At 44.4% G+C, this 144,179-nt stretch overlaps 1 protein-coding gene across 6 annotated transcripts; it reads right to left on the reverse strand.

The window, feature by feature from the left end:
• Positions 1–9,047: 9,047 nt before the first annotated feature.
• Positions 9,048–76,100, reverse strand: LOC310866655 (R3H domain-containing protein 1-like). Of its 6 annotated transcripts, none has more exons than XM_083776347.1 (26): positions 75,963–76,100; positions 72,673–73,323; positions 66,622–66,657; positions 65,884–65,976; positions 57,785–57,926; positions 56,825–56,903; positions 55,689–55,748; positions 52,708–52,848; positions 50,883–50,991; positions 49,938–50,033; positions 49,710–49,738; positions 49,443–49,496; positions 48,533–48,750; positions 42,820–43,212; positions 35,208–35,359; positions 33,509–33,610; positions 30,932–31,234; positions 30,306–30,432; positions 24,911–25,077; positions 22,989–23,140; positions 20,160–20,263; positions 16,295–16,470; positions 14,617–14,761; positions 13,892–13,989; positions 12,877–12,964; positions 9,048–11,027 (listed from the first exon to the last, which is right to left on the reverse strand). In XM_083776347.1, exons 2-26 carry the CDS (start codon positions 73,279–73,281, stop codon positions 10,492–10,494), a joined length of 4,209 nt encoding a protein of 1,402 aa, XP_083632473.1. In that variant the 5' UTR covers positions 73,282–73,323; positions 75,963–76,100; the 3' UTR covers positions 9,048–10,491. The 6 variants fall into 6 exon arrangements, with proteins under 6 accessions (XP_083632473.1, XP_083632476.1, XP_083632474.1 ...); XM_083776351.1 differs by having other exon boundaries at positions 10,889–11,027; positions 12,890–12,964; XM_083776350.1 differs by lacking the exon at positions 42,820–43,212.
• Positions 76,101–144,179: the final 68,079 nt, after the last annotated feature.

Consider the following 144,179-nt stretch of genomic DNA (forward strand, 5'->3'; position numbering starts at 1 on the left):
TTTAAGATACGTTTTTAATGGATCTTTTCCAATATGGGAAAAAAAAGTAATTGACAAAATATGGCCACTGTGAGGGCAATATGAGTCACCAGAACCAATTAGGATGGGTGCTTTCGATAAATCTGACCTGAGATCAGATTCTAAAAATGTCTTCTACATCCTGACAGTTTTCTGAAAAAGCTATGTTTCTATGTCAGTCATTCTTCGATTTTTCAAAAATAGCAGACCTACAAGCTCGTAGCGCGCCACTCGGTGGCGCGCTACGAGCTTGTAGGTCTGCTATTTTTCAATAGCTAAAGCATAACATAATGCTAACACCAAAACGGGTTCCCGCCCAAAATGGGTTAATGTTGTTTGAAGTTACAATGGGTTTGTATGGGCGTGTCTGATAAAATAAATACCTAAATACTGAATCAAGTAGAACAGTTTGGGATGTTCACAGAAGCCTGAGTGGGAGGACCACCTACAGTAGGTCAGACAGATGGTAGGCTCCGTACCACCACCGCCACTGGGCAGCCGTACGTCACCTTGATCCCAAACCTGGATCCCCAGCACCGGTCCTGCAAAGGGAGACAGAACATCAGTTAGGAACTCCGTGAAATTCATTAAAAAAGGACATCATTTATTGAGGGCTAGAAAGGGTCGTATGCTATGCTAGGGGCCTGGTAGGGGTGCATAGGCCTACTTAGTTTAGACTAGTCATTGGTTAGACATGGGTTAAGGTTGACTAGTCTAAACCAAAATCTGTTTAAACTAAGTACTGCACCCGCCTGGTATGGTAAAGTCAATGGAGAGGAAAAAAAGGGTCTGGCTATAAAGCCGGCATTAATAGTGGACCGAGGCTACAAAGGGCGGATCGCATTACACCATAGATAGTTTCTGGCAGATAGAAAGGTTCCATTCCGTCTCATGGTAGACCGACCGGGCTGTGGATGGGAAGGCGTAGACAGAACATGTCCTTTTCATGGGTGGCACAGCATAAACCGCAGCTACAGCAAAACCACAGTGTTGTCATTCACTGGCCCGGCAACAATAACAACAAACGGCCGTGTTAGCCTATACTTATTCAATATTATAATACAATAAATCCAAAGAGACAGAACATTGAAATGTAACGTTAACAATACGTACGTCTGCGAGGCAGAGTGTAACACATTCACAATGCCGTGGTGATGGACCACGGCAACAGAAGATCACTGAAACGACAAAGCCCAAAGTTAGATTCCGGTGGTGAGAATGACACACCAAACGAACGTGCAGAGACAGGAGAACGGCAAGCATACCTGTACTAGTAATGTAGTACCACCTGGTATGTACTGTAGTATTGTAGTACCACCTGGTATGGATGTTTGTCTGCAGCCCTAAAGTCACAACTGCTGCAACAACTGAACATTTGTTCAAAGATTGTTGGACAACAACTTCAGAAACTTTATACATCCACGTATGATAACAGCATCCTAAGGTTAGCAAGGAATATCACCTCTAATGCTAAGCATGTGTTGTATGGAGAATATAGGTTGCTACCTTCAGGAAGGAGATATGGTGTACCAGCATACAATAAGGTCAGACTAAAGAGGTCCTTTGTCCACCAGTCGACCTTGAGGCTTAATTAGGAGTTGTAGTAGCCACAGGGTAATCTAAGCGGTGGATATTGCTCTTGTCTTTATGTATGTAAATTGTCTTGTTCTTTGTGTTATGTCAAATGTGTGTATATGTGTTCTGCTGCTGTGTCGCAAGACAAATTTCAGTGTGAACTGACAAGTACTATCTATATCATATCATACCTTGTGCGTATCGAGCGGCACCTCACTGGGACAAACCACTCCAGGAGGAAGTAACGTTGAGGCTACATGTGCTGTAGCACCAACCACCACCAACACGCCAGGAGCAGCCGGACCGCCGGTGAATAATGGAACCACAAAGTTAGCCCGACAGGCCAACGTTGATCGAGGACATTTGGAGCACACGCCGTTCACAAACGTGGCTTGCTACTGTATACTATAGAGCCAGACAGCTGCTGATGCTTGTAAGAGCCGTGCGACCTGGAAAGGAGAGACACCCGAACCACCGCCACTTGCTTGGTTCAGAGCATTTATTTAAGAAGCAACGTTTCGGTCTCTCCTTTCCACATTGTATGTGCCTCGTCATCATCACACCTGCTCCAAATTACCTACCGGGCGTGCGGAAGTCAACTCTCTATGAGCCGTGCAACCAAAACACTATTATTTTCCAATCAACCACCTGATGAGTGGGTGGAGGATGTTCTGCACAGCGGGGAAGTCAAGGCCCATCCTGCTGCATCTGCACAAAGAAATACATTTTATCTGATTATGTCTTCACCCCCGTCTTCTAAACTCGATCAGAAATCGCTACATTACACATGATCTCTGGAGTCATGTGATAAATAAACATGGCTGTATCCGACCCTGTGGCGCCACAAATTAAAACAGTATTTACCTCCACAGCTTCCTCAGGTCCCGACAGCTGCAACCCGCCACTTACACAGCCCTCCGGGTAGGCCCACACACATGGCCTGGCAGAGATAAGCACTCCATGGAGCGCACCTTTTAACGTTGCATGGCACATGTGGATTGATTGTGCATCTGTGTTCCGAGCAGGCGCACTAGGACTTCAGAAGCTTCAGGACGATAGAAGCATGTGCAGTAGCGTTTTAAATGATGACGATATGTCGTGGGAAAACTGTCCCGATATGGAGCAAAGCAAAGTTCTTTGTTTACCCAGGGAAGTGGACTAAGCTCGAGATGCTTGTTTACAGCCACACCCTGCTCATAGAACATTTCATGGGTGCTCAAGGGCACTTCAGCGGTGGTAATTCTAACGTGCCGGTCCGGGGATTCGAACTGGCGACCTTCCGGTATCAAGACCGCTCCGCAAACCGTTCGCCACCGCTGCCCGCTGGAGTGTCGGTCATTGCGTTGCGACGTAGTCTAAACCAATCAAATAACCAATAAATAGTTGTATGTAGATCTCAACCAATAAAAGTATTTGGGGCCACGAAACCTCGCTCAAATAGAGACTCCGCGAGCGAATATAGGAGGGGTGGACGACGTCGCATTCTCATTGAAAAACATTTATTCTAATGAGATTTCAGCGCTCACCTTCCTTTTGTGTAAGTGCCGCTAACTTGGGAGCTTATTTATGATTTCACACCTGCAAATAGAAACAAACCTGAAAGCAAGACAAAGTCTACGATAATATTACCTAGGCCTATTTGTGCCTGTTGTAATTTGAACACAAGCCATTTGCCTTTGGTCTGCTGAGAAATAAAGCTAAACCAAAACTCTACAAAGTTTAAAAACAGGTCTGCTCCATCTCAACATGATTGTACACACTAAAAATAACCAACAATATGCCTCAATAAATTATGAATTGATAAAATAAAAGCAATATATTGTACTATTGAATTAAATGTCGTTTTCCCCCCTCTTTGCAGACTAGTAAATCGCTCTTAATCCAGAGCGATTTACATTAAGCAATAACAAAAGCATGGCATACATAACATATATAAAAAGTAGTTATCATGAATCATGTATAAACTAACGTAACAGTGGAGTATCTATGTCAACTATAGGCTACATACTATACTATATTATATATTATACAATATACATGCTATGACTATGACTACATAAAATGCAATTATAGTGCTGTCTACGTAACAAGTCTGTTTAAAATACTATCTAAGTCTACATAAAGTGCTATCTAAGGGGCTAGGCTAGGGCAAGTGCTACGGGCCATGGTTGAGTCTGAAGTGGTGGGTTTTCAGACTACGGCGGCATATTGGGAGTGATGCTGCAGTTCTGACTGCGATGGGAAGTGCATTCCATAGTTTTGGAGCCAGAAGGGAGAAGAGTTTGCTTCTGAGAACCCCCGCACTAATTCAACTCAGCTTGCCTGGAGTAGATGAAAAGGCACAGTGGGAGGTACAGTAGATTGGTACGGATACATAAGTGAATTATAACCCGAAAATGTTTCACAACCCATCGACTTATGAGTCTGTCCAACTTTGGTGTAATAACCATGCAAGCCAACCCCCCCCCCCCCAGTCTCATAATGCTCCCTCCAACCCGTGTTGAACAGCATGAATACAGTCTAATTGGCCATTAGAAACGTCCCAAAAGTTCGCCTATCAGTGGGCCGTTTCTATCCAGTCATTCGAGGACAGATTGCGGTGGCCCAGTACACCTAGACTATACACGTTTATGGTTGAATTAATTCTAATTTAGATCCAAGGTGAGATTAATTTAGGCTAACCTGCAGTGTCTGTGTTTAACCCATTTTGACATGCGATCAGATTAAAATCGCATAAAAGATCTTTTTCTGAAAAAGCTATGTTTCTATGTCAGTCGTTCTTCGATTTTTCAAAAACAGCAGACCTACAAGCTCGTAGCTCGCCACTCGGTGGCGCACTATGAGCTTGTAGATCTGTTTTTCAATAGCTAAAGCATAACATAAAGCATGAACTCAATAGCTAAAGCATAACACCAAAAGGGGTTCCCACCCAGAATGGGTTAATGGCTGTAAAGAATGTCAGTTATTTAAGCCTAAATCTAATAAAATGACAGTGAGGGATACATTAAAATACCCCAAAAAACCCCACAAAAGGTAATAATAGTCTGAACTGAAATGTCTCAGCCCAATACTGGAGCGACCGATTCAATAGAGGAGGCGACTTCACAGCCTGTTATCGCAAGTACACACGACGCGCACACACAATGTGGGAACAAAGGGGTTGTACAAGGACCGCTGACAGGACACACCATGCAATTTATCTCTGTCAAGACGCGGTGGCACCTTAAAGTTATTGTGTGTCAGTATTTCAGACCTCCATTTCCTCTAAAAGGTCAGGAGGTAAAAGGTACAGATATACATGGTCTAGTTCTATACTTACTTGGCATCAATCTATTCCACGGGGGCGTGATCTGCTATAATGAATCACTTAAAACCCATTTAGACCCGAGGACGGGTCAAACATTTTCATGTCAACGACCCCCAAAAATATATGTATTTGGCTGCCGACCCCCATCTGAAAATATGTAGTTCCAAGATTTTAGTTAAAAATGTTCGCTCTGAAAGAATATGTTCAAACATTTGGGCCACATTTTCACGATTTTTCAAAAATAGCAGACCTAGCGCAGCACTCGGTTTTCATATGACAGAGGGCAGGTTGGTAGGTTTTCATATGACAGAGGGGCAGGTTGGTAGGTTTTCATATGACAGAGGGCAGGTTGGTAGGTTTTCATATGACAGAGGGGCAGGTTGGTAGGTTTTCATATGACAGAGGGCAGGTTGGTAGGTTTTCATATGACAGAGGGCAGGTTTTCATACGACAGAGGGCAGGTTTTCATACGACAGAGGGCAGGTTGGTAGGTTTTCATATGACAGAGGGGCAGGTTGGTAGGTTTTCATATGACAGAGGGCAGGTTTTCATACGACAGAGGGCAGGTTTTCATACGACAGAGGGCAGGTTTTCATACGACAGAGGGCAGGTTTTCATACGACAGAGGGCAGGTTTTCATACGACAGAGGGCAGGTTGGTAGGTTTTCATATGACAGAGGGGCAGGTTGGTAGGTTTTCATATGACAGAGGGCAGGTTTTCATACGACAGAGGGCAGGTTTTCATACGACAGAGGGCAGGTTGGTAGGTTTTCATATGACAGAGGGGCAGGTTGGTAGGTTTTCATATGACAGAGGGGCAGGTTGGTAGGTTTTCATATGACAGAGGGGCAGGTTGGTAGGTTTTCATATGACAGAGGGCAGGTTGGTAGGTTTTCATATGACAGAGGGCAGGTTGGTAGGTTTTCATATGACAGAGGGCAGGTTGGTAGGTTTTCATATGACAGAGGGCAGGTTGGTAGGTTTTCATATGACAGAGGGCAGGTTGGTAGGTTTTCATATGACAGAGGGCAGGTTGGCAGGTTTTCATATGACAGAGGGGCAGGTTGGTAGGTTTTCATATGACAGAGGGCAGGTTGGTAGGTTTTCATATGACAGAGGGGCAGGTTGGCAGGTTTTCATATGACAGAGGGGCAGGTTGGTAGGTTTTCATATGACAGAGGGCAGGTTGGTAGGTTTTCATATGACAGAGGACAGGTTGGTAGGTTTTCATATGACAGAGGGGCAGGTTGGTAGGTTTTCATATGACAGAGGACAGGTTGGTAGGTTTTCATATGACAGAGGGGCAGGTTGGTAGGTTTTCATATGACAGAGGGCAGGTTGGCAGGTTTTCATATGACAGAGGACAGGTTGGCAGGTTTTCATATGACAGAGGGCAGGTTTTCATATGACAGAGGACAGGTTGGTAGGTTTTCATATGACAGAGGGCAGGTTGGTAGGTTTTCATATGACAGAGGGGCAGGTTGGTAGGTTTTCATATGACAGAGGGGCAGGTTGGTAGGTTTTCATATGACGGAGGGCAGGTTGGCAGGTTTTCATATGACAGAGGGCAGGTTTTCATATGACAGAGGGCAGGTTGGTAGGTTTTCATATGACAGAGGACAGGTTGGTAGGTTTTCATATGACAGAGGACAGGTTGGTAGGTTTTCATATGACAGAGGGCAGGTTGGTAGGTTTTCATATGACAGAGGGCAGGTTTTCATACGGCAGAGGGCAGGTTTTCATACGACAGAGGGGCAGGTTGGTAGGTTTTCATATGACAGAGGGCAGGTTGGTAGGTTTTCATATGACAGAGGGGCAGGTTTTCATATGACAGAGGGGCAGGTTGGTAGGTTTTCATATGACAGAGGGCAGGTTGGTAGGTTTTCATATGACAGAGGGCAGGTTGGTAGGTTTTCATATGACAGAGGGCAGGTTGGTAGGTTTTCATATGACAGAGGGCAGGTTGGTAGGTTTTCATATGACAGAGGGCAGGTTGGTAGGTTTTCATATGACAGAGGGCAGGTTGGTAGGTTTTCATATGACAGAGGGCAGGTTGGTAGGTTTTCATATGACAGAGGGCAGGTTGGCAGGTTTTCATATGACAGAGGGGCAGGTTGGTAGGTTTTCATATGACAGAGGGGCAGGTTTTCATATGACAGAGGGCAGGTTGGTAGGTTTTCATATGACAGAGGGCAGGTTGGTAGGTTTTCATATGACAGAGGACAGGTTGGTAGGTTTTCATATGACAGAGGGCAGGTTTTCATACGGCAGAGGGCAGGTTGGTAGGTTTTCATATGACAGAGGGGCAGGTTGGTAGGTTTTCATATGACAGAGGGGCAGGTTGGTAGGTTTTCATATGACAGAGGGCAGGTTGGTAGGTTTTCATGACAGAGGGGCAGGTTGGTAGGTTTTCATATGACAGAGGGGCAGGTTGGTAGGTTTTCATATGACAGAGGGGCAGGTTGGTAGGTTTTCATATGACAGAGGGGCAGGTTGGTAGGTTTTCATATGACAGAGGGGCAGGTTGGTAGGTTTTCATATGACAGAGGGCAGGTTGGTAGGTTTTCATATGACAGAGGGGCAGGTTGGTAGGTTTTCATATGACAGAGGGCAGGTTGGTAGGTTTTCATATGACAGAGGGCAGGTTGGTAGGTTTTCATATGACAGAGGGGCAGGTTGGTAGGTTTTCATATGACAGAGGGGCAGGTTGGTAGGTTTTCATATGACAGAGGGCAGGTTGGTAGGTTTTCATATGACAGAGGGCAGGTTGGTAGGTTTTCATATGACAGAGGGCAGGTTGGTAGGTTTTCATATGACAGAGGGCAGGTTGGTAGGTTTTCATATGACAGAGGGGCAGATTGTGGTCTGAACATTTAAAGAGATGAGGTTGGAGGGAGGTTAATGTAGCACACAAATGGCCTCATACAATGTGAATTGAGATGAATTTCACCAATGACTAAATTAAATGACTTAATAGAGCCCCCATCTTCAGAGCACCTCGGTCCAACGAGCTGTGGCAACTTCATTTAAACTCATTTTACATTTTAATTGGTCAAATATTAAAGCTCAAAGTCAGCTGCGAATTACGTCAAGTCTGAACTTCCCGGAGAGAGAGAGAGAGAGAGAGAGAGAGAGAGAGAGAGAGAGAGATCTCAACTTTGAAAGTACTTCGTCCTCTGAGCAAAACATCCATTTTGGTGTAAACATTTATTGGTTTTTCCAAACTGAAATAAAAATGACTTTCACCAGCATTGAACAGCCTTTCAAGAATCCACAATTTTTTTTTCTTTGAGAGAAATAAAAGGAAAAAATATAGATATAATATATATTCAGTTGTATAAATGTGCAAACTTTTTTTTTTTTTTTTTTCTTCCAGTGACCCAGTTCAGTCAGTCGGTTTTAAATTTAAGAAAAAACGCAACCTCCTGATGATGAGTACATAGACACTGTTGGTCTTTTGCCCCGGGGCAGACAGGAGGACCTTTTGCCCCGGGGCAGACAGGAGGACCCTTTGCCCCCGGGGCAGACAGTAGGACCTTTTGCCCCGGGGCAGACAGTAGGACCTTTTGCCCCGGGGCAGACAGTAGGACCCTTTGCCCCGGGCCAGAAAGGAGGACCTTTTGCCCCGGGGCAGACAGGAGGACCTTTTGCCCCGGGCCAGAAAGGAGGACCTTTTGCCCCGGGGCAGACAGGAGGACCTTTTGCCCCGGGGCAGACAGGAGGACCTTTTGCCCCGGGGCAGACAGGAGGACCTTTTGCCCCGGGGCAGACAGGAGGACCTTTTGCCCCGGGGCAGACAGTAGGACCTTTTGCCCCGGGGCAGACAGGAGGACCCTTTGCCCCGGGGCAGACAGGAGGACCTTTTGCCCACGGGGCAGACAGGAGGACCTTTTGCCCCGGGGCAGACAGGAGGACCCTTTGCCCCGGGGCAGACAGGAGGACCCTTTGCCCACGGGGCAGACAGGAGGACCTTTTGCCCCGGGGCAGAAAGGAGGACCTTTTGCCCCGGGGCAGACAGGAGGACCCTTTGCCCCGGGGCAGACAGGAGGACCCTTTGCCCCGGGGCAGACAGGAGGACCCTTTGCCCCGGGGCAGACAGGAGGACCTTTTGCCCCGGGGCAGACAGGAGGACCTTTTGCCCCGGAACAGACAGGAGGACCTTTTGCCCCGGGGCAGACAGGAGGACCTTTTGCCCCGGGGCAGACAGTAGGACCTTTTGCCCCGGGGCAGACAGTAGGACCTTTTGCCCCGGGGCAGACAGGAGGACCCTTTGCCCCGGGGCAGACAGTAGGACCTTTTGCCCCGGGGCAGACAGGAGGACCTTTTGCCCCGGGGCAGACAGAGGACGGCGGAGGAAGGAACAAAAAAGAAAAAAAAAATCAAAAAGCTGAGGATTGCTAAAAATACATTGTCGGTGGAGGAGTTTTCAATTTGTTTTATTTTATTATTCTCTCAACTTTTTTTTTTAATTTAAATTAAGTTAAAAACCAGGGATGTCAAACAAAAACAAAACAAAAAAACAAAAAGAAAAAGATGCCTTTTGTCATTCTCACCTGTGCCTGTGTGACCAACGCGTATACCTGTTCACTGTGGAAAGAGAACTGATTGAATTCTTTATCTACTATATAAATTATTTACAAGAAGCGGGTCTTTTTTCTTTCTTCCATTACAATGGTTTAAGACACTGCTGTGTCTTCATGTGTGTGTGTGTTATTTTCTTGGGAGAACAAAAGCAGTAGACTCTGGAGAGAAGGCACAACAAGAGACCCATTTAGTGTAGCAGAGAGAGAGGAGGGAGAGAGGAGGGGGTTCTGGTTCCGATGTTCTGTTCTGGCCACAATATGGGGCAAAGGTGGGCTGGTGGAAACTTGGGGGGGGGGGGGGGGGGGGGTTGTTGGGCGGTACTAAGTTTTATCCATGGGTCATGGGGGGGGGGTGGGGGCTTTGGTGAAGTTCTGCTGAGACAAAAGCAGAACCTCCGATAGAGGGGGCGGTAAGACCACTGAGCTTGGTTTCAAACTAAAACAAAACAAAAAAACATTCACAACTAGGAAATAAAATAAAAAAATTAAGAGGTTAAGGGGGGGTGAAGGGGGAGGAGAAACAAGACTGCTCTTTTTGAAGTGTTTTTCCCGTCGCCTTCTTCAAAAGGGAGATGGAGGGACCGGTGGTGACCGTATAAGAACTTCAATATATATCGTTTTTCTGTCTTTCTCGTACTGTGTTACTTTTTCGGATGTTAAAATCTCGAGGGGGGACTTTTGTTTGTTTGTTTCGCTCCCGCCATTTTATATCCCTCGAAATGGGTCGATTTGACAAAGAGAAAAAAACAATTTTTTCCCCAAAAGAAGTCTCTACAAATCAAGTGTAAAAACAAACCCTAATACATCAAACCAGCATCAGGTAGAGTGCGAGGGGCGGGTAAGGGGAGGGCGGGGAGGGGGGGAGTGGGGGAGGGAGGGTGCTGCTGGTGAGGGTGGGAGCGGGTCAGAATAAAGCCAGAGGTCCTTTTTTGTTGTTGTTGTCGTCGTCGTCGTTAACAGCCTAATAATGCCCCACCCCCACCACCCCCTCCCTCTCCCTCCCCCCAATTAGGAGCTGGCCCTCTCCAGGTTGGGGGGGGGCTGGCCAGGACCCTTGCTCGTCGCGAGTCTCAAGGAGGTGGTGGAGCGGGGGCCGTTGGCGGGTGGGGGGCGGGGGGAGGCACCCTGGTTGTTGTTGTTGGTGGTGGTAAAGTTCCTGGAGACGATGGCGGGGGACGGCGCCGCGGCGTGGGCCAGGATGGTGTAGGCGGAGGCAAAGTCAGCCGGGCCCGGGAAGGTATGTTTGGCATGGTGGTGGACCTGGTGGTGGTGTTGGTGGTGCTGAGCCTGGTGGTGGTGGGGGTGGTGGTGCGGGTCACCGTTGGCCCCGGGCTGACATTCCTGGTGGTGGGGAGGGTGGTGTTGGTGTTGGTGGGGGGGGTGGTGGTGGTGTTGTTGGTGGTGTCCCGGAAGCCTCTGGATGTTGCCCGCCACGCTGGGGAGCGCCACGCCCAGCACGGTGCCGCCGCCGCCATGACCACGCCCACCCCCACCCCACGCCGTCCTGTCAGGCAGCTCCGTCACCTCCAGGAACCGCCCACTCACTGAGGAGGAGGAGGAGGAGAGAGAGGAGGAAGAGCACGTCATCGTCGGGTTCTTGACCACAATGTTAACGCGTTTAGATCCGAGGACGAGTTTCTGAAAAACCTAAAAACCTTATGTTTCCGTCAGTGGTTCTCAACCATTTTCATGTCAAGGACTCCCAAAGATTTGATGTAATTGGCCGCCGACCCCCATCTGACAATATGTTGTTCCAGGAAACCCCCCCCCCCCCCCCCCCCCAGAAGCAAAGGTTTGAGTTAAAAACGTTTTCAACGTATTCAAAGATTTGCGCCACATTTTCACGATAAAAAAAAAATAGCAGCTCTACAAGCTCGTATGAGCTGCTGTTTTTCAATAGCTAAAGTAAATGGTAAAGAAGTAAACGACCCTAAGGTTTACCTGCGTCACCTACACTGAGATGTGAACGACCTTAAGGTTTACCTGTGTCACCTACAGTACACTGAGACGTGAACGACCTTAAGGTTTACCTGTGTCACCTACAGTACACTGAGACCTGAACGACCTTAAGGTTTACCTGTGTCACCTACAGTACACTGAGACCTGAACGACCTTAAGGTTTACCTGTGTCACCTACAGTACACTGAGACCTGAACGACCTTAAGGTTTACCTGTGTCACCTACAGTACACTGAGACGTGAACGACCTTAAGGTTTACCTGTGTCACCTACAGTACACTGAAAACTGAACGACCTTAAGGTTTACCTGTGTCACCTACAGTACACTGAGACGTGAACGAGCCTAAGGTTTACCTGTGTCACCTACAGTACAGTGAGACGTGAACGACCTTAAGGTTTACCTGTGTCACCTACAGTACACTGAGACCTGAACGACCTTAAGGTTTACCTGTGTCACCTACAGTACACTGAGACGTGAACGAGCCTAAGGTTTACCTGTGTCACCTACAGTACACTGAGACGTGAACGACCCTAAAGTTTACCTGTGTCACCTACAGTACACTGAGACGTGAATGACCCTAAAGTTTACCTGTGTCACCTACAGTACACTGAGACCTGAACGACCTTAAGGTTTACCTGTGTCACCTACAGTACACTGAGACCTGAACGACCTTAAGGTTGACCTGTGTCACCTACAGTACACTGAGACGTGAACGAGCCTAAGGTTTACCTGTGTCACCTACAGTACACTGAGACGTGAACGACCTTAAGGTTTACCTGTGTCACCTACAGTACACTGAGACGTGAACGACCTTAAGGTTTACCTGTGTCACCTACAGTACACTGAGACGTGAACGACCCTAAAGTTTACCTGTGTCACCTACAGTACACTGAGACGTGAACGACCTTAAGGTTTACCTGTGTCACCTACAGTACACTGAGACCTGAACGACCTTAAGGTTTACCTGTGTCACCTACAGTACACTGAGACCTGAACGACCTTAAGGTTTACCTGTGTCACCTACAGTACACTGAGACCTGAACGACCTTAAGGTTTACCTGTGTCACCTACAGTACACTGAGACCTGAACGACCTTAAGGTTTACCTGTGTCACCTACAGTACACTGAGACCTGAACGACCTTAAGGTTTACCTGTGTCACCTACAGTACACTGAGACGTGAACGAGCCTAAGGTTTACCTGTGTCACCTACAGTACACTGAGACGTGAACGACCTTAAGGTTTACCTGTGTCACCTACAGTACACTGAGACGTGAACGACCTTAAGGTTTACCTGTGTCACCTACAGTACACTGAGACGTGAACGACCTTAAGGTTTACCTGTGTCACCTACAGTACACTGAGACGTGAACGACCTTAAGGTTTACCTGCGTCACCTACAGTACACTGAGACGTGAACGACTCTAAAGTTTACCTGTGTCACCTACACTGAGATCTGCGGACAAGGCTTTCCTGGGCTGTTTCCTCCCTCTGCCGCCGCCATGTCTCATTCCCATCGGTACCTGGAGGACAAAGAGGAGGCAGTGGAAATTTATATTACACAGGTTAGGGCATTCACTTCTAGTCCTTTTTACTAGTTGACTAGTTTACTAGTCGAATAGTTGACTAGTTGTATTTTTTTGGAAATAAATATTTGTACATTAATCTACCTGATCCTACAAAATCGGGGAAAGAAAATTACTTTAATTTTTTTTATCAACTAGTCAACTAGTACCAGCAAGGTCGACTAGTGGATTTACTAGTCGACTAGTTGCTTAATGCCCTAAACCAGGTTTAATGGCATTGTCTTAATTTATTTTTCCCTTTTCCTTTTTATATATATTTTTTATTGTATTGTCTGTATTGTATTATCTTTTCAGTAAAGGTTTCGTAGTGTAATGTATTTATTATTTTCTTGTCTAGTTTTGTTTCATTTGTTGTCTTAATTGTTTGTATGATTATTGTATGTACATTCTCAGTTATTCCCTATGTGACTAAACTGAAAAAGCAATAACATTTTGAATCATAAAAAAAAGAGGCAGTGGTGGAAAAATTACTCACTTTTTTTAGTATCAACACTGTAATTGTTACAAGTAAAAAAGTAAAAGTCTGGAATTCAAAATGTACTTGAGTAACATTTGATTCAAAAGTACAGTATTGGCATCAAAATGTACTTTGGAAAGTAAAAGCACTCATTATGGGCAGAATGTCTCCATTTCAAGTTTTAAATATTTTTTTAAATATTTTGAAATATTTTGAACGTAAAAAAACAGAAGATTCCGTTCTCCGGACGGCAGATCTACAAGCATATACGAGCTTGTAGGTCTGCTATTTTTGAAAAATCGAAGAACGACTGACATAGAAACATAGCTTTTTCAGAAAACTGTCAGGATGTAGAAGACATTTTTAGAATCTGATCTCAGGTCAGAATGGGTTAGAGGGAGACTCACCTGGTGACTGGGAACCATGGGGGGTGCGTGGAGGAGAGGGGGACGGATCTGTGGGTTGTACTGCAGCGGCTGGCCGAGTAGGGGGTACCGTACGTCCCCTAGGAGACACACACACACACACACACCTTTTGCATTAGGTTTAAGAAATTGAGACTATAAGCTTATAGAACAGTGGTTCCCAAACTTTTTCACATCAAGGACCACCAAATTGACACTAATTAATTTAACACCTACGCAGGGAATCATAGCTTCAAATTGACATATTGGTTGTTCAGTTTGACCCACCAGTTTTGGCGATATGGCTTATAGACTAATGTCTTGCAGAGAAACAGCGAGTTGAGAAAACAGGCTTGAAAGGTTCACTTCTGTGGTCTCTAACATTACACCTAGCTACATGTTTAAGCATTTATTTCATATTTACATGTCTTCTGTGGTCTCTAACATTACACCTAGCTACATGTTTAAGCATTTATTTCATATTTATATGTCGATTTCACCTCTGACACTTATTTCAGACATGCTGTAGTATGTGAAGAGTCTGCCTGTGATATTAACTCATTTTGAAAAAAATATAAATAAAAGGTTTTTCTCCTCTGGTGAAAAGCTGGAATTTGTGCGATGGCAGTCTCTCAGTCAAATCTGGTCTCATTTTGTCTGCGTAGATTATATTGACGACGCCCTGGTCACACTGGCACCCTGGTCACACTCCCTGCCTGGTGTCTTACCTTGCCCTGGCATGAAGGACCGGGAGAACTGTGGCATGATGGGAGCCGAGGACAGGCCTGGACGGATGTTCTTCACATTGGTCAGGTGAGTGGGCGTGGGTGACTGGGCGGGGCTAGGGGAGGGGCTGCCGAGCTGGGGGCTGCTCTGTAACACACAATAAAACACAATTAAAAACTTTGTTGTTTACAATTAAAAACTTTGTTTTTTATTGTCCATTCTACAACTATTAATAAGATCGATCAAAATCATGAATTTATATGGTTGGAGGACTTCTAGAAACAGAAAGGCCTATTTTCAAAAGGACACCTTTTTATTTGCCTCATTCCTTGAAAAGGCCTGATCAATGAGGAGGAGGGCCATTTACATGTAAAATGGCCTTGTTTATTTGTTTTCATTTTGTTTTCATTTTTAATGAACGGCAATGGCCCAAGCCCAATCTATAATTCATAGTACATGATGCTGTTGCTTGGAGAAGAGAACAGATTGTAAAGGCAACAACACAGCATATGACACATCATGCGATGGAGTAAATTATAAGCTTCGCTCTGTAAAAATCCAGAGCAGCGATAGTTCAGGACGGTACGGAGAGCAGGAGCTAGACATTACGTTAGCTCTCTCTCCCTGGATGTTGTTCTGTGGGTTGTGATCTCAGATTGTGTGGCGTGCTTTGCACAGGTAATCTGTAGTATCACAGGTAATCTGTAGTATCACAGAAGCACAGTCACACCATTAACCCATTTAGGCCTGACGTGGAAACTTTAAAAATGTCTTCAAAATCCTGACAGTTTTCTGAAAAAACTTATGTTTCTGTATCAGTGGTGTTCCAGGGACAACATATTGAGTTAAAATATTCACTAGTTTGTAATACTATTATATTCAAAGATTTGAGGCACATTCACCACGATTTTTCTACAAGATCTACAAGCTCATAGCGCGGCACTCGAGCTTGTAGATCTGCCATTTTTCAATAGCTAAAGTGTAACATTATGCTTTAAAACACCAAAAGGGGTTCCCGCCCAAAATGGGTTAAAATACTGAATGCAATATCATTGCAATACATGTTAAATGTTAATCCTGAGCTGAATTGTCTACTTGAAATTATTCAAGTGAGGAAGGAGGTTGTCATGGCTTTGAAATATCCACCCACATGGGAGTCAAAGAGCGGAAATTCAAGACTTCAAATGTCAGAACGCTAGAATACATTAGTCTCCGTGAGTAGAAACATGATATTTTATTTTTGAGTGGAGGACTATAATACAATTGTCTAGAATCGATTAGAGACGTGCTAAGGCAAAACCTTATTGATTTCAGTCCACTAGACTCCTCACAGGTACAACCCACGAGGCTAGACCATGGATTCCATTCTCCATCCTTACCCTCTAAAGCCTGATTTATATTATTTGCGTGCAGGTGTTGTATACTCGTGGATTAAACCCCATTTTAGTACTAAGACACTAGGTGTCTACTAGTGGGGCTGTACCTGTGAGGCGTGTACTAGTGGGTCAGTACCTGTGAGGTGTGTACTAGTGGGCCGTACCTGTGAGGTGTGTACCAGTGGGCTGTACCTGTGAGGTGTGTACCAGTGGGCCGTACCTGTGAGGTGTCTACCAGTGGTCAGTACCTGTGAGGTGTGTACCAGTGGGCTGTACCTGTGAGGTGTGTACCAGTGGGCCGTACCTGTGAGGTGTCCAGCGCCGACAGCTCCGTAGCCTTGGGGGGTCCTCGGTGGTGGTCCAGGCTGTAGTACTTGTTGTGTTTCCACTGTGGAGGCGAGTGTGGCCGCGGCTGCTGGCCCGGGGGCAACGTCAGCTGCATCATCACCATACCGCCACCTGGTGGAGGAGGGGGGACACCTGCAACGCGCGCACACACACAAAGGAACAAAAGGGTTGAAAAGTTGGTTGCTTTTTTATTTTCATTATTTTAATTCGTACAGTACACACACACGAGCCACTAACCCTATGCATTTGTTCATGCATCTGTATTAGGTACTGTATATAGAATTGATGCATACAATAACAGTTTTAACGTTACATGATCTGGCAACACACTAATTTAGAACAAACACTAGCGGAAAGTATACCCGATCTGCTATTTGAAAATAAAATAAACAATTTGGGACATTTTCAACTATAATGACATCATGCCCAGTTTGCCCACAATCGGGTTGCCAGCCAGGGATGGAAGTGGTTATTTAAGGAAATAACAGTTACACGACATTATGAAATCCAAGTCATGTTTCCCCCTCGAGAACATATTCAAGTTCATCATTATCACCGGATAACAGTGGATGGAACACGTTCTAAGTGTCATCGTCACCACAGCCTCTCCATTATGAGTGTTTTCCTGCTCATTCTAAATGTGATGCCACAGTTATTACATTCAATCCCCTCGCCGTGCAAGGCGCTGCTGGTCATTAAATCCCTCTGTATAAACAAGGTGTTTGCAGAAGCACACACACGTTATTCGAGTCTGTTTGGCACTCCAGGCCAGCCTTTTCTTCAAGGACAGCCATGGCATTAATACTTAATAATTGCGGCAGGGAAAAACTGCGACGCCAAGCATCCAATTAAATTTGTTTGCCCAACAGTAAAGGTCGGGGGATTTTTATGGATCTAGCGCTGGGGCTTATTACAGAAGAGCTTATAGCTTTAAATGTAATTATTATTTTTTTCGATCAAAGTAAACCGTGGTTGCCACAGAGGAAGGAAGCCCTCATTCTTGTTCCTTTCTCTGCTCGGGAGAAGCAGAGGCTTTGCTTTTGAACTGAACGCGTACTGATCTTTATTCAGACTAACAAGGAGGCCTTGAGAAAAAAACTGCCATTAATAAGCAGTTACATAAAAAGAAGCAAGTCACTCAAACTAGACACTGGAATAGAATCACGACACAGACACACATCCTAAACTAAAGGGGATTTCATATTCACATTTACCAAAGATTTGTGGTGGTAGACAAAATGTGCACCGTTTCCAAAGTGTTTTAGGGCATTCTGATGGAGAATGCAAAATAGTAATGCATACATAATATATCATACATATGGCCTGCTGAAGATGAATGATCATGGCTACGATAAAATAGGGAGTTAATTTACGAGAAAAAAAACACAAGAAGTCAGTATTGTTTTTGGCAGCAAGTTTTGATTATAGTTTTAGTCATTAGTCTCTTGAATAGTTTTCATTTAGTTTTACTCACATTTTAGTCACCTGAAATGTTTTAGTGTTAGTCTAGTTTTAGTCGACTATTTTCAGCATGCAAACCAAGTGTAAAATGACTTATACTTGATCTCTTGTCCACTAGTCCCTTCCTAACATTTTAGTCTAGTTTTTATTTGTTGACGAAATTGTCAGTATATTTAGTCTTAGTTTTAGTCATCGTAGCGTAGCTAGTTTTCATTTAGTTTTTGTCAGTGAAAAAAGGTAGTCGACGAACATTTTTAGTCTTAGTTTTAGTCGACGAACACAACACTGCAAGAAGTTAGAATATGGAGTTATGTTTCTAGACTTTCTACCCGACAGCAACAACATATACGGTTGTACAGAATGAACACAAATCCTTTCACCAATGTCTCATTCACCTTCCTAGCCAAGCTCACGTGAGCTTGTAGATCTGCTATTTTCCAATAGCTAACGTATAACATACTGCTTAAAACACCAAAAGGGGTTCCCGCCCCAGAATTGGTTAAAGAGTAGAGAACAGCCCCACAGACACCAGAACCCTTCGTTCCAACGAACCCAAAATAGAAATGTGGCCAATTCTTTTCACTTGGTAATCCCTGCATGAAATTGAAAACATTCCGACCACCTGCTTTTAGAAAAGAGCAATCTAATTTCGACATTTTCCTTTTCCCGCTATAATTAGTTATTTGAGGAGCAAAGACGCGACGAAGCAAAGATCATCAGGGAGCCATCAGGGGGGTCTCGCCACCAGAGGAAATTCACATTAACGACGGCGACATAAAACGGGCAAATTAGAATCCAGAGAACCCCGTGAAGTCTCTTTTCCCTCCAAAGAGATGGCCATAACGGGGAACAAAGTGGCAGAGGAATTACTTTTTAATTACCACCCCCATATCTATTCGATAATTAGGTCGTTAAGGTGGGGAGAGTGTATTTTCAATTAGAACTAGGCTGAACAAGCAGCGCCTAATGCTGGAAGGGTTTGGCTGACAAGCAAGACGCCGTCGCCATGACTACCTTTTTTCCCCTGTCGTCTGAACCCCCGTGTTATAGTCTTGGCCTCGGAGACGAGAGCGTTGCCTCCCCGTCCCTCGTCGTCCCCCGTCCCTCGTCGTCCCCCCCCACCCCCCCCCCCCCCACCCCCACATCCACACATGAATCGATTCAATCCATTTTGATTTGCCCGAGAATTTCAGCGCAAAGTAATTTCTCCTGCCGACACCCGTCCCTTTGTCTAGCCCACCTTGGGCGGGAAACCCCTTTTAAGTGTTTTAACTATACTAAGCATTATGTTATACTTTAGCTATTGACAAATAGCAGATCTACAAGCTCTAGGTCTGCTATTTTGGAAAAATCGAAGAACGACTGACATAGAAACATAGTTCTTTCAGAAAACTGTCAGGATGTAGAAGACATTTTTAGAATCTGATCTCAAGGCCTAAATGGGCTAGTGCAATCTAATTCCAGGGTTAGGTAGAGACGATCTTCCTCCCTTTCTTTGAGGTGAGCGCAGAGGTGGGGCCTAACCACAGTCTGTATGTGTGGGTGGAATTACGTGCGGACAGTGTTGGGAGGAGGTGGGGCCTAACACGGTCTGTATGTGTGGGTGGAATTACGTGCGGACAGCGTTGGGAGCTGAAACGGAGGAATGAAGAGGCGAGTCGCGTAGAGCTCGATTGATTTTCTTCTTAGCCATCAATTACCTTTTCCGATGAAACGATTAGCAACCGTTTTGTTTTTAAGACAAGTGGCACTGTGACCCTGTCAATCTGTGGGAAATATCCTGGGAGTATACTTGCTGGTGGTTTTGGATTTATTAAACGCAGAGTGAAGCGACCCATCTTGACCTTGTAGATCTGCTGCCAGTGTTTTGTTTTATTTGAATGCCGAGAAGTAACAGTTCTGGAGGACATATGAGTTTTCCACCCGACAGAGATGATATGCAAGTTAACCCATTTTGGCCCGACGTCGAAATTTAAAAAAATGTCTTCTGACAGTTTTCTGAAAAACCTCATGTTTCTGTATCAGTGGTGCTCAATGTCATGTCAAGGAACCCAAAACTTGTATGTAAGTAAGAGGCCGCTGAACCCCATCTTAGATTTTTCAAAAATAGCAGACCTACAAGCTTCAGTTATTGCGATTATTAGCACGGAGCTCACCTCCAACCAACCAAGCAAGCAACAAAAAAAAAAGATGCCAAGGGCTTTGCTTTGCTCGACTCCCTCATCGGGAGCTATTGATCTAGCCTTTCGTGGGTGAAGCCTCCACACAGTAATGGATTGGGGGAGGTGTGTGTGTGTGTGTGTGTGTGTGTGTGTGTGTGTGTGTGTGTGTGTGTGTGGGGGGGGGGGGGGTCACGGTACCTGAGCACTGCTGTGCAGGGATCTGCTGGGAGTTACAGGGCGAGGACGGCCGCGGGAACTGCATCTGCTCCGACCCGGGAGGGGGAAGGAAGCCCACTGAGGAGCTGCAAACAGAAGAACAACAAGAGAACAACTTCAAGACAAAGAAAGACTGTTTAATTTAGGAAGAAACGCCATGCCCCGATTGGAGCCACTAGAGGGCAGGCATGGTACACAAACGCTACAAATGGGTCTCCTAGGTGGGGAGCTGGCCGGCATCAATCGGGGCAAAATCTCGCGAACGTGCTAGGTTTACTGAAGCTATATTTTTTAAGGGGTGCAAGCCCCGCCAATGTCTGGCTTTCGGGAAATTACATCATGTGGCAGCCAAGTCTATGGGCTTTTAAAAAATATATGTTTTTAGAGTACTACATGCGACGTAAGTATGATGTAGTGAGAGTGAGAACGTCGATGCAAGCTAGCCTTGTGAAGCCCAGCACAGCTCCACAGCTCCACCTGGTGGTGGTCACTCTGGGAGGCTGCACTCTGGATTTCATGCTTACTAATCCTTCTCTGAGAGGCGTTTTAAGTGTCGGTAACGCAAACGTAACAAGTTACTTTTCTCAGAAGATAATGCTGCACCGTAACGAACTACCCCTTTAACGGCAGTAATCCTTCTAAAAAGTAACGTTACCCAACACTGAGAGACCTACACCAGCAGCCCTGCTTCCCTCCCTGTGTATTCAGAGACCTACACCAGCAGCCCTGCTTCCCTCCCTCTGTGTTCAGAGACCTACACCAGCAGCCCTGCTTCCCTCCCTGTGTTCAGAGACCTACACCAGCAGCCCTGCTTCCCTCCATGTGTGTTCAGAGACCTACACCAGCAGCCCCTGCTTCCCTCCCTGTGTTTCAGAGACCTACACCAGCAGCCCTGCTTCCCTCCCTGTGTTCAGAGACCTACACCAGCAGCCCTGCTTCCCTCCCTGTGTTCAGAGACCTACACCAGCAGCCCTGCTTCCTCCTCTGTGTTCAGAGACCTACACCAGCAGCCCTGCTTCCCTCCCTGTGTTCAGAGACCTACACCAGCAGCCCTGCATCCCAGAGACCTACACCAGCAGCCCTGCTTCCCTCCTCTGTGTTCAGAGACCTACACCAGCAGCCCTGCTTTCCTCCCTGTGTTCAGAGACCTACACCAGCAGCCCTGCTTCCCTCCTCTGTGTTCAGAGACCTACACCAGCAGCCCTGCTTTCCTCCCTGTGTTCAGAGACCTACACCAGCAGCCCTGCATCCAGAGACCTACACCAGCAGCCCTGCATCCCAGAGACCTACACCAGCAGCCCTGCTTCCTTCCCTCCCTCCCTCTGTGTGTTCAGCATTCAAGCTCATTGGTCTAAAAGTGGGCTAAATTAGCCAAGTGGAACACTGTGTACACGAGGGATCGATAGCCTGTATTACATTAGAAGGGCAATAAATATCCTCATCACATGGTAGTGTGTGTGTGTGTGTGTGTGTGTGTGTGTGTGTGTGTGGGGGGGGGGGGGTATGTTGCCTGCTGGGTCTGGGAGCAGGGGGGGGGGGGTGGAAGAGGGGGGGTGGGGGGGGGGGGGGGGGGGGGGTAGTCACGACGGACCTCATTTTCAGCCAAATCAAAACAAATCAAGGGCAATGAGCATTTATCATTGCGGGGCCCCTTCGGTAACCAAATTGCCAGCGTGCCACTTTCGCTTTTTCTCTCTCCCCCTCCACCCTCCCCCTCCTTGCTTTCGAGGGGCTGCGGCTGCTCCTCTATCCTGATTTAACCCATTGTGGACGTCGACATATTTAAAAAATAAGTCTTCTAAATCCTGACAGTTTTCTGAAAAACCCTATGTTTCTGTATCAGTTGGTGCTCAATATTTCATGTCAAGGACCTCCAAAAATGATATCTAATATGCTTCCATCTGAAAATATGTTGTTCCAGGGACAGCCCCCCCGGAAGCAATGATTTGAGTTCAATTTCCATTCTGTAACAATATATATATCAAAGATTTGACATTTTCGCGATAAAAAAAAAAAAAAAAAAAAAAACAATAGCTAAAGTATAACATAATGTTTAACACCAAAAGGGGTTCCCGTCCAGAATGGGTTAATAAGGATATAAGCAGAGCGATGGGGGGGGGTGATGCGTCAGCCCCCAAAGCACCGAGGAGGCAGCTGCAGACAGGTAGCGGCGGGCGCGCGGCAGAGAGAGAGAGGCGAGAGAGAGACCCTGAGGAATAGCAGCACGGCAGAGAGAGAGAGAGAGAGAGAGAGAGAGAGAGAGAGAGAGAGAGAGAGAGAGAGAGAGAGGCGAGAGAGAGACCCTGAGGAATAGCAGCGCGGCAGTCAGCGGTCCAACATGAAGGATGGTTGTAGAGAGAGAGAGACGCTCACACACGGGACCCGCCGCTGTTATATTAAGACTCACTGGATATCTGGCCTATAAATCATCTTGAAGTTGGCCTACTAAAAAAGAGGCCCCTGGAGGGGGGGGGGGGGGGTATTTCAAAGTGACCCCTTCCTTCCCAAGCGCAGGTTCCCACAGAGGTGACGACGGCAGCAGCGACAGCAGCAGACTGATGATCGGGTTGGGTTGGGGGGGGGGGGGTCTGAACTTGACAAACTTTGAAAATGTTTGAGAACCACCGACATAGAAACGTGAGGTTTTCCAGAAAACCCCTTTTGGTGTTTTAACTAAGCATCATGTTATACTTTAGCTATTGAAAAATAGCAGATCTACAAGCTCATGTAGGTCTGCTATTATTTTTTTTATTGTAAAAATGCAGCAGAAATCTTTTTGTTAAGTTATGCGTTTATTTTTGCTTACTGTACCTCATGGAGTTCTGTTGGTTGGGCGTGAGAACACTGTAGTAAACCTGGACCCCAGAGCCCGGCATGGGGCCCTGGTTGGACTGGTTGGGGATGAGGATTGGCTGCTGATATGTCTGCTGTGGTACACCCTGGGACGCTTGAGGCATGGATACCTGGAGCACACAACCACAGACACACATTAGGGCTGAACTTAGTCATTTTTACTAGTTGACTAGTTGCCTAGTTTACTAGTCGTTTAACTATTAAGTAAATAAAAATAATTAAAAACTGTGTTCATAGGTGACTTTGTAGGTCTCAAGATCAGGTAGATTATAATCTACCTGATCTTGAGACCTACAAAATCGGGGAAAAAAATAAAAATAAAATAAACACTTTTTTTCTTCTTTTTCTTATCAACTAGTCAACTAATAATAATAATAGCTCAGATTTATATAGCGCTTTTCTAAATACCCAAAGCGCTTTACATGGGAACACCAGGAACAGACTTTATTAAGAAAAAAAATATCAAAGCAAAAACAGATACAGGGTTAAAAAGATAAACGAGACCTCAACTGGGGAAGGCTATTCTGAAGAGGTGGGTTTTAAGTGAGGTTTTGAAAGAGAGGAGAGAGGGAGCAGCTCTGAGATGGTTGGGGAGTTCATTCCAGAGTTTGGGGGCCGAAACATAAAAGGCCCTGTCCCCCCAGGTACGGTACTTGGCCTTGTACCAACAAGGTCGACTAGTGGATTTACCAGTCGACTAGTAAACTAGTCGACTAGTTGCTTAATGACCTAACACACATACTTGCTTTGTGACGACAGCCTGAGATGGAACCCATACCGGTTATCTTCTTAAATAACTTAAATATACAGAAATACATACATTTCGATAATTGCATACTTGGAAAACATTTAAACACTAATTGTGGAAATAGCTGATCTATAATTCGTAACACGTTGTAAGCTTGTAAATCTGCCATTTCAGCTTCTTTTGTTTTTTTGGAAAATGTAAGGACATTTTTTCCACATGGAAACGATTACGACGATTATGACAAAAATAATACATTTTGATTATCTGAAATAATTGCGAACCCATTTTGGACGGGAACCCCTTTTGGTGTAAGCATTATGTTATACTTTAGCCATACTTTAGCCATTGATGAGCTATTTTTGAAAAATCGAAGAACGAATGACATAGAAACATAGCTTTTTCAGAAAACGGTCAGGATGTAGAAGACATTTTATAGAATCGTTCCCAGGTCAGAATGGGTTAAGTGATTACCGGTTCGTAATAATTGTGACGTAGAAGGCTATTCATTTACATTTCTAAGAGAAAATACACACCTGATAGGATGGCATGGAGGAGTATTGATTATGTAATAAGTGTGACGTAGGAGGCTATTAATTTACATTAATTAAGAGGAGAACACACACCTGATAGGATGGTATAGAGGCAAGCTTAAACTATATACTTGGCCTCTCGGCTGGGCACATGCAGAAACTGTTTTTGACGCGTATGTAATATTGTCCAGGCATTGACTGCTGTAGGGTGAGGTTCCCATTTATTATACACATTTTGTAATACAGCAGTTTTAGTTATGCAAATACAATGATACGGTAAAAACCGTGTGATCATAGCCTGTTGTGCCCATACCTAACCAAACCATTTAACCTGGCTTGTTGCACCTGTGTTCTCATAAGTCACTCCTGTGTGACACACACACCCCATGGTGAACCCGCCCATCAAACGGGTTAAAGGCACACACAGGCAGAAATGGCTCCTTCAGATGGCATGGAGGAGTATTGATTATGTAATGATTGTGACGTTATATTTCTAAGAGGAGAACACACACCTGATAGGATGGCATGGAGGAGTATTGATTATGTAATAATTGTGACGTAGAAGGCTATTAATTTACATTAATTAAGAGGAGAACACACACCTGATAGGATGGCATGGAGGAGTATTGGACCATCATGCCTTGCATCTGAGTCCCCATATTGCTGTGCTGGCCCGTGACCAGGTTCTGGTGGTTCTGGTTCTGAGGCTGTTGGAGGCCTATCACGCTCTGATAGCTCTGCGCTTGATTTGGCATCACAGTTTGGTAACCTGGAGCAAATAAAATAAATAAAAATAAGTATTCTTCAAAGCAAGTGAGCAGACATGAGTAATGATTTCAGATGGTGAAGAGAAGAGAGTTCGCACACAGGTTTGCTCCAAGGTGTTTGCTTTTTATTCAAAACACCATAAATAAGAACGGCCTTGATCAGGTGATAATCGCCAGTATGTGACAACTCAACTAATGATTTCAGATGATCACAAGAGACTCTGGTGTTAGGGTGAAAAGTAGATTTAATGCAATCAGAAATGACTTTTCTGTGTGGATGTATGGGGTTGTCAAGGCCAGAAAGTAGTTTTTTGCCACTCAGTGGGCGTTCCCGCATAACTTCCGGGTTTGATGATGAAGTGCCCTTGAGGCATTGAACCTCTACCATGAAATGTTCTATGAGCAGGGCCTGTCTGTAAACAAGTTCTTGAGCTTAGTCCAGTTACCCTGGGTAAACATAGTACCTTTCCTTTCCTTTCCTTTCATGTCACACGCATAACCTCTATTCATTTGGAGTAATCAATGACTCAAGTCGACATCGAAAGACCAGGCGGCTGAATAAAACAGCCTCAAGTTGGTTCGCCTTGGAAATTGTTTATATCCCAAAGTATTGGTAGGAAATAAAACATTTAATGGAAATGATTGTTAGTGGTTGAAGGACCCTTTGAATATAACATGTGGTTTTCTTTCATTGCATAAAATGCACCTCAAGGGTCAAGGATACCCAGCCTGTGCTTGTGGGGAGAAAGGACAAAAAAAAAGCTCCAATGTGAGTGGCTGGAGACGTGAGCTTGTCCGTTTCAAACCTGCCGCGAGGCCCGCAACGCACTGTAAGCTCGTATATATATTGGCTATTTTCAGCACGCGACTCCCTCCCGTGCACAACCAAGTATTAATGAGGGAGACGGGCGTCGGGGGGGAGACGTGGTGGGGTTGGTGGGAGGGTGGAAGGGGGGATAATTCTTCAATTTCTCCCGGCTTTTGGGCTGAGCAACAGTAATCAATTTGGCCCCAAGATGAGACGAGGAAGTGGGACAAAAAGGAATGGATGGTGGCCTCCGGGAGGTCGGCGACTAGGCAGGGTTATTTATCGACGTCATTCTCTCACCTCCACTTAACCCATTTATGTTATAATTTAGCTATTGAAAAATAGCAGATCTACAAGCTCATAGCTTGTAGGTCAGCTATTTTTCGTTATGTGGCAGAAATCATTGAATAAATATTTCAGAGCGAACATTTTTAACTAAAATATTGGCTTCTGGGGGGGTTCCTGGAACTACATATTTTGTAGTTGGCCCAATATAAGCCTTTTTTTTAATCGACCTCAGTCCAAATGGGTCAACGAACCCGAGCATGCAGGGATGAAGCCAATATCAAATTAAACATTGTCTCTTTGCCCACTGAGCACGCGCATCATTTTACAAGAGAAACAACCGACCCGGGTCCATGAAAATAAAGCCCAAAAGAAGCGACCCGTTTTTACCACTTCAGCCCCATTTCAAATTAGCCGATCTACAAGCTCACAACACGACGTCGCGAGCTTGTAGATCGGCTATTTTCTAAAATAATCTTGAAAGAAATGCAAAAATGTTTAGATGGGAGTCCTCAGTCAAATACTGTATACATATTAATTTGGGGGCTTTGAGAACATCTGGTTTAAACGACATTAGGAAGCAAGCACAAATAATAAGCAACTACACTTCAGAACCCCCCCCCCCCCCCACCCCAACCAGCAACTACCGATATCTACTTTACATAAAAACAAGCCTATAGTCGCTTATAATGAGCAGACAATGTTTAAAAGAAGAGGTTGAAGTTGGGTGTTTGCAGTGTGCGCTGCCTGTCAGAGATAAGATGAAACAGGCCTGTTGCACTGATCCTTGTTATTAAAGGACAACTTCAGTTTTTTCAACCAAGGTTCATGTTTTAGGTTGTTATTAGAGAAAGTAAAAGATGAGTGTTTATTTTTCATTTGCTGCTTTCTTTCGTTTTAGGGATTTTAGCTGTTTTAGCTGAATGCAGGGGCATTCGAACATGTAATTTATTGGGGTCTGGTATAGGACTATAGTAAAAAAACAAAAAAAAAACATATTTAGCCCCATGTTCGAATGCCCCCACCCCGCTCTCAAAAACAGCTCAAATCGAAAGAAAGCAGAAAATGAAAAATGAAATGAAAATGTACACTCATCCTTTTACTTTCTCTAATAACCTTAAACATGAACCTTAGTTGAAAAAACTAAAGTTGTCCTCATGGTAGGTACTGTACATACATATTCAAGCACTTTAAAAAATCACACCCGTGTGAACTGAGTGGTGCAACTCCCCTCTCCCCCCCCCCCCCTCCTCTCCTATCTCTCTCTCATTAGCAGGCAACAGTGCAGCACTAATACTATCCCTCTCTCTGTTTCTGGCACAACAGCGCCCCTACTGGTACTCATAGTCATATACTGGTGCTCATGGCCACATAGGTACATAGGTGAACACGGACATTGCTGTTCCTTGGAGTGTACATTTAAAATAAGGCATTCTAGGCTAGGCCATTATTTTGCACATTCAAAAACACAAAGTACTGTAATAAAGAGGTACAAGTATTGATCAAGGGAACATTTTATTGTGGCTATAAGCAGATCACAACACAGAGTAAAGCACCAAAACTCTGACAATCAATATAATGCGTTAACACGATTCTGGACGGGGGAACCCCTTTTGGTGTTTTCTTTAGCTATTGAAAAATAGCAGATCTACAAGCTCATAGTGTGGCACCGAGTACCGCGCTACGAGCTTGTAGGTCTGCTATATTTTTTTTATCGTGAAAATGTGGCGCAAATCATTGAATATCTTTCACAGTGAACGTTTTTAACTCAAATCTTTGCTTCTGGGGGGTGGGGGTCCCTGGAACAATATATTTTCAGATCGGGGGTCAGCGGGCCTATTACATATAATCTTGGGGGTCCTAGTTTTGAGAAGAAACATGAGGTTTTTCAGAACAAAGCGGTCAGGATTTAGAAGGCATTTGTAGAATCGTCCGCAGGTCAAAAATGGGTTTTAATAACGTGAGGGGGAGGAGTAGTAGTGAGGGGCAAGAAAAGAGACCGGTTCACTGTGAGAATTATAGGCCTCTCAGACAGCGTTCCGGCCCCGTCTCTGGGCTCTCTGCTTCCACGCCGCGGCCCGGTGGGAGGCCAGCCGGAGGCCTCGTCTCTGGGCTCTCTGCTTCCACGCCGCGGCCCGGTGGGAGGGCGGCCGGAGGCCTCGTCTCTGGGCTCTCTGCTTCCACGCCGCGGCCCAGTGGGAGGGCGGCCGGAGGCCTCGTCTCTGGGCTCTCTGCTTCCACGCCGCGGCCCAGTGGGAGGGCGGCCGGAGGCCTCGTCTCTGGGCTCTGCTTCCACGCTGCGGCCCGGCCGGAGGCCACTCGTCGGAAGGAAGACGTAGAGATGTATCCGATGCCACGTTTCCCTTCCCCCGATAACGATTCCGATAACTCCCATGAATTCCCCACGACTTGCGGCATCGTCGGTCGATCATACAGAGCACTCAAAGTAGGGTCCGGGGGGCCCCATCAGGGTTCTTTGAAGGGGTGCCAAATGGACCCTTACAGGTCTGTAAACTGGGTCATGGGGGTCCGTGAAATTAAAAGGTTTGAGACTGAGCCAAGTATTATTGTGAAGACCCCCGAAACGAACCGGAAGCCAAATTGGCTAAAAGCTAACGTTGGCTACCGTCTTATTATAAGTCATCCGAAGTGTTAACATTGTAACCGTGACGTAGCGACGATTTAATAAAGGATTCAGATAATAAAAGGGTTTTAAAGATTGCAGTTAACTTGGCAGCGGACGAGGGGGAACCATTTAATGGACGGACCACAGCCGAGCGTTACCTAGCGACGGAGACGCTGATAGACGTGAAACTGAATTAATAAAAAATAAACAAAAGTCATCAAAGTTGTCTTAGGCAGTGAGCGCCATTGAGGGGGAAAAGTCATAAGTCGACTTTTCTTGAGTTAAGAAAAGTCTGAGAACCACTATGCCATGCATTCATAGTGACACTTAAACCCTATAGAAATATATATACACACCAGTGGTTTTCAACCCTTATCATATCAAGGCTCATTATCTATTCTGCATTTGAGCCACGGACCACCGTTTGATAAGATTTAGCCTCTCAGACCCAAAACTAAAGAATGTTCACATTTACATGCTGTATTGATGTTGGTACCATAGGGGATAACAGGCAACAACGATGAAAATTCTTCTACATTCTCAAATTGTGTAGACTTCTTGTAAATTAACGTAAGCAGGCCTAATGCAGATGTCTAACAATACTTTAATTAAACCAAATGGAGCCGTAAGCTGTGGCAAAGAGAATGACAGATTAATGTAAAACGGCAGCCAGTTAAAAAGGTGAGAGCAAATACAAGGTATCCTTAAAAGATCTGGGTGATGCAGAGCGTCTCGTCTCCCCAGACAGGTTTGGTGCATAACGGTATATAGTTATGCTGAGCGTGGCAGAGGGGAGGAAACAATGCTAATTGTGCATGTGATTGGGGACGGGGCTTATTGCGTGGGCTAGGATGGACGCCAACACAATGGGGGACGAGGGTTATTGCGTGGGCTAGGATGGACGCCAACACAATGGGGGACGAGGGGAATATTGCTAGGATGGAGGAGGCTAAGACAAAGGGGGGCCGATGCCGAAAAGACAAGTCGCTATGCGCTGTAATTAGCTCCTAGCTCCTGCTCCTCACGCCCTCAGGGGCGCAGACTAATTTCCCTGCCGCAGTTCGCTGCTCGAGATGAGCCCCATTGTGGACCTGCCATAAGAACGCAGAACACAAGGAAAATAAAAAAAGTGCTGAGTGCAACAGAAAGAAATGTGGAGGAGGAGGAGGGGGAGAGGGGGTGGGAGAGGAGAAAGTGTGGTAAGCAACTTCCCTCTGCCGTCGCAATCCATGCAGAACAAACAGAAAGCAAGTATTGATCACACAGATTGGATGTGGAGGGGAAGAAGGGGCAGGGTGTATTTAGACGCCCTGGTATCAACTCATGAGTAACAATGAAACGGAAGTCTCTGAACAAGCAGAACACATGCTGGGGAAGATCTAACGCGCAGCACCTGCTTTCATAAAAAAGATAAATGCTATAAAAGAAAGAAAAAAAATGATTATATGAGCTGCTGGCCCCAGCATTTATAGACTCTTCTTCATACTCATCATATGTCTGGCTGTGTTTACCTGTCTGTTGCGTGGGTGGGGGCATTGGCTGGCTCTGTGGGGCGGTGTTGTACTGCACGGTGCCCACGGGGCGGTACTGCTGGTTGGAGAGAGGGTACTGGCCGGGCGCACAGAAGCAGGCTGGCATCTACACACACACACACACACACACACACACACACAGAGAGAGAGAGGTTGAAGCATGCATACATTAAACATGACAGCCAAAAAAAGAAGTGGTTTGTTGTGTATGTTCTGCAATATTAATCCAAAGCTACAAAGTTTAACGCATTTTGACCTGAGATCAGATTCTAAAAATGTCTTCTAAATCCTGACAGTTTTCTGAAAAAGCTATGTTTCTATGTCAGTCGTTCTTAAATTTTTCAAAAGCTCGTAGCGTGCCACTCGGTAGCTACAGGCTACGAGAGCTTTTATTGAGAAAAATCGGTTTGAGGGAAAAGGAAGTTGCCGCCCCGTTGTTCCTGCCTGTCGACTACAAAACAATACTACAACAATATCATCTGCTCCCGACAGGATCATAAGGACTTTTGAAACAGAGACCAGGCTTTCCTCCGAGGTGGTGGAAAACTGCCATGACATTTTGTAGAAATCGAGCTCAGGTCTAAAAGGCTGAAATAGTTCCTAACCTGCTGCAGGGTCTGCTGCATGTAGGCCTGCTGCTGCATGACTGGCTGGTTGACGGGCGGCGGGGCCTGTTGGGGGGCCTGGGGGTAGGCCCCCTGAGGGGGCCCGGGCTGGGGGACGGTCTGGGGGCCTACCGGGGGTCCCACCATGTAGCCGGCCTGCTGCGGAGGGGCCTGGAGCACCACGGAGGAGGGGTACATGTCCCCCCCCCGGCCCCCCTCCACCACCCCGACCCCCGATGCCACCACCACCGCCTGCCGACCCCCCAGGCCCAGGTGGTTGAACTGGACGCCCAGGCTGTCTTGCTGCACATTTATGGGGTGGAGGAGAAAAAAGAAAAAATATTATAAATATTATAAAATTAATAAACAATCACATTAATTATCCCATTCTGGGACGGGAACCCCTTTTGGTGTTTTAAGCATTATGTTATACTTTAGCTATTGAAAAACATATACACATTTTTCAAAAATAGCAGACCTACAAGCTTGAAGTGCGGCACTCGGTGCCGCGCTATGAGCTTGTAGATCTGCTATTTTTGAAAAATCTTGAAAATGTGGCACAAATCTTTGACTATTATATATTTGCTTCTGCATGGGGGGGGGGGCCGATCTACATGCTCAAGACATGATCGACATGTCGATATCGTGAGCTTGTAGATCTGCAATTTTCACTTTTCTTTCACTTGTAAGAGATTGATCTTTTTGATCGCTCATCAACGCTAAAAACAAACAGAAAAGACCATTACTGCATCAAAAGTAATCAACAAGTTCAAAGAAATGTGATTATTTTGGGGGGTCGCTGCATGAAAATGTTTAGAACCTCTGGTATACTGTACAGTCTACTGTACAGTCATGCAACAGGCTGTTAAGAACTTTCATGGCTGTCCCCATTTTTAAAGCGCGTTTTACTTTCTCCACCGTGTGCTGGGAGGGAGTGTTGAGGGACTTATTGCCGTTTCTATTCATAGATAAAAAAAATCTAATTCAACATCTGCCGCTGGATTAATTATTCAACACCGTCTTCTACAAATGAAACTTTAATCAGTCATTAAGGGGATATTTATTAGGAGAGTGCACATAGAAAATAAATAAATAAACTTTAATCAGTCATTAAGGGGATATTTATTAGGAGAGTGCACATAGAAAATAAATAAATAAAAGAGGTTGGCGGTTAGCATTCATTTGCATCAATGGAGGGGGAAAAGGGGCAGCAAAACACAACAAATGAAATAAAATAAAAATGACTCCATAAATCATTAATTTACATTTTAATTAAACCTGACTAAGAAGTAATGCTCCGGCTTAAATTTGGAGGTAGAAAGGGCTACACAAACTCTAAAGGGCTCACACAATTAATCTGTTCTGGGCGGGAACCCTTTTTGGTGTTTTAAACATTATGTTATAATTTAGCTATTGAAAAATAGCAGCTCTACAAGCTCGTAGCGCGCCACTCGCCATTTTGAAAAATCGTGAAAATATGCCACAAATCTTTGAATATATATTCTTTCAGAGTGAGCGTTTTTAACTCAAATCTTTGCTCCTGGAACGTCCCTGGAACAACATACTTTCAGATGGGGGGTTGGCGGCCAAATTCATATAATTTTTGGGGTCCTTGACATGAAAATGTTTGAGAACCACTGACATAGAAACATGAGGCTTTTCAGAAAACTGTCAGGATTTAGAAGAAGATTTGTAGAATCGTTCCCAGGTCAAAAGAGACATTTAAAGACATATTTAAAGGGTCAAAATTAACCTGACTTTTTTGTACAGATTTACTACCACCTCTGTAAGTCAGGATGATAAGGTTACATTATGTATGCAGAGGTCCAGCGGACATGACACCTAAAATAGAATTAGTTCCATTCATTCTGCCAAGAAGATTCACCCCCCCCCCCCCCCCCCCACATCTTTCCTAATTCATGAGTCTTTCATCACCGTCCGTGTCAAATTATGCTCTAACATTCTCATCTGTACGGCTATTGGCTACGACTACTCAACGCAGAGATCGGAGAACAAAATATATATATCATGGCTGTCGGGCGGAAACCTTGTATCTCTGGGTTTCAACTTCTTTCCGTGTTAAAGGACCACTTCACCACTTTTCAACCTATCTTCATATAATAGGTCCTCACTATAGTAATACTCATGATAAAATGGCACCATTGTTTTCTACTCAGTCTGCTTCTCATAGCAGGGCTGTGGGCAGTTCAGAAACCGATTTTTCTCAATAAAAGCAGTTTTTATTGAGAAAAATCGGTTGAGGGAAAAGGAAGTTGCCGCCTGTTGTTGCTGCCTGTCGACTACAAAACAATACTACAACATGACGTAACGATATCATCCGCTCCCGAGAGGATCATACAGACTGTTGAAACAGAGACCAGGCTTTCCTCCGATGTGGTGGAAGCCTGGTGAGGGAGGTTAGTTGGTTAGAGGAGGAGGAATATAACAGAAGACTAGGCGTGTAACACTACATAATACAGTGTATTGTTGGTTATGGGAGGAGGAATATAAGACAGGCGTAGGTACCACAGTGTATTGTTGGTTAGAGGAGGAGGAATATAAGACAGGCGTAGGTACCACAGTGTATTGTTGGTTAGGGTGGAGGAGGAGAGGAGACGGTGGATAAGAGACCGTTGAGTACTGGATAGTCTGAGCAGAGGGCTGGAGAGCTCTGGCCGGCTGAGAGAGAGAGGTCAGACAACACAGAGAGGGAAAGAGAGAGAGAGAGAGAACAGAGGAGAGAAGAGTTGGAGGGAAATGTTTTTTTTTAGCTGAAAGACAGACAAGGGCCCTTATTTATCAACGCGGTGTACACCAAAAATTGGGTGTACACCCAATTTTTGGTGTACACCTCGTTGATAAATAAGGGCAAGGAGAGGAAACAGTGCATCAAGAATAGGAACCAAAAAAGTTGTGTCCTGCCTAAACAAGTGGCAGAAAGGCCATTAGTTCATGATCCAGAGACAGAAAGAGGGATTGAGAAGCCAGACAGAGAGAGAGAGGAAGTCTGAGTGTGGAGTGAGAGAGAGAACAGCCATCCAGGGAACGATTGTGACCAGTAATGATTCTAATTAAGACAAAGGGGCTTAGTCAACGAGATGACCATGATACGACTGCTTCCATCAAGGTCGACTGGTGGAAATCAATTAGACGGGCGCTAATGTGAGAGGTGTGGGGGGGGGGGGCTCTTGCTCAGAGCAAACACCTCCTATATTCCCAGCAGAAAGCCTCTCATCAACCTGCTCTCCCCTCATGGCTGACGGTGTCGAGTGTGTATATTAGGAAGGGATGTCGTTTTCCCCGCTGGGGCGAGAGCAGCTTCCTTCTGCATGACCCCCGGGCTGTCCACCGTCACCACCAGGGGTCAACTCAATCTCCACTCCTGCTATTTCCACTAATGAAACTCAAACCTTATGGCTCAGAGTTAAGGAAAAAAATAATAAAGAAAAGAAAGAAAGAAATCTTGCAGAACTTTGCATGACAGCTTGTGACAAGGAGTGGGACGCTTGCAGATTGCTATTGGTAACTCTACCGGCCTCTATGAATGCTAATGATAATCGTTTGGCTTTCCAATACACCTGGGGCCAGTGGGGGGGGGGGGGTAAGGGTGGCAATGTTTTAATTGACATTTGAACTCAATTCATTTACTCTTGACAGGGGCGGCGACTCGAGAGAGAGCTACAGGTCGCCAACTCGTGCTAAACGAATGACACGGCGTGAATATCAAGCGACGCCAGACCATCCGTGAAATGATTTGAATGATCCGTGCCGTGTGGCATATCTTCTAAACTGGATTTATGCAAAAGACAGATTCGACAAGCCCCGACCCGAAGCTAAGGGTATAAAACTTGCTTATACATAATTCTATTTTAAGATGAATCATCAGTAGAGTTTCTACCCGGTTCTCTTTTTCAATAGGGGGAAATTCCTGGATACTTCCACTGCGTGAAAAGAGGAGTTAACGGGCAATTGTGGGCACTGTATTTTGCCCGTAAACCTCAAGTTTAGCAGCATATACAGTTAATATACGGTAATATACAGGTGTGATGGTACAATTCTGGAGTTTACCGTTGTTTGTTGGAAAGTTTAACGGGAGTTTCCTGTAATATACACATCCGTATTCCATGCTTTTTGCACAGTGGCTACAGCAATATAAAAACACATACATTGAACTTGTGATGTTGGGTTGTTGTTTAAGCCCCTCGTCAAAAACAATCTACAGTAATAATTATTTGATTGTGACGTTTTTCGGTGCCTTTTTGGGCACTAAGCAGACCTGGGAGAGGACATGATTGGCCGGCTGGTGCTGGTGGGGGCCGGGAGGGGGCGGTGGTGGTGGGGGGAGGGGCTGCTGGCTCCTGACCTGCTGGGGGGCCAAACCGGGGTTGTAGACCACCGCGCTGCCATCTGGGTTCACAAAGGGCTGGCCTGCATGGTGGGAGAGAGAGAGAGGAGAAACAGCCACTGAAACCACTGGAACAAGCCCCGGTCTTCAATGAGAATAATTATTATAAAGCCCTCAATAATTCATCAAACACAATAATTCATCAAGGTTTAATTAACCCGTTTTGACCCGAGATCAGATTCTAAAAAAGGTCTTCTACATCCTGACAGTTTTCTGAAAAAGCTATGTTTATGTCAGTCGTTCTGACATAGAACGATTGGCATAGACCTACAAGCTCGTAGCGCGCCACTCGTTGGCGCGCTATGAGCTTGTAGATTTGCTATTTTTCAATAGCTAAAGCATAACATAATGCTAACACCAAAAGGGGTTCCTGGCCAAAATGGCTTAAGAATTAAAATGCTGTTCACAAATATTTCACAATAACCCCATCACATGGTATAATTTAAAAAGCCCATCTTACATGAATTAGAAAGAAAGATGAAACTATAATATTTTAACACTAGCAACTTGTCAAAATAAATAGTAGATTATGCCTTCCCTCATACTGTTAGGAGAGACTGGCATATTATATGTAACAAAGATCCACTCGCATACGCCTGAAGTCCACAGTTCTTTGCAAAACCTCTGTAATAAATATGTACTACACTTATTAATTCAGAAAAATGGCTGCGAATATAACAGTGGCACATTATATGTGTGGAGAATGCAGTATAAAGTATAATATCTAGCCAGGGCTAGATAGTGAATTTAATATATTTGCCCTCTTTTTTTTATCCCAGGGTTCATTTCTGAATTCCTGATGAAAAGAAAAATGTATAAAAGAAAAGAACAGCACAGTTCTCCTCCTCTTTCCTGTGCCGAAACATTGTGAATTCATTTATGTATGAATGCATTTCTACCGAGGCTCACTGTGAAATAGACCCGGCTTGGAATGTTGAGCCTTTTGAAAATGTGATTTCTTTTTATGTAAAAAATATAATAAATAATAATAAAAAAGGTTGCTGCCTGGCAAGGAGCGAATCTCAGTTTGTGTGTGTATACCTATCCATCACTTTTATCGATATGTGCCTCACCCGCCTCACTGCTGGCATTCATTACATGGGTTATCTAAGGCAGTGGTGGTGGTGGTGGTGGTGGGGGGGGAGGGGGGGGGGGGGGGCGAAAACATAAATAGCATCACAAATCATTTTAACCCATTTTGACCTGAGATCAGATTCTATAAATGTCTTCTACATCCTGACAGTTTTCTGAAAAAGTTATGTTTCTATGTCAGTTCTTCGATTTTTCAAAAATATCAGACCTAGCACGCCACTCGGTGGCACGCTATGAGCTCGTAGATCTGCGAGTAATATGAGGGGAAACTGGACGCAGCTGATCACAGTCATCAATTGTTACCGATATTAAAATGTGCCCTTTCATTCTTTCAAAATGGCGACCCAGGGTGTCCACTTTTAGACCCACTTTGTTTCTTTTTTACCAAGACGTCCACAGACGTCCTGGGCACTACATGCGGTAATTCCTAGGACGTCTGTGGACGTTTGGGGCACAAAAAGTGTTTAAAAAGAAAGGCGTGATAAGGCGTGATCGGCGCCGAGGTACATACGAAAACAGGCCTCAAAAAGGTGTACTTAGCGACGGCCGAGTTAAAAGCAGACGGAAGCACTTTATTGGCTCACTCAAAATCCCATTTTGGTTCACTCAGTTTTACACAACATGTAGTACTTTTTAAATAACTTTAAAACCAGCTGACAGAGAGGCCTTGATAAATTGAGCAAGGCGCGCTAGGCGAGCGAGTCCACCGGCCATGCAGCTGATGGCCTCATGGCGTGGACAGGTGCACCGTTGCAAGTAGTGGACGGAAGAGGATATTGCATTAAACGAAACAAGCGCTCCCATCCCCCGTCTCACCAAATCACAGGGCATCTAAGGTCCACATGCCATCCTAGTAAAAACATTGCCTATAGTACATACAGTACGTACAGTACACATAAGCCCCAAAATAAATTATGCTTCCAGAGGGGAAAAAATCATGGTTTGTCCGAGGCTCAGTTTTGCCAAGGTGCAAAGAGTCTTTACCCTACCCTAAATATTCCGTTAACTGGGGGTACAGCTGCCTGTACTTGGTACCTCCTTTTTTGTCCAACTCTCCACCAAAACCAAAAACCAAAAATAGAGGGTATGCGCATGCCTACTGAGTGGCAAAAACTACTTTCTGGCCTTGACAACCCATGCATCCAAACAGAAAAGTCATATCCGATTGCATTAAACCACATTAAACAATGTTAAACTCACTTTGCATGTTGCTTTGCCACTCGATGTGCCATTCACTTTAAGCATGCGCATACCCTATATAGCTGTTCTACAAGCTCACAAGTCACAATCGCATTGCATCACGCTGCAAGCTTGCACATTGGCTATTTTCAAAAATAATGTCGGCCCCCAGAATATGGAAGCTTATTAGTTAACCAATGTTCGCTGGCCAGTCTCCCTGACGGCCAGTATCCCTGACAATCCAATGACCCTCAAACATATCTCCTCATAAATAGTCAGCAGCAAGCTAAATTAATTCCTTGTGTGCTGTAGTGTACACAACAATTTACAATGTAGGCATTTAGCAGACGCTCTTAATCCAGAGTGACTAATATTAAGCAAGAACAAAAAGCATGGCAATACATCACATACATAAAAAGTAGTAGTAGTAAGCTAAGAATGTAACCGTGGAATATCTATATGATGAAACTATACATACTATAATATACAGTATACTATAAAGTGCTATGACTACATAAAATGCTATAAGTCTGTAGAAAATGTCTGTAGAAAATGCTATCCAAGTCTACATAAAGTGCTTATCTAAGGGGCTAGGGTAAGTGCTAGGGGCCATGATGGTGGGTTTTCAGAAGATTGGCAGTTCTGATTGTAATGTACAACTTCACATCAATAAGCACTATTTACTTGCGCAAGCAGAGCGCGCAAGTAATAATTTCGCCCGGTCCCCTCCGCCGTGACAGCTGTCCCGCCATTCGATGTTTATGCAGAAAAACATCAAATCTGTGCCTGTTTTGCTGGGACCAAACGACCACAAATGACCATACTTCTTACGTCATCATTTAGAGCTAGTCATACGTATACTATATACATAATCAGTAAAAATAGCAAATTGTGCCTGATCTGCTGGGACCAGAGTATGTGGTGTGTATATGTATGACTAGCTCTTAATGATGACGTAACAAATATGGTCATTTGTGGTCGTTTGGTCCCAGCAAACCAGGCACAGATTTGCTGTTTTCTTGCATAAACATCAAATGGCGGGACAGCTGTCACGGTTTTTGGCGCAAAGTAACCACAGTATACCGCTAATCAACTTACAACTACACACTCTATATAGTATATGTATATGTATACGTATGTCCTACGTCATCATTTACAGCTAGTCATACGTATACTATATACATAATCAGTATAAAATAAAATAGCAAATTGTGCCTGATCTGCTGGGACCAGAGTATGTGTTGTGTATATGTATGACTAGCTCTCAATGATGACGTAAGAAATATGGTCATTTGTGTAATCTGGTCCCAGCAAACCAGGCACAGATTTGCTGTTTTCTTGCATAAACATCAAATGGCGGGACGGCTGCCATGGTTTTTGGCGCGAAGTAACCACAGTATACCGCTAATCAACTTACAACTACATACTTATGTATATGTATACGTATGTCTTACGTCATCATTTAGAGCTAGTCATACGCATACTATATACATAATCAGTAAAAATAAATAAAATAGCAAACTGTGCCTGATCTGCTGGGACCAGAGTACGTGGTGTGTATATGTATGACTAGCTCTTAATGATGACGTAAGAAATATAGTCATTTGTGTAATCTGGTCCCAGCAGATCAGGCACAATTTGCTATTTTATTTTATACTGATTATGTATATAGTATACGTATGACTAGCTGTAAATGATGACGTAGGACATACGTTTACATATACATATACTATATAGTGTGTGTAGTTGTAAGTTGATTAGCGGTATACTGTGGTTACTTTGCGCCAAAAACCGTGACAGCTGTCCCGCCATTTGATGTTTATGCAAGAAAACAGCAAATCTGTGCCTGGTTTGCTGGGACCAGATTACACAAATGACCATATTTCTTACGTCATCATTAAGAGCTAGTCATACATATACACACCACGTACTCTGGTCCCAGCAGATCAGATTCCACCGTTTACAGAATAATTATACTGTATAACATATTTTAATTCAATTTATATACGTTTTTTTTCATCACATATCAATGATTTATTTTTCTTAAAAAAAACTAAAAAGGGATCCAGAATATATCTACATCGATAAAACTGTATTTCTTATATAGATAGAAACTTGAACCATACTTAATAATACTAGGTGTTTATATGCATAAAGTAGGTAGGTAACAAATAGTTACACCTACAACGGTCAAAAGTACTTGCGCGCTCTGCTTGCGCACTAGTTGGCCATTTATGGCCTACTAGTGTGCAACAAGCAAGTATGCACTCGACAGAGTGCAGTTCTAGTTATATATATATATATATATATATATACACGCCATAGTCATACACCCTTGCCTTCTCGCCGCCCATCATGCATATTTAATATGAGCAGAGTGAAGGAGAATACATTAGACATCAGAGGCGAGACTATCCGTTTTCTTCCCTATTCAATTACGAGTACAGTATGGCTTCATTATCTGTGTCTCAGCAACACTTTGGGGGATTTGTTTTGACCGGCGTCGGCTGTATTGATCTTGTGAGACAGCTATCGTTTTTCAAAGTGCCTTCCGAGTCTAACCGTGGGAGGGAGACGAGGAGTGAAGAGGAGGTCTAATTTGCATGCGAGTCCACATCGTTAGCCGTAGACTCCCCCGTCGGTTCAGAATAATTTGTGGGGAAAAACGATACACTTTCCGCTCGTTCAAGTTTACTTTTTAAAAGGGCAATCAAAGCCGGAGAGGCACGTTCTAATTATCGTCCTCTGCAGAGTACTCACGACTTACATCTCGAAACTCAAATACCCTTTAATAATGCATGGCTCTTTGTTGGACGGCATTTTCACCGTCCTACCAATTTGGCTGTGAAAGGAACATCCCCATCTCGCCACACACACACACACACACGCACACGCACACGCACACGCACACGCACACACACACCCCTACCCCATGGTTGCACTCTGTCTCATTACACCCAGACAAATGAACAAGTTGAGCAAAGGGTTACACAGTTTAGCTGTGTAAATGTAAGTTGTGTTAGTTTCCAGTTTAGCTGTGTAAATGTAAGTTGTGTTAGTTTCCAGTTTAGCTGTGTAAATGTAAGTTGTGTTAGTTTCCAGTTTAGCTGTGTAAATGTAAGTTGTGTTAGTTTCCAGTTTAGCTGTGTAAATGTAAGTTGTGTTAGTTTCCAGTTTAGCTGTGTAAATGTAAGTTGTGTTAGTTTCCAGTTTAGCTGTGTAAATGTAAGTTGTTAGTTTCCAGTTTAGCTGTGTAAATGTGAGTTGTTAGTTTCCAGTTTAGCTGTGTAAATGTAAGTTGTGTTAGTTTCCAGTTTAGCTGTGTAAATGTAAGTTGTTAGTTTCCAGTTTAGCTGTGTAAATGTGAGTTGTTAGTTTCCAGTTTAGCTGTGTAAATGTAAGTTGTGTTAGTTTCCAGTTTAGCTGTGTAAATGTAAGTTGTGTTAGTTTCCAGTTTAGCTGTGTAAATGTAAGTTGTTAGTTTCCAGTTTAGCTGTGTAAATGTGAGTTGTTAGTTTCCAGTTTAGCTGTGTAAATGTAAGTTGTTAGTTTCCAGTTTAGCTGTGTAAATGTAAGTTGTGTTAGTTTCCAGTTTAGCTGTGTAAATGTAAGTTGTTAGTTTCCAGTTTAGCTGTGTAAATGTGAGTTGTTAGTTTCCAGTTTAGCTGTGTAAATGTAAGTTGTTAGTTTCCAGTTTAGCTGTGTAAATGTAAGTTGTGTTAGTTTCCAGTTTAGCTGTGTAAATGTAAGTTGTTAGTTTCCAGTTTAGCTGTGTAAATGTAAGTTGTGTATAGTTTCCAGTTTAGCTGTGTAAATGTAAGTTGTGTTAGTTTCCAGTTTAGCTGTGTAAATGTAAGTTGTGTTAGTTTCCAGTTTAGCTGTGTAAATGTAAGTTGTGTTAGTTTCCAGTTTAGCTGTGTAAATGTAAGTTGTGTTAGTTTCCAGTTTAGCTGTGTAAATGTAAGTTGTGTTAGTTTTCAGTTCAGAATTAAAAGGTACAGGACAAGAAGAGACAGACACAGACACATATACAGACAAACGAGTGACCATCAAATATGGCTGGGAACACCTGGCTAAAGCAGACTTATATAATGCAACTAGGGTTGGGATCCTTCAGGACTTTAATTTTAACCCATTCCTTAACGACTCCTATAGAGGGTTCCAAATGGACCCTTACACAGGTCGGTAATCTCAGAGTGTGCAAATGGAACCAAATCGACCCGAAATTTGTACCTCTCTCAGAGTTATGACGGAGCTTGGAATTGAACAGTTTCGGAAACTACCAGTATAGTCATTGTATATAGTAGACTTTTTAGTCTACTATATACAATGACTATTGGTAGGCTTCTTTAGTTTAAAGTGGGACATTTGGTATATAGTCTTTTTTTATTGGCCTAAAATATTGTCTATATACTGTACATACCTTCATGAATCCATTTGCTGGCTGTTAGTATTGAGCATTTTTTTAATAGGGGTTTATATGTGACCATACCATTAACATCCTGTATAAGGCAATATTTTCAAATTTTCATTATGCTTTATGTAGCATCTAGGGGGGTTTCATGATTCTGAATCCATATTAGTTCTGCACAAAAAAAACACTCCCTTGGCTAAAAACAGCCATAGCCACTTACCCAAATTCCCCAGAATGTGCTGACCTCATCACATTTGTGAGTTTAACGGGAGTTTCCTGTAATATACACATCCGTATTCCAAGCTTTTTGCGCAGTGAATGGTATGGTCACACAGTAAACCCCTATAAAAATAATTTCTCAATACCGACAGGCGGTCAGCAAGTGGATTTATGAATGTATGTATATAGACAATATTTTAGGCCAATTAAAAAAAAATCTATATACTGTACCAAATTTCACCACCCCACAACCCCGGCTGTCGGACTAGTCCACATCAGAGTAATGTAGTAAGAGAGTGGTGACACGCTTTGATCTCGCCGCAAATGAGCTGGAACTATTCCATTGAGATAGAATGAGCACTTCCGCATTCCATTGTTACAATGAGAGTCAACGGGAGTGTCATTACTCTCTTACTAGATTACTATGGGCCACATACCAGCTCCGACAGTGTGATAAAAAAACAGTTCCAGAGACCGATTCTGGTTCCTCAATTTTACCTCCGGTTCCGGATCCCAACCCTAAATGCAACCATCAGTCCCGTCCCCCCACTCCCCCGGTTCCAGAGGAGAGGTACCAACCTGTATGCGGGTTGACCAAGATACTCCCCGGCGGGATCCCTGCGGCTTCCAGCGGAAGCAAATAGTAGCTAGTGTTAGTCTGAGGAGGTTGTTGAGGTGGTAGTTGAGGCGGAGGAGGAGGAGGCAGGGGTGGGGGAGGTGGAGGCGGGTGGTAAGGGGGCGGGGGGTGGTGGAGCAGCACCGACGGAGGCCCACTCCGGCCCCCCACCACCTCGTAAGACACAGAACCAGAACTACTAGTGCAGTTGAGCAGCGGGTAGGAGGCGGCCACCGGGGGCAGCGGCGGCACGGTGGCGTGTTGGCCCGCCTGGGTTAGAGCTGGGATGGGGAGGGGCGGCTGGGAGCGAGAGAGAGACCCCGTGGAGGACCCTACGCTACTAGACGACTCTGAACCTGGGGGAGGGGAGGGGGAGGGAGAGGAGGAAAGAGAAGGAAGGCCTTAACCACTAAAGACTAATTCATACCTTCTTTTTTGTTTTTTTTGCGTGTCGCTGGATGAAACCCGTTTAGGCCCGACGTCGAAAAAAGGAAAAAAAAACGTCTTCTAAATCCTGACAGTTTTCTGAAATACCCATGTTTCCATATGAGTGACCCCAAAATGTAATTGACCTGCCGACCCCCCCCAAAAAAGCAAACATTTGAGTTAAAAACATTCACTCTGAAAGAATATATATATATTCAAAGATTTGCGACACATGTTCACGATTTTTGAGAAATAGCAGATCTGCAAGCTCGTAGTGCGGCACTCGGTGCCGTGTTATGAGCTTGTAGATCTGCTATTTCACAATAGCTAAAGAATAACATAATGCTTAAAACACCAAAAGGGGTTCCCGCCCGCCCAGAATGGCAAAAAAAAGCTAATGCATTGCAGTTTATCTTTTTTGTGGGGTTGGTGTTGAAAATGGGTTATTTTCATCAAGCGACACGCTCATAAGTATAAATTAGGCTTTAGGGCACAGCAAAGACTTTTAGTTTTAGTAGAGAAAAGACAGCACAGGACAGTAAGGACAGTAAGGACAGGACAGTCAGGCATGCGGTGGAGGGGTGGAAGGTGGAAGAGTCAATGTTGGTGGAAGAGAGACAAACTCACCGACTATTAACAGTTTGACTCCATAAAACGCGTTAACCTCTATTTAATCAAATATTCTACTCTGCCGAGATTGTTGTATTACCTTTAGAGGCATACGCTGAAGTATTTGCAGCTTTCAACGACGAAAATCTGTCGGCATGTTATGATCATCAGCACCAGCGGCTATTACAATGCACTACAGGATCCGCCTCCATGACGCATTGTAGTCCAAACAAACCCCCCCCCCCCCCCCCGTCCACTTACATTGAGCTCAATTTCCCAGAAGCCCTAGTAGCCCAGATGATTTCCGGTTTCGTCATCATAACGCGACGGCCTCGTCATCAGGTCCCGGATAAATCCACTGTAAATTATTTATTTATTTTACGGGAGTTTTATGAACCAATGTATTTATTTGTAACTGTTTTGTATGTTTTTAATTGTTGTTTGTCATCTACTGGCTACGGCTGTCAATAAAGTTTCATCATCAATTATTTTAAAACGGCGAATTAAACTCATTAAACAAATGTCGGGTATAGCGCTTTACGCGCGGTGGAACAATGGATTAAACAATTAGCGGCTGTCAAACTGTTAATTTAGAATAGAACTGCGTCTTCGGCATAGCTTAGCTGCACTGACAACAAAACTCAAAGAAATACTTTGAGGGGTCAAAACATCAAATTGCAATTGTATATAACTCATTATCTATTCTAATTACCTGTGGGAGAGTTGCTGCCATAAACTGGGAAAAAAGATAATGATATTACCATCTCTACATGACATGTTAATTAGTTTTTTGATTAATGTCATTTAGTTTTTTTCACGTTTGTTTTTATATGTGCGACAAATAACTGTGGTGAGTGGGAACACTGCGACAACCCAATATAATTAGCTTATTAAATGATCGGGATCTTGGAGTAAGCCTGATTGAAGGGAGGATATTTGCTGGAGGTGTAAAAAACAAAACCGCACGGGTCTTGTTATGCAGACAAGATCGACGTCTCAACTTTTTCCTGGCGGCTGTTGAACTGATTTTGAAGTCACGCCGTTCTGATATTCTCTTTGCCAATAATCTAATCTAACCAATAAATTAAAAGGGGTGAAAGTGGGGTTGAGACGAGATGGGAGCTCTTATACAAAAGGACTGTTTGGAGACATGCTGGGGCGGTTAAGCCTTGTAGAGCAAACGCTGTCAAGGACAGCAGGAGTGGAGATGAGTGAGTGGTGGAGTAATCTGCAGCACAACAGCAGCTACTCTTAACTACAAAGACCTCAGTCTGCTACTGCCAAGCAACGCCAGGCAAAGCGCTTCGTCAACGTCATCTACTTCTGTCAGAAAACTGAGGAATCAAATCAAATTAAATCGATGGCAAGGAAAAAAGGAGATGAAAAAGATGCATGGCTTGATGGATGATTTCCTGTTGTTGGCTATATATAGAAGTGTATATTTGTGTACGTCTAAATGTTACGATTAATTGAACACGGTGGACCCTCTTGTAAACAAAGTGCGATGCTTTTATGGTGTCGTCCACTCACAGTTAACAGTTTATGTATTGAGGTGTACTTGAAATGTACTGTAATTCTGCAAACTTTGGAGAAGAGAGAGCAACAATTATTCTGTATCTACAAGGAGGTACTTCGTAAAAAAGCTATCAAGATAGCAAACGACCCCTCTCATCCACTCTGCAGGGAGTTCAAACTACTTCCCTCTGGTAGACGGTACAAAGTACCAAGAGCTAACCGTAACATTTAAAAAAAAATCTTTCATACCAAATGCCATTAAGGCACTAAATGATACCATGTCTCGCTAGATTTGTTTGTTTTCCAATGTATCTGCCACTGTTGTCCTGCACTTTTTTGCCATGAGAAAATAATTGTGTTAAGTGTTGTTGCTGTTGTTGTAACCGTTTGTTTTTTTACTGTTTGAGACCGAAGACGAATTTCCACACGTGGAAAATAAATGAAACTAACTAACTAAACTGTTAATACAATACTTCAATCAATCAATCAAAGCTTGTTTTTTCTCTAGATCGGCCTGCGCCTGGTGGTGTCACTGGCGCTTGGGGCCTGTGAACAACAAAGCACCCGAATTAACATTAACTTTGCATTCGATGTGCTCATTCTAATTCAACTCTTGACGAAGGAGTGGTGCGACGAGGGAAGGTGGTTCACAACATTTGCTGCTGCGGGCCCCAAACTCTGGAACATGCTGCCCCTCCATATTAGATCTGCCGGTCTGTTTTATATTTTATTGTCTCTTTTCATTGTTTTATATTGCTATGCTCTACTGTCTTGTTTTACTCTGTTGAGCACTTTGGTCAGCTTTGGCTGTTGTAAAGGTGCTATACAAATAAAGTGTGATTTGATTTGATTTGTCTTTGTCGGAAATTCATTCGAATAATATGGCTCCACAAGTCAAGTCACAAGCTGTAGTGTGACCTAGACTAGAGTTGTTCCGGTATACCGGAAAAATGCCTGGCAAAATGGTGGCGTCGGCGTGTGTGCCAGTCTATAATGCACCGATCAGATACCACCCAATATATCACATTATGCTACAGTAGCTTGTTTATCCCATTTAGGCCCGACGTCGAAAGAATATATATTCAAAGATTTGTGCCGCATTTTCACGATTTTTCTAAAATAGCAGACCTACAAGCTTGTAGCGCGCCACCGAGCTTGTAGATCTGCTATTTTTCAATAGCTAAAGTATAACATAATGCTTAGTTAAAACACCAAAAGGGGTTCCCGTCCAGAATGGGTTATTCTACACGGGTTAAACAACAACAACATGTGCGGGTGTTAGCAAGACAATGTAAGGTTAGACTGTCAAAACCATATCACGGCATTCAATCTCTTCATGTATTTGTTCATGTATTATTTATTTACTAGGGACGCGGATCGACACCCCGGTTCAATATTCCTCTTAAAGCCTGAAAATCAATGACGTCTAAACGGAGACTTGGGGGTCCTGTAAGGTTACTTCTCTCCAGAGACAGGAGTGACACCGTTTATATCAAACTGCTGGTGCACAAACATTGGCTGTCATCGAGTTTTTAAATACGATTGAATTTCCTGCCAAGACAGTGCCAACTGGCGATAAAACGCTATGCACGGTGTGTTGCAAGCCAACTTCATTATTGTCCCATTGTGCTTATACTGCTACTAAGCTGAAAAGCTAAGCGAACGCAAGTGGCCTAGAAAGAAATGACATCGTCATCGAAACTGAAATCTGGGCTGAATCTTAAAAAGTGACAACCTAAAAATTGACAATACAAACATTAACCACAACACCTGAGCCAGGCCACCCAACGCTGTTAGCAACTATATCACATCCCCGATATGGGAACATCTCCAGCTGTGACGTGCTGCACTAATGACCAGCCGGTGGGTGGGTGGGGGGGGGGGGGTGCATGGGGGCTGCTGAGAGTGAGTGGGGAGTAAAAAATAAACCCACATGTGTGGAAGATGATGGATGGGTATCTAAAGGCCATGAAACCAACCACTTCATCAATTGGCCACAGTGGCCCCCAACCAATTTAATGTCTATGGTACAGTGGACAGAGAATCAAGGTTGAATTTCGTGTTTGTTAGTTTTAACAAAAAGGAAAAAGACAGATGGTCGTTGTCCAAAGGCTACAAGGTCCGGCACAGGCCAAAGTGGCAGGCAAGGGCTGACCACACTGACCATTAACAAAATGTAGCAAATCTACAATACGTCACAACTACGAGGTTTTAGTTGCACTTTTTTGTAGTTAATTTAAATAAACACATAAGGTACATAAGGTTGTTGATTCCAGGCCCCTGGACGAGGAGGAGGACCAACGGTGGAAAGTAACTACGGTAAGTACTTTTACTTAAGCACTGTACCCAAGTAAATTTTTTGCAGTACCAATACGGCAGTATTGAAGTACCAATACTGCAGTATTGGTACTTTTACTTAAGTAAACAATTAACAATTGAGCCCTTTTTCCACCACTGAGGAGGACACACTCACAACCATGAGCATGTAGATGCTATTTCTGTGGTTCATTTAAATAAACACAGAAACACGGCTTGCGGTCGACTTCCAGGCCCCTGGATGAGGAGGAGGATGAGGAGGACACACTCACAACTATTTGTTGTAGATGCTATTTCTGTGGTTCATTTAAAGGGATTGTGACATTAAAAAAAAGGTTTTGGAATTGTTCTTGTTTTTCTAGGTTTTCTAATCTCAATTGCACCCAAAAAACATGAACTTTTAACATTCAGTAGATTTTCTGTGATCTGGGGTTTTCTGGCTCAAACAGGTGCTTTGATTTGCCGGCAGTAAGTGACATCACTTACTGCAAATCCCATATATGTCAATGGGATTTGCCAGCAGATGTCACTGTTTCACTGTGTTGCCTGTTTTCATTGTAGCTCAAAAGGCCCAAAAAACCCCAAAGAAAACTTCAGACCACAGAAAATCCACTGAATGTTCAAAGTTCAGGTTTTTTGGGTGTAATTGAGGTCATAAAACCTAAAAGAAAAAAGAAAAAGAAAAAGAAAAATAAATGAAAATTAATGTCATAAAACCTTTAAATAAACACAGAAACACAACATAAGGCGTTGCTTCCAGGCCCCAGGATGAGGAAGACGAGGAGGAGGACGAGGACACCGGGGACTCACCGGTCTTGGAGAGGCGCCCCATGCTCTTGCTGCTGCCCGAGCTGTCCCCTCGGATGAGAACGGAGATGCCGCTGAAGCTGCTGGCCTTGGTCATGGCCGGCCGCAGGTTCCGGTTGGAGCTGTCCGAGTCCGTGCTGCTCCACGGCCGCGGGTCGCTGTACTTGGGCTCGTTCTCCGAGCTGCTCTGGCGGCTGTTGGCCGAGCGGCCATCTTTTAACCTGAACGAAGCGTTTAATACTGTTAATAATACGTGTTAATACTGTGCACGGTAACAGCCTGGTAGTACCGAAGGGGAAATGACTACTAATATGCAGTGTCAGAACAGCGCACATCCTCTGATCTTTGGTGCTGAGCCAAACTGTTAAACTAACAGAAATCATAAAGAAAAGCAAAGGCTCGTAAACTCACTTTTGTAATTCTCCACGTATTTTATTCACAATCACAGCAGGCAGGACAAACGTTTCGATCGGTATTGGTCTTTTTCCAAGTATGATACTTGAAAAAGTCCATAATGTCCATATGTCCTGCCTGCTGCGATTGTGAATATACCATACGTGGAGCATTACAAAAGTGAGTTGCGAGACTTTGTTTTTCTTTATAATATGCAAAGTATGACAATGGTGTAGGTTCACAGATGAGTTGAGGTAAAGTTAACATGGTGATATCTGATTAGTAAATAAATGACAATCTCCATATCATATTTCTTTGTTTTTCATTCGGAAATTATTGCCCTAAGTGACCCACAAAAGTAGGGATGGGGGAGCATCAAATATTTTTGAAAAATATTTAACCGTATCAACAAGAGCTTGTGACTAAATAATAACTACATTTGATCCATCCATGCTGGAAAAGGCAACGGTTTGAAATAGAAGTAAAGTGGCATTACAATTATGGAAAAAGAGACATTCACCTAAATATCTGCCGCCTTTGCTGCGTGCTGTTGCAGGCGTCATCTTCTTGTATCCTGTGGAGTGGACACAGACGATATAGCATATTACAATGCTAGAACCTAGCATAATTCATTATCATGCAAATGAATGGTTCACCTTAAAACGGGTGTGTGTGTGTGTGTGTGCGTGAGTGAGTGAGTGAGTGAGTGAGTGAGTGAGTGAGTGAGTGAGTGAGTGAGTGAGTGAGTGAGTGAGAGAGAGAGAGGGAGAGAGAGGAGGCGGCATACCTTTTTTCGAGTGCATAGCCATCTGGACCCTGGAAGGTAAAATATTGAAGTGTTACTTTACAGACCCAAACTTCAGTCTCAATGTGTTTTTACTGGTTAAAGAAAGGTTAAAAAAAAAAAAAAAAAAAAAAGTATACAGTACAAACTATACGTATACACAGTTACATAACGGCAAAATAATCTCTATTTGTTGATAAAAAAAAAGAAATAAAGAAGAGAAACACTCACGTCTTGAGCAAATATCCTGTCTCTGGCTCGCTGGTACTCCTCCTCTCTCTCCTCGATGGACTTGGACCGTCTGTCGTCCTTCAACCGCATTCGCATCTGGAAACGTGGAAAATAATAATAATCAAACCACTTAAACCCTACACATTTTGTTTACCGGTGTCCCACAGGGGTCTATACATAGTCCCCTGTTTTTACACCAAATCTGTGTCTTTGTTGACACCAGTCACAAGGAGGTCCTGATTCTGGAGGTGGGCTGTGTCTTTGATTTGTACATGGACCAGGCATTTCAAGATAAACATTCTAAGTATAAACCATTACTTGGAAGTATAACAAACCTGGGGTATCGCTGTAGATTTGCCATACTGATATTCGGAAGCCTGGGCCATGTGCATAAACTGACCATGAGTGGCTTAAGAATAGCTGGCATGACAAAAAGCAAACTTGCCAAATACGGTTCTGTTTTGGCTGTTATACGCAGTTTGTCTGTGTGGAGGAGGAGGTGCCATGTGTATCCTTAAGTGAACATGAACTGTCAACCCCGTTATATTTGTTTCCTTGTCAAATTCATTGTAATTTGTGGATTCAAATAAAGAAAGTGTGTGTGTGTGTGTGTGTGTGTGTGTGTGTGTGTGTGTGTGTGTGTGTGTGTGTGTGTGTGTGTGTGTCAAAGTCGTACGATTTGTCACACACGTTACCACAGTGAAATTTGTTCTCCGCATTTGAACCATCTCTTGGATCGGTGAGCCGCAGCCGTGCCGCACTCGGGAATCATTTGATTAGTATATTGTGTGTGCCCGTGTGTGTGTGTGTGTGTGTGGAGAGGGGGGGGGGGGGTTGATGCAGATCGTTGACAATGCTTTAATGCACCATCCCTCGAAAGCAGAGGCATGGTTGTATTTTTTAGGGGTTCTGAAAAGTTTGAGAACTTCTGGTCCTCAACCGTACCATGTTGTCATCTTTGTCCGAGCTGGAGTTGTCCCTTTTGAGAATGTACCGCTTCTGGAAGTCGTCTGTCTTGTCGTCTTTGATGTGTTCTGAGAACTTCTGATCAGGTCTGCAGAAGGTAAGGAGGACGGGAGGGGAGGGCAAGGAGAATGGGACAAAATGAAAACCTGCAGCACACAGGGGTATGCTTAGCCCATTCTGAACGAGAACCCCTTTGGTGTTTTAACTAAGCATACTTTAGCTATTGAAATATATCTGATCTACAAGCTCATAGCGCGGCACTGAGTGCCGCGCTACGAGCTTGTAGGTCTGCTATTTTTAAAAAACCGTGAAAATGTGGTGCAAATCTTTGAATATTTATTCTTTCAGAGCGAACGTTTTAACTCAAATCTTTGCTTCTGGGGGGGGGGGTCCCTGGAACAACATATTTTCAGATGGGGCTTGGCAGCCAAATACATATATTTTTGGGGGGTCCTTGACATGAAAATGTTTGAGAACGACTGACACAGAAACATAGGGTTTTTCAGAAAACTGTCAGGATTTAGAAGACATTGGTAGAATCGACGTCAGGCCTAAATGGGTTAAAAAAACCCTGAGATGTTTATTTACACCAGCCTCTTCACGTCTCATAAGCCTGCCTACCTTACCTCTGAGCTGTCCCCCCTCCCTCCCTCCCAACCCCGCACTCTGCCATATTGAAAGATGCAGATAATTAGGTTTTCCCCGCCAAAAAAAAAAACTCATTTTGGCGGGTCGACCGCACAGGAAAATCTGTTTTGCCCCATATTGAAGATACAGAGTAGGGATGGCCAACCGATAACCGTTAGCCGTTAGCCGTTAATTAATTGGTTACCGACAACACTAACGGCTAATGGTTTACCGATAAAAAAAAAAATATTTTATTTTGAAGCGCCGAGAGCAGGCACCGCGGCCAAAGCACCAAGCCCCTCTTTCCACCTTTACTGTCAGTGCAACCAGTGACCACGCATGTGCTGTGACTTACTTCCCCCAAAACAAAAACACAAAAACAACTGCATGTAGTGGACTGTGGAAGCAGGAGGGAAAAAGAAAAAAAGACGAACACACACACAGCATTGCGCCGCTGCGCGCCCGCAGATCTGCCCTTCATGCAACGAACGTTGGTTCCGATCTGCGTTGTGGATCTGTCGTTTTATGGATCATAGAACGAACGAACGTATGCTGTTAGCTTGTTGCTAACGGGACGGACGGACGGACGGGACCCCCCCCCTCCCTCTCTCCCTCCCTCTCTCTCTCAGACGTTCTCTCTCTCTCTCTCTCTCTCTCTCTCTCTCTCTCTCTCTCGCGCGCGCGCGCGCGCGTGCGTGTTAGAGAGACGCTCTCTCTAACACGTCTTTCTTTCTCTCTCTCTCAGTCTCTCTTCCTAATCCTTCCCGACCGGTCCGCGATACATGTGTGCGTATAGAAGACTGTAGCCTACGCAGTGCGCACTAGTGCACTGATTGACAGCAGGCCACGTGTAAACGGTGTATTTGTCTATTTTTTATGCGCAAAATAGCGCTTTTCTTTTCTTAACGGATAACGGTTAATTAGCCGGCAAGTCCTGGCGGTAACCGGTTAAGACAATCTTTCCATTTGGCCATCCCTAATACAGAGTCAGTCAGTAATTTCTGCAAGGCTAAGCCGTTTGAATTAAAGCGAGGCCCAGAGAAATTCAATTCTTGGGACACTGTGGAGAGGGGATTGGAGGAGACTCTGTGAGTGAGTGTGTGTGCGTGTGCGTGTGCGCGTGCACGTGCATGTGTGTGTGTGCGTGCGTGCGCGTGTAAAGCAAGAGATTACTCACATTCTTGTATTGCTAGTTTTGTTGATGATTACACATTTCCCGGTCGGATCAACGTTGTGGTCGAGGCCGAAGTAAGCCGCCACTCGGTGCAGCAGCATTCTGTGGTACGACGTCATCGGAGGGAACTTCCTCTTCTGGCTTCTGAGGACGTCGAGGAACAGAGAGAGACGGAGAGAGAGAGAGGGATAAAGAGTGAGAGGAACAGAGGGAGACGGAGAGAAAGAGAGGGATAAAGAGTGAGAGGAACAGAGGGAGACGGAGAGAGAGAGAGGGATAAAGAGTGAGAGGAACAGAGGGAGACGGAGAGAAAGAGAGGGATAAAGAGTGAGAGGAACAGAGAGAGACGGAGAGAGAGATAAAGAGTGAGAGGAACAGAGAGAGACGGAGAGAGAGAGAGGGATAAAGAGTGAGAGGAACAGAGGGAGACGGAGAGAGAGAGAGGGATAAAGAGTGAGAGGAACAGAGGGAGACGGAGAGAGAGAGAGGGATAAAGAGTGAGAGGAACAGAGAGACGACGAGAGAGAGAGAGAGGGATAAAGAGTGAGAGGAACAGAGAGAGACGGAGAGAGAGAGGGATAAAGAGTGAGAGGAACAGAGGGAGACGGAGAGAGAGAGAGGGATAAAGAGTGAGAGGAACAGAGAGAGACGGAGAGAGAGAGAGGGATAAAGAGTGAGAGGAACAGAGAGAGACGGAGAGAGAGAGAGAGAGATAAAGAGTGAGAGGAACAGAGGGAGACGGAGAGAGAGAGAGGGATAAAGAGTGAGAGGAACAGAGAGACGGAGAGAGAGAGGGATAAAGAGTGAGAGGAACAGAGGGAGACGGAGAGAGAGAGAGGGATAAAGAGTGAGAGGAACAGAGGGAGACGGAGAGAGAGAGAGAGGGATAAAGAGTGAGAGGAACAGAGAGAGACGGAGAGAGAGAGAGGGATAAAGAGTGAGAGGAACAGAGATAGACGGAGAGAGAGAGAGGGATAAAGAGTGAGAGGAACAGAGGGAGACGGAGAGAGAGAGGGATAAAGAGTGATATGAACAGAGAGAGACGGAGAGAGAGAGAGGGATAAAGAGTGAGAGGAACAGAGAGACGGAGAGAGAGAGAGAGAGAGGGATAAAGAGTGAGAGGAACAGAGAGAGGGATAAAGAGTGAGAGGAACAGAGAGAGACGGAGAGAGAGAGAGGGATAAAGAGTGAGAGGAACAGAGGGAGACGGAGAGAGAGAGAGGGATAAAGAGTGAGAGGAACAGAGAGAGACGGAGAGAGAGAGAGGGATAAAGAGTGAGAGGAACAGAGGGAGACGGAGAGAGAGAGAGAGGGGGATAAAGAGTGAGAGGAACAGAGAGAGACGGAGAGAGAGAGAGGGATAAAGAGTGAGAGGAACAGAGAGAGACGGAGAGAGAGAGGGATAAAGAGTGATAGGAACAGAGAGACGGAGAGAGAGAGAGGGATAAAGAGTGAGAGGAACAGAGAGAGACGGAGAGAGAGAGAGGGATAAAGAGTGAGAGGAACAGAGGGAGACGGAGAGAGAGAGAGGGATAAAGAGTGAGAGGAACAGAGAGAGACGGAGAGAGAGAGAGGGATAAAGAGTGAGAGGAACAGAGGGAGACGGAGAGAGAGAGAGAGGGATAAAGAGTGAGAGGAACAGAGGGAGACGGAGAGAGAGAGAGGGATAAAGAGTGAGAGGAACAGAGAGACGGAGAGAGAGAGAGAGAGGGATAAAGAGTGAGAGGAACAGAGAGAGACGGAGAGAGAGAGGGATAAAGAGTGAGAGGAACAGAGGGAGACGGAGAGAGAGAGAGGGATAAAGAGTGAGAGGAACAGAGAGAGACGGAGAGAGAGAGAGGGATAAAGAGTGAGAGGAACAGAGAGAGACGGAGAGAGAGAGGGATAAAGAGTGAGAGGAACAGAGGGAGACGGAGAGAGAGAGAGGGATAAAGAGTGAGAGGAACAGAGGGAGACGGAGAGAGAGAGAGAGGGATAAAGAGTGAGAGGAACAGAGAGAGACGGAGAGAGAGAGAGGGATAAAGAGTGAGAGGAACAGAGAGAGACGGAGAGAGAGAGAGGGATAAAGAGTGAGAGGAACAGAGGGAGACGGAGAGAGAGAGGGATAAAGAGTGATATGAACAGAGAGAGACGGAGAGAGAGAGAGGGATAAAGAGTGAGAGGAACAGAGAGACGGAGAGAGAGAGAGAGAGAGGGATAAAGAGTGAGAGGAACAGAGAGAGGGATAAAGAGTGAGAGGAACAGAGAGAGACGGAGAGAGAGAGAGGGATAAAGAGTGAGAGGAACAGAGGGAGACGGAGAGAGAGAGAGGGATAAAGAGTGAGAGGAACAGAGAGAGACGGAGAGAGAGAGAGGGATAAAGAGTGAGAGGAACAGAGGGAGACGGAGAGAGAGAGAGAGAGGGATAAAGAGTGAGAGGAACAGAGAGAGACGGAGAGAGAGAGAGGGATAAAGAGTGAGAGGAACAGAGAGAGACGGAGAGAGAGAGAGGGATAAAGAGTGATAGGAACAGAGAGAGACGGAGAGAGAGAGAGGGATAAAGAGTGAGAGGAACATAGAGAGACGGAGAGAGAGAGAGGGATAAAGAGTGAGAGGAACAGAGGGAGACGGAGAGAGAGAGAGGGATAAAGAGTGAGAGGAACAGAGAGAGACGGAGAGAGAGAGAGGGATAAAGAGTAAGAGGGACAGAGAGAAAGAAAGAGAAAGAGAGAGAGAGTGAGAGAGAGTGTGTGAGAGGGCAGAGGAAACAAATCAATAATTCAGCAGGGACCAAGGAGGGACAATTAGAAACACGTTTTTTTTATTAAACAGCGCTGTTCGAACATAGCCCCGGAGTCAAATCTCATTAGCACTCCCCGGGGCGACGTGTGGAACCATCATAGGGAAAATTATGCAGACTTTAATAGAAATGACAAGGGACGGCTTATTGGCTTGAAACGTAAACCCCAAAAGCATTAAGTGGGCCAAAGGGAGCGTGCACTCACTCGTTGTTACTGATAAAGTCGAGGATGTCCTGTTCCAGTTTCAGCATCATCATTCTGTCCCTGTGAATGTCACAAAAAGAATGCGCTTACAGTAGGTCTTCATCATCATGGCAATGTCAAGAGTTTTAAAAATGTAACCTTTTGGAGAGCAGGTCTTTTTATAGAACAGCTGAATATGGCCCGACACGAGGAAAAGATAAAAGAGGTGACACTAAGGGTTGTCATCATGATCAGGACTTTTTAGCTGATAGTTATTTGTCATGATTATTTGCGATTAAAGCAATAATAATAAGCAATAATATGTCAATATTTGAATGACTTTTTTTTTTTTTTTTCAGACACAGCCAGGAATGGGTTTGCCTGTCTGCTTCCTGATTGGTTAGTCATTGCGACCGGGTTTTTTTTCGACCAATGACAAAGCTTCTAGGTACATCTTTGAATGCAGATTGCGGCCCCCTAGATGGGTCAGAGACAAAAAAAAATTTGGGAGCGTTTTACCCATTGCTGGCTGTGCGAATAAAAAAGAAAAAAAAATTAAGTCATTCAAGTTTTACATATTGCTTATAGCAGTTTAGGACTTTTTTTTTTTTTTTTTTGGCATTAAACACTGGAATTTATACAAATCAAAAATTGCATTTTCGTTTGCCTTTCAGACTTTCTAAACTTTCAATATAGTATGGCCAAAACAGTCCGTGCATTTAATAATTATAGCTGATCTACAAGCTCACGACACAAGAGCTTGTGGGTCTGCTACAGTATATTCACCATTCCCCCCCCCCCCCCCCCCCAACACATTGTGTGGCGTCGGGTTTGTGTCATTTAAAAGAACATTTAAAAATAGTGAACATAAGCCGATCTACAAGCTCACGACACCTCGCGATGTGAGGCCTTGTGTGCTTGTAGATCTGCTATTTTCACTACTTCTGTGCGACAGACTTCGAGTGATGAAGTAAGGCATTAAATTACGAAAAAAAAAACATTTGAAACTTGGGACAAACAATGTTTCAGCCTATTATGTAATCATGGTGACAGGTGTGTGTGTGTGTGTGTGTGTGTGTGTGTGTGTGTGTGTGTGTGTGTGTGTGTGTGTGTGTGTGTGTGTGTGTGTGCGCGCGCGTGCGTGCGTGTCAACACACCTGGGGTTGTTCTTCAGCGTGTTTACTAAGAACTCGTGGAGATCTATCCCAGTAGAGTCTGTGTATTCCTGACTGGAATCTGAGGACAAGGACAAAACAAGTTGAAGGACGAGGAAAAACAAACTTCAACATCATTAAAATCTTATTTTAATGATTAAATGATTAAATCTTATTAAAATCTTATTTTAAGGATGTTTGGGAGACAAGAAACACTTTCCTGGAGGTTTTTTATGTGGGGAATTGTTGTTGTTGTTAATATTTTAGTATTTCCAAGTGTCTCTGAAGTCATGGACACTGGGCTCACTTACTTCCTGGACCACATGTCTCAGGCCTCGTACACACAGAAAGAACAACTGTGCTGTGCTCTGCCTGTGTTTCATGGCTTCGTACACACATAAAGAACAACTGTGCTGTGCTCTGCCTGTGTTTCATGGCCGCCCGGATGCTTTTCCAATGGAAGTCATGTGGTTTGACCAAACACTTGTGATTGATTGCCCCCCCCTCCCCCCATCACACACACAACTGTTTGGTCAAACCATGTGACTTCCATTGGAAAAGCATTGAGGCGGCCATGAAACACGCTTCAGCACAGAGCATGTTCGATTGATATGTCCAGTAAGACAGCCCTCTGTCCCCTGTCCACGAGGAGCAGTGCAGCTAAGCATTATGGGAATTGAAGTCCAGCAATGAAGTGAGACCAGTGTCCATGAGGGACAATTTGAAATTCCAAAATATCTAAAAACACATTATTACCCACATAAAGGAAAGTGTTTCTTGTCTCCCAAACATCATTCAAATAAGAAGGGGTGAAGTGTCCCTTTAAGTATTTCACGTCTTAACGAATTTAACCTCATAATTTGGGTCCTCCAGGAGTCTATACCCGGGATAACATCTTCCTGGGCATTATGTCTATGTCCCTAACCCTACATCAGGCCTAAATGGGTTAAACAAAAGGCCCACCTCGGGATAACATCTTCCTGGGCATTCTGTCGGTCTTCTCCAGCTTGTCGCTGCTCTTCTCCTTGTCTTCCTCATTCTTGTTCGCCGTTGGTGGCTCCTCTTTGTCAAACGATTGGGTTTGGAGTTGGATCCGAATTTCATCCTGCAAGAAGAGCAACAGTAAAAAAAAAACTGTTATTGCATTCTGCGACCCGACCAAGGTTCAAATGTAGCTTTTTTTTATCCCAAATTGGCATTAATAACAATTCTATTTATTTTCCTAATTGCTAAATCAATGTCAGGTAATTGATGAAGACGTGGAACTTTGAAAAGCCAACATGACAACCTCTGGTAGAGATAGTGTCGAAGTGTCCTTGAGCAAGACACTGAACCCCTAATTGCTCCTGATGTGCAGGTTGGTGCCTTGCATGGTTTCCGCCATCGGTGTATGAATGTGTGTGTGAATGGGTGAATGTAATGCACAAGCTATGTAAAGCGCCTTGGATAAGGAAAGGCGCTATATAAATGCACCATTTACCATTTATCTGCGTGTCAACACAGCACAGACTGTACGATCCATCACCATGACCCAAGAGTGTCTCTCTCTCTAAGATGGCCGCCTCCTCCTCCTCCACCTCTTTACTCGCTTGTTGTTTATATTCACACCACTCTAACCATAATGGCTAAAGAGCCAGAGGGGCTTTCAGGGTGGAGGAGGACGTGGTGTGAATTATTACCGGGGGCAATGGGGGGGTTGTTTGAGGAAAAACAAACTGAGAAACGGATGGAATAATAAAGAAATAACAGCCTCAGTGGAATGAATGGCCTCAGGGATGCAGGTTGGGGTTCAGGGGAGAATAAAAACAACAACAACCGCAACAGTTTATTTACTTCTCTGGAGCCACTTAAGAGCTGTACTGTGTCTAATGCACCTGAAATCAGAACAAACTACTTTAACCCCCCCCCAGTTTATTAGACGTCTATTAAAGAGAGGGTAATATTATTTATTTGCTAAACTGTTGACACAAGTCTCTCAGAAAATCCTTAACTCATCGATTGCGCAAAACGCTCTAAAGCGTTTTATTAATCTCGAGCGCCGTCTGCGCATCACGCTCTAAAGCGTTTTATTGGTGTTTTTACTGTATACTGTACATCAACTTCTCTGACGCCCGGACAACACATAATGTAACACCGATCATCTCCAGAAAGATCCGCTATGAGATCCGGGAGTTTAAAGCCCCCCACCTCCTGAAAAGAGGCCTGGTCTAACCACATTCCAGGCATGCCGTATCCATTACGACGTACTGGGGAGGCGGCATCGCCGTCCTGCACACGGCATAGACCAACGCAGATCAGGGGATCTAAAATGGAGCTACCCATTTTCTAGTGTGTGTGAAATTTGTGAATACACTCGATTACCCTTCCCCTCCTGTTTCTACATGGTTTCTCCCGAGGCATCTCTCCATCGCATTACAGTTTCTTCCCCCCCCCCCCCACTCATTCACACAGATCCACTCGACACAGCCCTCTCTAATTCTTTCCAACGACAACTCACCGGTCTGCCGCCTCATTCTCGGAAATATAAACCCGTATATAAACCAAGAATAATCTCCAACGGTCGATCGCCATTTCACGCACACGGACAGGTATACGCGAAACGAATGACGTATTCTCGAAGGACCGCCATAGGAGAAGCAGTATACATCTGACCAACTGTCTTTTTTTCGCCGTCGCGTCAGCCATGTTTGGACAAAGAAGCAGTATACTAGGCTAGCAGATATCACACCGTGGAAAACCCCCCCCACACTGCGAGTTGCGATCGATCGTTTTGCAGTTTGCAATGCTACTCTCATTCTCGGAAAAAAGATTCTCGGCAGTTGATCACCATAATCGCCATAGCGCCTTCGCCAGCCAATTGCAGTGATAAGGCGTCTGGGACGTAATCGACCCGTTTGTAATGGATAACTAATACAATCCTAAGCTGCGGAAGCCATCGTGTTGTCTGTCATTTTGTCGAAATCACAGCCAGCCGGGCTACGCTTATCGCTCCTGTGGTTCATGTCCAGACATGTCGTGGAACCCCCCCCCCCCACTGCGAGTTGAGTCGCTCCTGTGGTTCATGTCCAGACATGTCAACCTCTCAAGTCACTGTTATGCTATCAAACGATCTGTTGATTTTGTTTACTGAGACAATGATCACATATGTGCATAGAATCATCATCATCATGACGTTATCATGACAGGCAGATATAAACATAAATAAATTATCATATACATACTACACACTGAATGAAAGCCCTAAATGTCTAATTTTAGGAGGAAAACAAATAAAATACACATATCCCATATACTGTTTGTCAATACTAGACTATTGAATCCATTTCATTTATAAAATTCTCTTTTTCAGAGAGAACTTTAGCCCATTCTGACCTGAGATCAGATTCATACGAGGTTTCCACTGGACACACACTGGTCTGATTAGAGAAAGCATGGACCTATAGAACTATTATTCACAAAATAAGGCATATAGCGACATGTACATACTATATACCGTATGAAACAGAAGACTCTCTGCTTTCATAAGAAAAAAACTAATACTGTAATAATAATAAAAATCACACCCATGTGAAGTGAGCAGTGCAATGTTGTGAAGTGAGCAGTGCAACATTGCACTGCTCACTTCACAGGGGTGTGATTTTCATTATTATTACAGTAGAAGTATTTTTCTTATGAAAGCAGAGAGTCTTCTGTTTCATACGGTATATAGTATGTATAGGCCTTATTTTGTGAATATTTAGTTGTCAGTTCCTTGTCTTGTCTAAAATACTCTGAGGATTTCAGAAAATGCATGGACCTGAAGAACCATTATTCACAAAATAAGGCCTATAGCGACATGTACATACTATATACCGTATGAAACAGAAGACTCTCTGCTTTCATAAGAAAAATACTTCTACTGTAATAATAATAAAAATCACACCCATGTGAAGTGAGCAGTGCAATGTTGTGCAACATTGCACTGCTCACTTCACAGGGGTGTGATTTGTATTATTATTACAGTAGAAGTATTTTTCTTATGAAAGCAGAGAGTCTTCTGTTTCATACGGTATATAGTATGTACATGTCGCTATAGGCCTTATTTTGTGAATAATGGTTCTTCAGGTCCATGCATTTTCTGAAATCCTCTCTGGTGGGCGCAAGCTGCATTCAACAGCCAATTACTGACAAACTATACATGGGACCATGTGTATTTGTTTTCCTCCTAAAAGTAGACATTCAGGGCTTTCATTCAGTGTGTAGTATGTATATGATATTATTTGTGTTCATTTTTATATCTGTCTGTCAATGTCTGTCAACTTCAACCTTCCATATCTCTGCTGTTTTTTCAAAAGAGCAGCGTGCAGTGAAAAGCAGGTTTTAGAAAAAGGTCAATATCTCCAGAATGGAAGATGGTAGAATCATTTTTTTTTTTTTTAATTGAAGTGGACTAGTTTGGCTTCCTTTTGATTTATGCAATGTGCGATGTGCTATAAGAGGCCCCTCGCTGTGGGCCCCTAAAAAGTTAAAAAGTCCAATGTTAATCGCTTAGCAGAAGCAATCCTGAGTAGAATTTCAACAGTTAGCAATCAATGTGTTAAGTATGTCAACTATATATAAAACATTTTTTGGGGAGGAGCCACATTTGATATTTTTTATCAACTGAAATGATCGCCATTCGCCATTTTGGAGAAATAAACTTCGGGTTGCCTGAAGACGTGCAACGCAGCGTCATCAAGGGAGGTTGAAATCTTGTCTCGGTGGAATGCTAACTCGACACGCCCATCGACTGCCAGGATGCCGGGCGGCGGGCGCACACTACACTACAGTATGCAGCAACATTATGTGGACGAAAGCAGCTTGTTATTCTAATAACAAGCACAAATAATAAAGATTAGCCAGGAGAAGAAAGTCTTCCTTACACAAGGGCCACCGATTCCTGTAACTGTCCAGACTCCAGCCACCAGCGGGACTGTTTCACGTGCAAGTAAACTTTGCTAGTATTAGCTGTTGCCAACTTGGCTATGCTAACCAGCCGATACATGGTGGAGCATCGCACGTTATGCGATTGCATCGGTTTGATAATAATTTATTCTATGCAGCGTTCCTTTTACATGTCTATCAGGCTACTGTAAGTGTGTATTTACTGTAAGAATTGAATAATCAAAAGGGAATATTGTGGTAGGGACGGGGGCATTCGTGTATGATAACATGCATTCATTCAACCCAAACATGGAAGCTAAATAGCCTCCAAGTATTTTTCTTTTGCATAAATGAAATTAATATTTAGTGGGATATATTCCAGTCCGTAACAGTGGGCTAGTCTACCGTTCTAATCAAGTCTTTTGTCATTTAGGGGGACATTGCCTGTGTCATGAACGCCGCCACCATGGTCCAGACTCCAGAGCTCTGTGGATTCCGGGGAGACTGCAGAATATTGTCCGTCATATATATTTTTGTATTGTAAATAAAAGTGATACTTCATTTTGTTGCAATATCAATTGAAGCTGAGCATTGAGTAATGTACATTTATCTACTTGAAGAGGTATGCGTATGCCTACATAACTATAAATGCCTATATGAATATAATAATGTATATGACATTCTACGATGTTGAGAATCACTGCCAGACATTTCAAGCTAGCCTATTCCTTGCATAATTATAGTCTAGGTCTTCTATTTCTACTACTGTACATCATAAATCATGTTGTAGCCTATAGCTAAATATTTTAACTGCGTTGATAGAATGGTTAGAATTGTATGATAAATTGATAACATTAGGAACGCAGCCAGTTGGTATCATCTGATGAAAAAGGACACGCGGAGGAGTGGACTTCATTGCACTTCAATGGAGCAGACAAACAAAAGGAACGATGTGTTGGTTGGTGGTGGTACTGGTTGGTGAACTTTTATCAGCTAAAAGTAGTTATGTTTGCAGAAATTGACTGAATTAACAGTATGCCTATACAATACTCCCACCCCCGCAATTATACTGTATATAATGTATAATCTCTACGGCCCTACGAGTCAACATGCAGTCTGTCTAGAGAGACTATGGCTCGCCACTGTCGCCAGCTTTCAATCTGCTTTTGCAATTCATATCCGACGTAATGATATTCGGTCTTGGTTCAAATTATACCTTGGAACCAAGAGTAGGTATAATTTGAACCAATACCGACGCATGTATACGGTAAAAGATGGGAACGTTGATATTATTAAGCAAGCACATGTGACTGCAATATATAAAAGTTTTCATGTCAAGGACCCCCAAATTGACACTAATCAGCCCGCGGACCCCCATTTGAAGATGCCAATAATGTCAGGGACCACCATAGGCTACGAGAAGATGTTTACGGCTCTAGCAGTGATTCTCAACCCGTTTTTTCAAGGACCCCAGTTTGACATGCATTAGTCTACGGCATTTCTACCTCTGAGACCCCGATTTATAGTGTAAAATCGATGTTAATTTAAGTCAGTGTACAAATGGAACCAAACGGACCGTTTGGTTCCATGTGTAGAATAGAAGTGTAGCACTAAGAAAACGAGGTGTAAAGCATGGGTGCATGTATCTGCAAACATTCACATTAAAATAGCAGATTAATTTATTCTTTGTCCAGAAAAATACAATCCCGTCAGCCAAGGTGGCCGGCCCAATACGCCCAGCAGAATAAACCCTCATATTATTTTAATAGCCTTATAGCCTACTGATTTATGCATACTCGAAATTACTCACAATCTTTCATTTATGTCTCGAAAACCTCGGACAAAAAGTGCTTGGTTTAATTGATTTAATTAATTAAGTGTGTATTAACCGTTTGCAGAATGGGTACATTTAACATGAAAGCACAACTCAATACAATTACTGTGGAGTGGACGACACACTGATAAAGCATTATACTTGTTTACAACAGGATCCACGTTTAAATGTTATGTTTTATGTTATTAAAGTCTTTCTTCTAATTATCAACTTTCCCTCATGAATATGCTTCATGTCCCGTATTAATCCTATGTTGTCATCATTTGTCTAGAAAAAAACCCTCCATAATAATCATGCCAAGTCACCCTGCTTATAGCCTACTAGTACCCACAGAGAAGCACTCATTCTGGGATAGCTGCCTCTCAGTGGCCCGCTGTAACCAGCCTGGAGAAGAGTTAAGACATGGCCCTCGCAACTAGCCACCGACGCTAGCCCTGTTTCACTATGAATATTGCAAAAACGGTCTGCTCAATTATTAAGAAAACACAACGTGTGAGAGCCGAAATATCCCCGGTCATGGTCGTTAACAAAGTTATATATTTACTCCCTTAGTAGAGTGTTTAATATGGTAATTCCCACAGCCACTTTTCAATGTAATCCTATGGGGGCCCGACAATAACCCCCCTTGATGACGCGCCATATTGACTCGTGACTTTCCGAGGTGAATGGGCGGTGCTTCGGGAGTTGTAACCTCCTTCTGACAGCTCCCAAAGTACACACAATGACACTATAGTTGTATTGACCCTTGTGTTCACAATTATTACACAATTAAATTGGGGAAAGTAGTGCCAAACATGTTACCTACTCTTTAAAACACATTCAGTAGCGGCTTAGCAGGGGAGCCATGAGAAAGCCCATACGCATCAAGAGTGCTGGGCTTAAAGCTTTCCGTCCAAACCGATGCAGACAAAGACCCTACGAGGGTTGGAAGGGTGCAGGGGGGAGGCACTGGGATTGAATAAGTCTTCCATTCAAAAAAGAAAAGAAAAAAAAAAGTCTTTGATTTGAAATAAAAAGAAAAATGTGGAGGAGAAAAAAAGCCTCATAATAAATGCTTTTCAGAGTCAATACAAAAGTAGGAAGAGAGCAGAACACAAGTACACAACATGAAGAGTGGGACGACTGGGGAGCAGGGATTTGTTTTTTTATTCTCCCCAGTCTCTGGGGAAGTGGTTTGCAACGGATGATTTATACGTTTAGTTTGCGTGACATGATGTACAAGCGCATAAATCCTGCATAATGTTTACGTTGGAAGGCATGGTGCGCTCATCGCCGCTCGCCAAGAGAAAAGCAGCGTGGGTTCTGAGTTTTGCAGCTTTGCTAACAGAGCGTTAGTGCTGCCGTTGGCGTGTTATCCAAGGTAGCACTGAAGAGAAGAAGGCAGGAGGCACTAGGCAGCTCACAGTGAAGTTAACAGAGCTTTAGTGCTGCTGTTGGCGTGTTATCCAAGGTAGCACTGAAGAGAAGGAGGCAGGAGGCACTAGGCAGCTCACAGTGAAAGTTAAGTACATTTTGCTACCGGTTACAGCAAAGCACTCAATTTAATCCATTCTGAACGGGAACCCCCTGTTGGTATTTTAAGCATTATGTTATACTTTAGCTATTGAATTATGGTTATTTGGCCTGTCTATATTTATGTCTTTGTTACAATTTGAGTCTCCATTTGCATGTAATTCTAGTTTTACAGAGCTCTACAGAGACTAAATTGCAGATCAATTGTAAGATATTTTTTGGGGGAAAAACCCACAAAAAAAAAGAAAAAAAAAGAAGAAGAAAAACAGGAAAAAGCAAATGGAATTCAACTTGCTCAAGGATGAAATAAACAGCTGGTGAAAGAGGGGAATAACATAACGTACTGTATGCATCTTTCTTTTGGCCATTTGGGCATGACTAATGACTATGTATTGAAATGACAGTTGAGACACCAGAGCATGGGTTAGAGGTGGTGGTGGTGGTGCCGACTGTTGGGAGAACAGGAGGGATGGGTTAGGTTTGTATGGAGGTGGTGGTGGTGGTGGTGGTGACTGTTGGAAGAACAGGAGGGATGGGTTAGGTTTGTGTGTTGGAGGTGGTGTTGGTGGAGGTGGTGGTGGTGACTGTTGGAAGAACAGGAGGGATGGGTTAGGTTTGTGTGTTGGAGGTGGTGGTGGTGGTGACTGTTGGAAGAACAGGAGGGATGGGTTAGGTTTGTGTGTTGGAGGTGGTGGTGGTGGTGACTGTTGGAAGAACAGGAGGGATGGGTTAGGTTTGTGTGTTGGAGGTGGAGGTGGTGTTGCCGACTGTTGGAACAACAGGGGGGGGGGGGGGGAGTGGGTTTTCTTTTTACCTGATGTCCTCGTGGTAGATCAGAGGTACTAGGGGGAGGACAGGACTCTTCGCAAACAGCCAGGCTCCGAACTAACTTAAACTTTGAGTTAGACTGGGGGGAGGAGGGGAGAGTGGTGATGGTTAAGAAGAAGAAGTCAGAATGGGACAGAGATTTGTTACAACACCACAAACCAAAGTGCTATGGATGGACGCAACAAGACGAGCAAAAAATAAAAATAAAAAGTAAAACAAAAAGATAAAAACTCATGTTCCCATGCAATGCAGGCCAAAAAGAAAAGATTACACACTAGCAATGTACTTGGTCTTAACCCATTTTGACCTGAGATCAGATTCTAAAAATGTCTTCTACATCCTGACAGTTTTCTGAAAAAGCTATGTTTCTATGTCAGTCGTTCTTCGATTTAAAAAAAGAATAGCAGACCTACAAGCTTGTAGATCTATTTTTCAATAGCTAAAGCATAACATAATGCTAACACCAAAAGGGGTTCCGGCCCAAAATGGGTTAATTAATTTATTTATTTTTTCAAGACTACATCATGCTCTCAGTCATCAATGTGGCACATTTTGGAGTAAAACAAAAAAAAAGTTAATGATGTCACTGCAAAGGTGTGAACAAGTGATGGATCTGAACATCTCTGACAGCAACGTGCAGACAAGCAGAAACACCCTTAACAACCAGCACCCAACATTTGATGCAAAACCACTTTGTTACAGACATGCCTCTTGCACACTGTACCTTGGCCCGTTTTCCTGACTGCCCGGGCGCTTGCCGCTGTACGATAGGCAATGAGACAGAGGCGAGACATGAGTTCAGCATTGTGTGTGCATGGGGTCCAAGTAGAGATGTATACCCGAGACTACTGATAACACGTTCACTTCCCCGATAGAGCGTCGCTGTCCCGCCACCTTTCATGACGACGCCAGGCCCAGGAAATAGTTCCCAATGCATTTTTCCCATAGACATTTAAAGACCTTTTAAGCGTCATACAAAGCCAACTCTTGTCGTGACAATTCATGACAACAAACACAATATTTCGGACCAAACAAATAATTACAAAGAAGAAAAACAAACAAACCTGTCGTTTTCTTCTTCTTTCTAATTATTTGTTCAGCCCCGAAAAATTGTGTTTGTTGTCATGATTTGTCACGACAAGAGTTGGCTTTGTCCGTGGTGTAAACGTTTTTAAATAAATACTTTCTGAAAAGTCTATGAGGAAAATGAACGGGGATTTATTTTCCGGGTCTCTCAAGGGGGCGGGGCTGGGACGCTCTATAGCAGTGTGTAAAGAAAGTCTAGGATAGTGGTGCGCAAAGTAGTGTCCAGGAACCCTCAGGGTTCCAAACGGCCCCTGGGGGTCCATGAAATTCTAAAGGTTTGAGGACTACTGATCTAGGAATTAAATTCCATTAATAAGAGTTAAAGTGCAGCTACAATTTAGTCAAATAAAAATGTAAACAGTACACAAGAGTATAAAACAGTTATAAAAACCAAAATGGAAGCATTCAAAATATTGTGAATAAAAAAGTGAAATGTCATCATGATAAATTACGTGGCATCGGATCAGCACACACGCCGATAACTACAGCAGCATTTTAGGCAGATCTTTCGGGAAACAGATCGGAAATAACTCCAGGCACAACAATGTCTTCAATACCTTGACGGGCAGCGACTAAGTGAAACGATACATCCCTAAAGGTCCCATTCAGGTCACATACTTTCATTCAGGTCCACATACTTTCATTCAGGTCCACATACTTTCATTCAGGTCCACATACTTTCATTCAGGTCCACATAACAAAAACAGAAAAATACAAATAAAGGCCGCTCCACTAAATATGTTTTGCTGACAAGCACTTAACCCATTTTGACCTGAGATCAGATTAAAAAAATGTCTTCTACATCGATTTTTCAAATTATGAAAATGAATAATCGATAATCGTTTTTTTGTTCTTTTTTTTTTTTTTTTTTTTTTTTAATGAAAATCTGTTGGAAAGGCAATATTGTCATCCAAACAGGACAGGGCTATAGGCCTACCAAAGTGTGCCTGGGATGTGTCTGTGTAGCTGCATGAGAGGAGTGTGAGTGAAGATTGATTCCAATCAATATACAGGTTTGGAGGATTTAGCAGGTGTTGGGAATTTACCTAATCAGGCCTAGGCTGGGGTTGCTATGGTGATCAATTGGATCAACAGTGGTCCAGGGACCACCAGTGGTCCCATTTAAAAGATGGAGTTAGTAACCAAATGGACCCTTATTAACTCTCAAGAGTTACAATTATTGTTAATCAACTACATATGGGGCTCCCAAACTTTTTTGACTTAGGTACCCCTTGGGGGGAAGATTTTTTTTATTTGTAGGGTTCATTAAAAAAAAAAAAAAAAAAAAAGGTAAAAAAAAAAAAAAAAAAAAAAAAGTTAAACCCCCCCCCCCCCCCAAAAAACGATTAATCGATTAATCGTTAATATTGAATTATACAAATCGATTTTCATTTTGGACACATTTACACATCCCTACTGTCGGATAAAGAAGATTTCAACAACGATTTGATTTTGATCAACAGAGCAGTAGTTTGACTTATTTTTTTAAAGTATTTCAGTATAAAAATCTAGTCTTGGTTTCCAATATCAACTTGCAACACTCTCAGGGGGAAAAGGATCCCCTTCTATCCTATCTAGAACTTGTTGCTGTACACAAGTTAACCTCAAATTGTGTCCCATGTCGGTAGCATTGAAAGACTCGACATCCGACACTGCAGACTGAAGCTGAGACTTGAGACTAGAGCTGCATCATCTGTGTCTGCAAGCATGCAACCTATCAGTGTTGTTTTTCGTCGACTAAAACTAAGACGAAAAATGTCCGTCGACTACCTTTTTTCACTGACGAAAACTAAATGAAAAAGTAAGCCATGATGACTAAAACTAAGACTAAATGTGTTGACAATTTCGTCAACAGATACAGACTATAGACTAAAATGTTAGGAAGGGACTAGTGGGGGGGCACGGTGGCACAGTTGGTAGTGCTGTCGCCTCACAGCTAGAAGGTCCTGGGTTCGATTCCCGCTCGGGGCGCTGTGGGTGCTGGCGGCGTGTTTCCTCCTCCGCGTCATCAGTGCCCATACCCGAAGGCGGGGTTGGCGAAAGGGCCTTTCTTTTTTTTTTATATATTTTTTATCCCACGATTTTGTAACCTATTTTTCACCCCTGTGTCAATCATCTAATGTGATCCTGGGCTCTACACACCCTCCGCCAACCTGGGGAGAGCAACAGACTTAACTCATGCTTCCTTCATGCTTGAGTGTCCAAGTTGCTCCTTTACACCTGACAGGGGGGAGTTTCCCTGGTTGGACGTAGCGCGTGGAAGGAACACGTTATTCCTGGCTGGCCAGGGGGAGGCAGTTTAGAGACCAGGATTACTGCATGTTTTTGTGAGGGTATCTACCCTAGGGGACACGGGGAGAACATGCAAACTCCACACAGGGCCTTTCTGTGTGGAGTAAAAACATGCAGTAATCCTGGTCTCTAAACTGCCTCCCCCTGGACAGCCGGGGCACCTGATGGAGGGGAAAGGAACTGGTTGGAATAACGTGTTCCTTCCCCGCGCTACGTCCAACCAGGGAAACTCCCCCCTGTCAGGTGTAAAGGAGCAACTTGGACACTCAAGCATGAAGGAAGCATGAGTTAAGTCCGTTGCTCTCCCCAGGTTGGCGGAGGGTGTGTAGAGCCCAGGATCACATTAGATGATTGACACAGGGGTTACAAAAATCGTGGGATAAAAAATATATTAAAAAAGAAAGAAAAAGGAAGGGACTAGTGGACAAGAGATCCAGTATAAGTCATTTTACACTTGGTTGCATGCTGAAAATAGCAGATCTACAAGCTGCGATGTGATGCGAGCTTGTAGATGGGCTATTTTCAGCAAGTGTAAAATCAGTCATATGACGGCATCAAGGCCTGCCAAAATACATTTTAGTCGACTAAATCAACTGTAGATTTAGTCGACTAAAATCTCATGACATTTAGTCGACTAAAACTAGACTCGGTCACCTCTGGTCTCTAGGCGGGTTTTCTTTTTGACCTTTACACCTCAATAACTTCTGACAGATACTGCGGGGTGCCAAACCATTCAGTGATTTAAAAACTAACACATACAACTTTAAAATCAATTTGGAAGCGCACTCAGGGAGCCAGTGAAGTGATGTCAGAACGGGTGTGATGTGGTGTCACACCTGCGAGTTCCTGTTAGGACGCGTGCCGCGGCATTTTGGACTCACTGAAGCGGGGAAATGGAGTTTAAATGGAGTTTAAAATTATTAACCCATTTTGGACAGAGGTCGATGGAAAAAAAGGCTTCTAAATGCTGAGTTTTCTGAAAAACCCATGTTTCTGTGTCAGTGGTACTCAACCTTTTTCATGTCAAGGACCCCCAGAATTATCTCTATTGGGCCACGGACCCCCATCTCAACATATGTAGTTCCAGGGACCCCCCAGAAGCAAATATTTTAGTTAAAAATGTTCGCTCTGAAATATATTCAATGATATATTCATTTTAACGACTTTTCAAAAATAGCAGTTTCCGCTGGCCATCCGATCCCACTACGTTGTCATGCAGCAGAACCGCTTCAGAACCTCCAAAGTGTAGGAGACAGACGGATGGATGCGAAGACGTTTGTTCTGCTTCCCATAGACCCAAGGAGTGACATCGAAGAAGTCGGTGGATAAGCCGGGATTTCAAGACAGAGATTTATGTGCTTTCCCCTCCTTGCGCTTGGCTCTCACAAGCGGAGTGGAGGAGGAGGACTGACTGACTGACTGCTGGCTGCAGCCTGTGCTCCCTCTGGCGTTCTGACTGCCACGGTATTGGACCGGGCTCTTAACCCATTCTGGACGGGAACCCCTTTTGGTGTTTGAAGCGTTACGTTATACTTTAGCCGTTGAAAAATAGCAGATCTACAAGATTGAGATGGGGGTTCCGTGGCCCAATAGAGACAAGTAAGACGCGCAAACGCGGGAAGCAAACGCAGCTCGTAAATTGCAATAACAACAATTAGAATAAATTACTTACATTTTTTTTCTTTTTAGTTAGTAATTTTTTTAAGTTTTCTACTGTGTGTGTGTGTGTGTGTGTGTGTGTGTGTGTGTGTGTGTGTGTGTGTGTGTGTGTGTGTGTGTGTGTGTGCTACAGCTGCGTCCTCTGGTGGCGGGCGGGTGGTGTCACAGCGGGACAGACAGACAGACACACACACAGACACGATCTGCAGGGTCTCATAGTTAGTGCTCACTGCGTTCGCAATAATTCTGGGGGTCCTTGACATGAAAAAGGTTGAGCACCAACTGACATAGAAACATGGGTTTTTCTGAAAACCATTAGGATTTATTAGGAGTCCAAAATGGGTTAAGGAGAGGGTCGTCTGAGAGGACTGCAATAAACAGTAAAAGGCTCAGCACTCTTTTCAGATGACAAACACACTGAGACACTGAACGCAGAGCCAAGCGAAATGTCACAGCATCGGAGGAGAGAAACTTGGCTGCTCACTCGCTGCTCACCCCGTCAGCAGAGAGAGGACGGGGAATGAAATTTGGACGCTGCAGCGCACCCCTCCCTTTCCCTACACCCGCCCGCAACCTTCAAGCATATAATAACCTTTTTTTTTTCCGCCATCGCCTGTGCAGGTTCTCATAACTCAATTATCTGCCGATTGATTGGTTGTGCTTCACACAGAGGCTCCCCAGGGCCCCTCTCAGCGCAGCGTTGTATCGGAAAGCAATTATTTCTGCTGCTCAACTCCACTTGCCATTACAAGGCCCAATAATGCCCCCCCACACACACCACCTTGCCCCCCTCACTAGTCCCCCCCCCCACCCCACCACCCCCCCCAGACATCTCCTAGCACATATACCTTTAGTTTATTCCCATGACACCAAGCGAACCCTTTTCAACTGACACACTGCACTCCAATAAGGAAATTGGAGTGGCTCAGAGTTGATTGAGGTGAGTTATAGGAGGGGAAGGGGGAGGCGGGGAGGTGGGCGGGGGGCTGAGGCAAACGGTGGGGAAAATGGGCTGACAGGCGTGGGACTGTTGGAGAGGGAGGGAGGGGGGACACGCCGTGTGGCCGATGGCATGGGACTGTTGGGGAGGGAGGAGGGGGGGGGGAAACACGCCGTGTGGCCGATGGCATGGGACTGTTGGGGAGGGGGGGGGGGGGGAACACGCCGTGTGGCCGATGGCATGGGACTGTTGGGGAGGGAGGGGGGGGGGGAACACGCCGTGTGGCCGATGGCATGGGACTGTTGGGGGGGGAGGGGGGGGGGGGGGAACACGCCGTGTGGCCGATGGCATGGGACTGTTGGGGAGGGAGGGGGGGGGAACACGCCGTGTGGCCGATGGCATGGGACTGTTGGGGAGGGAGGGGGGGGGGGGGAACACGCCGTGTGGCCGATGGCATGGGACTGTTGGGGGGGGAGGGGGGGGGGGGAACACGCCGTGTGGCCGATGGCATGGGACTGTTGGGGAGGGAGGGGGGGGGGGGAACAAGCCGTGTGGCCGATGGCATGGGACTGTTGGGGAGGGAGGGGGGGGGGGGGAACACGCCGTGTGGCCGATGGCATGGGACTGTTGGGGAGGGAGGGGGGGGGAACACGCCGTGTGGCCGATGGCATGGGACTGTTGGGGAGGGAGGGGGGGGGAACACGCCGTGTGGCCGATGGCATGGGACTGTTGGGGAGGGAGGGGGGGGAACACGCCGTGTGGCCGATGGCGTGAAAGCCTTTTTATATAATTTTTTACCTGACTTTCGTCCTTGTCTTGGCAGACGTCGACTTCTGCTTCAGGCGGAGGCTGGGGCGGTGGCGGCTGAGACAGCGGCTGGGTGTGAGCGGGAGGAGGCGGTGGCGTTGTTGGCGGTAGCTGCTGGGCGTCAGAGCCAGAACCCTGAGGCCGGGCCTGGGTGTCAGACGCAGAACCCTGAGGCCCGGCCTGTGGCTGCTGGGTGTCAGACCCAGAACCCTGGGGCCGGGCCTGGGTGTCAGACCCAGAACCCTGGGGCCGGGCCTGGGTGTCAGACCCAGAACCCTGGGTGTCAGACCCAGCCTGGGGCTGCTGGGTGTCAGACCCAGCCTGAGGCCGGGCCTGGGTGTCAGACGCAGAACCCTGAGGCCCGGCCTGTGGCTGCTGGGTGTCAGACCCAGAACCCTGGGGCCGGGCCTGGGTATCAGACCCAGCCTGGGGGGCCCGGGGGGCCTGTGGCTCCCTGCAGTCGCTCTTGGTCAGGAGGCCGGTGGTGTCGTCGTCTTCGTCGTTGTTGGGGGCGTCCGGCGTAGCGTGGCTCTCCTCCGTCTCCAGGCCTCTCATAGTGTCGCTCGTCTCTTTTACAGTGACAGTATCAGACATCCTCATTAGAGAGGAGGCTACTGGGAGTGTCTACCAAGAGCTGGAGACCTGGAGAGACAGAGAGAGACAGAGAGAGAGACAGAGAGACAGAGAGAGAGAGACAGAGACAGAGACAGAGACAGAGACAGAGACAGAGACAGAGACAGAGACAGAGAGAGACAGAGAGAGACAGAGAAACAGAGAGACAGAGAGAGACAGAGACAGAGACAGACAGAGAGAGACAGAGACAGACAGAGACAGAGAGACAGAGACAGATGCAGAGAGAAACAGAGAGACAGAGAGAGAGAGAGTTTGTCTACAGTTAGCTTTTCTCACGTCGCCCAGAGGCACTGGGAACACTTCACAAACAGATCGATGAGGTCAATGACAATTTGATATTAACGTCAACTGTCCAATAATAATAATAAAAATGCAGCACTCAAAGTGCGTACCACCCACCTCTAACCACCTCTCCAACCCCATCCTGCCAGGAATAATGAAAACCAAAGTGCCGGAGAGCACCTGGCACCTAGGAGGGAGTGAAATCGAAAGTGGCGACGTGCTAATGAGAAGTGCGGGCATCTAAAACCCCAACCATTATCACGTTACAGAGTGAGATGCGCGCACCGAGTGGCACTCTTCTTCCCCCGATCACGCTAAGCCTCTGACAGCATCTGGTGCCACGTCAGTGGGCCCAGATGGCACTCCGCTCTGCGACAGGCCGCGTTGTTGCCAGCCACGGCTGCGCCTCCTTCACCTCCCGAAGACACTGACACTCCCATATGCAGGCTTCAGCCGTGGCAGGCAGGCCGGTCAGCCGGCCACTGGGGACCGGTTCTCCTCCTCCTCGTGGAGGGGGGGGGGGGGGGGGGGGGGGGGGGGGGGGGGTGCAGGGAGGAAATCATAGCGAAGCCATCTCTCCCTTTGTTATCTCCTGTCTGGCAGCAACCTGTCAGCACGCTGGCATCCCAGTCATCTTGTGCCTCGGACTGTCTTTCGCTCGGTTGAGTCTGTTCGTCCGGCTTCGTCATCGAGACCGTCATCGAGACAGTCTCTGTGCTAATGCCCTGTTCAAAGATCTGGTCACTCACAGGAACGCAACTAATGCACGAAACTGAGGTACTACTGACAGATATTAGCGACTTTAAGCAACGATGGCTACGGCAGTCGGCTACGGCAACCGGAAATGGATCAGTGCTCACATACATAAACCCTTTCTACTACGGCAGAACCTACACTTCCATCTACAATGTCATAAGCATGTTTATTGAAATGATAGCTGTCATACATTTACAGCGATTGCTCCATCACCTCTCTTATGCTGTGTGATGGATGGCATGCTCCGAATGAAGAAATAACACTAAATACCATCATATGTCATATTAAAGGAGAATTCCATACTAAAAGGCTTTCTTACCTTTCTTTGTAGTTGTTACGTCCCCATCAAAGAGGTCCAGGTGTTATTTTGTGCAAAAGCTCCTTATTGGCTATTTCCCCTACCATAAGCCCTAAATGAATTGCATTGAATTGAATGGGATGTATGGGGTGTTGTGCTAATTCGCTTATTTCCATCGCTCAAAATGATATATTTTTTGTATATATCCTCTCTTCATAATGTAAATAATAACCCAAGTGGCACACTTTACTACTTATTTCGATGGAAATAAGCGAATTAGCACAACACCCCATACATCCCATTCAATTCAATGCAATTCATTTAGGGCTTATGGTAGGGGAAATAGCCAATAAGGAGCTTTTGCACAAAATAACACCTGGACCTCTTTGATGGGGACGTAACTACAAAGAAAGGTAAGAAAGCCTTTTAGTGTTTGTTAAAACGGTTTTAGAACAACACAGATCCACTGCTGATCATGTCCAGCGCATACGAATTAAGCAATATCGGCAAGTTAGCTGATGCTGTTAGCGACGGGGAGTTTGACACATGCTGCATAGACGTCACCATGGCAACCAATGTTGCCGTCAGCTGTTTGCTTAACGATTTTGACAGCTACGGCGACTGCGTCACAGCTACCGTACTTCCGCGTAGCGGAGCCGTCCTGAAAACAGCCGTTGCTGAAAGTCCCTATTATGATTTATTTATTGAAATTTATTGAAAAGATTTCCAGCACAGGATGAAATCCTCTACGCCAGACTCAAAACAGACATAAATACATTTCACAAGTACATACATACATAAGTACATTCATATTCTTTTTTTTTTTTACACTTTAAAACAAACCAAGTTCATGTGGACCCGCCCACTTTGGGTTTTTTCTTATATCTTATACATAATACACTTCCCGTATTTACCAGTCTATGACCTTACAAGCCAGCCCTATAGTTATACAAAAAACCTTTTGTTGACCAAAATTTGTCAAGTCTATTCTTAAAAGTATTGACTGAAGGAGCCTGGACCACTTCCTCCGGAAGTTTATTCCATGCTCTGACAGCTCTAAGTGTAAAGAAATTCTCTCTTTTCTGAATGACAATTTAGTGGTAAGAGTTTAAGAGAATTCCCTCTCAGCTCATACCTGCTGTCCTAAAAATGGTCATATATCTGGTGAACAAGTTTATAGACCTCGATCATATCTCCTCTGTGCCTCCTGTACACCAACGTTGGTAACTGTAAGTGTCTTAACCTTTCTTCATATGACCTTTCTTTCAACCCTGGTATTAGTTTAGTATGACGGTGCGAGTGTGAGTCTTACCAACGGTGCTGCTGCTGAGTGCTGGGTGCCTGCGGTGGCGTGGTGGCGCCTCCAGAGAGGTGGCTGAAGCCCGCGGGGTCCCGTTGAGTTCTGCTGCCGTGGTGGTGCTGGTCGTGTTGGTGCGTGGCGTTGGGGCGGTCACCCAGGCGGTGGCGTGTTGTGGTGTTGTTGTTGTGCGTGCTGGAAGCCCTGAGGAAGAGGCCCATGTCCCCGTCAACAGTGCTGGGTCCAGCTCACAACGCCGTTGGCTGATGACAAGCCTCTCATGCCCCGACGTGACCTGGAGAAGAGGAGGGAGGGGAGTTTAGGTTGGGTTAGGTTTGGGTTAGGTTGAGTTTAGGTTAGGTTAGGTTGCCTCTGACAAGCCTCTCATGCCCCGACGTGACCTGCGAGCGGAGAAGAGGAGAAGGGAGGGGGGAGTTTAGGTTATACGTTTAGCAGTCGTACAAGCTTCTCAGTCACGTCGATACCTCTTTGTGCAAAGATGTTCACCTGAATACTGAGACAGGAAAAACGCATTTGAATTCCAGTCATTTCTGAATTAAATGGCACTCTGCCTGGCTGAGCCGATGATGCCGGCTGTCTTGGCTTTGATTCCCCCCCTCCTATCTCCCATGGTTTCCCAGCCAGCCACCAGTGCGTCTCTGAAGGCTAACGTTTCCATATCCCTGCTCCGCTCGCCGCTCTTAAGCCCATATGCTCTGTGAAGTTAAGAGGGCTGGCAGCCGTTTGGAAGAACTGCGCCGTCTCTGAGAGCCGCTCGCTCGCTTGCCCAGGGGCGATCAAGCGCTCAAAGAAGGAAGTTCCTTGTCGGAGAGAGAGGTGTGGCTGGGAAGGTCAAGTTAAGACGTTGCAGCTCGCCGCCGTAATCCGGTTAGCGGCGTAGCTAGCTGGGCGTGCTCGTATACTCTGCTGGTTTCCACGGTGCGACGCAGAGGTTGAGGTATAATGGAGTCTATACCTCCCTTAATCCATTTTGAACGGGAACCCATTTTGGTATTAGCATCATGTTATGCTTTAGCTATTGAAAAATAGCAGATCTACAAGCTCATACGAGCTTGTAGGTCTGCTATTTTTGAAAAATCGAAGAACGACTGACATTTTTAGAATCTGATCTCAGGTCAGAATGGGTTAATCAGACCAGTGTGTGTCCAGTGGAAACCTCGTATGAATCTGATCTCAGGTCAGAATGGGTTAAAAATGCCTGCCAAACTTTTATCTGGCTCGGCGCCATAATTGATAAGCTCTATGTTTCAGTGCAGCCCCTCCATCTGTGGCCAGTAGTATAGCCTCGATTATTGTGACAGAACCCCTTTTGGTGTTTTGAACCGTTAAGTTATACTTTAGCCATTGGGAAAAATGGCAGATTGACAAGCTCGTAGCGCTATGAGCTTGTAGTTCTGCCATTTTTTTTAAAATGGTTCAAATGTGGCGCAAATCATTGAATATATATTCTTTCAGAGCGAACGCTTTTAACTCAAATCTTTGCTTCTGGGAGTGTCCCTGGAACAACATATTTTCAAATGGGGGGGGGGGGGGGGGGGGTGACACAGAAACATAGGTTTTTCAGAAAACTGTTAGGATTTAGACAACATTTCTTTAGAACCATCCTCGGGTCTAAATGGGTTAATTTGAAGTCAACCCAGTCATGCCAAGGCAGAATGTGTGGAGCTGTAATTTCAGAGATACAAATACTGCATACCTACAGTAGGCCTGTCACAATTGTTACACAAGAACCATTAGTCGAGATAATTAAAAGTATCTTTCGCATGATCTTCAAATTCATGTTGCAAAATGTTCATGTATTTTCAAACATTCAAAACAAAAACAAAATTGTGAAAATAGCTACAAGCTCAAAACACATCATATCAGCTTTTTTTTTTGGTAAATATTAAATAAATATTTGTCATGTCCCTTGCCCCTTGTGCACATTTTGTTCACGCAGCCTAAAAAGCCAAAACATAAATGTAATTTACGTCAGAACGACAGAAACACAATGAATCATCAACAACGTCAAAATGTCCCCAATGGGGGACAGACAGCCCGATCGATGCCGACCGACCGGCCTTTGGCCAGAAGCCTGACACGATGCGGACTGTCGGGAACGACAGGACACACCGCTAAGGGACGGCCGCCGACCGCTCTGACAATGTAGCACATTCCTCACAGTAATGGAGGCGACGCAGGGGCTGCTGCATTATTTAAGCTGCTGCTGCTGGCCTCGTCTGATTGGAATTCATGTAGACAGGGAGACTGGAGTTGGTCGGGGGGGGGGGCTTGGAGCAAAGGACAGTTTGTGGGTGGTTCGGGGGTTCTGTTATTTCGGCCATATGACGAATGCCATCACGCAGTGTGTCATCTCACTGCTATCAGTCACACAACATGCAGAACGTCGCTGTCAACATTGGATGTCCAAAACAATTACTTTTCAGGAAATGGGGAGGGGAAAAGAATACCTGTGTTCCAAATGTTCACACACACACACACACACTTTTCAACAACAAAGAGCTTGCCTTTTTTGCTACTTTTGCAACGCAGTAGTGAGATTGAACCAAGAACAAAAATGATAAAATATGGAGATGCAAGGTTTCCCGCCTGACGGCCACAGCGCTAATCTCCAATCCGTAATCCTAGGTAGCTCATCAGGGGCGTGTTGCAGCCTTGTCAAAGTCCCCCCTTTCCTCCGTTTCCTCTGCGGCGCCCCCCTGCCCCTGTGTGTGGGGGCGACTCTCCGCGGTGAGTGACAACTTGCCAGCGGCCCCGTTCAACGCCGTCCCCCACATTACATCTTGACTCTGCCCGCCGGTCGCCCGTGACCGCAGCGGGGAGTTGCGCCCAGCGGCTAACTGCTGCGTGGCAGAGGGCACGGCGGCCAGCGGCTAACTGCTGCGTGGCAGAGGGCACGGCGGCCAGCACGGCCAAAAGGCACTCCAGAACATTATTTTTTTCCCCACCTCCTCCTCTCTCTGTGAGTAGAACAGCTCAAGGACAATTATGCTTTTAATGCACTGAGAGATGCTGCTATGGAATTCATGAGAGCTTGCCCTCTCTCTCTCTCTCTCTCTCTCTCTCTCTCCCCCCCTTCCCACCGCTCGCCAACACTGCCCCTCCCCCACGGGCTTTAATGGAGGGATGGGAGAAAAAAACACCCACCCACGCCCGGTCGACCTTTCCCTCAAACACCCCCGCAGTGAGGCATCCACAGATGGAGCCTCGCTGGGATGGGTTGTGTGTGTGTGTGTGTGTGTGTGTGTGTGGGGGGGGGGGGATCGGCCTCAACATTGATGGAGAGCGGAGCTACTCCAGGTATGGGATAAAGAAGAGGCTACTTGTGAAGCCCTCGGTTAAAACACAGCCTGTGTTGCAGCGGCAGTCAGGCTGTCACAACCTCTGACATTAAAACGAGTCACATGACAGCAACGGCAAGGTATCCCAAGTGGGCACGCCGATAGAGATGGACACGTTATTGAATCGTTGGATCTCGTCTCAGCGAAGAAGGCGTCCGGCGTCTTTGTGAGCAGATGCTACACAAAACAACAACGAAGGTGACTCGTTTAATGGAAAAAAACAAAAAAAACAACAACCCCAGAATTCAAATTCATACCTGCCAGATGGAGCAACATCATTGCGATGCATTCTTAAACAGAGAAAGGTTTATTCTTTTTTTCCCTCTTTCCTCTCACTCATACCATCTTCTCCTGGTAGTGCGTGTGCGTGCGTGCGTGCGTGCGTGCGTGCGTGCGTGCGTGCATGCGTGCGTATGTATGTGTGCGTGCGTGCCACTTCTTCTTGGCTGGCGTCTGAGCAGCTGCAGGCTCCGCTGAGCAGGCGAGGACGATCCGTGTCCACATTTTACAGCTAATTGGCCAATGTGTCTCCGTCCGTTCAGCCACTGGCTGGCAGGCAGCAGAGAACAGAGGAGAGGAGAGCTCCTCACAGCCTCAACAAGACAAGTCTCTGTTCCGAGACAGGTCAGTGGCCTTGTGACCAGCTCAGTGGCCTTGTGGTTAGAGTGAAACTGGGAGGTCGGGGGTTCGATCCCCGGCCGGGTCATACCAAAGACTGTAAAAATGGGACCAGGTGCCTCCCTGCTTGACACTCAGCATCAAAGGGTTGGATCGGGGGGTTAAATCTACTAATCAAATGATTCCCGAGCGCGGCGCACGCTGCAGCTCACCGCTCCAAGAGATGGGTCAAATGCGGAGAACAAATTTCACTGCGGTAACGTGTGTGACAAATCGTATGAGTTTGACTTTGACAACCAGTGCTGACGTTTAGGGGTTAAGATGGACAAGAGTAATAAAAAAGATATATATATATATGTCCCATCGAGGAAACCGAGAGGGAAGCAAAGCAGGACGATTTGCAGTACAAGTGAACGGATGTAATGGTGCGTCTAAATGCCCAGAGGTGCGTGAGTGGCGCGCACGACCGTGTGAGAGTGTGTGTCACACACACACACACACACACACACACAGAGAGAGAATAGATCTCTTTGAAGATACAAATGAGCTATCTGTGTTGGTGTCAGCAAGCCGACAGCCAGGCGTGGAGGAGTTATTGATCGGTGCCGGGGTGGATAAATAAAGCTGTTGTGGCTCAACCTGCCCCGGTGTGTAAAATGAGAGCAGGGGAAAGGAAGGGAAGGTGTGTGTGCGTGTACGTGTGTGCGTGTGCGTGTGTGCGTCTGTCACTCACGCTCCTTCACTATTAACCCAGTCTGGACAGGAGAAGCCCCTTTTGGGTGCTCATTGCCCAATACGAGCTTGTAGATCTGCTATTTTTTGGGGGGAAAAAAAATCGTGAAAATGTTGGTGCAAATCTTTTGAATGTATATATTCTTTCAGAGCGAACGTTTTTTTTAACTCAAATCTTTGCTTCTAGGGGGGGGGGGGGGGGGGGGTTCCTGGAATAGGGGGGAGTCGGTGGGCCAATTACATATAATTTTTTTGGGGGTCCTTGACATGAAGTATTGAGCACCACTGATACAGAAACATGGGGATTTCAGAAAACTAATCAGGATTTATTTATAAGGCACTTGTAGAATCGTCCTCAGGTCTAAGTGGGTTAATGGCCGGGGAGGGGGGGGGGGCATACTATGTGGTACTTTGTCTGGATAGTTCATGCACCAGTTTATGCACCAGTTTATGCACCAGTGTGGTGCGGAGAAAAAAAAAGAAACTTGCAGGTCGTTTTACCACCATATGCAATCGGGCATAGAAACAGGGAACAGGCCCCAAGGTTGGGTTTATAACAGTTTGCGTCAAAGAAAAAAAAAAAAACAGTACTACTAATTTCTAATATGTCATTTAAAAAAAATCCAAAACCAATAGTGATCATGTTAATTTAAGTTAATCTGCAACCATAACATACGACAGACCAAAAGATGGTCCTTTTTCGTGCATGTACTCAGACAACACACACACACACACACACACACACACAGTCACACACACACACACACACACACACACACACGAGGGGTATAGCAGGCTTATAAATATAATCCCCATCAGCCCCGCGTGTGAACTATCATTATTTCACGGCCAATTATATTTACGGATGATTGGCAGTTGGGGATGAATACAAATGACAGGAGGGAGAAGTACTCTGATGGCCGACTCTCTGCCACGGTGGAGTGGATGATGGGTGGGGGGAGGGTACGGACATACGTGTGTGTGTGTTAATAGCATCCTTTCAGAGCCATAGCGCCATCATAGGCCCTTCCGTTCCGTTTTTTTTCTTCTTCTTAGTTGTCGATCGACAGACACGATGCCTCACACAAAAGGTGCATCCCGTTCACACTCTCATTTCGCTGCATTTCAAAAAAAGGCACACAGTCAGTCGCACTGTACATACTACAGGTCTCCACTGTGTGTATCCCCCCCCCCCAAGAGGCACACACACTTTACCAACGCCTGTGACTTAGGAGGACACACAAAGCAACCCACGGGTGGGGGGCCCCGAGGGGGCCTCATCAGAGAAGTGGCCCATCACCATCGGAGGCGGACATTTCTAGTTCTGCGGACTATACATCGGTGGATGTATGAGAGCCTTTAAACCACTTAAACCCCCCCGAGGAATCCTTTTGCTGAAAATAGCCGATCGAACAGCTCTCAACGCGTCGCCACGGCAGCACATACAGTGTTCTGCGAACGCGTTGACAGCTTGTCGATCGGTTTCAAAGTCCTTCCAACACACGACAACCGCAAAACACACTTGGGCGAACGACCCCACCACCTCCAATCACATGGGATAGACCCTGACGAAGACCTTTTGCTCGAAACGCGTAGGTCCTGTTATTTATTTGCCTTGCTCATCGTCAAATAAACCATTTAATTTTTCACCAAAGACGGAGTGCCTTGGATCTGCAATTCACATTTTTGACAAGCAGTGCTACTTGGAGGAAGGATACCTTGTGTCTATATGGTTTTACCTGTATCACCAAAGAGCATCCATCTAAGAGCCACTAACAGATCCCTGCAGCGCTTCCATTACTCGATTTGTAAACTGCACATGGGGTATAAGTTGGTTTAAGTTAACCCAACAGGCATCCTTATTTCGGCAGGGCATCGTCAATGTCAGCGGCGAACATCTCACCGGCCGATAATAAAAAAAGGAAAATGGTCGAACGACCCAAAACAAGCTCACAATAAACACAACCCGCCCTGCGTCGTCAGGGGGTTGCAATGAACTATTTTCGAACAGCCCCCCCCCCCCCCCCCCCCCCGCATCATCATCGTCGTCCTCCTCCTCCGGAGAGCTTCTGAGGCCCCTGGCCAGGTGGGGCACACACACGCACGCGCACACACACAGTTGTACACAGTATGGCACATGTCAATGGAGGAAGTCTCACACACACACACACACAAACAACACACACACCACTGAAAGGCTAGTTGACCCTCAAGGCAGCGCTGAGGTTACCGCCAAGCATTCCTTTCAATTACCAGCGGGAACGAGGCGGGGGGAACGGGGGGGGGTGGTTGGAGTGAATTCAATGAAACCGGTGCGATAAGGATCAAATAGCCCACCACGCGTCCCCCATCCCCCCCCTTCAGCTTGGAAGGCGCCTGCCACTCCGTCGTCCTCTAATGAGGAGACTTCCTATGGAGGTTAGGCCGCGCGCCCCGCGCTACATCCATACAGCAATTACACCACTTAATTGCCTTCATGAGCCTCGATATTCCCTTGCCTTTTGCCTCCTTATCTTAATGCAATTATGCCCTGTTCCTGGCTAATGTTAAACGCTATCTGGAGTGCATCTCTGGGGCTTGTATAGGGTCCGCCATTAACCCCCCCCCCCCCTCTGACAGAGAGAGAGACACACACACACACACTTCTCCAACCACCACCTTGTACTGAAGCTAGGAGCCTGATTCATTGCACCGGGTGGCATGTGAACAAAAGGCCACCGACCTTGGCACTGGGACCAAACCAGGCCGGTGTGGAGCTGCAGCGCTGACATTTGGCACCAACATTTAGAATTGGATTCACGAAAATGCGTTCCAGGACCCGTCCCCCCCTTCATTACTTGCGCAAGCAGAGCGCGCAAGTAATAGTTTCGCCCGGCTCGTATGCACCGTCCCAGCCAACCCGCCACTTTTGAAGCGTATGCACCGTCCCAGCAAATTGTGCCTGATTTGCTGGGACCAGATTACATGGTGTGTATAACTAGCTCTCAATGATGACGTAAGAAATATGTGGATTAAAGGACCCAATGCCAGAGTGTAATTGGTTTTCGATGGTGACAATGACGATATGTTTTAGTGTTGGGAGGATTAAAGGTAATGCTCCTGTGTATACATGTATGTAATCTGGCACCACTGCCGTATCGGGCACAGTTTGCTGGGACGGTGCATACGCATCAAAAGTGGCGGGTTGGCTGGGACTGCGTACGGCGCAAAGTAACCACATAGTATTACATATAGTATATATGTATAGCTCTCAATGATGACGTAAGAAATATGTGGATTAAAGGACCCAATGCCAGAGTGTAATTGGTTTTCGATGGTGACGTAATGACGATATGTTTTAGTCTTGGGAGGCACTGATTGACATATACATCACCATCCAAAGTCGTCACTTACGTATTCATTACAACATTATGTTTCTGAAGTGTATAAAAACAATTACCATTGTTTCATTCTGGCACCACTGCCGTATCAGGCACAAGTAGTCATTACTGAGATTTGACAGTTTGTAGCGGTCGAAAGTACTTGCGCGCTCTGGTTGCGCACTAGTAGGCCATTTATGGCCTACTAGTGTGCAACAAGCAAGTATGCACTCGACAGAGTGCAGTTCTAGTTAGATTTACAATTACAGGAACATTTAAGGACACTGAGCCCAGGCAGAGAGGGCCTGAATTGACTGCCAAGCACCAACCCGGCGGCAGTACCCATTAATGTCTGAGACCAACCCCATTTCTAACCTTGTCTAAACCATTTCTCTCTCCCCCCACCCCCCACGCCCCCCAGGGACTTTGATTGGCCCATTTAGCAGAAATGATATGCAGACGTTCGTTCTAGAGAGACTGAATACAAGTGGTCCCGCTCTGCCAATTATACACAAACGGTTTCAGGGCATAGTTAGCATAAAAATAATTTGCCAACGGCTCCCCCCCTAAGGTATCATATACACGAAATGGAATAACTGCAATTACCAATAAACTATTAGAAAGGAAAAAAGGGGTAAAAAAAACCTGTTCACTACTTACTGCAGGGCGTTAACGCATTTAGAACCGACATCGATATTAACCCTTGGACTACCAATCCCAATTTTTTTGTTTGGGTAACAAATTGGCATATTTTTAATTCATCGTTTTAACATTAATAGAAAGATCTGGTGTTTTTTTTTTTTTTTTTTTTTTTTCATTGCTAGTGTATTCTCTCGAATTGCCACCAGATGGCGGGAACGCACCATTATGCTGATTTTGGCCAAAATAGACGAATCTTCCCAAGTCACTTCCGGTTCAACGATCAACAACATCCGGTAGTATTTTGACCCTAGTCACTAGCTTGGCTGGTCCGGATTGCTAAGCTAATGCTATATTTTTCATAACTAAGTCAAATTAACCTCAAATCAACCCCAAAACATCGCAAAATATCATTTTTTTTACAGCGACGCACAGAGACGGCGCGCGTGCACGATAGCGCACGATCACGTGGATTTCGGCCGTTTTCTGGTAAATTACATCCAACATTAGTGATATTAGCGAAAAAAATGCTCATTTTTGCTCCATTGAACCCCCGATAACTGACATTGATTGAGATTCCGTTAATTCCGTGAACGGGAGGTTTGTATTTTTAGCAATAATCAAAGATTTGTGCCACATTTTTTACGATATTTTTTTTTTTTTGCAGACCTACAAGAGTACAAGCTCGTAGCAAACCACTCGGTGGCGCGCTATGAGCTTGTAGATCTGATATTTTTCAATAGCTAAAGTATGAACATAATGCTTAGTTAAAACACCAAAAGAGGTTCCCGTCCAGAATGGGTTAAAGCCATTCATCAGCCAAATAACGGAATTAAAGCACAACAATAAAAAAAAAACATGACAAGTGCATTAAACTCCCGGAGAACCAGGCAAGCACAGACACGCATACAAGACGTCAACCCATACAACACATGCCTTTTCACATGTCTTTCTCAGCCCGCTGGTTAATAGTAGTAGTAGTAGTAGTAGTAGTAGCCGCACAATTAAAATGAAAACACTCTCACGGAGAGCATTAACAATGCCGCACAGGAGCCCAGGCGGTGGCGTAACCGTCTGGGCACCCGGTAATCCAGTCGCAGTGTGCCGCGGGTGCGACTCCCGAGCCCGACACGGCCTTTACTGCATGTCATCCCCCATCTCTCTCCCGTTTCCTGTCAGCCTGTCTGTCCCTTCAAAAACAAAAAAACAATAAGGTGTAAGCCGCAAAATAAAAAAATAAAAAATAAAACAATGCTGCACAGATGCCAGGCAGCATATATATATATATATATATATATATATATATATATATATATATATATATATATATGAACAAAAGGCCACCGATATATATATATATATAAATATAATATATATTTATTTTTTTCCCTCCTTTGTAAAAGCCACTTTGTCCTCACAACAAGCCCGTTGTGCATGGCTGTGAGACTCTTTTCAAACATTTGGAGGTAAAATGCAGAATCGAGCATAAGGTTCAGACAGTTTGCATTGCATTTCCATCCATGTCCGAGGCATGGCACAGCGGGAGGGAGGGGGGGTTTAGAAAGCCACTGAGCAGCTTGGGTCCGAGGAGAGGACTGTCGCACTATTCATGCCACATCAAAAGATCGCAGTGGGGGGGGGGGGGGGGGTCCGGTCCCCCCCAACCGCCCACCATCCCTCCCTTCTAGCGCTAACCTAGAGGGGGCGAAAAGCCTTTGAAAAAGCAAACACAAACAATGCAAAAAGGCAATTATATACATATATATAAACGTGTACACACACACACACACACACAATATATATATTTTGTTCTCACAAGGTTAACAAAAACAACTCAATTCTTTTCACCTTTTTGAATAATGGGAAACTTCAGAGTGCTCAGAAGTTTTAGTTTGTACTTAAAAAAACGTTTGAATCACATAACGAATGGCAAAAAAAACTTGAATCACACGATAAAAAAATAAACGGTAAACAAGACCTCTGGACAAGAGACAAGAAACGGCCACCTATTCAGTTCAACAGAAGGAAAAAAAAACTGCCTTTAGCCTTCAGACAAAAGCAGGTGTTAAAACAAGGTGTGGACATTGTGGTGCGCTATACCTGCACCGGTGTGTGTGTGTGTGTGTGTGTGTGGTGTGTGCGTGCGTGCGTGCGTGTGCACGCGCGCGAACCGAACCGAACCACCACATACCTGCCACATTGTAGTCTGCATTATTTCCATTGGTCAGGGGTTTAGTTTCCATAGTACCAGAGGCTGCATTGGCTGTGAAAGTTGCTGCTCGGAGAAAACGCTCTCCGAAAACAGCCCCCCTTTTCTCTCTCTCCCTTCCCTTCCCCTGCTCTGCTCTGCTCTTCTCCTCCGACCCCTTTCTCTCTCTCTCCGTCTCCCTCTCACGCTCTCTCCGTCTCCCTCTCTCACGCTCTCTCCGTCTCTCTCTCCCTCTCTCGCTCTCTAGGACTGGAGCGTCTCTGCTCCGCTCCGCTCTCCGCTCCGTCTAAGCACCAGCAGAGCCCATGGTGGTGGTTGAGACTCTCCTCTCCCTCCCTTTCTCTCTCTCTCTCTCTCTCTCTCCCGAAGCCTCGGAGACAGCGCCAAATCAACGGCAGGGCTGTGTGATGTCAGCGCGGTGCTCAGCCACTCAGCTCGTTCGGCTGTGTGGCTAGGTAGGCGACGTCACTGGCTAAATTGAGCTCTTCATTAGTGATACAGTCGCTCGCTGCTGGGGGGGGTGGGGGGGGAGTGAGAGTGAGGAAAGGAGCCGTGGGAGGTTTACCTACCTCAACACCCCCCCCCCCCACCCATCCCACACACACACTTTCAACATCAGGACCAATAACTGCCCCCACCACCCTAGAATATACTTGAGTGGGAGTTTTGGTAAGCCAGTGTTAAAATGGTAAATGGTGCATTTATATAGCGCCTTTATCCAAGGCGCTTTACATATAGATTGTGCATTACATTCACCCATTCACACACACATTCATACACCGATGGCAGCGAAAACCATGCAAGGCACCAAGCTGCACATCAGGAGCAATTAGGGGTTCAGTGTCTTGCTCAAGGACACTTCGACAGTAACTCTGGGGGAGCCCGGGTTCGAACTGGCAACCTTACGGTTACCATCCAGGCACTCTACCCCTGAGCCACCGCCGCCCCTGTGAAGGTAGGTTCTGAAGGTACATACTGGCTCTACGGGCGGCTGAGGTGGTCTTCAACTCATTCTCCGCACAAAGCCCAAAGAAACCGAAACTATAAAAGGGACTAACTTACTTCCACCACTCAAACTTCTTCCAACCCCCCCCCCCCCCCAACCCCAATCAACGTTATTGTGCAATCTCAAAGAGCTTTCTAACGGCGTTCTGAACAAAAATAATCCAAGATTCGGTTCTATAGCTATAGGCACCGTTTGTTTTAAATGCCTTCTTGTCTTGTCGCCCTCGGCGTGTTCCTCCTCTCCCTCACCTCTCCTGTCCTCTACGTCCCGTGTGGGAACAGGAACCATGCAGCTCCGTTAGCTCACAGGACCACGCCCTGTTTCAGTCCCTCCCACCCCGCGCCCTGCCCAGAACTATACAGCGATTGGACGAAGGAAAAGCAATCATCAAAAAAATCTCCCTCAAACTGCAAGGTTATCGTTTTTTAATTCCGACAAAACTCAAAGAATGCTATTGGTTAAGTCACGGTTAACCCATTTTGGACTGAGGTCTATAAAAAAAAGAATACTTCAAAATAGAAAAAACCCATGTTTCTATGTCAGTGGTGCTCAACCACTGAATTATCTCTATTGGGCCACGGACCCCCATCTCAAATTATGTAGTTCCAGGGACCTCCCGGAAACAAATATTTCAGTTAAAAACGTTCGCTCTGAAATATATATATTCAAAGATTTGCACCACATTTTCACGACTTTTCAAAAATAGCAGACCTACAAGCTCGTAGCTCGGCACTCGGTGGAGCTAACTAAAAAAAAATGCCATCGGTTAACTCACGGTTAAAGAAGATGGGATATATAAAAGATCATTTAATTATCTGTAGGTGTGGATTACTAATCACATTAATACACGATTAAAAACTTCAAATTGATTCCCACTTAGTGTAACCGTAGCCTAATCAATTGGAATCCGATTCCAATTGCAATTAGTGTTTAATGTAGTGTAATTAGATACAGCCATCATAATTACAGCACCGCACCGACAGACACCATCAACAAGCAGCATCCCACCACAGAAAATACTGCTTAACCAATTTGGACCCGAGGACCATTATTCTACAAAATGTCTTCTAAAATCATGAGTTTTCAGAAAAAACACATTTTTCGTTCCCAAAGTATTTCATGTCAAGGAACCGCCAAAAATATATGTAATTGACCGCCGACCCGCATCTGAAAATATGATGTTTCAGGGACCCTCTCAGTAGCAAAGATTTGAGTTAACGTTGGCTCCGATAGAATAATATATATATATTCAAAGATTTCAGGGACATTTTCACGATTTTTCAAAAATAGCAGACCTACACCTGCACTCAGTGCCGCACTACGAGCTTGTAGATCTGCTATTTTTCAACAGCTAAAAGTACAACATAATGCTTAAAGGGATAGTTCAGATTTGTTCAGATAAGTTGTATGAAATACTTGCTATTAATATAGTGGTTGCAACTGTATTAATTGATTGCCCGAGTCCCATGGTGGGAGTTCTGCTCTGGTTTTGGTGAAATATGAAGTAGTTCCGGTCATTTTGTGGGGGGCACTGGGGGCCACGCAGTAAAGGTAAAGGAATCCACAAAACTAACGTTATTTGTATTGTTGACCTATTTCTAAAATATTAGTGCAACTTTCGTTAATTTTTTACCCCTCTATCACACGGAACTATGTTTTTTGTGTCCATATCACTACGCCCAAAAAATAGTTCCATGTGATAGAGGGGTCAAAGTTGAACGAAAGTCGCGCTAATGTTTTAGAAATAGGTCAACAATACAAATTACGTTTGTACTAATAATTACTTTTACTGCGTGGCCCCAGTGCCCCCCACAAAATGACCGGAACTACTTAATATTGACCAAAATCTGAGCAGAACTCCCACCACGGGACTCGGGCAATCAATTAATACAGTTGCAACCACTATATTAATGGCAAGTATTTCATACAACTTAAGTTCAAAAAATCTGAACTAACCCTTTAAAAACACCAAAAAGGGGTTTCCGCCCAGAATGGGTTAAGATAAAAAACCAGCTCAGCCAAAGCGTATGTATCCCATGGAGAGAAACGACATGGATTCCTCAGAGAAATCCCGTCTGATATCAAAGACAGACAGATTTTAGGTGTGGTGAAAATTAAGCAATGAACAACAACTCAAAAGTCAAAACCACACGAATATCTGCACTCAAGCAACGGCATGTCAAAGCGATGCTCTCGGGGCGTTCGTGGTGTACGAGGAGGAGGAGGATACCGTGTGCTTGCAAACGGCCTCTCGTTAAAAGACCAATTAAAAACATGAACAATCACAATAAATAAGCATCTCTCCAAGAAACCAGGTGCTGGAAACAATCCACCACACTACCAGCCACCATTGATCGTCAGTGGCGACAATTTTAAAGGGGGGGAGAAAAAAAATTAGAAAAAAAACCCCACCAGAAAAAACATTCATGGCACAGAGACAATTACTGTGTACTTGCGCGTCACCCTGTGCTGTAAAGTGTAAACAAATGTGATTTTCACACCTTCTGAATTACAGTTCCGGCCAGCACTTTCCCTCCTCCACTCACCAATAATATATCACAAGATAGGCCTGACAAGGAACCATCAGGAGCTGGTGTGTTCATTAAATTGGCTTACATTATTCTGCGCCGACATGGGGAGTTGCACGCACGGCGCAGAGCTGATGTTTGGCAATAACACAACACGTTGAAAGCACCCGGTAATAAGCAGATGATGAGAAAGTTGAGGAGACTCAATTGAAGGAACGAGGAGGAGAAAAGGAGACAGGGAGGGGAGACTATAAAAACCCCAGCGTTTTTCTGTCTAGTGTGCAGAGCTGGAAAGAAACCTGGTTTTTAGTATTAACTGTCGTGGGCCTTATAGGCCGAAGATTAAAACCTAACAGTATACCCCTGTGGTCATTAATATTTCATGATGGGACTCCTTAAACGATTAAAATTGCTGCTTCCTCAATCCTCACACACTACCCATACCTTCCTCACACACACACACTACACTTCCCCATTCCTGGCTCTGCTGCTACCAAATCTAAAAACTAACAATGTGACTGGTTACATTAGGGACCACCCCATGACCAGGAATAGGTTTTGAAACGGTGTGTCCGAATCCAACACGTGAACTGACCCAACAACAAAACTCCGTTACAGCCCATCCAATCAGATGCTTACCCGAGGACAGCCCACCCAATCAGATGCTTACCCGAGGACAGCCCACCCAATCAGATGCTTACCCGAGGACAGCCCATCCAATCAGATGCTTACCCGAGGACAGCCCACCCAATCAGATTCTTACCCGAGGACAGCCCACCCAATCAGATTCTTACCCGAGGACAGCCCACCCAATCAGATGCTTACCCGAGGACAGCCCACCCAATCAGATGCTTACCCGAGGACAGCCCACCCAATCAGATGCTTACCCGAGGACAGCCCACCCAATCAGATGCTTACCCGAGGACAGCCGACCCAATCAGATGCTTACCCGAGGACAGCCCATCCAATCAGATGCTTACCCGAGGACAGCCCACCCAATCAGATGCTTACCCGAGGACAGCCCACCCAATCAGATGCTTACACGAGGACAGCCCACCCAATCAGATGCTTACCCGAGGACAGCCCACCCAATCAGATGCTTACCCGAGGACAGCCCACCCAATCAGATGCTTACCCGAGGACAGCCCATCCAATCAGATGCTTACCCGAGGACAGCCCACCCAATCAGATGCTTACCCGAGGACAGCCCATCCAATCAAATGCTTACCCGAGGACAGCCCACCCAATCAGATGCTTACCCGAGGACAGCCCACCCAATCAGATGCTTACCCGAGGGGTCCTCTGGCAAAACCCGGGACATTACAATTCACAACAATTAAGGCATTTAGTAGACGCTTTGATTCAGACCCTCTCCCTCCCGTCCACTAGATTGATGACGCACAAATTCCACACAATCGCCACCACTTTGAACATAAAACATCATGTCTACTTTGACATAAGTCAGTCAGCTGGTCGGATGCAGTTTGGTCAAAGTCACGCGACACGACGCCGCGGCGGTGAGGTTTCTCTGCCAGCTGGTTTTAAGCATGACAGATGTGATGGTGGGGCCAGGGTGGCTTGAGGTGCCAACCTCTCCGTAGACAGCCAGACAGTGCAACGTGTCCTGGAGGTCGGACAAGCTCTCTCGTGGACGTCGACGACTACGACAACACACGTCAAGTTTAACCCATTCTGGGCGGGAACCCCTTTTGGTGTTTTAAGCATGTCGTTATGCTTTGGCAATAGAAAAATAGCACATATACAAGCTCATAGCAACTTGTAGGTTTGCTATTTTTTTTAAATCGTGAAAATGTGCCTGAAATCTATGAATATATATTGTTACTCAAATCTTTGCTACTGGGAGGGTCCCTGGAACAACATATTTTCAGTTGGGGGTCGGCAACCAATGTCATATTTGGGGGTCCATGAATATGTTTGAGAACGACTGACATAGAAACATGGGTTTTTCAGAAAACTGTCAGGATTTAGAGATTTTTTTTTAAATGTTGACGTCAGCCCTAAATGGGTTAATTATTTAACCCTTATTCGGCCAAGCAGCAGGCCAGTTATTGTCAGTGTTCCGGAGCCAACAGACCGTTTCAGCGGAGAGGAGAGAAAGGATGCGTGTGTGTGTGTGTGTGTGTGTGTGTGTGTGTGTGTGTGTGTGTGTGTGTGTGTGTGTGTGTGTGTGTGTGTGTGTGCGCGCGCACGCGCACCTGGAGGAGGTACAATATTATACACATCAAATGACGGGGGGGGAGGGGGGGGGGGGTTACTGTACTGACACGTATGTGACTTCATGGAAGATCCAGCAATAATCGTGAAATCAGGGTTTATGGAATATAATATACAACAACGTAATAATATGGGCATGCATTACGTTTTACGTGCTCATCTGCACATTTTTTTCTTGGATTCATTCATTTGTTCACTTCCTTACCCTTTGTTTTAATTATTGAACGTCATCGTTTTACCGACGTATTTTATCTCGTTACTGTAAAGCCTCTCGTAAGCATGTTTTGATACGTGCTTCGTGAATAGTGTATTCTCGTTAAAGTTTATTATTTGTCATTAAATTAAACCTTACTGTAAGATCACAACAGCGTTACAGGTGCAAAGAACTAAATGGAATGAAAGTGACAGTAAACGGGAAATGGTGCATTTATATAGCGCCTTTATCCAAGGCGCTTTACATAGATTTACATAGATAGCATTACATTCACCCATTCACACACACATTCACACACCGATGGCGGCGGAAGCCATGCAAGGCACCAACCTGCAATTAGGGGTTCAGTGACACTTCGACACCAACTCTGGGGGAGCCCACAGGGTTCGAACCGGCCACTATACCCCTGAGCCACCGCCGCCCCAAAACTATGTACACCAACACACAGTCATCAAAACTCAGACACATGGACGGAGTGCAAAACATACTCTCTCCCCATGCCTTCGGCCTGGTGGAGACAATAAAACATACTCTCTCCCCATGCCTTCGGCCTGGTGGAGACAATAAAACATACTCTCTCCCCATGCCTTCGGCCTGGTGGAGACAATAAAACATACTCTCTCCCCGTGCCTTCGGCCTGGTGGAGACAATAAAACATACTCTCTCTGCATGCCTTCGGCCTGGTGGAGACAATAAAACATACTCTCTCCCCATGCCTTCGGCCTGGTGGAGACAATGAAACATACTCTCTCCCCATGCCTTCATGGTGGAGACAATAAAACATACTCTCTCCCCATGCCTTCATGGTGGAGACTGGAGACAATAAAACACACTCTCTCCCCATGCCTTCATGGTGGAGACAATAAAACACTCTCTCCCCATGCCTTCATGGTGGAGACAATAAAACATACTCTCTCCCCATGCCTTCATGGTGGAGACAATAAAACATACCCTCTCCCCATGCCTTCATGGTGGAGACAATAAAACATACCCTCTCCCCATGCCTTCGGCCTGTTGGAGACAATAAAACATACTCTCTCCCCATGCCTTCGGCCTGGTGGAGACAACTAAACATACTCTCTCCCCATGCCTTCAGCCTGGTGGAGACAAAACATACTCTCTCCCCATGCCTTCGGCCTGGTGGAGACAATAAAACATACTCTCTCCCCATGCCTTCGGCCTGGTGGAGACAATAAAACATACTCTCTCCCCATGCCTTCGGCCTGGTGGAGACAATAAAACATACTCTCTCCCCGTGCCTTCGGCCTGGTGGAGACAATAAAACATACTCTCTCCCCGTGCCTTCGGCCTGGTGGAGACAATAAAACATACTCTCTCCCCGTGCCTTCGGCCTGGTGGAGACAATAAAACATACTCTCTCCCCATGCCTTCGGCCTGGTGGAGACAATAAAACATACTCTCTCCCCATGCCTTCGGCCTGGTGGAGACAATAAAACATACTCTCTCCCCATGCCTTCGGCCTGGTGGAGACAATAAAACATACTCTCTCCCCATGCCTTCGGCCTGGTGGAGACAATAAAACATACTCTCTCCCCATGCCTTCGGCCTGGTGGAGACAATAAAACACTCTCTCCCCATGCCTTCAGCCTGGTGGAGACAATAAAACATACTCTCTCCCCATGCCTTCGGCCTGGTGGAGACAATAAAACATACTCTCTCCCCATGCCTTCGGCCTGGTGGAGACATTAAAACATACTCTCTCCCCATGCCTTCGGGCCTGGTGGAGACAATGAAAAGGGTACTAGCACCTAGGATAAACCCTTAGGGCACACTCATAGTATAACTTGACTGGAGAATAAGAACAAGCTTAACTTTAACGAAGTGTACTGGAAGACCAAGACAAGGTAATATTGCCACAGATATAGACCTGCCAACTCGTGTGCTGAAAAAGATGACGTTCTGAAATCTAACCAAAGCGTTGCACACAATAATGTCCCCTGGCAAAGTGTAAAGTTCCAATGCAATTTCACAAAACTAAAACTAGGGATGTGGATTTTATTTTTTTACGTTTAGTCTAGGAGCCGACAATTTCAGCCTAGGTGGTGATTGAGCCCTATAATAATAATAATAATGATGAATTGCCTTTTTATAGCGCTTTTTATAGTGCTCAAAATCGCTTTACAACGGTTCATTCATTCATACATCGGGAGGTGAAGCGGCGAACAGTCGATGCCAGCGTCCTCACTTCCCACATTAACACACCAATGGTGGCGAGCTCACAACGACCGACTCATTGGAGGCAATGTAGGGTTCAGTGTCTTGCCCAAGGACACTTCCACATGTGGACAGGAGGAGGAGCCGGGATTCGAACCCAGGGATCATTGGACGACCTGCTATACCTCCTGAGCCACAGCCGACCCCAGAGTAGCCCTAGACTGGATTGGTCTTCATCTGGGGGACAGCAAATGGAGGTTCACTGAATTCTCCGAGGACACAGCTTTGAGAACAACCAGTAAGCATTCAGAAGTTAGTCTAGATGCACTTTCCTTGGTCATTCAAAAATAAAGGTTCCCCTGGAGTTTCTGAGTCAATCTATCCATAAAATAAAGACAATGAGTTCCACCATAACAACAACAATGTTGCTCTCTCTCTCTCTCTGGCCGTTTATAAATTATTATCCGTCATTTTTGGGACAACAGGAGAAAACGGACACTGTGCCAGGATCGACTCCCAACCGGTTCCTGTGAATAATGAGAGCATTATCCCATTCTGACCTGAGATCAGATTCTATATAAATCCTGACAGTTTTCTGAAAAATGTTTCTATGTCAGTGCTTCTTCGATTTTTCAAAATTAGCAGAACTACAAGCTTGTAGATCTGCTATTTTTCAATAGCTAAAGCATAACATAATGCTAACACCAAAAGGGGTTCCCGCCCAAAATGGGTTAAGGGAGCACAGAGGCTGGCACGTCATAATGGGCATTTAGAGTGTGTTCGAATGGTTGGGAGGATTATTGTTTCACACAGGCGGGTTTCTAAATTAAGACACATGGGCATTGTTGGAGAGATGGACGACTTGTTCTCAATGACTTTCAGTTTCCCCCCAGAACACTTCTTGAGTCGGACCGATGCCACAGAACAGAACCGGTCCTCATTAGAAGGAGTTGGCTGTCCGGACCTCGACTATATGAGGTGGGCTATACCAGAACAACACTCCCCCACTACCTCGGCTAATAGACAAAAAGATGAAACTACACCATTTTTTTGTTTAAACACAAATCAGGAATAACTATAAAAAGTTGAAAAGAAGAGAAAGACAAATGAGAAATTCCGCAGAATCCATCAACAGAGCTGTCTGGGTCAAAGCAGGGGGGTGGGAAATAATATAGCACAAAAGTAGTTTGACCAAAAATGTTTGGTCAAACCATATATGGGGTTCCATTGTAAATGCATGCATAAAGACAAACGCAAGACAGGTGTCTTGAATTAAAGTTGTGTTTATTAGCATGCCCACCCGGCCAGGCAGATTTTCCTGGCAGAAGAATTGATAGAAGAATTAGAAGAAAGGTAAATACGAGAGGGACACGGCATCAGAGCTGCCCAGCCCCTAATGAAGGATTGAGAGATGGAAACTGGAGAGATGAAACCAACACGGAAATGATCCCCGGAGATGTCTTGTCTACTAATGGACATCAATGTCAAGTGATGGACAGCGCTAGACCAAATTAGTGGAAGCACAGAGAAGCTCACAGCCCCTCTCTCTCTCTCATACACAGTGAGGAAGTGTCTCTCTCTCTCTCTCTCTCTCTCACACTGTGAGGAAGTGAGGCGAACGTCTGGGCAGACAGATGTCCTCTCATCCCTCCACGCCTCGTTGGGCTGACTGATCAGTTATCAGGAATACTAGTGGAATATAGATGGGAGATTAAACCACTTAGACCTGAGGACGATTCTACGAATGCCTTCTGAAAACCTGACAGTATTCTGAAAAACCCTCATGTTTCTATGTCAGTCGTTCTGAAACCTTTTTCATGTCAAGGACCCCCAAAGATATATGTATTTGGCCGCCGACCCCCCATTTGAAAATATGTTGTTCCAAGGACCCCCTCCCCAGAAGCAAAGGTATGAGTTAAAAACATTCACCGTGAAAGAATATATATTCAAGGATTTGCGCCACGATAAAAAAAAAAATAGCAGACCTACAAGCTTGTAGATCTGCTATTTTCCCAATAGCTAAAGTTTAAAATAATGCTTAAAATGGGTTCCCGTCCTGAATGGGTTAAACCTGGTACACGCCCCTGGAGGAATAGAACTGCTGCACAACTAATTAGGGAATATTCACTCAAGACCAATTAATTCAACTCAAATGCAAAGCAAGCTGGTGAGAATTTTCATTCCAATTAGTACCGGGTTTTTGTGCAAAACGCCACCGTGAAAGAAAAGTATGGCAAATAATCATATCAATTTGTGAGCACCAGCAGCTCAGCTTTCTTGATCATCAATGTACAGTATGTACAGTAATGTACAGTACCTGACAATGACACATTAATATGCTATCCATCCATTCAAATCTGCTAACAAACATCTCATTCAGCATGCTGGCAAGGAAGTTGATGCAGCGCACAGCGAGATGTGAGCATTGAGCAATGCGTTATCGTAAACAGGCGCTGTATATGTGAGAATGATGCACAGTGGTGTTTCCAGGAATTACATTTTTGGGGCAGGCAAGAATTACATTTTGGGGCAGGCAAGAATTACATTTTGGGGCAGGCAAGAATTACATTTTGGGGCAGGCAAGATGTGTTAACCTGGTCTCTCCTAATCCAGGGCGCTCCCCGTGGTTTTGATCTGATGGATATAGTAAGCGCTTTCTGACTTCAACATACCTCTCGTTCAAAATAGGAAAGCTTTTTGGATCATGTATCGTATAAGTGAAATCGTCAAGGTAAGGTAAGCTAGCTAGCGGGTTTTTTTACGGATTGTTTCCTTTGCGGCACTCAGAGCTTCTATTTTGAAGGAATCCCGGCACTAATTGTTGTCCCCCCGTGCACAATCAGTAGCACTAAAGGTTTTCAAAGAGACATACCTGCCAGACAGATGGTAGGACACAAAGTCTGAAAGGCATGCATTTCATTTGCATTCCAATGGGGTGATTGAGGGTCGCGCTCTATATGCGCTACGGCCAAATCCGCTGTCCGCTAATAATAGTTCTCAGGTCTTGTTTTTGTCCTCAAGTGTATGGATTTTGGCCAACAGGCAGAAAATGGATTTGGACAGGCCTGTCCTGTCCTTGTCTTATTGTTAGATACACACTCTGATGATGCATTGTACACACATACTGTATCGTCGTCTTTTGTCTTTAACCCATTTTGGGCGGGAACCTATTTTGGTGTGTCGTGCTTTAGCTATTGAAAAATAGCAGATCCACAAGCTCATAGCACGCCACCGAGTGGCACGCTACAAGCTTGCAGGTCTGCTATTTTTTGAAAAATCGAAGAGCGACTGACATAGAAGACATTTTTAGAATCTGATCTCAGGTCATAATGGGTTAAGATGCAGGCCAGCTGCTCTGTTGGTCAACAACACTAATGAAAACTACGTGATGCCAACAGTTCAGCGTACTCTAATCACTCAATCACTGGCCAGACAGTCTTTGGAGCAAAGCACTAATGACATGAATATCTAATTGTCCTCGCCTGCTCCCAGAAGTGAAGGATTCCTCAACCTTATTCAATCATAAAGGAAAACAAGAGTCAAGAGCGGCCATGAATACACAAATTATAACCCCGTTTATCGACGATAAATCAAGAGTGCCGCGTACCTCAGAGAACAGGTCGCCACACGAGCGAGTGCACGTCGAAATAATGAATGAGCAGAACCGCAGACCTACTCAAACGCTGCTTAATCAAGAACCATAAAAAAAAAGCTAGCGGCAGAAGAGAATTAAATTAACCCATTTAGACCTGGGAACGATTCTACAAATGTCTTCTGAATCAGTTTTCAGTTTTTTGAAAAACCTTATGTTTCTATGTCAGTTGTTCTCAAACATTTTCATGTCAAGGATCTCCAAAATTATATGTACAGACCCCCCCCCCCCCCCCCCCCCATCTGAGGATCTGGGACCCTCCCAGAAGCAACGATGAGTTAAAAATGTTCGCTCTGAAAGAATATATATTCAAAGATTTGCGCCAAATTTTCACGACTTTTCAAAAATAGCAGACCTAGACGCTCGTAGCTATGAGCTTGTAGATCTGCTATTTTTCAATAGCTAAAGTGTAACATAATGCTTAAGAACACCAAAAGGTGTTCCCACCCAAAATGGGTTTTAAACATTATCTCTGAGCAGTACTTATTTCAAACCCACGATATTACCAAACTAGCCCTGGTGGTCTAAAGTCAATATAAACCTTCCATGTGTCACCAAATGTGACACCATTGAGATATTCACCGCACTGAAAATGGAAAAAAAACTGTTTGAAAAATGGAAAACTGGATGGGTATTTAATTCACAGCAAAACAGGCCTATGAAGGAAGGACATGGGAAAGAAATTTCAAAAAGAAAAAAAAACCCATCTTCAAAAGGGACTGGCCTGTATCATTGCCTTTCGTATGGAGAAATACACGTCTTTGATGGTTAGTCCAAGTCCAGGCAAAAAAACAGCCTGCATTTCTTTGCTTGTGATTTACAATGTAGAAGCACGCCTGGTGCCAGGAGCGCCATATATTAATGCCAGTGGTAAATGCCCTGCCAATAAACGATACCGTAACAAACAGGAAAGGACCGTTTCATTGTCTACTCTTAACATTATATAATTGGAGCCTTGCGTATTTATGGGGATGAGACAAAGTAGAAGTCGTAAACCAACTAGTGATATTATTACTGTAGAATACTGTATTGTAATGTAGTAAATGACTGAGTCGGATGTCACTCAGCAGGTGAGGTGATTGCCACTACTAACACTAAGATATAGGCACTCTACTTTTGAAATACCTGTATTTTTTTTGATTGATTGAAATATGTATTAACAGTTTGCAGAATTAAAGTACATTTCAAGCACAAACTCAATACAAAGACTGTTAACTCTGAGTGGACGACCCAATAAAGCATTACACTTGTTTACAAGAGGGTCCACCTTGTTCAATTCATCAAAACATTTGTAGAAAATATTATTATAGTACAGATGATGAACAGGAATTCATAAAATTCATCAGAATTCATCCAATTCAGAAACCAGTTCATTATAGATAAATATTATTATAGTACAGATGATTTGAGTTAATCACGTTTTCTTTCCTATATCGTATCGACATCGGGGAACGGAGAAGTAGGACTAGGTCTCGACTCTCGAAACATCAAAACATTGCCAGGTACAGCTTTTCTGGAACAAAGCTGCCTCGAACTATGAACGAACATTCAGTGACTTGGCAGCCGAAAACGTGCTGGCTCAGCTCTGGAAGAAGAGAATCTGAGAGGCAGAGCTAACCCATTTTGGGCGCCGGGAACCCCTTTTGGTGTTTTAAACATTGTTATAATTTAGCTATTGAAAAATAGCAGATCTACAAGCTCATAGCGCGGCACCGAGTGCCGCGCTACGAGCTTGTAGGTCTGCTATTTTTGAAAAATCGTGAAAATGTGGCCACAAATGTTTGAATATATTCTTTCAGAGCGAACGTTCTTTTTAACTCAAATCTTTTCTTCTGCATGGGGGGTCCCTGGAACTACATTATTTTCAGATGGGGTTCGGCGGCCAATTACATATATTTTTGGGAGTCCCTCACAAGACACGACTGAAACAGAAACATGGGGTTTTTCAGAAAACTCAGTCCAGATTTAGAAGGCATTTGTAGAATCGTTCCCAGGTCTAAATGGGCTAAGCAGTCGTGCTGTCATCATACCCAGTTATACTTTGCCGTGTCTCTACGGTACGTGCGTAGATTTGGAAGATTGAGCCATATGACAGATGGTAGATGCACAAAATAAATGATTAAATGGCAGCCGCTTGACTCCACTCCATCCAATTCCAAACATTTAACCCATTCTGACCTGAGATCAGATTCTAAAATCCTGACAGTTTTGTGAAATACCTCAGTGTATCAGTGGTGCTCAATATTTCATCTCAAGGACCCCCAAAAATGATATGCAATTGACCTCCGACCCCCATCTCAAAATATGTTGTTCCAGGGACTTCCCCAGAAGCAAAGATTTGAGTTAAAAAACGTTCGCTCTGAAAGAATATTTCCACGATTTTTTCAAAAATGGCAAACTTACAAGCTCGTAGTGCGGCGGCACTCTACGAGCTTGTATAGATCTGCTATTTTTTCAATAGCTGAAGGATAACATAATGCTTAAAACAAACACATGTTCCCGTCCAGAATGGATTAATGAGAACTGAGGCACCAGCCAAAGACTTTCTCCCTCCTGCCTTCTGGACATGCCAGCACTGAGCTCCGTCCGTCCCTCCTCTACAATGTGATCATCAGGGTTGGCGAAAGGGCCTTTCTGTGTGGAGTTTGCATGTTATCCCCATGTCCCCTAGGGTAGGTACCCTCACATGCAGTAATCCTGGTCACTAAACTGCCTCCCCCTGGCCAGCCGGAACGCCTGATGGAGGGGAAAGGAACTGGTTGACTTGAAATAACGTGTTCCTTCCACGCGCTACGTCCAACCAGGGAAACTCCCCCCTGTCAGGTGTAAAGGAGCAACTTGGACACTCAGGCATGAAGGAAGCATGAGTTCAAGTCCGTTGCTCTCCCCATGTCCCCCATATATGGGGACTAGGTTGGTGGAGGGTGTGTAGAGCCCAGGATCACATTAGATGATTTACACAGGGGTGAAAAATGGGTTACAAAATTGTGGGATGAAAATTATTAAAAATAAATAAAAACCACCACGTCGTGCGTCAGCTAACTTGCCGATATTGCTTAATTCTTACATGCACTGGACATGATGATTGAACACCCATTTACATCACTGCACAGATAAATAAATCAATGCTCAGTATATGAGGATGCACTGATACAAGTCTTTGACCACCAACATGAAGACCAAGTACTAAATCGTATGCAATGATTATGAAGTACCAAATTTAATCCATTGATTTATTTGATTTGGGGACAAAATGATGATCGACATGAGCCGTCTCTCTCTCACTCACCTAAATATTTAAATAGTTAAAACTCCCCCTCAAACCTTTCTGCTTTGCCCTAAAAAAAAAGAAAAAGAAAACGAAGAAAAAAAAAAAAGTCTAAGTCTTCCCGTCACTCATGTGGCACAAATCTTTGAATATATATTCTTTCAGAGCGAATGTTTTTTAACTCATATTTGCTTCTGGAGGAGGGGGTCCCTGAAAGAAACAACATATTTTCAGATGGTGGTCGGCGGCCAAATACACAAATACAGATAATTCTGGGGTTTCCTTGACATGAAAATGAGATATAGAAACATGAAGTTTTTCAAGAAAACCGTCAGGATTTTGAAGAAGGCATTTGTAGAATCGTCTGGTCAGGTCTCAAAGGGATAATTATAGCTTGTCCTACAAATTTCACTGTTCACTTGTTTCTCTTTCACATGAAGAAAAAGAAAAAGATGGGGATGGAAAAAAACAACATATTCAGATTGCAAACACCTGGCGAGGGGAAGCTTGTGAGACAACACTTCCAAAGCGCTCGACCAATCATTTGCATAATAAAGAAAGCGTAATGGCAGCGTTTACTAATTAAGCCTCGAATTGCAATTTGCTCACAGGAAAGGGGAAGGAGGAGAAGAAAAAAAAAGAGGGAAAAGAAAACAGGGACAGAGAGAGAGGGAAAGTGACAAATGCGTTTATTTACATTTTTCCCCAAGGACGTACCGATTCCTGCACATTTTCAGAGAGGAGGAGGTGTGTGTGTGTGTGTGTGTGTGTGTGTGTGGGGGGGGGGGGGGGGTGTAGGGAGGAAAAAAAGGCCTAATGAGGTCCCTTGGGGTGTGAGGAGAGCCTTCCCTGTTTGGTGAGACAGAACGTGACAGAACTCCTGTGGACATTTGTTCCATCCTCATTAAGCCATTCTGGGCGGGAACGATTCTATACAAATAATGTCTTCTAAAAATCCTGACAGTTTTGTGAAAAACCCTGTGTTTCTATGTCAGTCGCTCTCAAAACATTTTCACGTCAAGGACCCCCAAAAAATATATGTCATTGGCTGCCGACCCCCCCCCCCCCCCCCCCCCCATCTGAAAATATGTTGTTTCAGGGACCTCCCCAAGAGCAAAGATTTGAGTAAAAAAAAAAGCTATGAAAGAATATATATTCAAAGATTTTCGCCACATTATTTTATGATTTTTCAAAAATAGCAGACCTACAAGCTCGTAGCGCACCACTCGGTGGTGCGCTATGAGCTTGTAGATCTGCTATTTTTCAATAGCTAAAGCATAACGTAATGCTTTTAAAACACCAAGAGGGGTTCCCTTCCCGCCCAGAATGGGTTAAGGGAGAGGCAGGATCCTCAAGCTGCATGCAGACACACTTTGGGTTTTCTGCATGTGTCACTGAGCGGTGACACTGCTCCTCTATGGCTGTGACACTCGTACTGCTGGGACCGAGGACAGGTGGGTGGGAGTGGGAACAGCTAAGGGAAGGGAGGCGAGGGCGCTACTGCAAAAAAAAAGGCAAGAAGGGATCGCAACCACAGGAGCAGCAACGTAATGCATTCCGACAAGCTAAATATCGGGCTTGCAATTTGGAGTTGCTCCACTTGAGCAGGAGCATACATTTGGTTCAAAACCCCTCATCACCACACGGTTACAATCTGAGGTCATCTTAGTAAACCCTGTTACAATCTGAGGTCATCTTAGTAAACCCTGTTACAATCTGAGGTCATCTTATAGTAAACCCTCCTCACCACCCTGTTACAATCTGAGGTCATCTTAGTAAACCCTCCTCACCACCCTGTTACAATCTGAGGTCATCTTAGTAAACCCTCCTCACCACCCTGTTACAATCTGAGGTCATCTTAGTAAACCCTGTTACAATCTGAGGTCATCTTAGTAAACCCTGTTACAATCTGAGGTCATCTTAGTAAGGTTGGGCGATATGCAAATTTTTTTCAACCGCCAATCGTCTGACAAATATTCGCCGATTGACGATGTATTCGTGTCATAAAAGTAAAGTGAGAACAGCTCACTGCAGGTCGCAAAAAAGCCAGATCTACAAGCTCTCAAGGCGCCGCGTCCTGCCTGTTTTCGCAGCTCCGTTCGCTAGGCGTTGAGAGCTTGTAGATCAGTCTGTTTCTGCAGACTGCAGCGCAGCCAGGGTAACTAGCTCCCTTCCCTCCCAGCACCGGTCGTCGGAGGCTCGGAGCGGAGCCCACAAGCTGCTGCGGCCGCCCCGGGCTGATCCACACAGGCTCTCAAGGCATCGCGTCCTGCCTGTTTTTGCAGTGCCGTTCGCTACGCGTTGAGAGCTTGTAGATCTGTCTATTTTTGCAGCGCTGGTGTCGGGGTTCGTTCACGTTGTCAATAAAAATAACTTGGATTACATGCGGAGATGAAGTTCAATCAGTGGGTTGCACCAGTATTGGCTACACGCTAAGCTAATCGCTAAGCTAATGAATGATCCGTGCCTATACACTAACACTAGTAGACAGTTTTTTTTATTTCCCCCCCGCCATTCACGGGTGGCGCATTGGGATTGTGATGAGACACGAGACAGCAGTGTGCATTCTGTTGTGACTGTATATTATTAAACTGCATGGGTCTGGACTCCGGAGCTTAAACAACATGTAGGCTAAGGCTACAGCCTCCCTCGGCTCCCAGCCAGGCTGCCGTAAGTGCCGTGCCGCGGTGCCCGATGCTGGCTGCTGTCAGTGCTGAGTGCGGGGACTCTGGGAGGCTGGGAGCATACCATTATAACGAGGGATTTCCACCCGGCCGCTGTTACTACTTTGCTGATTCACATGTTGCTCACACTTTACATGTTAATTGGGCTAAATCGTCCCGAGAAATCGCCTAATAAAGATATTCGGCGATTGGATTCGTATATTCGCGATTGACGATTCGTATCGTCACCCAACCCTACATCTTAGTAAACCCTCCTCACCACCCTGTTACAATCTGAGGTCATCTTATAGTAAACCCTCCTCACCACCCTGTTACAATCTGAGGTCATCTTAGTAAACCCTGTTACAATCTGAGGTCATCTTAGTAAACCCTGTTACAATCTGAGGTCATCTTAGTAAACCCTGTTACAATCTGAGGTCATCTTAGTAAACCCTGTTACAATCTGAGGTCATCTTAGTAAACCCTGTTACAATCTGAGGTCATCTTAGTAAACCCTGTTACAATCTGAGGTCATCTTAGTAAACCCTCCTCACCACCCTGTTACAATCTGAGGTCATCTTAGTAAACCATCGTCACTCCAGCCTGTCCGCATGCCTGCGCCTGCCCACCTGCCCGCTCGCCTCTTTGGATATGAATGACTAGGCGCGTCAGTCGCTCGCCGTCTGAAAAGCCCTCAATGCTTTTGTGGAAAAAAACATTTGTAATACAAAATAGTGACGTTGTGTGCTTTGCTGAACATGGCCTCTGGTCTGGGTGAGAACTCTGCCCATGAAATATCAATCACAGATGACACTACATCTATTGATCTAAAGTTCACAGTCTTTTCCCAGGGCTTTTTTTAGGACCCTGTGTTCCTTAGCAACCCTTATATCTGCCTCCCCCCCCCCCCACACATAAACACACACACTAGGGTTGGGTGACGATACGAATACATCGTCAATCGCGAATATACGAATCCAATCGCCGAATATTTTTATTAGGCGATTTCTCGGGACGATTTAGCCCAATTAACATGTAAAGTGTGAGCAACATGTAGTAACAGCGGCCGGGTGAAAATCCCCCGTTATAATGGTATGCTCCCAGCCTCCTACAGTCCCCGCACTCAGCACTGTCAGCAGCCAGCATCGGGCACCGGGGCACGGCACTTACGGCAGCCGCCAGCCAAAGTAAAGGCTGGGAGCTGGGAGGATGTAGCCTACATGTTGTTTAAGCTCCGGAGTCCAGACCCATGCAGTTTAATAATATACAGTCACAACAGAATGCACACTGCTGTCTCGTGTCTCATCACAATCCCAATGCGCCACCCGTGAGTGGCGGGGGGGGGAAATAAAAAAAACTTTCTACTAGTGTTAGTGTATAGGCTCGGGGATCATAATAGCGCTTAGCTTAGCATTAGCTTAGCGTGTAGCCAATACTGGTGCAACCCACTGATTGAACTTCATCTCCGCCTGTAATCCAAGTTATTTTTATTGACAACGTGAACGAACCCCGACACCAGCGCTGCAAAAATAGACAGATCTACAAGCTCTCAACGCATAGCGAACGGCACTGCAAAAAGAGGCAGGACGCGATGCCTTGAGAGCCTGTGTGGATCAGCCCGGGGCGGCCGCAGCAGCTTGTGGGCTCCGCTCCGAGCCTCCGACGTGCGGGGAGGGAAGGGAGCTAGTTACCCTGCCTGGCTGCGCTGCAGTCTGCAGAAACAGACTGATCTACAAGCTCTCAACGCCTAGCGAACGGAGCTGCGAAAACAGGCAGGACGCGGCGCCTTGAGAGCTTGTAGATCTGGCTTTTTTGCGACCTGCAGTGAGCTGTTCTCACTTTACTTTTATGACACGAATACATCGTCAATCGGCGAATATTGGTCAGACGATTGGCGGTTGAAAAAAATTGGCATATCGCCCAACCTTAACACACACACACACACACACACAACCCAAGGCACGGCTTAAAATGAATATGCAACTGCAGACCGTGTCCCTTATAGTCCCAACTCCACCACACGCTAAAAAAGAAACACTGCAAAATTAACATTGCAGGAGACCGGGGCGGTCATTGCTCATTTATCGATTCCCAAATGTGCTGCGCGCTGCACAGTGCACGGCCACAGATTGGCAACGTCCGATACGGGACACTCTGAAAGTACCAAGGCTTCAGTCCACGGTGGCTTACTACGGCAGTATTCACCATGGGACACTGACCTTAAAGGACCACTTCACCACTTTTCAACCTATCTTCATAATAATAAATCCTCACTAATAATCATGAAGAAAATGGCGCAATTTTGTGTCTCATAGGAGGGCTGTGGGCAGTTCAGAAACCGTCTTCCAGTGACATCATCGATGGGGAATACAAGCTAATAAAAACTGCAGGCTTTCTAGTCTTAAAAAGTTGCAATGCGAAAATGGATGCCATTATTCTCACGATAATGAAAATCTAAACATATTTGTAAAATAAATGTTTAAAGTATAATCTGCCTAATGATGATGTCACTGGAAGACGGTTTCTAAACTGCCCACAGCCCTCCTATGAGACACAGACTGAGTAGAAAGAAATCGTGCCATTTTAGTATTAGTGTATTAGTGAGGACCTATTATATGAAGATAGGTTGAAAAGTGGTGAAGTGGTCCTTTAAGGCATGTATCCACCATGCAACACTCCCATGGGACACTGACCTTTCCTATGAACAGGTACAGAGCACGGAGCGATCCGCTCCCCCAGAAAAGGGCAACAGTGTTTGTAGAGAGAGAGAGAGAGAGAGCCATTATGCCCCCTATGAGGACGACGCTGTGCATTCCATCTCTCTGCAGACTAGAGCTTCACACAATCTGCAAGAGGAGCGAGCAATTGCTAGGGGAAAAGAAACTAATTAGGAGCACATGGGAGAGATCCGTAGCAATTAGAGGGAGGCTCGTCAGCTGTGAACCTCAATGGGCTCCGCGGTGCGTAGCGGGCCGGCAGCACACCACAAGGTGAGTCCTTGGCATGACTGCTGCTACCCCCCCAACACCCTCATCCTGCCTTTCTCTCTCTCTCTTGCTGCACATACAGCAAAGAGAAAAGAATATGATGCCGGAGCAGAGCTTACAGTGTTTCTCTGTGTCTGGGATGGGGGGGGGGGGGGGGAGGAGGTTTCGCCAGCGTATATTCTAATCAGGTCAAGCCTCGTGCTAGCACTCGACCTCTAAGCTTTGATTTGACAGAACCTGGTGGACCCGGACCCCCTGCCTGTTTGGCAGACTGTGGAGAGGAGATGGGGGGGGGGCTTACTGAAGGAAGGGGGTTACGGTCACGCTGCGGCAGAGACAGACAGCAAAACAAACAACACAACATGATGTGGTGGTAGAGTAGAGTAGAGTAGACTGCCACCACCATGGGTTAAACAGGGTTCAATGCCATGATCACAAGTTTCAAAAGCTGTTTTTTTTTTCTGGTAACTTTTCTTTCAGTCCACTACCACCTCCTAAGATGTCGACGCAAAGGCTGTCTACCAACAGCCAGTTATTCCTTTAATATTGTTGTGCAATTAAATTGGCAGCGTGACCCTTTTTCAGATGACGGATGGACCGGGCCAGCATTCACACACACACCACGCTGTGAAAGACGGATGGAGTGTTCGCGGTAATAGTTTTACAGCCAGCAGTCGGGTCACTGCAGGGGTGCGTGAATGAATGGAAGAGCCGACTGTCTCAGAGGGGAGGCTCAGCCATCTCTCTCCCCGTGTCACTTTCTCCAACGCTGCAAAGTGCAAACAGAAAAAGGTGACTAAACTGCCTCCCCCTGGCCAGCCGGGGCGCCTGATGGAGGGGAAAGGAACTGGTTGGAATAACGTGTTCCTTCCATGCGCTACGTCCAACCAGGGAAACTCCCCCCTGTCAGGTGTAAAAGGAGCAACTTGGACACTCAGGCAGTCCGTTGCTCTCCCCATGTCCCCCATATATGGGGACTAGGTTGGTGGAGGGTGTGTAGAGCCCAGGATCACATTAGATGATTGACACAGGGGTGAAAAATGGGTTACAAAATCGTGGGATAAAAAATATATAAAAAAGAAAAAGGTAAAGGAAGGCACACACTTTCTGTGATGAACATCACATCATAAAAAGGAGGGATGCGGGATGCGTACCAAGACCATTCAGTATTTTAGCCGGGACGTGAGCGCCCCCCTCCTGAGATACTTCCGGGTCCTTTTGTGTCCCCATAGAATTATACTTTGATGCTCCGTCGGACTAAATCTGGGACGAAAACAACCACGAAAGTCTCATTTTTCCGCTTTCCTCGCAACAATAAAGATGCGCTGCTTTCCCAAATCTGGCTGAGACAGGCCGTCTGCCCCACATGGAATACTATCGCCATTTTATTGTTATTGTGTCAACTAAATCCTCATTAATGCAAACTAGATTCAACATACTCATACTCATAACAGCCTGCACACATTCTAAATATGCCCCCGAAATATTTTACTGAGCATTTTACAGAGTTGCCACCTTCAATAATGATGATAATAATAGTCTTTAATGTCTCATCATATATTTTTGTTGTCATGGACACATAATTCTACTCGAGTTGGAAGCATTAAGACCCATTTTAACCCTCAATGGCTTCCTTTCTGAAAAAGAACGTCATTGTAAAAAGATTCACGCGTTTAGACATTCTATTTACAATGAGATGCGGACGGGAGCTGGTGCCACTTGGACCCGGACGTAACGTAGCACCACAAAATGACGTCTGACTTAAATACTGAATGGCCTCGGCACCGACACAGACATCCGGAATGAGAAGATGGGAAAATAAGATGCCCGTCTGTGAGAGATATCAAGATGTAGAGCGAGCGGTGTGTCAAAAAAAGGTCACCAGCAACGCTGGCTCAAATAAAAAATAAGGAACAGTTATGTAAAAAAAAAAAGCATCCGACTCTCCTCCGTTATGGAAAGATGGAGGAGAGAGGAACGGAGGCAAGCCAGATGACAAGAGGCAATGTAATAATAACCGCTTCTATCTCACTGTTCTCTGAGGGAGTATTATAGGCCCAACAGCCACACTGCAATACATCAGCTCCACTGGGATCACAAAGTTTCACTGTGTAGAACATGCCAACTTTAAACTGACCCAGAAAACAAAAAACATACATTGTGCCGCCGTGGCTGTTTCATAAACTAGCATATGGCCACCACAACACCAACACACAAATTCTCTGTAAGCCCAAGTGCCATCGGTGTGATTAATGTAGAGAAACACAAACAAGGACATAAAACTCGCCCCAACATGACAATGATGGTGGTGTATATGAATATTTGTATAATCTAATCTGTATTAATAGAAATATAGTAATTGACTTTACACATCCGTAAAAACATTATAATCATGGATTATGGGAGCGCCTCCAGGCGCATCATGCCACATACAGGCTCTGGCCCGACAGCGTGCCAAAATTTTTTCTCTTCTGCATTAGCATTGTTATGTTGTACAACAGTACAAGACAAGTTTATTTATAAGAACAATTTCATGAATAAATGACATTCTTTTCACAGAGCTAAGCTTGAGTTTTAATGATTTAGTTATACTCCATCTATGAATGCACCAAGTCTGCATAGACTCCAAAATATGTCTAGATCTAGGTTGTAGTTATAAAATAAATAAATACATTTATCTGGAGGTACTTCACATGAAAATGTGTGGGAATCACACCAAATAAGTAAAGTCCCTTTAGAAACAAGCCCAAAAAAGCAACTACACTTTAGAAACAAGCCCAAAAAAGCAACTACACTTTAGAAACAAGCCCAAATAAGCAACTACACTTTAGAAACAAGCCCAAATAAGCAACTACCCTTTAGAAACAAGCCCAAATAAGCAACTACACTTTAGAAACAAGCCCAAATAAGCAACTACTCTTTAGAAACAAGCCCAAATAAGCAACTACTCTTTAGAAACAAGCCCAAATAAGCAACTACACTTTAGAAACAAGCCCAAATAAGCAACTACACTTTAGAAACAAGCCCAAATAAGTAACTACTCTTTAGAAACAAGCCCAAATAAGCAACTACACTTTAGAAACAAGCCCAAATAAGCAACTACACTTTAGGAAAAAGGCTAAGCGCAAATAAACAACTACACTTTTAAAAACAAGCCCCCCAAAAAAATGCAACCTGCAAGTTGTCCCAAAGTCGCTTATAATAAAACTGCATGGCAACACTGTTGTGAGTGTGACCAATGAGATGTGAACCATTGGCTCACGACACGAGCACACGACCAATGGGACAGCGCATTCAGTGTTGTATTTGTCGCAAATATTCATCAACTTAAAAAGGAGTAATTCACACCCAAAAACAAATAATATTGCATTCATTTTCAAAAGGATATTCCATCATATTCAAGTGCTTTCGGAGAGAAATGATAGTCACTTTCAGTAGTAGAGCACTGTAGAGGGGAGCTGTGTGGTAAATAAATGGTAAATGGTGCATTTATATAGCGCCTTTATCCAAGGCGCTTTACATACTAGTGTAGATTGTGCACTACATTCACCCATTCACACACCCATTCATACACTGATTGCGGCAGAAGCCATACAAGGCACCAACCAGCACATCAGGAGCAATTTGGGGTTCAGTGTCTTGCCCAAGGACACTTCGACATGTAGACAGGAGGAGGAGCCGGGATTCGAACCGCCGACCCATGAATCATTGGACGACCTGCTCTACCTCCTGAGCCACAGTCTGTGACTTTGCCCAGGTGATGATGGTCGTTGATGCTCATCAAGGAAGGCAATTATGTTTCTGCACTGTCAAAAGTAATGCTACTTCTTTTGCAATGTAGTTAAATAAGAAATCTCGGGGGGGGGGGGGGGGGGGAGATAAATTATATAAAATAAAATAAAACGGTAATCTTTCTTTAAAATATATTTTTATATCGTGAAAAATCGTATCGTGAACCTCATATCTTGATACGAATCGTATCGTGAGTTGAGTGAATCGTTACATGCCTAGTGACGACTGCCGAGCACTTCACTGTGGGGCAGTGGAGACATTAGTTCACCTTACAACGCTACAAGCTCCTGCATCACGCCGTAAGCGCCATTAATAATATAATCTCGCCATTATAATAATAATAATCTCTCCCAGGCTGATGCAGGCCAGCCAGGGAGAGAGAAGAAAGACACCATTGGTTATTGCAAACAATACCGAGGCCCCAGATTAGTCCTCCTAATGCAATTAGACAGCCAGAAAACTCCAGGCAGGAGAACATTATAGGACAGTTATCTGGAGAGAACGACGCTGCAGTTTAATGTTGCTTATTGTTTCTCTTCCACCACCAAGCAGCACCAGCGCCACTAGGAAGATAATTGTGTTTTTTCCTCCGAGAGAAAACACAAAACGCACATCCACAATGCACTGCACTCAGACCACCTCACCGCTAACCCATACTCGGCGGGAAATCCCACGATTTTGTAACCCATTTTTCACCTGTGTCAATTATCTAATGTGATCCTGGGCTCTACACACCCTCCGCCAACCTAGTCCCCATATATGGGGGACAAGGGGAGAGCAACGGACTTGAACTCATGCTTCCTTCATGCCTGAGTGTCCAAGTTGCTCCTTTACACCTGACAGGGTGCAACCAGTTCCTTTCCTTTTGGTGTTTTAAGCATTATGTTATATTTGCTGTTGAAAAATAGCAGATCTACAAGCTGTGTGTCTGCTATATATCTGCTATTTTTGAAAAATCATGAAAATGTGGCACAAATTGGGAATATATATTCTTTCAGAGCGAATGTTTTTAACTTGAATCTTTGCTTGTAGGAGGGGGGGGGGGGGGGGTCGCTGGAACAACATATTTTGAAATGGGGATCCGCGGCCAAATACATATTCTGGGGCTCATTGACATGAAAAATGTTTAGCACCACCGACACAGAAACATGAGGTTTCTCAGAAAACCGTCAATCGACGTCAGGGCCTAAATGGGTTAACAGCAGAGAAGACCTTGCCTTTATACGGAGTGCTTTGCAAATTGGCTTAATTCCCTGGAGTAGACGGACGCACTGCCCTTATAGATTGGTGACTGACACCTGACCCTGGGAGGACAGGAGAATGGACTCCCAGAGCCTTTTGACCGTTCCTTCCATCCTACTGGAATGGAACTCTCACATGTTAGCCTCTCCACCGTCATCAATCACCGCAATCAGACAGGAAGTCCATTTGATGGTCGGGTCTGTGGTTTGCAGTTGCACAGAGCACCGCTGGCTGTCACCGGGCTGAAGGAACCCCAGCTGATGAAGTATTTATTGCTTTCAGAGTATGTGCCACTGTTGTCCATCATATTAGACAGTGCAGTGCCAATAAGAATCTCAGAGTTGCCAGTGGACGACAGCACTTGTTGATTTTAGTTTTTTATTTTTTTTACACCACAGAGATGTCAAGGACATTGAGAAATAGCTTGATATCGAATGGGACATTGCTGAAACTTTTTGCTGAAACTTTGGCACTAGATAATCTAGCAATTAGCAGGTACCATTTCCAATACCTAGTAAAAAAAGTTACCACTTTGAGATTCTATTCCACCTTAGTCTCCTGTCGCCAGATAGTCGCCTCTCGCAATGTTCAAACGCTTCCGTCATACAGTCTGGAGCAACGGAAGCTCTATCATGAGTAAAATATAAATGCTTCCGTCATACAGTCTGGAGCAACGGAAGCTCTGATCATGAGTAAAATATAAATGCTTCCGTCATACAGTCTGGAGCAACGGAAGCTCTGATCATGAGTAAAATATAAATGCTTCCGTCATACAGTCTGGAGCAACGGAAGCTCTGATCATGAGTAAAATATAAATGCTTCCGTCATACAGTCTGGAGCAACGGAAGCTCCATCATGAGTAAAATATAAATGCTTCTGTCATACAGTCTGGAGCAACGGAAGCTCTGATCATGAGTAAAATATAAATGCTTCCGTCATACAGTCTGGAGCAACGGAAGCTCCATCATGAGTAAAATATAAATGCTTCCGTCATACAGTCTGGAGCAACGGAAGCTCTGATCATGAGTAAAATATAAATGCTTCCGTCATACAGTCTGAAGCAACGGAAGCTCCATCATGAGTAAAATATAAATGCTTCCGTCATACAGTCTGGAGCAATGGAAGCTCCATCATGAGTAAAATATAAATGCTTCCGTCATACAGTCTGGAGCAACGGAAGCTCCATCATGAGTAAAATATAAATGCTTCCATCATACAGTCTGGAGCAACGGAAGCTCCATCATGAGTAAAATATAAATGCTTCCGTCATACAGTCTGGAGGAACGGAAGCTCCATCATGAGTAACATATAAATGCTTCCGTCATACAGTCTGGAGCAACGGAAGCTCCATCATGAGTAAAATATAAATGCTTCCGTCATACAGTCTGGAGCAACGGAAGCTCCATCATGAGTAAAATATAAATGCTTCCGTCATACGGTCTGGAGCAACGGAAGCTCTATCATGAGTAAACGATAAAGCGGAAGTGGAGCCTCCTCCCCACTTCTGTTTCGTCTTTACAGTAAAAGATATTTTAAAATGTGAACGTATTTTTGTGAACGGAAATGGCAGCTTCCTCACTCTGATTTCAGGAGGTGTAGTTCCAGACTCTACATAGTATTCAGGAGGGGTAGTTCCAGACTCTACATAGCATCCGGAGATTGTGGAACAGTTGTCAGGCTATACGCAAGACTATATTCCACCCTAAGAATGTAAATAAGTACTGAAAAGGTTAATTGCCAGCTCAGGACATCTCTCAAAACAAGGCTACTAACAGATCAAATTATGAGACACTGCAAAAGAAATGCCCTCATATTTGGGAAAACAATGAAACATAGTACACTCTTGGCATCTTGGCATTAGAAATAATTTGCTGTCGGCTACAACCAAAATATCACAGATAATTGGAGTGAAAAATAAAATGCAACTAAGAAGACCTCTGTGGGCACTGGCAGCGTGTTCACTCCTCCGCGTCATCAGTGCCCATACCCGAGGCGGGGGTTGGCGATAGGGCCTTTCTGTGTGGAGTTTGCATGTTCTCCCCGTGTCCCCTAGGGTAGATACCCTCACAAAAACATGCCGTAATCCTGGTCTCTAAAACTACCTCCCCCTGGCCAGCCGGGGCGCTTGATGGAGGGGAAAGGAACTGGTCGGAATAACGTGTCCCTTCCACACGCTACGTCCGGCTGGGGAAATTCCCCTCTGTCAGGTGAAAAGAAGCAGCTTGGACTCCTCATGCATAGAAGGAGGCATGAGGTCAGTCCGCTGCCCCCCCAGGTTGGCAGAGGAAGTGTAGCGCCCAGGATTACATTAGATAATTGGCACTGGGTGAAAAGAAAACTGGGTTACAAAATCGTGGTATAAAAATTTAAGAAAAAAAAAAGACCTCATTAGATGAATCACCAGAATCGCACGTTTTGACTTTAATAGAAAAGCAATATATCCAGAAGTCATACGTTGAGCAATGAGAGGGTGCAACAAGTCGATTATGGAAAAGCCAAATAGCCACCACAAAAGCAAATAAATATGCCGTATATGAGAGGTGGGTTTGTAATCACATTAATTGCCAGCTCGGGACATCTCTCAAAACAAGGCTACGAACGGATCAATTATGCAACACTGCAAAAAGAAATGCCCTCATATTTGGGCAAACAATGAAACATACACTCTTGGCATTAGAAATAATTTGTCATCAGCTGTCGGCTACAACAAAATATCACAGATAATTGGGAGTGGAAAATAAAATTTAACTAAGAAGAACTCATTAGATGAATATCCGATCGCACGCTTTTGACATTTTCGCTTGAATAGAAATTAAGCAATATATCCAGAAGTCATACGTTGAACAATGAGAGGGTGCAACATGTTGATTATGGAAAGCCAAATAGCCACCACAGAAGCAAATAAATATGCCGTATATGAGACGTGGGTTTGTAATCACATTAAAACAGATTTGATCCCACCCCGCCCCCCCCCCACCCCCAAGCATTCCAAAGAGGAATAGAATCGGGGTTGCCATGTCCTCTTATTATGAGCACGTTCAGAAATAGCGCACTGAGCACAATGAGCAATGCAAACTAAGGCCCCCGTTTACACTGGCAGACAAATCTAGCCTTAATCAGATCTGAGCCACATCCAGATTGAAATGATCCGATTGGTTTAAATGAGTCTAACAGGTCACATGACTCATTTAAAACCAATCAGATTCCAAGAATCTGGATGTGGCTCAGATCTGATTCAGGCTGGATTTGCCTGCCAATGTAAACGGGGCCTAATAGGTGAGTGCGCTCCTGTGCGGTATTTCCAGAACGTGCCCTATAAGCGACCTGGGCTTGTTTTTTCTGTAAAGTAACTTGAAAATATTGTTTGTTGTGGGTTGCGTTTTTTGGGGCGTGTTTCTAAAGTGCAGTTGCTCATTTTTGGGCTTGCTTCCTAAATGCCCATTAACCCATTTTGACCTGAGACAAAATTCTACCAATGTCTTCTAAATCCTGACAGTTTTCTGAAAAACCCCATGTTTCTATGTCAGTGGTGTTCAAACTATTTCACGTCAAGGACCCAAGAACCGCTGCTCCTTCACCTGGAAAGGAGTCAGCTGAGGTGGTTCGGGCATCTGGTTAGGATGCCTCTCGGGCGCCTCCCTAGGGAGGTCCTCGACGCATGTCCCACTGGGAGGAGACCCCGGGGCAAAAATGATATGTAATTGGCCGCCGACCCCCATCTGAAAATATGTTGTTCCAGGGACCCCCGCGGAAGCAAAGATTTGAGTTAAAAACTTTGTCTCTGAAAGAATATATTCAAAGATTTGCGCCACATTTTCACGATTTTTCAAAAATAGCACTTACAAGCTCATAGCGCGGCACTCGGTGCCGCGCTATGAGCTTGTATGTCTGCTATTTTTCAATAGCTAAAGTATAACATAATGCTTAAAACACCTAAGGGGTTCCCGTCCCAAAATGGGTTAAGCCAGTGGTTCTCAACAACCATTTTTATATCGAGGACATCCAGATGACGATGCATTTGCCCACATCTGACCCACATCTGAAAATGACATGTCAGCCAGGGAGCGATCGCCATACCAGATCTGTCTTGTTCAAATGTTTCAAAAATATTCCACGTTTGTGTCCTTTTCAAATATTCAAAATAGCAGATCTACAAGCTCACAACATGTAGCATAGCAACGCTTTGTGAGCATGTAGATCGGCCATTTTCAAATAGACTCTCTTGCAACATCCGACAACACTGAAAAGAATATTGTAGATTGTCAAAATGGGTGTTCAGAGCCTCGAAAAATAACTACAGTTGTTCAGACACCGTTACAGTATCGGAAAAGCTGCCGATACTGCCTAAAATTCAGTCGGCAAGTATGTCAATCTATGCAATTCCTATAGCACGTAATGTATCACATGGTATGTCATTTACAGTAATCAATTAGCCCTCAGCTAAGCCCCACCCACTCCACGATGGCAGGCTGTCCTTCTCACCCATTTGAGATGCATAATTGTTAAATGACATTTCAGCAGCAAGTAGCTTAAAAATGTCTAAATCTAAATCTAGTCAATCTAAATCTAGTCTAGCCTGCAGTAGGCTATGCACTGGACAAATGTGCGTGACATTATTTCAATGAACTGGAAATACGTTGAAAATGTTGAGGATGGGAGAAACAGTATCCAGCAATCAACTTTCAAAATTACAGACCCAGTTACGGACCTGTAAGGGACTAAGGGGCCGATTCATACTCCTATTTTACCGCTGTAGTGCCGAAATGATTTCGGCTCGTCAGAAATGTTCAGTAGCACTGAAGAGCCGACTTTAGGATGGTACCCGCCCCACCGAACCTCAAATGACGTCACATTGTAGGCTCTGCAGAGCCGAACCGACTTTTATTCGGCTCTAAAATAGGAGTATGAATCGCTATAGGTCCATTTGGAACCCCCTCAAACTCAAAGATCCCGGAGTGTCCCTGGACTCTCCTTTGAGATCTACTGTACTAGATTTTTTTTTTTTTTTTTGCACACAGTCATCGTATCGATACTCAGTATAGCGACTGATATGCAAGTTATCTATGGGTATCGGGAAGGAAGAAATGGTATCGGACATCGATACAAATATCTCTAAAACTCTAAATTGTCCCGGTTTGCCACCACAGCAATCATAATAATAATTCCTGTTTTGAGTGCCTACATAAATGTTGATCATGTTCTGCTCTGTTGCAAGGTGCAGTCACTAGGTGTGCTATAAAGCACAAAAATAGCAGATCTACAAGCGCACAGTTTTGAGCTTGTAGCAGACCAATTATTTTCTATTTTTGAAATAGGGCTTAGGTTAATTATGGGTCCAATATAGGTTAATTATGGGCTTACGCGTTTGGGCTTCATCAGAGCATGTGATGAAGGCTGCGTAGCCCAAATGCGTAAGCGTTCCTTTTTGGTGTGTGCCAATAAAGAAATGGAAATGTGAGTACTTTGTCCGCCGCTTGTTTTTGGATGTGCTACCTTTTTGGATTTTTTAAATTCCTATTATTTTTATGTATACTGGATTTGGTACTCCATTTCCATTTCTGATGCGCAACCTCTTTTTCTCATATTGTTATATCAATGTCATAACAATCTAGAAGAAAAAAATAGATTGATTAATTCACTTTAGATATTGTTTTACACTGTGCTGCCTGCAACTAACTGCAGGGAAGCTGGAAGTACCCTCACTAAAAACGCTGGGACAACGCTCCACACGTCCCAAACTCTTCTCCCTTCTGGCTCCAAAACTGTGGAATGCACTTCCCATTGCAGTCAGAACTGCAGCATCACTCCCAATCTTCCGCCGTAGTCTGAAAACCCACCTTTTCAGACTCCATCATGGCCCATAGCACTTACCCTACCCCCTTAGATAGCATTTCTGTAGACTTAGATAGCATTTGATACAGACTTATAGCATGTTATGTAGATAGCACTATAATTGCATTGTATATAGCCATAGCACGCCATGGTACATATGTATAACATAGTAGTATATATATATAGTTTATATGTATAGTCTCATAATATAGATATTCCACTGTTACTTTCTTAGCTTACGCATGTTTCATGATAAATGCTTTTTTGTGATGTATTCCCATGCTTTTTGTTCTTGCTTAACCCATTCTGAACGGGCACCCATTTTGGTGTCAGCATCATGTTATGCTTTAGCTATTGAAAAATAGCAGATCTACAAGCTCATATCGCGCCACCGAGTGGCGCGATACGAGCTTGTAGGTCTGCTATTATTTGAAAATCGAAGAGCGACTGACATTTCTAGAATCTGATCTCAGGTCAGAATGGGTTCGTCAGACCAGTGTGTGTCCGGCGGAAACCTCGTATGAATCTGATCTCAGGTCAGAATGGGTTAATGTAAATCGCTCTGGATTAAGAGCGTCTGCTAAATGCCTAAATTGTAAATTGTAAATTGTAACTAGGACAGTGGTGTAGAAAGATACTGCCTACTGGATCAAATCCAATGGACAGACAAGAGCATCTGAGGACAGAGCTGTGTAGTAGTAACTAACTAGTACTACATGTATTCTGGATTACATAATCAGATTAAGGTAAGTACCTATAATGACTCTTGAGCCCAGATTACCTGCATACTTATGATTATGATTTGTTTTCTCTCTCAATCTAGGTGCTACCCCTGGACATTACACCGTTATGCAATGTCCATCACAACCCAGCTTCTGTAATGATACTAAGACGAAAAATGTTCGTCGACTACCTTTTTTCCACTGGCGAAAACTAAATGGAAACTAAATAAACTAAGCTATGATGACTGAAACTATAAGACTAAATGTACTGACAATTTCGTCAACAAATAAAAACTAGACTAAAATGTTAGGAAGGGACTAGTGGACAAGAGATCCAATAATAAATAAAAGACAAGTCATTTTACACTTGGTTTACACATGCTTGAAAATAGCAGATCTACAAGCTCACAACGCGTCACAGCTCGGCGCGTTGTGAGCTTGTAGAGCTGCTATTTTCAATATGTAAAATCTGTCATTACGACGGCCTCAAGGCCCGACAAAATACATTTTAGTCAACTAAATCAACTGTAGATTTAGTCGACTAAAATCTTATGACATTTAGTTGACTAAAACTAGACTAACTAAACTAAACCAGACGGTGGTGGCTCAGGGGTAGAGTGGCTGGATGGTAACCGCAAGGTTGCCAGTTCAAAACCGGGCTCCCCCAGAGTTAGTGTCGATTAAGTGTCCTTGAGCAAGACACTGAACCCCTAATTGCTCCCGATGTGCTGGTTGGTGCCTTGCATGGTTTCTGCCGCCATCTGTTTATGTAAAGCGCCTTGGATAAAGGCACTATATAAATGCACCATTTACCATTTACACATTCCAGGTGACCTAAAATGTGACAAAAACTAAATTAAGTTTCAGTCCAAAGACTATGACTAAACTAAAATAGAAATTTGCTGCCAAAAAACAACACTGATCTACACTTGTGGGTTTCCAAAATGTGGTCCAAGACGACCAGGAGCCTCTAGGGTAAGCCAAGGGTACTTGAAAGTTCTTCAGCAAAACAAGTTTACTATATATATATATAAATATATATGAGAAAGAAGTACTACCGTAGCAGACAACCCGCAGCACTCAAACAAAATCCTTAAAAAGGTGCAAGGCTCGAAGATATAAGTTGAGATGAAGAAAATGCCAGCCCCTCTGGCCTTCCTCTGAGGAAAAAACACGTACGTTTTCAGTCTCAGAGGTAAATAAAGTAATGTAAAAGGACATAAAATTAGTGCTGGCATTTTCTTCATACTATATCAAATGTATCTCTAACCATCAGTGTTAACGGCTCATAGTATGGATGTATAGTACGTCTTTATATGTCTTGATTAATTTAATACATAGGACCACCACAATGGAAACAAGCCCTCACATCGTTTTCTGAATTATTGTAGAACTGTACCCGTGTACTTTTTTTTGCAAACTGTCAATAAAGTATTCAATCAATCAAAAAGAAACTAGCATACTATCAATAAATATAAAATATATGGTTCATGGACAAACTCATGATATGAGGGCAATGGGCATACCCTGGCCAAATGGCTGTCAATTTGAGGGTCTGTGAATTGAAATGTTTGAAAACCCCTGACCTACACCCATAGACCGTAAAGAATATGGACAAAGCGTTCCCCGGGTCTAACATGGACGTAAAATGAAGCCTGTTATTCCTGCACTGTAAGTCGCCATCTTTCTAGATCCGTTTTGGCCCAGCTGGCCATTGGCTGGCTCCGTTTTGGCCCAGCTGGCCATTGGCTGGCCCAGCTGGCCATTGGCTGGCCCAGACAACGAGGCGGGACTTCCCCCCTTCTTCTCCGTTGGTTTTTATTTTGACTCGAGTGGGAGGGGAATCCCGATCATAGACTGTAACGGTAGCCACGCCCCTCAGAACATACGCGACTTTATGGTCATTTTTTTAATTAATTGGACCATAATTTTCCAAAAAGAATATTATGACATTAGAAATGAGACTTTAAACTAGTGACTGAAAGCAGAAAGTATTCATGACCATGTTTATTAAGGTAATACAATGTAGGTGAAGTTGGGCCCAAATACATGGACTTCTATGGGGCTATGGGTTTTTCTGGGTCCAATGACAGCGCCACAACAGGCCATTATATGAACTACGATTTCCTTAGTGGCTTCACAAAATATCTGTCTGACTGCCCCCCTGCCTACACCTCAAAATAGGTAATGACTAATGGACTATACTATACAACTGGTCAAACATTGGCCTAATTGAGAAATGATACAAGAAAGGCAACATTTTGGAAAATAGCCGATCTGCTGTGAGATTGTAGATCTGCTATTTTCACAATATTTATCTATGGAACCGAGTCAAACATAATAATGTCATGCCTCAAGTCCTACATTCCAAATGCTTATCAGGAATTGGGGTGGGAGGAGGGGGAGGGGGGCATCCCCAGTTCAGTTCACGTTATGATTATTAAGGGGGGGCAGAGACTGAAAGGGTTGAGAACCACTGGCCTACACAACAAAACAAAACAAAACATTGGGGAGAGAGGAGGAATCAAACAGAGTGTGTGTTCCAGAGACTAGTCTGAGCCCCAGGTTGGGAACTAACATGACAGGCCAGCTATAGGGCCTCACATGGTCCCTTATTCCCGGCAGGCACACACATAAGCTAACCCAACGAGAAATACTAGGAGGAGGCCAGATAAATAAATGAAAAACGAAAACTTGACGCCGTGTAAACAACATCCAATACAAGAACCCAGATTCCGCTCAACAAGATGTCGGGGGATGGAAGTCCGTGCTATCGTTCCTTCCACACATTTTCAACACGTTTTGGGGTTTTGACAGCTGCTTTGTTTTCATTCCGAGTGGCCCACAGTTTAGCCATTAGCCCCCACAAGTACCTTAACATGCAGGCCCCAAAAGACACTGAACTAACACCGTTTTAATGTTGTGTATTATTGCTGCTGGCATTGTGTATTAAGGGAATACTAGGGTAAATAATAATAATCCCTGGACAATGCACGTTCTGTCCATTTATGCTATAGTTAACAATTTGGGATTATATGTAGTGGGAAGGGAAATATAAAGTATATGCTGATATATTATAAGCTAATTCGTAGTGCGACCAAAAATAAATAAATCACTCATCTTCAACTGGGGAAGAATGCGTCGACGTGACTTATAATGTCAGTGTTGTAAAGTCAAGAAGACATACAAATAAAAAGGAGAAATGGAACCTTGTATGTTTAGCAGCCAAGCCGGCCAGCCACAGCAGGCAGGTTTATGTTAAGCTCTGCGGCACTTTAATAAAATTATGAACACTTGCACTGCTACCCCTTATTGTTGGAGGTAAAAAAAAACTGCTCCAAGCCCCGTGCCGACATGTTGACTGTCATCGACATCAAATCTAATTTAGTAGATTTTCCACTGATCGCACAGGTTAATTGTCCTGGAGTCGGTTAGCCTTTACATCTGTTGGCTGCTAACTAACGCTAGCGAGCTAAAACACTGGAGGAGGAATAGAAAAGTACCCACATGTTTTACTTGAGTAAAAGTGTGTAGATATATATACTCTGTTACAAGTTAAAAGTCCGCAGTTCAAAATGTACTAGAGTAAAAAGTATAAAAGTATTTGTATCAAACTGTACTTAAAAGAAAGGTACCAAGACAGTATAAAAGTACTCATTATGCAGATATTTGTCCCATTTCACAAGTTTTCAAATGTATGACAATCTTCTGAAAAATAGCAGATCTACAGCTTTGTGGGCCGCGCGGGCCGTAAAGTATAGGGCTGAAGTGGTTAATGTATGTTTTCTAATAATAATAATAATAATAATAATCCAAATCTACAACCACTATAGTTTTCAAATAATAGCAGAGTAAAAATGTAATATTTGCCTCTGAAACGTAGTGGAGAAGAAGTAAATGTACTGGAAATTGGACATAGGGGGAAGAAATTAAAAAGGGGTTCTGAAGTGCAGTACTACAGTACTTGAGTAAATGTACTCAGTTACTTTCCAACCACTGGTGCTAACTATAAGCTAGCGAAGCTAACACCAAAGCAGCAGCAGCAAGCGAGCAATGCTTCCAGGTATAGTAGTTAGCTGCTAAGATTAGCCACCACATAACATCCACTTGTTACAGAGAGATATCACTGTTATTCCGTCTAAGAACCTCCACCCTGGAAGGCTCCGGTCCTTACCCGAACTATGTGGCTGTGTTGTTGTGGTGTGTCGGGGGGAGAAGGAGCCTCGTAAAGGTGTTGATCTTCTGTTTTGCAGGGTGATTCGGCAGCATTGAGTCTTCCAGCATCGGAAGGACAGACAGCAGAGGCAACCACCAGAGCCAGTTGTTGCCAGATTCTGCGAGAGAAATAAGCAGCCATGTATGATAGACTAATCATGTATGATAGACTAATCATTGTTTATATTCCTGCACTATACCTGCATTGAGTGACCTTGGTACATATAATTTGATCTATTGAAGATTCTGACATTCAAATGTACATAATTTTTGTTTTGATTGTATTGCTGTATTGTTGTATTGTTCTTTCTGCTTTGGCAATGTAAACTTATGTTTTCTCATGCCAATAAAGCCCTTTGAATTGAATTGAATTGTATGGTGGCAGTCCCACGAAAACAAGCCCACAAAAGAACCTGAGTCTCTAGACCCAAATTCTACAAATGTCTTCTGAATCCTGAGAGTTTTCTTGAAAACCCCCTATGTTTCTATGTCGGTTGTTCTCAAACATTTTCATGTCAAGGACCACCAACAAATATATGTAATATGTAATTGGCCACCGACCCCCATCGACCCCCATCGACCCCCACCGACCCCCATCTGAAAATATGTTGTTCCAGGGACTCCCCCCCCCCCCCCCCCCCCCAGAAGCAAAGATTTGAGTTAAAAACGTTTGCTCTGAAATAATATATATTCAAAGATTTGCGCCACATTTTCAAGATTTTTTTTTTTTAGCAGATCTACAAGCTCTGAAGCTCGCATAGTGCGGAACTTGTAGAGCTACTATTTTTCAATAGCTATAAAGTATAACATAAACCACCAAAAGGGTTCACGTCCTGAATGGGTTAAAACCTACTGGATATTTGAATAGCAATACACAAAGCGGCTTGTTTTTGTTTGTTGTTTTACATTTTTAACAACACAACACGGCAGTGTATTTTCAGATGGGATGGTTTCTCTTAGCTCTGTCTACATGTGTGCACAAAATATTATTAATTTGGGGGCCTTGACAAGACATGACAATGTTTGAGAACCACTTGTTTAAACAACATTTAGGAAGCAAGCTCAAATCTTAGAGTATATATTCTAAGGCTCAAGCAACTACACTTTAGAAACAAGCCCAAAAAAACGCAACCCATAATCTACCGTAGGCCTATCAATATTTTACAAGCAATGTTACAGAGAAACAAGCCCAAAGTCACTTATAATAAGCTGACATGGCAACCGTGAACAGTGCTAGCAGCCTTCAGCTGAGCTGACTGATATGGGGGGGGGGGGGGGCTCAAACATATAGTGTGACTGACACCTGTACTGTCCAATCACTCTGCATGGGGCGCCCTTAAAGGTGGTGGAATTGTATATTTTGTAAAAAAAAAAAAGAAAAAAAAAGTTGTCAATCAAAATATTCAGATAATTAACCACTGCACTTTATTATTTTCATACTTCTTTCATGTCAAGGACCCCCAAATTGATTGACCTGCTATGTATACCTTGGCCACAAACCCCATCTGTATGTCCAGAGACCCCCAGTCATACACGATTTAGTGTGCTTCAAAAAAATATTATCGTAACGATTTTCAAGATTTTTCTTTTGAGTGGTGCAACCACTCCAAGGAACAGCAATGTCCGTGTTCACCTATGGCTATGTGTTGGTTCACCTATGTGACGTTAATGAGCACCATGTATGACTATGAGTACCAGTAGGGGCGCTGTTGTGCCAGAAACAGAGAGAGAGAGACAGTGCACTGCACTGAGACAGTGCACTGCACTGTTGCCTGCAGCTAATGAGAGAGAGAGAGAGAGAGAGAGAGAGACGGAGAGGGGGGGGGGGGAGAGAGAGTTGAGTTGCACCACTCAGTTCACACGGGTGCGATTTTTTTTAATAGCAGATCTAACACATTGACAACGAGTTTTCAATTAGCCGATGTTATGTAGTCTATATACAGTATGTTACAGTGAGATTGACAAAGCTTGCATAGTCGGCTGAAGGTGACTTCACAACGGGCATGGCGGCAAGTCACCTGCAGGCGCCACGCCTCCATCGGGGAAAGCTTTTTCACCTGACCGGTTTTCCAATCGTACTGTGACGATATGATTGATTGATTGAAAAATGTATTAACAGTTTGCAGAATTACAGTACATTTTAAGCACAAACTCAATACAAAGACTGATAACTGTGAGTGGACGACCCAAGGTTAAACCGATTTTGATGCTATTTTAACAAATTTAGCTGGAACCTCCCAATGAAGCCTGGAAATCCCATGAACCCCACTTGGTTCTCAAACCTTTTTTCTTCTTTTATTTACATTTTATTGCAAGGATATTAGTGGCAGCCGTGGCCGAACGGTTTGCGGAGTGGTCTTGATATCGGAAGGTCGCTAATTCGTATCCCCGGACCGGCACGTTAAAATTACCACCGCTGAAGTGCCCTTGGACAAGGCATTGAACCCCTACCATGAAATGTTCTATGAGCAGGGCCTGGCTGTAAACAAGTTATTGAGCTTAGTCCAGTTACCCTGGGTAAACATAGTACCTTTCCTTTCCTTTCATTATGCTCGGACACAAACGGAATTCACATGTTCCCCTCGATACTTCTGCTTTTCCTCAGGGTTATGTGATGGTCATTTTAGTCAGAGAGATAGCCTGCAGGACAAAGCATAGGACAAACATGCAGAGATGTGATGCAGAGAGGCCCCTTCACCTCTCCTCTGATAGGCCTACTTCCCTTTTCCTTGCTCAACATCTGAGTGTCAATGTTTAGATTTCTTATCAACCAGCTCAGCGTTTGGTGCTGTATAGTTTGGTGCTGTATTGTATTGGGGAAACACAGTTATGGAAATATGGGCAGACAGTGTATTTGTCATAATTTAGTCATATAGATTAAAGGTTAAACATGGCTGAATCAATATACTGATATATTCAAAAATGTATAATACATTTGTATTTAATCACATTATGCCTTTAAATAAATGGCTCTTTATTTAACATTAATGATTTAGATTAATAATATGATCAACTGGGTATAATAATTGGATCTCTTTAACCCATTCAGGCCTGACGTCGGAAAAAAGTCTTCTAAATAATGACAATTCTCTGAAAGATTTGAGGCACATGTTTTTCAAAAATAGCAGACCTACAAGTTCATAGCGCGCCACTTGGTGGCGCGCTATGAGCTTATAGATCTGCTATTTTTCAATAGCTAAATTATAACATAATGTGTATGTAACCACCAAAAGGGGTTCCCGCTCAATAAACCAACAGGGTACCAACTGGTAAAAGAATGCTGAAGCCAGAGCTGCCAGGCAGGAGGAAAAGGTCCAAAGAGGAGGTTCATGGATGCAGAGAGCGAGAGAGAGAACATGCTGGTGACTGACTGACCGAGGAAGACGCAGACAACAGAAGCAGATGGAAACAGATGAGCCGCTGTGCCCACAGCCCACCCCTGATGGAAATTAGCCGAAGGAAGAAGTAACTCGTGACAATAAAGTTCAAGTTGAAGATTATTCACCATGTAAGGTATAATGGTAATTTAAGGTAATTGTATTTATAAAGCGCCTTTCAAAACAATCGTTAGGCCTACAAGGTACAAAGTAAAATAATAAAATAAAACAAGAAAACACAGTCAACAGCAAAACAGCAATAACAACAATAACAAACAAAGCAACAGAAACAATACATGGAAATATGGCAGAACAAGACTCAACAGAAAATAGAGATAATGAATATAGTAGACCAAAATATCGTGTTTTTAAGTGTGTTTTTAGCAGCTTTTTAAAAGTATCGACTGACTCTGCATTTTTTAAGTTAAGAGGTAACTCGTTCCAAAGAGTAGGTCAGGTGCTATAGATGAGAAGGCTCGATCACCTTTTGTTCTCATCTTGGTAGCAGGGATAATAAGAAGGCCTTTATCAGAAGACCTAAGTAGTAAGTTGTCTTGTATATATACGTTAGGGTGGAGTAACTCCGTTAAATATAATGGATCCAGCCCAGAGAGGGATGTATAAGTAATTTGTAAGTAATGTATAGGTAGGCTATAGTTATAGCATGTAGCTAATATAAAGAATAATGTACAGGCAGTGTATTTGTATGTTAAGGTAACTCTCCACCAAACATACTACAACTTTACTGTAGCTACTGTATACCGACTGACTGGCTGCTGACTGGCAGTCGAATTAAATCGGGAGATCAGTCGGTTGGTTTCAGAGAAAATGTGACAGCTGACAGCCGTTTGAATGAGACGAGCCGCATGCAGCTGGCAGGACTGGACCAACAAAAAAAACAAGCAGTAATGCAATACAGTGAGGACATGAATAACAAACAAAAAAAGATCAATTAAAAGCAATGTTGTAGAAGTGGGTCTTGAGCTGTGCTTTAAAAATGTCTACAGAGGCTGCCTGACGAAGGTACAGTGGGAGCTTGTTCCATGCCGTCGGCCCGTAGAAGCAAAAAGCTGCTTCCCCGTATTTTTTAGTTGCCATTTTTTTAGGCAAAGCGAGCAGGCCAGCAGTGGAAGACCTTATAGGGCGGTTTGGGACATATTTAGGCAGGCAGTCATGAAGGTGTGAGACCATTGAGAGCTTTATACACACATATAGACTGAACTGGCGAGAAGCTCCCCCCCACCCCGCTATTCATGTCAGTGGAAGTTGCTCAGTGGCGTTTTGAAGCACCCTCCTCTTACCACTATAGGGCCCAGTGCTTCAACGTTGGAGAGCCTCACTGGCCCCTTGGGGATGGACTGAGACAAAAATTCGGCCCTGACATTTTCGCAGAATTTGACCCAGACTGGTCCACCACAACCAGCACGCAGACAGATACTCTACTGGCGTGTCGGGTCGAGCCACATAGAACTAGTAGTAATTGTAGAAAATCCCCTCATGCCCCATTCCAGGTGGGAGGAGTCAGCAGGGACAGATTAACCCCTACGAGGGCCCCTGGGCCTGTAATATTTGCAGGGCCCCACATTTTCGTGTTTTTCCGTGTTTTTATCATCTTTTTAACCTAACTTAAGTTTAACAAAATTAACAGCCAATGAAGGGCCTTTTCAGGGCGTCAAACCTAGTACCTCACGCTCCAATTTCCCCCGAAGGACCCCTGAGAGCCAAGGGTCCCTGAGAGCCACGGCACCACTGACTGGCCCAATGGGCAATTTGTCCCTGGGAGTCAGACTGAGAACTGGCACACCTGCACTCAGTTGAGTGGAGTGAGCCCAACACACCTGCACAGATTGCAGAAAGCCTTGAAAAAGCACTCGCTTGGTGCCCTTATTGTGAAGAGAGACACAGATGCTGTTATATTCCTTTGGAGCCTTATTTATAGTATTGTTTCCTGTGGTTTCCTACCACCACCTCGTTTTGATGCATTATTTTAGTAAGTATACGATTCATCATGTGTTATGTAATGTTACCTATACGTTTAAAGTTGCCTTCAGTCGGTTAATATGTACTTTGAAAACTCTGTTTTCCTTTGTTGGTGTCTAGCCTTAAATCATCGTCTCCATAATCATCACCAACCCGTTTCCAACATGTTTCATATCCTGCAAAATAAATGAGCGCTTTTATATAAACCATCTGCCTGGTCCCAATGCCCAATTAAGTGCTACTATATAGACAATGACCCGTCCGTGTGTGTGTGTGTGTGTGTGTGTGTGTGTGTGTGTGTGTGTGTGTGTGTCTGTCTGTCTGTCTGTCTGTCTGTCTGTCTGTCTGTCTGTCTGTCTGTCTGTCTGTCTGTCTGTCTGTCTGTCTGTCTGTCTGTCTGTCTGTCTGTCTGTCTGTCTGTCTGTCTTTTTTATTACACCCCAGGCCACACCTCATCTTCTGATCCAACCCCAAACTAGCGTCTGGAGATTGCCAAGATGCGTTCCCATGAGATTGCCTTCTTTAAAGAATGCCATCATTGTCAGTCCGAAACCCTGTATGTCCAGAACCGTTATACTGTTACAGTATGTCCAGTTATGTCCAGAACCGTTATACTGTTACAGTATGTCCAGTTATGTCCAGAACCGTTATACTGGACAGGACATGGGGGGGAAAACATTTTAGTCACAAACTCCGATATTGGTTTGATATTGAAATTTAGGCCAAAAACGTTTGCTCTGAAAAAATATATATTCAAAGATTTGTGCCACATTTTCACGATTTAAAAAAAATAGCAGACCTACAAGCTCGTAGCGCGCCATTCGGTGGAGCGCTATGAGCTTGTAGATCTGCTATTTTTCAATAGCTAAAGCATGACATAATGCTTAGTTAAAACACCAAAAGGGGTTCCCGCCCAGAATGGGTTATAAAAACTGATGAAAAATGATGGGATGCAGTGTGAGGTTGACGATCGGCTATAATTATTATTTTTAAGATTCTATTTTTTTTATTGATAGATACAAGCGAAGAATGACAAAAAAGAGGGAGAGAGAGAGAAAAGGGGAGAGACATGGAGCAGCAAAGGTCGTCATGAACGGGACTCGAACACGCGACGCGCTGTCAGGCCAAAGCCTATATGTGGCTGCATGATGCGCCTGGACCACTAGGCCAGAAGGCGGCCCAGACCGGCTATAATTCTATCATGCGTAATATAATCGGTAGCCTATAGAAATCGGCCATATCAGCCATCAAAATGCCATATCAGTAGCTGGAATAATTAGATTATCTTCACAGATATTGATGATGCAATAATAATGTGACCGTCAATGGCTTTGCACTCACAGAGCAGACAGTCTGCCTGTCTCTGTCGCGTTTGTTTGTGTATTTCTAATGTTTGAAGGCAGCAGATAATAATAATAATAAAGCTTTATTTCTAAACAATGTTACAAAGTGCTTTACAAAAGTAAACAGCACACAAGGCAGGAAAAACAATGCAAAGCAAACAATAATAATAAAGGCAATCAATTCCGTACAGAATAGTAGAAACAGGAGGCTAAAGCAGAGTAAACAATCAATAGAACACAATTAGGATGATTCTTTTTAAAGGGGTTAGTAGTAGTAGGCGACCGGGCCTTTTCAGTAATTGCCCCCAAACTCTCCCAAAGTCTCCCACTACACATCAAGTCCAGCACAACCATCGAAAGTTTCCAAATTCTCCCTAAAAACTCACCTTTTCTCCACTGCCTTCAGCTCCTAGTTCTGTGAACGTTTTAAACCTCTTTGAAATTGTAATTAGTAATTAGTAGGCTATTTGTTGTTTCATGTTCCTTGAAATGTTGTTATATTGTATGTTTCTTATATGAAGTATTGCTAAACGTTTATTTTAATTTTGTATTTTATGATGTAACTTTTTATAATGGAAAGCACTCTGTTTTTAAATTTGCTATATAAATAAAGGTGACATGACTTGACTAGTACCTCTAGTCTAGAACAAAAGCCAAATCAAATTATCATGTAAAATCTTAAATAAACCTTACATTTTTCTACATTAAATTGTGTACTCATCTCATTCAGTATAGTAAAAACAGACACTTGGAAAGAGTATATTGATTGATTGATTGAATACTTTATTAACAGGCTTTGGGCTAATTAAGCCCCTATAGGGCCTAGGCTTATAGTTTCCATTGTGGTCCGACCTCTGTATAATATCGGAATCGGTCAGAATGCGCAGATATGACCCTGCAAATAATCGTATAGATCGGTCATAATTTCATAATCGGGCACCCCTAATTGTAATGCACGACACTCATCTATGACAAAGTAATAAATAGTGCATTCATTTAAAACATGAAAAGAAGATATCAATAGCCTAAGGTTAGCGGCCGACAGCGACAATACACAGAGGTCATTGAAGTGACCACTCCACCATATGGCTATTGACCTTCTTTCTTTGGAATACTAGCTGTAGTGTAACCTTTTAGTATTATGTAAGAGTGGAACCCACACAGATTACTCTGAACAAGAAATGAGAACAGAGTTGCAAGCAAACACACACATTTTCCTCTGATGTTATTGGTGGTACTCCTGGTGAGAGCAGGAGTGGACCTGGTGAGACGTAGGAAGGGCCCGGACAGGAGGCAACCCACAGAGCCTAGTCCCTCCATGTGCCAGAATTGTACCTCTCAGTCCCGGCACAGTAGTTCCGGAGTGGTTCCAATCCAACGGATTGTGCGACCCTGTCTTTCCCTAGTGGGTCTGATCGAGGGTAGCTACTGGGACATAAGTCGGGCTGGGTCACCCGAGTGAGGGGTATGATGTTCGAGAGACCCGAAACCCAGATGACCTTAGGATACATCACTGAGGATACGTCCCAGGTGCATCCATGCGATGTATTTTCGTTCTGGCTCCTGGCTGGCAGCAGTAGATGCATTATTTGCATATACGATGGAGATGCTAAATTGTCAACAACAACTAACTATCCCACAGTTCTGTTTTGTGCTGGCTGGAAGAAAGAAGCTGAAAAAAAAATGAGGAAATGAATGATGATGCAATGTTGGTGTCAGAGGCAACCCGCCTGGACCCAGTCGATGATGCGCTGTGTCCAGCGACCAACAGCAGGAATTCTACACTATTGGATGTATTCCAGAGAAGAGATTTTAAGATACAAGCGTCGGAAATGCTTAGAGCGAGTTTCCAGATATATTCTTATGAAATTTAAACTGATACAAATGTCTTTATCACATTTTTGGCGAGAACCCCTTTTGGTGTTTTACATTATGTTACAATTTAGCTATTGAAAAATATCAGATCTACAAGCTCGTAGCGCGCCACCGAGTGGCGCGCTACGAGCTTGTAGGTCTGCTATTTTTGAAAAATCGTGAAAATATTTAGAATTTAGGATTTAGAAGATTTTTTTTTAATTTTGAGGGCAGGTCTAAATGGGTTATACTGAGATTGTTGTTTCATGCCTTGTCATCACGTCAGCTGTCGTCTGTGGCCCTGCATCTTGCTTATAGTTTCCTTTGCAGCTACAGTAGGTTCATGGCAAAACCTCAATACTGTAAACAATTCTGAGGTTAACCAACTATCTTAATATTGTTGACTTATATACTATAGGAGCAATCAGACAAAAACAAAGTTGCAGGCACTGCATGAGAGGCCCATGAGGCAGTTCAAACAAACAGACACTACAAGATAGAGGCAGGCTGGCTACGATGAATTGCCAATTGCAAATTAAATGATTGTAGTGGAGTAAAAAGTAGTAGCGTTGCGCCGGCGTGTTGTTCACCATCTCTGGTAGGCAGTAATGTATAGATGTATGATACTATTACATGTAATATATGCAGTCATATATTCACTGTTGTTGTTAGACACGTCTGTCTGTCAGTATGTCTGTCTGCACACACGCACGCAGCACGCATGCACACACGCACACACGCGTGCGGTCAAGGTTTTGCATCATTGTAGCATTGGCACTATAGCACCTGTGTTGTTTCAGCTGCAATGATCATCGTCTGCCCTTGGAAGAGTTAGGTTAAACAAATCATTATGGATGGATTGAGCTAATGCCTTATATGGATCTGTGATTGATAGATGCAATGAGAGTAAAGAGACCCCCACAAACACACACACACACACACACACACACACACACACACACACACGGTCCATGTACTACTTTATCAGTCAAAGATGTACAGACAGTACAGACGAACACAAAAGGATAACACAAAAGAAGTTCTGGGGACAAATGTTTCCATTTTGTTCCTAGAAGATTGACCACATTGTCTTAAACCCTATATTGTCTCTATACTCGACCTTTCTGTTTTCCCTCTACATTCAATCTTTGCTGGGGAAAAAAAGCCAACAAAACTCAGTAGCCTACAAACTCTGTTGCGATACTATATACATAATCAGTAAAAAATAAAATAGCAAATTGTGCCTGATCTGCTGGGACCAGAGTACGTGGTGTGTATGTGTATGACTAGCTCTAAATGATGACGTAAGAAATATGGTCATTTCGTCATCATTGGTCCAGCAACACAGGCACAGATTTGATGTTTTTCTGCGTAAGCCTCAAATGGCGGAACAGCTGTCACGGTTTTTGGCGCAAAGTAACCACAGTATACCGCTAATCAACTTACAACTACACACTTTATACAGTATAGAGTATAGAGTATATATGTATACATATATAGTATATGCCTATATACTATATATATACTATATATATTTATTACGTCATCATTTAGAGCTAGTCATACGTATACTATATACATAATCAGTAAAAAATAAAATAGCAAATTGTGCCTGAGGTGGTGTGTATGTGTATGACTAGAAAAACTAAAAAGGGATCCAGAATATATCTACAACGATAAAACAGTATTTCTTATATAGATAGAAACTTGAATCATACTTAATAATACTAGATGTTTATATTTATAAAGTAGGTAGCAAATAGTTACATCTAAACATTAATCATTTCAAACGTTCCTTCACAGAGATACTGAGATTTGACAGTTTACAGCGGTCGAAAGGACTTGCGCGCTCTGCTTGCGCACTAGTTGGCCATTTATGGCCTACTACTAGTGTGCAACAAGAAAGTATGCACTCGACAGAGTGCAGTTCTAGTTATATATAGATACATAATAACATTATATATAGATACATAATAACATTATATATAGATACATGACCTTTATTATTTATTATTATTATATATAGATACATAATAACATTATATATAGATACATGACCTTCTTGCAGGTGCACTCATCTCTTTTTCACAAATACCGTACCTAATGCAAACAGGCATTGTGTGTGTGTGTATATATATATATATATATATATATATATATATGTGTACACACACATATACGTAAATAAAACAACAAATATGTATACTGTCCATTTTCCCCATGGTGGTGTTTCAGTACAGCAAAAAAAAGGAAAAAATTGTGGAGCTCGGATAAAGCCCTACATATCTACTTATGCATCTGAACTGATATATATGAACGTATAGCAGACCAACCAACGAGGCTTCTAATGTATTCACTCCCATCATGAAGAGAAAACCGGCAAAGCTAGTATCCTGTTATTTTTTACATAACGACTGTGTGGGAGGCTGGTGTTGATCATGAGAGGCGCGTAACACCGCGTACCGTACAGCGACAGCGAGTTCTCCTTTTGAGCCGCGGCGGTGCGCTGGTGATGATGTGTAGGCAGAAGAAAACAGTCTCCCAACAAACTGGATTTGGCTCGGCGGAACACTGCATGAGAGCACAGCGTGTGAAAGAAGCAAGTCACTAGAAAGAAATCATTATTATTCCATTTTGGACTGAGGTCTCTCTCTCTCTCTCTCTCTCTCTCTCTCTCTCTCTCTCTCTCATTAGCAGGCAACAGTGCAGCACTATCCCTCTCTCTGTTTCTGGCACAACAGCACCCCTACTGGTATAGTCATAGTCATATACTGGTGCTCATTAACACAGACACACATAGGTGAACACGGACATTGCTGTTCCTTGGAGTGGTTGCACCACTCAAAAAAAGGCTTCTAAATCCTAACATTTTTCTGAAAAACCTTTGTTTCTATGTGTCAGTGGTGCTCAACCTTTTTCCATGTCAAGGACCAACAGAATTATCTCTATTGGGCCACGGACCCCCCCCCCCCCCCCATCTCAAAATAGTTCCAGGGACCCCTCCCAGAAGCAAATATTTTTGTTGAAAATCTTCACTCTGAAATATATATTCAATGATTTGCGCCACATTATAACAATTTTTCAAAAATAGCAGATCTACAAGCTCGTAGCGCGCCACTCGGTGGCGCGCTATGAGCTTGTAGATCTGCTATTTTTCAATAGCTAAATGATAACATAATGTTTAGAACACCAAAATGGGGTTCCTGCCCAAAATGGGTTATGCATATAACTGAGATAAAACTCTAGATGTCAAAACTGGAAATATTTTGGGGGATTCAAAAGTCTTTCAAAATAAAAAATAAATAAAAAAAGAGAGAAGAGGGTTTGGATTAAAACGAGGGTTTGCATTTAAATAGAATATGCATGAATGTGTTCATGCATTTTGATTCCCCACATTCGTAAAGCAAAGTGTGTTTTTTGCCCTTTGTGTGAGAAGGGAAAATAACGCAATATTTCAGAAAATGTTCGGGGCGAAGTTATTTATGCAATAATCTTAAACTGTTGAGTGAGTGGCAAACTATATTTCGAAGGCTGCTGCAGAAAACTATAATATCTTACTTAATATTGTCAAACTATATAGTCAAACTTGTGAAATAGAGACTGTAGCTATATACTTGAACCCTATAGAATCCCTATTCTGTCATAATAGGCCATTATGGGGGTGCAGTACTTAGTTTAGACAGTTTCTGGTTTAGACTAGTCATTGGTTAGACCAGTCATTAGTCCTACAACTACAACCTATCTCAAACCCTCACCCTAACCCTAACCTCCCACAGGGCAGCACACCTAAACCTAACCTTAACCCATGTCTAACCAATGACTAGTCTAAACTAAGTATGCACCCCTAACCTCCCACGGGGCAGCACACCTAAACCTAACCTTAAACCATGTCTAACCAATGACTAGTATAAACCTAACCTCCCACGGGGCAGCACACCTAAACCTAACCTTAACCCATGTCTAACCAATGACTAGTCTAAACCTAACCTCCCACGGGGAAGCACATTGGCCATTCAATAAATCAAAAACCAAAAACAGATCCCCTTTTGTGTCAAGAACAATACAGTCATCAACAGGACATGACAGCTTATCTGGCTTATCTGGCCAATCCAATCCATGCTGATGGCCACAATGACACCGCCACCACATATATAGGCCTAGTTATTTCCCCTGATCCTCCACTGACAGCGCAGATCCATGTCTTTGCTCTCACCTCGTTGGATTCGCGCAACACAAAAACCAAGACAGTGCGGCCGGATTTCTATTCTGATGCTCCAGCTCCTTAATCAATTTTGGGGGCGGGAACCCCTTTTGGTGTTAGCATTATGTTATGATTTAGCTATTGAAAAATAGCAGATCTACAAGCTCATAGCGCGCCACCGAGTGGCGCGCTAACAGCTTGTAGGTCTGCTATTTTTGAAAAATCGAAGAACGACTGACATAGAAACATAGCTTTTTCAGAAAACTGTCAGGATGTAGAAGACATTTATAGAATCTGATCTCAGGTCAAAATGGGTTAAATATATGGCTTCTAGAACCCTCAGGGGGGGTTCGGTTGGTGTGTCACATTTCTACCCCTCTCCTAACAGCGGGCCGACTGTAAACCTCACACGAGGCAGCAAACGGTTATTTATCTGTAAATTGATCGCCAACATATTCCCTCTTCCCGGGGAGGTGTCTGTCTGCCCACCGCCGCCTCTCCATCTTAAATGGGGGGAGGGGGTAGGCTTTAGACTGCTCTTATTTGGCTCCACTTTAGCCTCATATAATAATGGAGCAATCTCCTCCTCCTTCTCCCCTCCCGAGTGTTCATGCATGGCTCTCTCGCTGTGTCGTTTTTTCACTGCAAAATAAAAACAATTCCTAGCCTGTATTGGTTCTCTCTGTGTGCTGGGCAGTTTGACCCGGCCTCATTCATATTCATCTGAGCCTTGACAGGAGCTCCTATATCATCCATTACTGCCTGAGGGACTTTGATTTTCCTCCAAGGGCCCGGCATCTTAAACCCGGGCCGCCCGGCCCTAGACGGCGTGCCAGGCATGCAGTTTAGTTATTATTGCTATATTATTTCACAACCAACACGATTCTCATTTTTTACGCTCGGCTCCCGCATTATCTGTAATAATTACCAATTCCATTCCAAATGTACCTTTTGGGCTCATCTGTGCACATCAGTATACAGTACTGATGGCCGGTGTTATATCTATAGCAGTGCTATCTCACAGATATAAAAGTAAAAAAAGCCATTGCTCTTTACTGTATGTAGGTTTTAAATCCAGTGACAGCATACTCACTGTTCTACTATTCCATTATTCAGTGAGTTTTTGAGGGGAGATAGCCCCTCCTGTGTCCAGCTTTTGGTGTAACCCAATGAACACAAACATTGATGACAAAGCTGAAGACGCAAATTGTGATTGTGATTGTGATTTTTTTTAAATTATTATTGGGATTAAGATGTGCCCAAGTAGGTGGGTTCACAATTCGACCACATTGATTGCAAGACAAATATTTTAGAATTTCAAATTTTAGATTTTATTTTATTTTTTATCTGGACCATATTATCCATTATTGTATAGCCAATTTGCTGTGCTAGGAGGTAAACAAATGATGTATATAGTTTGTGCTAAGATAACATTTTCATGCTGATATAATATGCTCCAATAGCCTATACCACTCAGGCCTATAAGAATGTAGAACAACTCCGATCATGTTATGGTTAGGCTGGTTCCAACCTATATATCTACTGTATACTGTATCATCAGAGTTGTCAAACAATGGTCAGACGAGACAGGGGAGAAACTGTAGCTGGAGGTGACAGACTGGCTATAGGAGAAGTTCTTCAGGACACAGTGATGACATAGACAGTTTAAATGCCAGGCTATCACAGATTACATCAGGTTCTGTGATAGCGTGTATGCATTTCCCCTCAAACAATGTGCACTAGTATACTTCTCCCAACAACAAAACCCTGGATGAACCAGTGAAATCATTTCCGTCCTTAAACGACCACTTCACCACTTTTCAACCTATCTTCGTTTTTTTCTACTCGGTCTGTGTCTCATAGGAGGCCTGTGGGCAGTTCAGAAACCGTCCTCCAGTGACATCATCGACGGGGAATACAAGCTAATAGAAACTGCAGGCTTTCTAGTCCTGAAAAGTTGCAATGCGGAAATGGAAGACATCGTTCTCACGATAATGAAAATCTAAACATTTTTGTAAAGAAATGTTGTTTAAAAAAAATCTGCCTAATGATGATGTCACTGGAGGACGGTTTCTGAACTGCCCACAGCCCTCCTATGAGACACAGACAGAGTAGAAAAAAATCGACCCATTTTATCATGATTATTAGTGAGGACCTATTATATGAAGATAGGTTGAAAAGTGGTGAAGTGGTCCTTTAAGAGGAAGAGTGGCCCCGCGGCTGGAGGGGTCCTTGGAGGGTGAAGGCAGTGGACGATGAGGTGAAACTATATAGCCATAGCTCGGGCCAGAGACAGACCGCTACAGAGACAGACAGACAGCCCAGAGACAGACTGCTACAGAGCAGATGTGGAGAAGTGGCCTACAGCAGAACAACACCAGGGAAAGAAAGATTACTGGGTTCGGTTAAGCAAGTGCTGGAGTGACCTGTGGTGACCACACAGGCCTGCTCACACCACAGGTCCCTGCAGCTTGACAGGGACCTGTGATGACCATACAGGCCAGCTCACATCACAGGTCCATGCAGTGACTGCAGGGACCTGTGATGACCATACAGGCCAGCTCACATCACAGGTTCCTGCAGTGACAGGGACCTGTGATGACCATACAGGCCTGCTCACACCACAGGTCCCTGCAGTGACAGGGACCTGTGATGACCATACAGGCCAGCTCACATCACAGGTCCATGCAGTGACTGCAGGGACCTGTGATGACCATACAGGCCTGCCCACACCACAGGTCCCTGCTGTGACAGGGACCTGTGGTGACCATACAGGCCAGCTCACATCACAGGTCCCTGCAGTGACAGACAGGGACCTGTGATGACCATACAGGCCTGCTCACACCACAGGTCCCTGCAGCTTGACAGGGACTTGTGGTGACCATACAGGCCAGCTCACATCACAGGTCCCTGCAGTGACAGGGACCTGTGATGACCATACAGGCCAGCTCACATCACAGGTCCCTGCAGTGACAGACAGGGACCTGTGGTGACCATACAGGCCAGCTCACACCACAGGTCCCTGCAGTGACAGACAGGGACCTGTGATGACCATACAGGCCAGCTCACACCACAGGTCCCTGCAGTGACAGACAGGGACCTGTGATGACCATACAGGCCAGCTCACACCACAGGTCCCTGTAGTGACAGGGACCTGTGATGACCATACAGGCCAGCTCACATCACAGGTCTAGGGGGCACTGCGTTTGGACCCCTCAGGTTTCCATGTGATGTTTGGTGATCAGAGAGCTTTTCTGTTTCCCCTGCCGTAAACCTTAAGTTTAGCGGGCATATACATAATATACGGTAATATACCGGTGTGATGGTTAAATTCTGGAGTTTACGGGAGTTTGTTGGAAAGTTTAACGGGAGTTTCCTGTAATATACACATCAGTATTCCAAGCTTGTTGCGCAGTGCACTCTACTGATATCAATAATATCACATTATTATTATTATTAATGCACTTCCAACGTACTAACGCAACATGCTCTGAAAGGGAACAGGAGCGGTCTAATTTATTATGTTATATCCAAAACACGGCCATGACAAAATTCAGAGATTCAATCTATCTAACCCCATTTGCACCGTGTGCCTCCCTCATGTTGTGATGTTAAGTGAGCCATAGATGGTCTAAATGGGGCCCTATAACGTCTGACATAAAATAATATTCAGAGAGTAAGGTGTTTCATTTAAGACCGAAGATTGTGTTTATGCGGCTCGATGATCCATTTAGTCTTGAATTAAGTCTTAAATGTGTGTGTAGGCTTGAGTAGGTTTTGTGGCCCGTGTGCTAATCAGCATCTCTCCTGCACATTTAATCATCATTATTGGAGCTATAATAGTTGCATGACGACTCGTATCTCAGTCAGAACACACAGTGGGAGCTGATGACAGACCGTGGAAGAGGATTTACAAGAAAACACATCGGATGACGTTTTTTGCCGAGCTGTGGTTGAATTAACCGGCCCTTTGGCAAAGTGGGATCTTAAACCATTTTGTTCGGGAACCCCTTTTGGTGTTTTAAGCATTATTTTGTACTTTAGCTGTTGAAAAATAGCAGATCTACAAGCTCATAGCGCGGCACAGAGTGCCGTGAACTTGAACTTGTAGGTCTGCCATTTTTGAAAAACCGTGAAAATGTGCCTGAAATCTTTGAATATATATATTGTTACAGAGCGAGTTTTTAACTTTGCTACTGGGAGGGTCCCTGGAACAACATATTTTCAGATGGGGGTCCGAAGCCAAATACAGATAATTCTGGGGGTCCTTGACATGTAATAGTTTGAGAAACGCCGATATAGAAACATGATTTAGAAGATATTTGTATAATCTGGTCTCGGTCGAAATGGGTTAACAATGTGCGTGTCATTTCATAAAACGGTTATAGCAGCAACTGGGCAAGAAAATTTATAACGTTTAAAAAAAAAAAGGCATCTCAAGGTTTTGTTTTTTGTCATTTGTTTTTGGATGTTCCTCTGCAGGAGGAGATTGTGGTATATAGGAAGGTGGCTGTATTTTCTTTTTTATTTTCTTGCTGAGTGGGAGTAAAGGAGCAGAGTGGGCTCAACATGAAGCCTCTGTGTGATTCACCCTGGTGGGTGAGGAGGGCCACAGGAGAACACCGGGACACCCACACCGTCGGCCCACTCTCCCCATAGCTAACAGCATCCGCTGCCCCTCAGGCAGGAGCCCATGCACATTCAAAGAGGGGGAAGAAGAGTGAACGAATAAGAGATCTTTCCTTCTTACAAGCCTGTTCCACCATGTGTCCATGGGGTCATCCATGCTTTCTTCATGTGGTTAGTAACCATAGGAACTGAGTTAGTGTTTGCTTAACCACTTGAACCCTTGCACCTCTATTCTGTGGAAGAACGTTCTGCAAAAAAAAAGCAGATCTACAAGAAAATCTATTTTCAGCAAAGAGATGGAGCGGGCCAAGTACAGAGCCCTGTGGGACTCGGGGCCAATAGGGTTTAAACATTAGATGGAACAGTCTTTGAATGAGTTTGTCATGGAAGGATATCTCGTTGAGATCACTTGTGAGAAATTAATCAAATGAATCAAGTGCTGTTCCCACATGGGCTCCAATGTGCATCTCTGAATTCATGTGGCTGGTAGAGTCTCGCCGCTCTCGCGTAGTCAGACAATTATTATTCCACAATCTCCGAAACCTAGAGTATGGAACTACAGCTCCCAAAATCCGAGAGAGGAAGCTGTCATTTCTGTTCAGAAAATATATTTTTAAATATCTTTACATAGAGCTCAGAGTAACTTTACCGATTTACCGGCAACTGACAAACTGGCAAAGGGCTGGAGTGAAGAGCCAGGGTTTTAATCAGCTGGGCTTGATGAGGTGATGACCCCAAGGTGTGCAGTTCCACAGGAAGTAGACAGCCAGTCACACGCCCATGCCAGACCATATAGGGAAAAGGAGAAAAAACACAGCAGAAAAACATAACAGTCACATCCGACTGTTATTACGGAAGCATTTGAAAACTGTGGGAGGAAACAATCTGCCCATGCAAGACTATGAGGCTGGCCCACAGGCCACCCTGTGACGTCACTCATCCATGATGATGACGTCGTACAGTATGACTCTAAGTTTGTCATGGCCTTGTCATTCAGCCCGTTCTGAGTGGTGGTATGAGTGGCCTGAAGTGAAATATTTAGAAAAGTTTAGAAAAGGTGTCCAAGTTGACCTTGTGGCAGTGTGAACAAGAAATGTGATGATCGGTACAGCGTTTGGCGAGATTAGCTTCAGATACACAGACCTAGACTGGTTAATAAACCAGACCGAATCAGCCGTTGGCAAAAAAAAATTGCCTGCCGGCGGATTACGGTCTGGAGAGGCTCAATTGTACCCCCATTTCCTACACCAGAGAACATGGGCGGCCAATCGGGACACGGTATGCAATATGGGCGGGCTTTGGTACAGTGACTTACAATGCTTGAGACCTTAGACTGACAGTAGCTCTGACCAAGCGTCAAAGAGAAAATGTTTCAACCCGCCCCCCGGGAAACAAGATCCATACACAGCCTCTCCAGACTCAAATACCACACGGCCGTGTGATTTGAGTCTGGCTTATTAGACAGGCTAACACAGACCCACACGCACACTGTACAGACAGACAGACAGACAGACAGACAGACAGACAGACAGACAGACAGACAGACAGACAGACAGACAGACAGACAGACAGACAGACAGACAGACAGACAGACAGACAGACAGACAGACAGACAGACAGACAGACAGACCCTCTCACAGATGGCTAGCCTAATGCAGAGCATGGATCCAAATGGACACGTATACACTCTCAGAGTTATGGTGGTCCTTGAAATGTTCAGAACCACAGGTCTAAAATAAAGAACGCTCGCCGATTTAGTTTTCACTGCATTGAGACAGCTGCAGTCTAGACTATATCATATGCCACACAGCAAAATGCAACGGCTCTGTGTGTGTCTTGAAACGTCTTATTAGTTGTCAGCATGCATGCATGCACGCACGCACGCACGCACACGCACACACGCACACACGCACACACATGTTCACGAGAATAACAGATCTACAAGCTTGAAGTTGTATAGATCAGCTCTTTTAACAATTAATTGAACGACAAAGTACAGTACATAGGAATTCAAAGGTTTTATGACATTCATTTTCATTTATTTTTCTTTTTCTTTTTTCTTTTAGGTTTTATGACCTCAATTACACCCAAAAAACCTGAACTTTGAACATTCAGTGGATTTTCTGGGGTTTTTTGGGCCTTTTGAGCTACAATGAAAACAGGCAACACAGTGAAACAGTGACATCTGCTGGCAAATCCCATTGACATATATGGGATTTGCAGTAAGTGATGTCACTTACTGCCGGCAAATCAGAGCACCTGTTTGAGCCAGAAAACCCCAGATCACAGAAAATCTACTGAATGTTAAAAGTTCATGTTTTTTGGGTGCAATTGAGATTGGAAAACCTAAAAAAAACAAGAACATCATTGATCATTGCTCTTTGGCCACTCAGAATAGCCAAATGGCATTGATCACGCCTCCAGGTCTTTAGTTTACTCTAGTTAGGTAATAAGACCTGGTACGTAAGACACGCAAAATACAGCCCCTAGTCTCTTCCTGCAAGATGTGTTTTTAAGCCTGTTAAAATAGCATACAAATAAAAATAAAGCATGATTTTAAAACAAAAGGTGAGACACCAAAGGAGATTATAAATGATGGCCAATAGGCCTATGGTCGAATATGACACCAAGGCATTTAATAGCAACTCAAGTAGTACGTTGCTAACCCTGTCCCCCCATCCCACTTCCACTTGTCCCACACAAGCGATACTTCTGTCCCTCAAAATGAACAGTTTGGGTCTGGTCACCCTATGCTCCATTCATTCTGGTGTCTGTGTCAAGTCCCAGACGCAGAGATTGGAAGTCTTTACTCAGGTTTCCACGTCGCTCACACATCAGAACCACGTCCGATGCGTCTGTGACACGCGACGCTCCCGCTCCACCGATGTACCGACAGGGGAAACAAAAGCTGCGGGGGGGGGGGGGTGAGACAGCTGTAATGAGCCTGACATGAACACCGCTGAACCCTAAAGAGTGAGAGGTGTATTGAAGGGGGCGGTGTGCGACACAGCTGCGCTCAGAGACAGAAAGACAGAATTACATTTTAGCGGATCAGGGCCAAACCGAGTGGAAATGGAGCTAACACACACATAGCAATTACCGAGAAGCACGCAAACACGAGCACATCACGGTGGTGAAAAGGTGATAAAATAGGCGGAATGCAAATTGGCTCCATGTAGCTGTAACAGAATCCCAGCATCATCTGCCTTACAACTGTACCGCCGACTGCCCACGCACGGACCGGGTACCTGCGGACTCGTATAACGGAGGCCAGCAAAAATTAAGGGAAATAATTACCCCAGTCATATAAGCCCCGAGTTGCCATGGCACTGACGCTTATCTGGCACTACAGAGCTAATGGATTGGACCACTTCATGTTAACCCATTTTGGGTGGGAA

This window comes from Protomyctophum parallelum, assembly GCF_964188405.1.
Source record: "Protomyctophum parallelum genome assembly, chromosome: 11".
Taxonomy (NCBI): domain Eukaryota; kingdom Metazoa; phylum Chordata; class Actinopteri; order Myctophiformes; family Myctophidae; genus Protomyctophum; species Protomyctophum parallelum.

Coding starts and splice junctions, on each gene's coding strand:
- LOC310866655 (XM_083776347.1), bottom strand. CDS start 73,281: ATGAGGATGTCTGATACTGTCACTGTAAAAGAGACGAGCGACACTATG. Junction 43,213..48,532: donor GGGGCGCCTCTCCAAGACCG/GTGAGTCCCCGG, acceptor CCCCTCCCCCAG/GTTCAGAGTCGTCTAGTAGC. Junction 31,235..33,508: donor CTAACCAACAATACACTGTG/GTACCTACGCCT, acceptor ATAAATGTGCAG/CAAGACAGCCTGGGCGTCCA.